Below are 120,728 nucleotides of genomic sequence, written 5' to 3'. Positions count from 1 at the left end.
ATTGCAGTTGATGATTTAAATCTGTACTGGTATTTTCCACTGATTGCATAAAAAAATAAAATATTATAAAAGAGTCTCAAAGAAAATAAGCTAGACTTCTGTTGTAGATTAATTTAATCAGACATGATAGCTTTTTCTTCAGTTGGTTTTCTATTCTAAAATTACTCAAACACAGAGCAGACTTTAAATATATTAGCCTTTTATTTAAAATTTGGATTACATTCTCAAATCTAGGAGTCTAATACCTAAGACCATAAATAGGCAACTCCTTCATACAAAATTGCACAGTATGAAAGTTCCTGAGCAGCAGCTCTTCCCAGTGCTTTAGCTGAAAGTTAGGTCTCTGAAGATAAAATCTTCATTTAGATGGCTTCTTATGGTTGTAAAGCTTAATTTCGAACGTTGTAAGGAAAAAGATTGCTTAGTACCTGCAATATAAAATTTTGTGCATGGATGACCTAATTTTCTATTATACTTTGCTACCGAGAAGAGTTAGAATAACTATAGTCTCAGTATTGTGAGGCACTGGAATGATATATCTACACACTGACAGGCTGTTACTATCCTCAGTGATGGTACTTGTGTCCACACAAAAAATACTTTGCTCCATTCCCTAATTTGCCTAATACCCTAATGTCTTTGGGAGGAAGTCTAGGTGTGGCTGAGAAGGTAGTTCATTCCAAATAACATTTTTCTAAAAACAGCATGGAGGTGGACTGTAATGGCTTTCTGTATCCTCTGTCAGGAGATTCCTGAGTATTTTTCAGTAATATTCCAATAGTATTATAGTGGTTCTTGAATATACACATTTTCATGCTACTGCCATGCACCAACTATTTCAGGTGTTATCCTAAGAAAATGGATGTACAATGGACAGCAGAAAAGCCTTATTTTTTTTAATCTTCTCATTTAGCACCTTGAAATTAAAAATAAAGAGATAACCAGAGATGCAGCACAGCTAGGCATACACATGTACTCTGCAACAAGCTTCCTGTATCTATGTTGTTGAGATCATTCAAAATCCCTCATTGTGCACAACCCAGTGGAGCTTCAGCTCCATGAAGGAATGACAGGAGCACAGAGAGGTTGAGGTTAGAAGGCACCTCTGGAGGCCACCTTGTCCATGCCCTTGCTCAAGCAGGGATACCTAGGTTGCCCAGAACCATGCCCAGATGACTTTTGATATCTCCAAGGAGGAAGACTTCACAACTGCTTTCAGCAGCCTGTGACAATGCTCAGGCAACCTCACAAGACAAAAGTCCATCCTGATGTTTAGGTGTAGTCTCCAGTGTTTCAATTTCTGTCCATTGCCCCTTGTCCTGTCACTGGGCACCACTTGTCACTCAATACTTGTCACTCAGGAGACCACTGTCTTCCCCAGCATTATCACTGCCTATTTGTCGTGACTTTGGTTTTCAGCAGGCCTATCACCAAAGGGAGGAGACAGCCTTTGGCGGATGTATCACACATCCCTTATTCTTTGGTTGGAAGGAGGGTGTGAAACAGGCTGGGCTTGAAGACCAAAGATGTGATAAAGGGCCATCTTTACTGGCAGGAGGTAGGCACCACAAGGTTAAGAACAACTAGCAACCTCTTGTACTTTGGTCCATATGGCATCCCCGTAGACTGTTCAGAGAGGTCAGCAAGCTGCGCATTACAGTTCTGCTCAGTTAGGCTATGGGGCGTAGTTGCAGTAAGCAGCACTGTACAAAGTGGCCTAACCAAAACAACAGTAAAACAGCCTGCAGTCCAACCACACTCATGGCCTCCCTTGTTAATTCTAAGATTGTTTATACCCTCATTACTACCAAAATGATTGCATAAATACATAAATAAATAATGTTTATATCCATTATGTTTCTACTTCTTACTATGTTTCTATTCTTCTATTTTTGTTTCTATTCTTATGTTTCTAGCCATTTTAAAATGAAAGGTGCAAAGTGAGAAAGGGGAACCTAACCATGGGATCTTTTTTTTCAAATAATTGGGCTGTACAGCTTCCTGCCCATGCCACACTCATTGTGCTAAATCTCACTTGAGATTTATGCAGGGACAGGCAATGTTTGTATTGTCCAGACAAATACTGTGTGGATATCCAAATCACAAGGCTTCATTTTCATCTGGTTTATGAGAAAGGCTGATTAATGCTGGTGAAAGATTATAATTCTTTTTATGAAAACATCACTTCTAGATGCTTATGGGCAGACAGCACTTCTACTTTAATTAGATGTAATCACTAGATGGAGCCAGAGTCATCTTCTCCAAGAAAGCATCTTCCAGGAGTTTATACTCGATGATCCTTCCAACTCAGGATATTTTATGATTCTGTGATCTTACAACCCGGACTATCCTGCATATATCAAATTTTTCTGCTTCAAAAAAGTCTCAGTTTTCAGTCTCCAAGCAGAACATTTCTGCTGCACAAATATAAAACTGCTAGATCACTGGATTGCTAAATTAATGGCGCAGTTTTACTACATTGCTAATAATTTTTGTATGAATTGCTTGTCAATGTAATATAGTCATGTTTTTACATAAAGTCCATCTGAGCAAAAGCTTCAGATTCTTACAGATTTCCTGTGCCTTTTCAGATAATAACTGTCAGTAAACTGAAGTCAGTTGGGCCTGGCTTAGCAAAGAGGCAAGATAACTTCTAAGGGACAAGTAGGTGATGAGCCTTCATCGATGTTCAGTTTAGAAGGAGGGGAGGGGAGCACTGACCATAATGGTGAGGGCCCCATCACTCTTGCCAATGCCTACACCCCATTTCTGGGACAGAGCAAGACAGCAGATGAGAATAGAAACTCTGCTAGATAAGTGACCTTGGCACTGGTAGCGGTACACCAGGTGCCAATTGCAACAGGCTGCAGGGGAACTGCTGCTGCCTGCCTGGAGCACCTCCTGCCCTCCTGCTGCACTGACCCTGGGGGCTGCAGGGCTGCTTCTCACACCTCTCTCCCAGCTTTGTTGTTGTTGTTTTTGTTGTTGTTGTTTTTTCCTTTCTTCAATCTGCCCTCACAGAGGCACAAACAACATCACGTATTGGTTCGTCTCTGGCCAGCATCGGGCCCCTTATCTAGTATGGGGCAGCTTCTGGATTCTTCTCACAGAAGCCACCCCTACGGACCCTTGCTACCAAAACCTTGCCACATAAACCCACTACACTGTGATCTTTCTGGGAGAGTTTCAAAGCACTGGAAACTATTGTAAAACAAAATGGGAAGCAAGGACAAATCTTGTCCTGATCCCGCTCTGTCCAAGTCTATTGTGCCTCTGAGGGCTGCAACCATCCCCTACCACCAATGTCACCCACTAAACCATGTCCCTAAGCACCACATCCAACCTTTCCTTGAACATCCCCAGGGACGGTGACTCCACCACCTCCCTGGGCAACCTGTCCCAATGCCTGACTGCTCTTTCTGAGCAGAAATGTCTCCTCATTTCCAACCTGAACCTCCCCTGGTGCACCTTGAGGCCATTCCCTCTAGTCCTATCACTAGTTATCTGTGAGAAGACAACGACCCCCAGCTCCCCACACCTTCTTCTCAGGTAGATGTAGAGAGCAATAAGGCCTCCCCTGAGCATCCTCTTTTCCAGACAAAACAACCCCAGTTCCCTCAGCCGCTCCTCACAGGACTTGTGTTCACCAGCTTCATAGCCCTTCTCTGGACATGCTCCAGGGCCTCGACATCCTTCTTGTATTGAGGGGTCCAAAACTGAGCACAGTACTCGAGGTGTGGCCTCATCAGAGCTGAGTACATGTACATGGGGATGATCACTTCCCTGATCCTGCTGGCTACACTATTGCTGATACAAGCCAAGATGCCATTGGCCTTCTTGGCTACCTGGGCACACTGCTCGCTCCGGTTCAGGTAAGTATCGACCAACACCCCAGATTCTTTTCCTATGCACAGCTTTCAAGCAACTCTGCCCCAAGCCTGTAGTGCTGCATGGGGTTGTTGTGACCAAAGTGCAGGACCCAGCACTTAGTGGTGCTGAACCTCATCCCATTGGTCTCTGCTGTGAGGGCCCCTCTGTAAGGGCTGTGGTAAGCCTGTCAAACAAAAATAATTGTAGGTCCCCTTTTTGTTTCTTTCCCAAAAGATCCAAAACCTCAGAAGGTGCCCACACTGTTGCCTCTTGCAGCTGGTCCTACCTTCATGAAATCGGACAAATCATGGCAGGCACAAGGGGAGGAGGCTGCAGAGAATTAGTAATGCACTAACATCCATACGCATTCACAGAGATAAATATGTAATTGCATGACTCCCGTTAAGGGGATAGATAGATATAAATGTTGGGGGGCTACAGGTTTGAAAAAAAAATTAAATTAAATTAACCAGCTTGTAGAACAGCTGGTGAGAATACAAATCCCAGCACTGCCCATCCTACTGCCCCAGAAAGGGATCAGGCTTGGAACTTTACCTCAGGAGTGGTAATCCTACAGCTTCTCTCCTCACATGAGCACAGAAAGCTCTTCCAAGAACTTCAGCCTATTAGATAAACAGGTGGCTAGTGAAGGTGAGAATCAACACCCTCATTTATGCTTGGGATTTCAATGTCATACTTTTGCTAAACACCAAATCAGAAGCTTAGAGGGTTCCACAGCAAGCTGCTGCTTAGGAACAATTTTTATTGATTGATTGTTTGTTTATTTTTGTCCTGGTGGGGACACAAAATTTAATATATGCAGTTTCGCTAATTCCATTTATTCCTAGAGTAACTCTGAAATGGAAGAAAGATTCTACAAAATAATTGCAGTTGACTTGGCACAACTAAGCTGCACAGTAGGAAAAGCACCTGAACAGCAGATCTGTATTGTGTCATAGCTACAATTTTTATGGTTGACAGAGGTTGTAGCAAAGTTGCTGCGCAGCACCTCTTCAGATAAGACCTGCAGCCACAGAATGGCTTGGCATTCAACCAGGATGGAAGGCATTCAAAGAAAAGGCAGACATTTAAGTGTGGCAGTACCCCTTGGCAATATGTGTGGCAGATGCGTGTTCCACAGCTTACCCTCAGACAGCCAGCGGTGATGTCAGATGGTTCTGTACCTTGTGAAGCAATTCCACTTCCTGTTGCTCTGACACTTTGAAGAGCTTCCACACCCAGAGGACTACAGAGAAACTGCTTAGCAGCATTATCTCCACCTAAGGGATATTTCTTTTAAAAACTTAAGAAAAAATACCGAGAGCATTGAAGAATTATGAAAATCACATCTTTTTTTTCTGCAGTGCTCTTACTGGATCTCTTTGCCTGCTGTCGTGTGTATGCACAATATCACTTGCTTGACACTGAAGATGCAAAGTTCATTGAAGACTGTGTGAGTGCTCACAACAACTTTCGATCCAAAACGAATCCACCAGCCAGCAATATGTTTCGCATGGTAAGGAGGCGTTTGTGATTGCTTTGAAAATTAACATAGATGGTGCTGCTGAGTTAGCCCACCTTACTCTTCAGTTGCTCTGTGTTTTCCTTTCTGTTTGTGTCAATGATTTTGGTACTATATCTGATAGTTCTTTGTAGGAAATAAAAAAGCAATTAATTTTCACAGTACTGTTCTGTCTTATTAATTGGAAGAGGATTCTTTGTCTGGGGACAGGTTGCAATTCTAAACGTCACCCATAGCAAAGGACTGTGTTACAAAAAAATATATGTAATGTTCAGTTCTCAGCATTTCATTTATCTTTTTCAAAGAGGGACAATAATCTTCCTTATGTTAGTCCAGCTTTCATACAGGGAAGCTGCTTGGCATTAGAAAGCTCCTGAAAGGCAACATGGCTTATTGAAAATCTAGCACCTCACCTTGTGTCTTCCAATCTAGAATCCGTATTGAAGAAAGGGGATTGCCCCTTTAGACACCCGTATAGACACCTCATCTTCCTTTGCTGTGCTGTTTGGAGAGTAGGGATACCAGTAGCTGGGCTGGAAAACAGATCTTCCCATAAACATAATGGATATCAGAGCAGGCCATGGATAGGTCTCAGCTTGCTCAATGGAGTACGTAAGGAATAGGTAGAGAGATAGCTGGGGGAGGCAAACCCAGTCACTTTACGTCATTACTTTGAACCCTCCAGCAGTGCTGCTTAGCTGAAAAGGAAGTTAAATGCACAACTGCAGCCTGATATAAGTTCTGTGAAAGGAAGTTCAGATAACGATGTAAAAGTCAGACTACTCAAAATGTTAATTTATTGGCATTTTGTTAAAAAAAATAAATGTTTGCGTTAGAATGCTAGAAAACAGGAGTAAATTTAGCTGCTCAGACCAAAGATCGTGCAGTCCTGGAAGGACAAATATACAGAAACTCTTGAATGAGAGGTGCTACATTTTCTTTAAAGGCTTGTGATGGGTTTTTCTTGCATGACTTTTTTTCAGCCTATGCAAGCTTCTATCACCCTTAATATCTTGTAGCAAAATTGCAGTCTTAACTACATGATATGTAAAAATCTCCTTGCATTTGATTTGGTCTTGCTAATTGCTAGCTTCCTTTGATAGTCTCTGATCCTTGTACTGGAAAGAGCAAGTAATCATTGCTTATTTGCATACTTCACAAGACATTCAGCTGTCTCCGCAGAAAGCTACAGAGCATCCTTAGTATTTGACAATCCCCCATATTCTCTGTGCCCTTGCCAGTTCTAGTGTCCCTTTTTAAGACGAGGCACTGCACACAGTATTTAACAGGACTTCTTCAGTGGTGAACTTATATATTTGGGTTCATTCTCCAGTCCCTCTTGAGGAATTTCTAATACTTTATTTGCCCTTTATACTACTGCTAAGCATAGATTTACAAGCAGTAAGAGTCAGCTCCAAATCTGTCATGAATACTAAGTCAAAATTATTTTTCCTCCTCATGTGCCTTTACTTGTAATTTTGTATACTGAATTTGACCTGCTATTTTATTGCCTAGTTATCCAGCAGCATAAAATCTTTCTGTAAGTCTCACAAACCAGTCTCCTCATGGACCAGGCAGCTTAAACACTGCTGTCCAGCTCTAAGTATTGTAAAAAGTCAGATACCACAGGACAGGGATAGATACTACATGTCTTGCAATATCTGAGGGAGAAAGAAGAAAAAAATTGTTGTGGGAGTTGAAAAGACAGGGAAAGAAACTGAATGCAGTTCAGTGGGAGTCAGGGGAAAAGAAATCTTTGCAGTCTTCTGTTTAAAACTGTTTGAATCCAACTAAGTCACTGCAATGCAGTGTTATTATGTTTTTTTGTGTGTTTGTTTTCAGAGTTATTATGCCTAGTATGTTTTCTTTCCTTTGTACAGTCCTGGGACCCTGCTTTAGCTAAGTCTGCCAAAGCATGGGCAAAGAAGTGCAAGTTTCGGCACAACAGCTACCTTAAAATACCACAGCAGATGCACCCCACCTTTACTTTTGTAGGAGAAAACATCTGGACTGGCACAGCCTCCATCTTTTCTGTGCATGCAGCTCTGAATGACTGGTTTAATGAATTCAAAAGCTACGATTTCAACACCCGTAGCTGTACTAGAATATGTGGTCACTATACACAGGTGAGTTTTTTCTCTGTCTAGTTGTTTATAAGTGTAATGGTTTCAGAGAAAAAATGCAGGCTTAGACCAGACTGCTTTGGAACAGGAATTATGGCAGTGGTTTTGCCCTGCAGTTTACTGCTGGATGAGATTGGAACTATATTCTGAGCTGCAGGGGTGTCTGAGCCCTCTGTTCACTAATGGTTGAAAAGGATTATCCCCCTAACAATGTCATGTTTCCAAGGGAGCCAGGTAATAAGTGCAAAACCACCTAATGGTCTTAAGTCAGACTCTGCTCAAGTCAGGTCTCTGCTGTACTTTGAGCAGTTGATGTTGCTCCTGTATTGTCTGTTTTAAGCTGCCACAAGATCCTTCAGTTCAGCCACTAGTTCCTTCTGATTCAATACTGTGAATTCTGGTTGTTTTTTGAGTCCTTCAGGTGCATCACATATTTCACTTTGCCTTTCAGGTTGTTTGGGCAACAAGTTACAAAGTTGGCTGTGCAGTTCACTTCTGCGATACAGTAGAAAATTTTCAAGGACTCTATAGTGCAGCGCATTTTGTTTGTAACTATGGGCCAGCGTAAGTCAATTATGGCATTTGGGGTTTCATTTTTCTGCTTTTTAACTAACCTATAACTGACCTGGTATCAGATGTTACTAATGGCAGGAGCAGTTGTAACAAATTTCTGAAGAAGCTATGTCCACATGTTAGTGGGTCCCCTGTCTGTTTATAAGGTGCTGGGCAGAGTCTGGGCTGCAGAAAATCCCTTTCTAACAAAGCAGGTGAGCAGGCTCAGGCTGAGGGCACTCACCATCAGCAAGCATTGCCAGATAAAATCTGTTTTGAGTTCAGTCTCTGCAGGAATAGTAGGAACGGTGCAATTGAATTAATTGCAGAAGTAATTGCACGTCAAGTACTGTGTTCAGTTTTGGCCCTTCACTACAAGTAAGATACTGAGTTTCTGGAATGTGTTCGGGGAAGAGCTGGTGAAGGGGCTGGAGAACAAGACTCATGAGGAGCGGCTGAGGGAGCTGGCATTTTTAGTTTGGAGAAGAGGAGGCTGAGGGGAGACCTCATCTCTCTCTACAACTACCTGGAAGGAAGCTGCAGCAAGGAGTGTGTCAGTCTCATTTCTCAGGTGACAAGTGACAGGATGTGAGGAAATGATCTTAAGTTGCACCGTGGGGAGGTTTAGACTAAGGACCAGGAATACTTTCTTCATGGAAAGGATGGCTAGGTACTGAAACACGCTCCCTAGGGGAGTATCCCTGGTAGAATCCCTGTCCATGGAGGTGTTTAAGAGAAATGTGGATGTGGTGGCACTAAAGCACAAGATTTAGTAGTGGACTTGGTAGTGTTAGGTTGATGGTTGGAGTAGACGGGTTTAAGGGACTCTTCCAACCTAAGTGATACTATGAAAAAAAGAAGACAATCCTCTAGTTTATTCCATGCCCTGTGATTTCTGGACATACATTTTACAGATTAATTTAAAGTATGTGTGGGTAAAGAGGGGCTAGAGGCAGATTCCTGTATAGTTAGTCTGAATAGTACAGTATTACCCAAGAAGCCTCCCCATGTCAGTGAAAGATTTAGTCTGATCCAAGAGGAATTTCAAATAATGATAATGATCATTTTTTTTGCATAAAATTATTTTTCCCTGATAATAGGTTACAATGGCAAATTATTCTAGCAATATGATGAAACCATGTATTTAAATTATTTTCCAAAGACAGAGCTAACAAAGTATTGCTCTTCTGCTCTGCAGGGGGAATTACCCAACAAAACCTTATGAAGAGGGACCACCATGCAGTAGATGCAGTAATGACAAGTGTGTGGACAAGCTCTGTGGTAAGACTGAAGTGATCTGCTGAGGAGCTAAAAGCATCACAATTATCAGTGGAAATACAGCAGAGGAGAAATGTGCTAAACGCATAGTGAGTCTGTAGCCCACCACAGACCAACGGGACTAAGCCCTGGTTAAAATAGTATAAGAAGGAATTGATTGGGATATTTTGTTATTTAAAGCTCCCAGGGATAGAAAACAGAGTTTCCAAAGAAGAGAAATATCAGACTATTTTTTGTCTTTTAACTGACCAAGAAATCAAATCTAAAATATCCCTCACAAATATTCCCATCTGTTTTTGTTTTGTTTTGTTTTGTTTTTCTACAAGAAATAGTGTGTTTAACTTCTGCTTTCCTGCTTGTTTAATATTTTAGATCACATTTTGCAAAAAAATATATAGTTTGGAACCAATCAGGCTGTATTGAAAAACACACTTACTTCTACAGTTTTCTGAAATACCACAGTGAAAGCTTGTTTTTCCACGTTTGCACCTGTGGACTTTTGTTCTTACACCTAGTTCCAGATTTGTCAGAAACAGTGTTTTAAATAATCAGAGAGTAAAAAGCATGCAACAATGTCTTAAATATGACTTTTGTACAGAGGTTTAATAGAGATGTTCTCTACCAGCCAGGCACTAGATAGCTTCAGCTGTAGAAATAATTGAGCATTTGGTATTCTTATTTCCTTCTGTGACATCCTGGCTGACTCATCTCGAAGTCACAAGTTGATGAACCACAGAAAAACTAGAAGCATCACAATGACTAGGGGGAGGGAGAGGAGGAAGAGAGCTTTTTAAGAGCTAGATCCTAGAACCAGTTTTACCATATTCTCCTATAGGACAAATCACAATGTCAGTAGGGGCACATGTGCAATCCTGCAAATGCATCAAAGCTCTTAGTAAAGATCTGTTTTTTTCTGACAAATTCTGTAGTTAGATTTGTCTGTCTCTAACTATATAAATTTGATTTGTGTATCAATTTAAAATAAATTTCAAGTCTCATTTTTATTTACTTCCCTCCTCCCCGTGCCACCAATACTTCCCATTGCAGCTGCTTCTCTTCTGCTTCTCCTCCTGCTCAACAAAAAGCACTAACCCCACCTCAGTGGGGAGCCCCCTTGCTGACTGAGTTGCCCCCTGCCAGACGCTTGCAACACCGACAGCACTGCTGCCATCAGCCAGGCAGCAGCACTGGCATGCCTTTTTATGCTAAGAAACATCACTGAGTGACGGTCACATTTATGTCCTTTTTCTCATCTCTCCACAGTAAATGCAGAACGTGAGAAGCTGATAAGTACGTATCCAATTCTCTTCGTTGCTTTCCTATGAGTGTGGCTAAGCTGGACAGGTTCTAACACCTCTTTCTTTGCTGTTTTTAAGGTTATGACAACTGGTATCCAGACTGGGACACGCAGCCCCGGCCACCACCGCGACCCCGTCCCCCCGGGCCTCCAGCCCACACCCCCCCAGCTGGGCAGCCACGTTCCTCTTGCGACAGCTACTGTCTTAGTGTCTTGATTTTAAGGCTGCTGTTTTTGGTACTGAGCGCTGCAGGTACTCTTTTAATACAGCAGAGGTTTCCACACACATTTATATATGAGTAATGATCATTTAAGATACTGATAGTGATCACACCACTATATCTTTGTCAGAGAATTGCACACATTTAAAAAAAAAAAAAAACACTCCATTATTTCTCCATTATATTTCTGATGTTTACCCACCATAGAAAGATCTTCCTCTGCATTCAGGGAAAGAATTAAGTGGCAGCGCATAGAGTTATTGTAATTTATTATCATGGCTTCTATTTCTGTAAGAGCTTCTTAACTGTGGCTCAGGTATAGATTGCTGGAGGCACCATGCTGCCTCCAGCATATACAACACACTGTTGTATATACCAACAAGCCTTCTGGAAACCTGGAGCATCACAAAGACTTGTCTGAAGGGGCACTCTGGATCCAAAAGAAGCAATAACTCATTTCCATTAACTTTGAATTATCCCAACCATAATTTGTTGTAGATAGTGGAGACTTAACTGTATGCATTCCTTTTTAAGAGCAGGAAGAATAAAGCTCGTCCTTTATTACACTTAGCCTGTGTGTGTTACTCTCCATTAAAGCTGTGCTATTGGTGGTTGTACTATTCTGTACTATCCAAGTGCTTGTCATATTTCTTGTCATATTTCCTGCACAATGTGCTCTAGGTGATCCTGTCTGGGGGGAGGGCAGACTAGATGATCTCTGTGATTCTATGATACACAGCAAAATTTCACAATGCAAGAAAACTCATATTTAATTTCACCACTGTCAGTTCTTGTCTGCCGCCATCTGTTATACTAAGAGATAAGTAATGTTTTAAATTAATGGCTTTAAATAAAGATCTGGAGAATAAACATATATACATCTAGTTACTAAGGAATAAATAGTTTGATTAACAAAATAGTGTTCTCAAAATTATGCATCAAGACCTTAAAAAACAACAGCAGCAACAAACATCAGCAACAACACAATTATTGTGTTTACCTTTAACAGACAGGACCTGAACTGTCAGAAGGGATATTGGACATCACATAACAACATGCTCAGCAATAAAAGCAGTAGAGGAAGAAGGGGGCAGAAGTGGCTTCCAAAGTGGCCACTGCTTTTCCCCCTTCCTTCCACACCTGCTGAGCTGTCTTTATCCTGACCCATGAGTTTTTTCACTTTTGTTCTTCCTGCTTTCTCCTCCTGTCCTGCTGGGGACAGGGAGTGAGCAAGTGGCTACCTGGGTGCTTGGCTGCTGGCCGGGGTCAACCCACCTCTCACCTCAACCCACCTTCTGCTGTCAGACGTGGTCTGCAGGGGAGCTCTGAGCACCATGTTTCATTCACATGATTTCCTCCGGAGGCCTTTTTGCCTGTAAGCAGCCTTGGGACCACAGGAGAAAGCCTGAACTTGATGGAGAGGCAATAGTTAAAGGCAACGTGAGGAAAGGGTGGTGAGTCTGGGCAGGGAGTGTTGGGCAGATGTGCCTGGGACTTCAACTCCTTCCTCCTGGCTGTGAAGCCTGGTGTGGGTGCTGGGCACCAGGCACGAGGCAGCATCAAGCTTCATGGCACCCAACTCTGCCTGGTGCTCAGGTCACGGGGAGTGATTAAAGAATTACTAATGCCTGGAAAGAAAAATGGGTAGCAACATGTACCACGAATGTGTGGTCACAGGAGAATCCCATCAGCAAGTGCAGCATGTTTAGGTTGTTGTTCTCAACCAAACTTACCCCTCCAACAAATAAATGTACAACCACAATGATTGCTCACGCTAGAGTAAAACTCACAGTTCACATCAATTATTTTTCATTGCATTTTGGCTCAGAGGAGCAGCCTTAACAGCAGTGCTGTTTTAATGAAAAACAGAAAAATTATCCAAAACTTTACTGCAACATGTTTTGATTGCTGTGGGTGGGAGGAAAGGGCCAAAACCCCAAACAATTAAAAACCAAAAGTTAGGAGAGAAGAAGCTTGCTCAACACAATTAAAGAAAAAGAAATTGAAAAGGAAAAAGAGAGAGAGAGACAAAGCCTCTACAGCTCTGATGCGAACTTGCAGCTTAATTTCCTTATTCTCTTAGCAACGCTCTGAAATATGACTCATTTCCTGTGACAAATGCCATATTCAATTACCATGGCTAAGATAAGTCCAGCCCACAAGCCTTCGAAGCAAAACGCTGCCAGTGGAGCCAAACCCACTTTATTCAGCTGAACTATTCTGCTCTTAAAGCTGGAAGACCAGAGGCTGAGAATCATGATGAGCAGATTTTTCACTTGCGTGCTGGCTTTACTGCGTTTCTGCCTTTCTGCTGGCTCCTATACACCACAGACATTGCCTGATATTGGAGATGCTGAGTTTATTGAGAAATGTGTGACAGAGCATAACAAATTCCGGTCTGAAGTGAGCCCACGAGCCAGCGACATGCTCTACATGGTAAGGGGATCTTCACTGCTTACGTGCAAGCGGGCAGCACTGATCATTGTGGTTTTTGCAGTTCTTAAAGATGATTTCTGTAATCAAATGTTAAAAAAAAAAAAAAAAAAAAAGAAAGAAACTGTCTCCTGGAGTCATAGCAGCAATTCCTTTTTACAGCAGATAAGGCTCTGATTATCAGATGGCTTTATACGGTTGGGTACGTGTATAGTTTTGCCTGGCTCAGTTTCTTTATCTGAAACTCAAGATTTCAACCCCCAACCTGGTGCTGTAGCTGGTGCTGTGAAAAGCCTCCTCATTCCAAGGCATCGCAGCCCGGGGTGTGATTTATGTGCAGACCTCAGCACAACCTTTCATACTAGAGTTGGCGAGGGCGGAGAACATTGCCAAAAGGCTTTGAAGAGCTCTGATTTAGCTTTCTCTGCAAATCTCTCACGGCCTGAGCCAGCAGAGAGCTATTAGCAGTGGTTCCTAGGCACCGGGCTGTAGAGGAAGCCAAAACAAATGCAACAAGTGCGGCAGCACTGGGGGCTGAAGGCATCAGGTCCTGCACCACAGTACCTGTCTCTGCAGTCATCAATGCAAAAGATAATCTGTCATGATTCAAAACATAGCCCAGCCTCTGCAAGTAGCCACCTCATGTTTAAGATGGTCTGTGACACTTGGGAAGCTGTAAATGCATGCACAAGGTTGGCTTATGGGTTGTGAAGCTCATCTCTGCCTGATCTGGGAGGCATTGTTCAATTCCAGAAGCTAGGGAGCTGCCTCTTGTAACAGCCACCTCCTTTTGTGCTTTGGTTGGGTAATGCTTGAAACCTTTAATGCTAAAGGTTTCTTCTTGGGATAACGTGCAGAGGTCTTTCACCTGGACCATAATGATTGCCCTAATGCTGGCCTTTCCTCTTGCTTCCTTCTCATCATCCCACATGGCCACCACCAGAAGAGGACATAACCCCATTCACAGTTAGCAACACCTAAAACAAAGTTCAAAACCAGCTCCATTTACATTTCTAGCTCTCAAACACCAGAAAAGAAGTGCCTGTTAGGGGGGTGTAGGCAAGCAGCTAGCAAGCTGCTGACAGGAAACAATTTAGTTTCTCTTCTGCTGTGTTTTTTATTTCAGATTTCTTTAGTGGGGCATTAGGAAACCTCTCCAGTGTTGGCCCCAGATTTCCAGTGAACATTGCTTTATCTTTTTGAAAAGTAGATCTGAAATTTGTGGAAAAAAAGAGCGAATAAACAAATAAGAGTCATTACAAATAAAAGAAGAAGTAAAATCATGGTAGCTTTCATTTAAAGCACTGAAAAAAAAAAATCCAAAACACCACCACCAACAAAAACAGTCTTGAGTATGACCTCTCACAGGAATAATTTTACGTGGAGAAAGCAGTAAAATGTATGATCAAATCTTTTATGAAATTAAAAGTATTGAAAACCACATGTATATTAATTTTTTAACCAACTAAAGCACTTCAAAAAAGAGGAAAAGAAGATGACTTGTTTTCAAGATAACGAGAAAAAAGAAACTTCTGTTTCCTGTAGATAACTGTTCACCTAGATACGTAAAAGTGAAGAATATGAACTCAAGGCATTTCCACCTTTTAGAAAAAATATTTTTTAAAAAGAAAATACTAGACAGAAACTCCTTTAAGTACAAGTGACAAAGCCCCAACAGCTACAGTAGTAACACAGCTGTTAAAAATAATGATCTACTTTTTTTTTTTTTTTTTCAACCAGACAAATGTGAACCCTTCTTCCCATTCACCCTTCACAGTCCCCCAAAGTACTGTCTAGGTCTGTTCCAAACCAGCAGAAAGATCCTCACTGCTTTTATCAAGACTTTCACAGCAGTGACTGCTCCTGAATCACTTTTCACCAGTCATACAATCAGTTTTCCTTCCCTAAATCAATGAAAAACTCATCTGAGTTACAAAACTAAAACTGAAAAATGGTTCCTGAAAAAACACCCACCTCCAATTACTATTTTCCCAAACAGCAGAGATATTTATAGGCAAACCTCCCTTTCCTGTGCTTTTTTACTCATGCACTTGATTGCAATCTTTTTGGGTAAATGTGGTTTTGTAAGCAAACTATGATTAAAACTACACTTAAACTAAAGACCATTCCAGATTATAAATCTCTGCCCATTGCTTTTTCAGCCAGATGAAACATTTGTACAAAAAAGGAAAAGTACCTTTACACTGAGCTGTTATTATTAACACTGCTACAGGATGAAGGAGAAAATAAGGGTGCAGACTCTTAAGCAGAATCTGAAAAACAAGACTGCAGAGCACTAAGATCCACCAATCACTGTCACACAGCTTTCATTGTGGTCTTCTTCTTGTGAGCTCACAGCATTGCCAGAATGTAAACTGCAGCCTCTGTCTTGACTTGCAGAAATGCTAGGAGTGGAAGACAACTTGTGAACAACACCAGATTTTGTTCATCCTATTTAAAAGCTATCATCTAAGGAATTATCAGCTATTCACTTCAATTAAGACCCTCTGCCCCCAGCCTTACCTTTCATATTCCATATCCTGTGTTTCTAGGCAAATTACTTGTGTGTTAGTTTTGTAGGAAAACTCCCACCCCAAATGCTTGCCACAGGGAGAAATGGAAGACATGGGTTAGAAAATAATTGCAAATCTCTGCAGATCTGTTTTCATGTGATCTTACAAATTTTTATTACTTACTAAGAGCATAAACTTTACACATATTATTTCAGTACATATATATCATCAGTACCAAAAAGCTATATTATGTAAAACAGACAAAAAATCTAAGAACCTCCAAGTCCTTTTCCTCTATCACCATTAATGATACATTCAAAACAGCTTCTCTAGTGGTTCTGTAATTTGCAGAAGTAACTGAGAGATTTTAATCCATACATAGAAGGACAAATAAGGAATTTTCAGTACAAAAAAAAAAAAAAAAAGCTACAGGCACACAGAGGTGGCACTGCGTTTCTAGCAGGCACAGCACTGTGTTTGCTTAATCAGGTTGAGTGCACAAGAAAACCCAGAGGAATCTGGCTACACCTCCGATGCAAACAAAAGATATTTAAATAATCCAAAGGTTTAAATAACAGCTCTCTGTAGGATTGAATAGCAAGCGCATGAGTGACTCCACAAATACAAATTCAGCGCTAACATTTGAAGCATCAACTATGATTGCCCACCACCCCAAAATCTTCCCTACATTTAACAAGTGACAAAATTCCCAGTAAACACAAACCTACAAGCAAATTTACCATGCAGAATTCTCTCAGCAGAAGCAAAAACCAGACTAGCCCAGGGCATATACACTTCTGAGTCCCAGCTGCTTCAGAAGCTGCTCTGCATTACCGCATTGCTTAAGTACCCAAGCCATTTTCTCTTGTCTTTATCTTGCAGACTTGGGATCCAGATTTGGCAAAGACTGCGAAAGCTTGGGCGAAGAGATGCCAGTTTAAACATAACACATACCTCAGGGAGCCAGGGCAGACTCACCCCAGGTTTACCTCTGTTGGAGAAAACATCTGGACTGGCTCGCTCTCGATATTTTCTGTGAAAGGAGCCATCACCTCCTGGTACAATGAGGTCAAAGACTACAGTTATACTGCCAATAGTTGTAGAAGAGTGTGCGGCCATTACACACAGGTAGGCATGGAACTTCTCCACCTGAACCAAGAACCAGCCTTGCCACTGGGACACAGGAATTCTAGATTTCTGTCCAAGATTCAACAAACCAAGTGCGGTAGTGATTTTTTGTGCCTGTATGCATGAGATGTTCTTACATCCCCACTTTAAAAAGGAAAAGAGTCCTTTTTTTTACATCCCCCAGTTGTGTTTTGTTTCCTGGAAGAAAGCCGGACAGCCATCAAATGACCGGGTTTAGCCAAGCAGTAGCCTAAAATCAGGAAGCGGCAGTGGCTGTGGGCTGCAGTGTGTGGTGGGATGAGGTCCCCCCTCTGTCAGACAGCCTCTGTGTGGCACTACGAGCTGTGCCAAAGGCTGATGAAATGTCCCCGCATCAGGCTGGGACACATGGGGCACTTCTGCTACAGCTGAGTGCTGCCAACACGTACGGAGACGGCTGCAGCTCCTGGAAGCATCACTTTTCCTAACCTTTTTTTTCCTAACCAGTATTCCCAAGGAGAAAGGACAAAGAGAGGAACGGGAGGGCCACTGCCACGCAACCCTGCAATTGTTAACCTTGGTTATCAGACAGCAGGGCTGCTCACAAACGGGCCTCTAGGGGTTGGATTTTGATCTGAGGCTGCTCAATACTTTCCAGGGAGATAAACTACTGCTCTCCTCTGCAAAGTTTGCCCAAGGAGCACTCCTCAGCCCACTTGCTGTGCGACACAGAGGAGGGCAGGGCTTTTCCCTCATGCTTCAGGTGTTAAAGCAGATATTCATTCACTGGCGTTCATGTTTGTCTTTTCAGATCGTTTGGGCTCGAAGCTACAAGGTTGGCTGTGCTGTCCACTTCTGTCCCACGGTGCAGTACTTCTCGGGAACCAATGCAGCACACTTCATCTGCAACTACGGGCCGGCGTAAGCTTTTCCATGACAAATATTTCACAGGGGTTGGGTCCTGCCCCTTCTTCCTTCCCACAATGTGCAGCTTGATCAGATCAGCCCGTTTTTCACGTGTTTATGGGTCCCCAAAACAGAGAAAGATCCACACCTCTATCCAAGCAGCCTTTTTTCACTAAACAGGGGCTATGTGTTGTAGCCAAAAAGCAGTGGCACTGATAGAAAGGGTAAAATGTAAGATACTGAAATGAGCCTACTTAAGCGATCATTTGAAAACTATTCCCTTGCTCCTCAGTGCCAACGTGGCCGCAGACAGTTGCCAAGGTACAGACCCAGAGTCTAAAAATATTTACACATTTGCCTGCAGAATTAAACTTTCAGGTCAATGGTTTGGGTAAAAGTGTGCAGTGCTTGCAGCTGCAGCCTGAGCTTTATCAGACTTGGATTCACAAAGCTGGGGCTGCTCAAGGCAAAAGTTTATCCAGAGGTCCGTCATATGCGTATTGGCTACAGCCGGGATGGATGCTTTCTACCTTTTTGCAGCTAATCAATGCCAGCATCTAATTTCCACTAGAGATGGCTTTGGAGCTGGGTGAGCACACTGCAAACAGGCTAAGAAATGGGCCTGCTAAGGCCTGCTAAGAAATGGGGCCGTGTCACATCCAGCACCGCCTGCATCCTGCACATCCTGCCCTGGGCACACAGGGACATGGAGGCTCTGAAAATGCCTGCCGAGCCTCAGCTCCCAGCATGTGAAGACAGGATCCTGCCTAGGTCCTGAGCTGCCCAGCCCTACTGGGTCAGAGCATGAAGGTCACTGCCAGAGCACGAAGGCCCTGCCATGGGTGCTGGCAGCCTGGCCACATCTGCAGGGAATTTGGGTACATCTAGGGCTAGGGGGGAGTGGGGTGGTCAGGGAGGGCAGCCCAAAAAACTGTTCCCCATCAACGCAGGTGAAGCAAAACCCAAGCTCAAAAGCAAATGAGCAGGAGGAATTGGCATCCTGCTAATGGCAGGTGCAGAGCAGTGTTACTTTCCTTCACAGAGGGAATTATGGCTGGCACCCCTACGAGACGGGAGCAGCATGCAGCAAATGCAAGGGCGATCAGTGTGCCAACAACCTGTGTCGTAAGTAGAAAACCCACCCTCCTCCACAGGCACACGCAGAAACAGCACACACAAGACTCTGGCAGAAGGCATACTGTTGTCCCAAACACAGTATGAAAAAAAAAAAGTGCAATCAGAAGCCACCATAGCAGTGATGCTTAGGGATATTAAAGGTGTTAAAACACCAGCATCACAAGAAGGAGAGGGGATTCCTGATGGATGGGATAGTTTGACATCAGCTACAGACTGCAGTTCTTAAATATAAGTACTGGGGAAAAATAAATAAATAAATAAATAAATAAAATAAACAGTAAGGACAACAACAGGCATATTAGCAGCAGGACGTACCCCACACATGTGATATAATTGTACCTGAGAGCTGAGTCCTCTCTATGCCAGCCACTATCAGGGGGCAGTCAGTAAGACGTGACCAAGCTCTCTGCAGCAAATCCCCAAGAGCCGCTGCAGGGCTCTCCTGAAGTCAACAGGTTCATGTTTCTGGTAAGAAATGCAGCTCCCATTGCTGTATTTCTTCTCTGCCCATTGTCAGGCTCATAGTTAATTCTCTTTTGTTTAGATCAAATTATTCACAATGTCTAAGCCTGCTTACATTCACTTCTTTTCTCTCTCCAGGAAACCCAGAGCGTGACAAAGTCATTAGTAAGTACCACAGATGTTTCTGCTTCAATTTGTGGCCCTCAGCGCAGTTACACCTAAAACCCGGTGATCTGTTTTCTTTCCAGGTGATTCCAAGTGGTATCCAGCCTGGGACAGACCTGCCTGTGATGAGTACTGCATTTCTGTGGTTGTTTTGAGGCTGCTCTTCTTTATTCTGACAATCCCAGCCGCCTGGATCCTGCCCAAGTACTGGTCTATAGCACCCGCCAGCGAGTAACGCACAGGAGACTGCGAGAGCATTTGGGTTGATTTTTTCCTTTCCTGTTTGTAAACTACTAGAAGAACACACACACACACACACAAATATAATTAAAGAAAAATGGGTGGAGACATTGTTTGCATCCATGGCTGATTTAGAAATACAGAAATACTGTCTTCAATTCATGGAGGAGCCAGGAGAGCTGACAAGGAGCCTTCACATCGTTCAGAAGCAATAAAGTGGGTTTTTAACTACGCACTTATTTTTACAAAGCAGAGCAGTGTGGGAGGGATGGGGGGCACGGAGCAGCTGCCCACGCCACCTCCCCAGGGAGGGCTGCAGGGTGGCCAAGGAGGGGGCAGAGCAAACATCTCTCATGCCTATCACACTCCGTGAACCCTCCTCCAGCAAGATGCAGCAGCATGGTGTTGAGTAGCCTGGAGAGATTTTTTTTTCCATTTAAACCTTTTTCTCTAATAATTTTTGGACCTACCATGCTCACTTCATCCAGTGGCAGGCAGTGTGTTGCCCCATCTCACAGCGCTCTGGGGCTGCTGGTATTTCTCTTTGCTTAGGACCCTGTGCCAGGACACAGAGCTTCACGTGTGTGTAAATGTGACAATGTACCACCTCAATCTTTTTTTATTATTTTTTTTTATTTTTTATTTTTTTCCCTAAGTATGGGGTTTTTGACTGCTGCTTCAATTAATAAACCATTATTTCCTGCTCCCCATGCATGGCAATCATGTATCTGCAGCATGATCTAAAGCTTAACTCTTTCTGCACAAAACAAAACACATTCAGCTCCAACCAGCTTGTAGAACAGCTGGTGAGAATACAAATCCCAGCACTGCCCATCCTACTGCCCCAGAAAGGGATCAGGCTTGGAATTTTACCTCAGGAGTAAGGTATCCTACAGCTTCTCTCCTCACATGAGCACAGAAAGCTCTTCCAAGAATTTCAGCCTATTAGATAAACAGGTGGCTAGTGAAGGTGAGAATCAACACCCTCATTTATGCTTGGGATTTCAATGTCATACTTTTGCTAAACACCAAATCAGAAGCTTAGAAGGTTCCACAGCAAGCTGCTGCTTAGGAACAATTTTTATTGATTGTTTTTTTGTTTGTTTTTGTCCTGGCGGGGACACAAAATTTAATATATGCAGTTTTGCTAATTCCATTTATTCCTAGAGTAACTCTGAAATGGAAGAAAGATTCTACAAAATAATTGCAGTTGACTTGGCACAACTAAGCTGCACAGTAGGAAAAGCACCTGAACAGCAGATCTGTATTGTGTCATAGCTACAATTTTTATGATTGACGGAGGTTGTAGCAAAGTTGCTGCGCAGCACCTCTTCAGATAAGACCTGCAGCCACAGAATGGCTTGGCATTCAACCAGGATGGAAGGCATTCAAAGAAAAGGCAGACATTTAAGTGTGGCAGTACCCCTTGGCAATATGTGTGGCAGATGCTTGTTCCACAGCTTACCCTCAGACAGCCAGCGGTGATGTCAGATGGTTCTGTACCTTGTGAAGCAATTCCACTTCCTGTTGCTCTGACACTTTGAAGAGCTTCCACATCCCAGAGGACTACAGAGAAACTGCTTAGCAGCATTATCTCCACCTAAGGGATATTTCTTTTAAAAACTTAAGAAAAAATACCGAGAGCATTGAAGAATTATGAAAATCACATCTTTTTTTTCTGCAGTGCTCTTACTGGATCTCTTTGCCTGCTGTCATGCGTATGCACAATATCCCTTGCCTGACATTGAAGATCCAAAGTTCATTGAAGACTGTGTGAGTGCTCACAACAACTTTCGATCCAAAACGAATCCACCAGCCAGCAATATGTTTCGCATGGTAAGGAGGCGTTTGTGATTGCTTTGAAAATTAACATAGATGGTGCTGCTGAGTTAGCCCACCTTACTCTCCAGTTGCTCTGTGCTTTCCTTTCTGTTTGTCGTGGTTTAACCCGACCGGCAGCTAAACACCACGCAGCCGTTCGCTCACCCTCCCCCTCCCTCTCTGGGACGGGGGAGAGAAATGGAAAGTGAAGCCCGTGAGTTGAGATAAAGACAGTTTAATAAGACAGGAAAAAAAAAAATAACAAAAATAATAATAACAATAATAATAATGATGATACAATGGTGATAATACGAAAGTAATAATAGTATGTACAAACAAGTGATGCACAATGCAATTGCTCACCACCCGCTGACCGATGCCCAGCCTAACCCCGAGCAGTCCGGCCCCCTCCCCCCGGCTAGCCACCCCTATATATTGTTTAGCATGACGTCAGATGGTATGGAATACCCCTTTGGCTAGTTTGGGTCACCTGTCCTGGGTCTGTCCCCTCCCAGCTCTTACTGCACCCCCCAGCCTGCCCGTTGGCAGGACAGAGCAAAGGCTGAGATGTCCTTGGCTTAGTATAAGCACTGCTCTGCAACAATTAAAGCATCGGGGTGTTATCAGCACTCTTCTCATTCTAAGCCAAAACACAGCATTCCACCAGCTACTAGGAAGAAAATTAATTCTGTGCTAACTGAAACCAGGACATCTATCCACCCCTTATTCCATACCATTTATGTCATGCTCAGGTTACACTCTTTTCCATACATTCTAATTAGTCACCTATAGTAATCATGGTAGTGATAACATACAGTATAATATACTATTTAACATGGTGCAATTCAGTTCATGGGCTATTCTCACCCAGTATTAAATCTCCTTGAGGTACACACCGGACCTCTCCGTTCTTTTGCATCACCCACCAAGTATATCCAGGTCCCTGAGCGAAAACAATTCCACGAATAGGTTTGCCTTTTCCTGAGGCAGGAGTAGCCCAGACTGTTTTACCCAGCATATTTTTTACATGCACTACAGGAACTTTATCCCCATCTACAGTACGTAACAGGTTTGATTGGGCAGGTCCAGCTCGGTTGGTAGATCCCCTAGTATTGACTAACCAGGTGGCCTTTGCCAAATGCGTATCCCAGTTTTTGAACGTCCCAGCGCCCATTGCTTTCAAGGTAGTCTTTAACAGGCCATTGTATCGTTCAACTTTCCCGGAGGCTGGTGCATGATAGGGGATGTGATACACCCATTCAATACCATGTTCTTTGGCCCAAGTGTCTATAAGGTTGTTTCGGAAGTGAGTCCCATTGTCTGATTCTATTCTTTCTGGGGTGCCATGTCGCCATAGGACTTGCTTTTCAAGGCCCAGGATGGTGTTCCGGGCGGTAGCATGAGGCACAGGATATGTTTCCAGCCATCCGGTGGTTGCTTCCACCATTGTAAGTACGTGGCGCTTGCCATTGCGAGTTTGAGGGAGTGTGATGTAATCAATCTGCCAGGCCTCTCCATATTTATATTTCAGCCATCGTCCTCCATACCAAAGAGGCTTTGACCGTTTGGCTTGCTTGATTGCAGCACATGTTTCACAGTCATGAATAACCTGTGCTATAGCGTCCATGGTCAAGTCCACCCCTCGATCACGAGCCCATCTGTATGTTGCATCTCTACCTTGATGGCCTGAGGTGTCATGGGCCCATCGGGCTATAAATAATTCACCTTTATGCTGCCAATCCAGGTCCACCTGAGCTACTTCAATCTTAGCAGCCTGATCCACCTGCTGGTTGTTTTGATGTTCTTCAGTAGCCCGATTCTTGGGCACATGAGCATCTACGTGGCGTACTTTCACAGCCAGGTTCTCTACCCGAGCAGCAATATCTTGCCACAATGCAGCAGCCCAGATAGGTTTGCCCCTACGCTGCCAGTTGTTTTGCTTCCATTGCTGTAACCATCCCCACAGGGCATTTGCTACCATCCATGAATCGGTGTAGAGATAGAGAACTGGCCATTTTTCTCGTTCAGCAATGTCTAAAGCCAGCTGAATGGCTTTCACTTCTGCAAACTGACTCGATTCACCTTCTCCCTCAGCAGCTTCTGCAACTCGTCGCGTAGGACTCCATACAGCAGCCTTCCATCTCCGATGCTTCCCCACAATACGACAGGACCCATCAGTGAACAGGGCATATTTCTTTTCATTCTCTGGCAACTGGTTGTACAGTGGGGCTTCTTCAGCACGACCCACCTCCTCCTCTGATGATATCCCAAAGTATTTGCCTTCTGGCCAGTCCATGATCACTTCCAATATTCCTGGGCGACTGGGGTTTCCTATTCGAGCCCGCTGAGTAATCAGTGCAACCCACTTGCTCCATGTAGCATCAGTTGCATGATGCGTAGAGGGGACCCTTCCCTTGAACATCCAGCCTAGTACCGGTAATCGGGGTGCTAGGAGGAGCTGCGCTTCAGTACCGACCACCTCCGAAGCAGATCGAACTCCTTCATATGCTGCCAATATCTCCTTTTCAGTTGGAGTATAGCGGGCCTCAGATCCTCTGTATCCCCGACTCCAAAACCCCAGAGGCCGACCTCGAGTTTCCCCAGGTTCTTTCTGCCAGAGGCTCCAGGTGGGGCCGTTCTCCCCGGCTGCAGTGTAGAGCACATTCTTTACATCTGGTCCTGTTCGAACTGGCCCAAGGGCTACTGCATGGACTATTTCCTGCTTGATTTGTTCAAAGGCTTGTCGTTGTTCAGGGCCCCATTCAAACTCATTCTTCTTACGAGTTACTTGGTAGAGTGGGTTTACAATCAGACTGTAATTTGGGATGTGCATTCTCCAAAACCCCACAACACCTAGGAAAGTCTGTGTTTCTTTTTTGTTAGTTGGTGGAGACATAGCTGTTATTTTGTTGATCACATCCATTGGGATTTGACGACGTCCATCTTGCCATTTTATTCCTAAAAACTGGATCTCCCGTGCAGGTCCTTTGACTTTATTTTGTTTTATGGCAAAACCGGCTTTCAGAAGGATTTGGACTATTTTCTTCCCTTTCTCGAAAACTTCCTCTGCTGTGTCACCCCACACAATAATGTCATCGATGTACTGCAGGTGTTCAGGAGCTTCCCCCTGCTCTAGTGCAGACTGGATCAGCCCATGGCAAATGGTAGGGCTGTGTTTCCACCCCTGGGGCAGCCTATTCCAAGTATATTGGACTCCCCTCCAAGTGAAGGCAAATTGTGGCCTGCACTCTGCTGCTAGAGGGATGGAGAAAAATGCATTAGCGATATCAATTGTGGCGTACCACTTGGCTGCCTTCGATTCAAGTTCATACTGAAGTTCCAGCATGTCCGGCACTGCAGCACTCAGTGGTGGCGTGACTTCGTTCAGGCCGCGATAGTCCACTGTTAGTCTCCACTCGCCATTAGACTTTCGCACTGGCCATATGGGACTATTGAAAGGTGAATGAGTCTTGCTGATCACTCCTTGGCTCTCCAATTGACGAATTAGCTTATGGATGGGAATCAGGGAGTCTCGGTTGGTGCGATATTGCCGCCGGTGCACAGTTGTGGTAGCAATTGGCACTTGCTGTTCTTCGACCCTCAGCAACCCCACAACAGAGGGGTCCTCTGAGAGACCAGGCAAGGTAGATAATTGTTTAATGCCCTCTGTCTCTAAGGCAGCAATACCAAAAGCCCACCGGAACCCTTTTGGGTCCTTGCAGTATCCTCTTCTAAGATAGTCTATGCCAAGGATACATGGAGCATCCGGACCAGTCACAATGCGGTGCTTTTCCCACTCATTCCCAGTCAGACTCACTTCAGCCTCCAATACAGTCAACTGCTGAGATCCCCCTGTCACTCCACAAATATAGATGGGCTCTGGTCCTTTATAGCTCGATGGCATTATAGTACATTGTGCACCGGTGTCTACTAAAGCCTTATACTTCTGTGCGCGTGATGTGCCAGGCCATCGAATCCACACAGTCCAATAAACTCGATTGTCCCTTTCCTCCCCCTGGCTGGAGGCAGGGCCCCCCTAATCCTGGTCAGAATCTTCCTCGTTTCTGTGTTTGAAGGACTGTCTGCTGGAAGTTGGAGCAGCAAACTTTTCGGAGAATCCCTTTTTCCTGATTGTTTTCTTTTGCAACTCACGTACCCGTGCCTCTAGGGTCGCGGTAGATTTTCCATCCCACTTTCTCATGTCCTCTCCATGGTCTCGTAAGTAAAACCACAGGGTGGCACGGGGTGAGTACCCACCATATCGTCTTCCTTGTGTGGGTGAACGCCTACCCCTGACAGCTGAGACACTGCTTTGTACAGGTGCGAAGGAGAATAATCTCTCTTCAAGTTGGTGAACCTTTTCAGAAAGTTTCTCCCAAGTGTTCTCCTTTGGTCGGTGGGCACTGGTTGGTTCAGGTGGGGAGGACAATAGATTCTCTTCAAGTTGGTGAACCTTTTCAGAAAGTTTCTCCACAGCTGAGACGCAGGCCTGTAAGGAAGAGGAGAGACTTTCTTCGTACTGCCGGAGTTGTTTAGCCGCTTCACCCACTGTGGGTTCCTCATCCTCTTTCCAGGCCATTATTGCCAATGAGCTGGCATATGATGATGGTGCACTCCGTACAAACTTCCGCCACATGGGTCGTGTACACTTGACTTCATCTGGATCTGTGGATGTTTGTTTGAGGTCTGGATCCTCATAAATCACTTCCCGTACGGCTAATTCCCTCAGGTACTGGATTCCCTTCTCCATAGTGGTCCACTTGCCTGGTAGACATAAAATATCTTCCTTGAAGGGATACCTTTCCCTCACAGCTGAGAGGAGACGCCTCCAGAGGCTGGTGGGTCGTGCTCCATCTGCAATTGCTTTGTCAATGCCGGCGTCTCGAGCAAGGGATCCCAGCCGCTTGGCTTCCCTGCCGTCTAATTCCACACAATTGGCTCCAGAGTCCCAGCACCGGAGCAGCCAGGTGACAAGCTGCTCACCTATACAGCGACCAAAATCTTTTCGCACATCTCGTAGCTCGCGCTCGTTTAGGCTTCGGGTAGTTACTGTTGCTCTTTCGGCATCCTCATCTTCCTCCTCCTGAATCCTTGACGGCCCAGCGTCGTCATCATCTTCGTCATCTCTATACTTAGTTTTGGCAGAAGCCTTACCTGGATTGGCAGAAGACTCTCTGCGTTCTAAACGACTTGAATTTCTATACCATATTTTCACCTTCTCTACAGGGGCAGCTTGCACTGCTACTGCTCGTTTCTCTGACTTTGTTACAGGGTCTGCCACAGGGGTTGGAATGCCCTCTGCAGGGTCAACTTGCACTGCTACAGCTCGTTTCTCTGACACGGCCACAGGAGCTGGAGCGGCTACAGGAGCTGGAGCAGTTGCAGGAACCGGAGCTGTAGCGGCTACAGGAGCTGGAGTTGGAGCTGGAGCAGTTGCAGGAGCTGGGACTGGAGCAGCAGTAGGAGCTGGAGCTGGAGCGGCTTCAGGAGCTGGAGCTGGAGCGGCTTCAGGAGCTGGGACTGGAGCAGTTGCAGGAACTGGGACTGGAGTAGCGGCCGGAGCTGGAACTGGAGCGACTGCAGGAACTGGGACTGGAGCAGCTGCAGGAGCTGGAGCTGGAGCGGCTTCAGGAGCTGGAGCTGGAGCAGCTTCAGGAGCTGGGACTGGAGCAGTTGCAGGAACTGGGACTGGAGCAGCTGCAGGAGCTGGGACTGGAGCGGCTGCAGGAGCTGGGACTGGAGCGGCTGCAGGAGCTGGGACTGGAGCGGCTGCAGGAGCTGGGACTGGAGCGGCTGCAGGAGCTGGGACTGGAGCGGCTGCAGAATCCACCGTAGGGGTCACAGTGGCCGTTGGATCTGTCACAGGGTTTGGAGTGGCCGCAGGGTCTGTCACTAAGTTGACAGCAGTATCAATGGCAGCTCGATAGGCATGAGCCAGGCCCCAGCACGTTACAATGATTTGTGTTACTTTGGAACTGCCAGAATCATTACACCTTTTTTTCAAGCATTCCGCCAGTTTTTGAGGATTTTGCCATTGTTCAGGGGTGAATTTCCAACACACTGGGGGTGCCAACTGCTCTAGATGCCTGCCCATATCCACCCATACTCCCTGCCACCCACAACTATACTGCCTCCGGGCAGATCTCCGGATGAGCTTCATAAGTAGTTGTTTAACTTTAAGCAGAATCTGAAGTGCATTCATGAGGCAGAACAACAAGACTATGGTATTCTGAGTATTCCAGAAATATTCAATATCTTGGAGAGCTATTGTGACAAGCTCAGGGGATAAGAGGGTGGTGAAGGAGGAAGGCAGAGTGACCCAGGAGGATACAGGGGTGGTGAAGGAGAAAGGGAGAGTAAGCAAGTAAGGAAAAATATCCTCCCCTTTCCCCTCCACAGATTGACTCTCTAATGGAGAAAAACAATAGGTATAATTGCTAATAGTTCCCAAGATGCTGTTTCCAAAGTACAGAGTCCACGATGTTACTGAGTATAAATACCAAGTTAGAGTCATGACCAGATATCTTATCGTCTCATAAGCCATTGCTATAACACTCAGTACCATAATGGTCTGAAACCAGGGCCCGGAGAGGAGAAACAACACTACAGAGAGCAAATACGGAAAATAATGTACTATAATACTCAATTTGGAAAACAGGCGCAGCAGAGTTGTGATTAAAGCAATCAGCATCATGACAAGTGACTATTAAGCAGGTCTAATCCTTACACCAATTTTAGTTTAACACACTCTGATCAGATCTGCCGTTATCTCAACCTTTCGGGCCCCACGTTGGGCGCCAAAAAGACTGTCGTGGTTTAACCCGACCGGCAGCTAAACACCACGCAGCCGTTCGCTCACCCTCCCCCTCCCTCTCTGGGACGGGGGAGAGAAATGGAAAGTGAAGCCCGTGAGTTGAGATAAAGACAGTTTAATAAGACAGGAAAAAAAAAATAACAAAAATAATAATAACAATAATAATAATGATGATACAATGGTGATAATACGAAAGTAATAATAGTATGTACAAACAAGTGATGCACAATGCAATTGCTCACCACCCGCTGACCGATGCCCAGCCTAACCCCGAGCAGTCCGGCCCCCTCCCCCCGGCTAGCCACCCCTATATATTGTTTAGCATGACGTCAGATGGTATGGAATACCCCTTTGGCTAGTTTGGGTCACCTGTCCTGGGTCTGTCCCCTCCCAGCTCTTACTGCACCCCCCAGCCTGCCCGTTGGCAGGACAGAGCAAAGGCTGAGATGTCCTTGGCTTAGTATAAGCACTGCTCTGCAACAATTAAAGCATCGGGGTGTTATCAGCACTCTTCTCATTCTAAGCCAAAACACAGCATTCCACCAGCTACTAGGAAGAAAATTAATTCTGTGCTAACTGAAACCAGGACACTGTTTCTGTCAATGATTTTGGTACATTTTGGAATATGGTCTGTTCTGATAGTAGTAGGACTGGCTTTTTCCTGGGCGAACGGGCGGACGAGAGGCGGTCTGCCCGCGCTGGATCGGTGGAGGGGGATATTGGGAACGCTGGGAAAAATCGGCAGTCAGCTGTCGGCTGTTGAAGAGAGCAGGTCACTTGTACTGTGAACAGCTGTCGAAACGCCTCATCATGGAGAATCATGGAGCGTTTACTGGAGCAGTGATACGTGATCAAATTTTGTGTAAAACTTGGTAAAAAGGGCAAAGAGACTCACGACATGATTAAGGAGGCCTACGGTGATGCTGCCATGGGTAGATTGTGTGTTTTTGAGTGGCACAAGCTGTTCTGAGAAGGTAGGGAAAGAGTGGAAGACGACGACCGCTCCGGACGCCCTTCAACCAGCAAGACCAACGAAAATGTGTCGCGAGTGAAAAATTTACGTGGAAGTCCTCAGAAGACTGCGAAAACGCATTGCTCGTGTCCGCCCAGCCATCGTCAACAATTGGCGGCTGCACCATGACAACGCGCCAAGCCACACAGCGTTCCACGTAGTGGAGTATCTTGCCCAGCACAAGGTGGCAACGCTGCCTCAGCCCCCCTACAGACCGGACTTGGCCCCACCAGACTTTTTGCTCTTCCCGAGAATAAAATCGTCGCTCAAGGGGAAGCATCACGCATCGGTAGAAGCACTTCAAGATGCCGTGAAGAGGGAGCTAAACAGCATTCCGGTCCAGGCGTTCCTGGAGGTGTACGAAAACTGGAAAACTCGTTGGCAGCAGTGTGTAGATGTGGAAGGGTGCTACCTTGAAAAACTCTAATAGTTTGTTCTATTCTCACGAATAAATTTAAAAAAAAAAAAAATGAGTCCTACTACTTTCAGAACAGACCATGTATATCTGATAATTCTTTGTAGGAAATAAAAAAGCAATTAATTTTCACGGTACTGTTCTGTCTTATTAATTGGAAGAGGATTCTTTGTCTGGGGACAGGTTGCAGCTCTAAACTTCAGCCATAGCAAAGGACTGTGTTACAAAAAAATATACGTAAGGTTCAGTTCTCAGCGTTTCATTTATCTTTTTCAAAGAGGGACAATAATCTTCCTTATGTTAGTCCAGCTTTCATACAGGGAAGCTGCTTGGCATTAGAAAGCTCCTGAAAGGCAACATGGCTTATTGAAAATCTAGCACCTCACCTTGTGTCTTCCAATCTAGAATCCGTATTGAAGAAAGGGGATTGCCCCTTTAGACACCTGTATAGAAACCTCATCTTCCTTTGCTGTGCTGTTTGGAGAGTAGGGATACCAGTAGCTGGGCTGGAAAACAGATCTTCCCATAAACATAATGGATATCAGAGCAGGCCATGGATAGGTCTCAGCTTGCTCAATGGAGTACGTAAGGAATAGGTAGAGAGATAGCTGGGGGAGGCAAACCCAGTCACTTTACGTCATTACTTTGAACCCTCCAGCAGTGCCGCTTAGCTGAAAAGGAAGTTAGATGCACAGCTGCAGCCTGATATAAGTTCTGTGAAAGGAAGTTCAGATAACGATGTAAAAGTCAGACTACTCAAAATGTTAATTTATTGGCATTTTGTTAAAAAATCAGATAAAATAAAATAAATAAAATAAAATAAAATAAAATAAAATAAAATAAAATAAAATAAAATAAAATAAAATAAAATAATAAAATAAAATAAAATAAAATAAAATAAAATAAAATAAAATAAAATAAAATAAAATAAAATAAAATAAAATAAAATAAAATAATGTTTGCGTTAGAATGCTAGAAAACAGGAGTAAATTTAGCTGCTCAGACCAAAGATCGTGCAGTCCTGGAAGGACAAATATACAGAAACTCTTGAATGAGAGGTGCTACGTTTTATTTAAAGGCTTGTGATGGGTTTTTCTTGCATGACTTTTTTTCACCCTTAATATCTCGTAGCAAAATTGCAGTCTTAACTATATGATATGTAAAAATCTCCTTGCATTTGATTTGGTCTTGCTAATTGCTAGCTTCCTTTGATAGTCTCTGATCCTTGTACTGGAAAGAGCAAGTAATCATTGCTTATTTGCATACTTCACAAGACATTCAGCTGTCTCCACAGAAAGCTACAGAGCATCCTTAGTATTTGACAATCCCCCATATTCTCTGTGCCCTTGCCAGTTCTAGTGTCCCTTTTTAAGACGAGGCACTGCACACAGTATTTAACAGGACTTCTTCAGTGGTGAACTTATATATTTGGGTTCATTCTCCAGTCCCTCTTGAGGAATTTCTAATACTTTATTTGCCTTTTATACAACTGCTAAGCATAGATTTACAAGCAGTAAGAGTCAGCTCCAAATCTGTCATGAATACTAAGTCAAAATTATTTTTCCTCCTCATGTGCCTTTACCTGTAATTTTGTATACTGAATTTGACCTGCTATTTTATTGCCTAGTTATCCAGCAGCATAAAATCTTTCTGTAAGTCTCACAAACCAGTCTCCTCATGGACCAGGCAGGTGGCCAGTGTCTGCCCCCAACCTTACCTTTCATATTCCATATCCTGTGTTTCTAGGCAAATTACTTGTGTGTTAGTTTTGTAGGAAAACTCCCACCCCAAATGCTTGCCACAGGGAGAAATGGAAGACATGGGTTAGAAAATAATTGCAAATCTCTGCAGATCTGTTTTCATGTGATCTTACAAATTTTTATTACTTACTAAGAGCATAAACTTTACACATATTATTTCAGTACATATATATCATCAGTACCAAAAAGCTATATTATGTAAAACAGACAAAAAATCTAAGAACCTCCAAGTCCTTTTCCTCTATCACCATTAATGATACATTCAAAACAGCTTCTCTAGTGGTTCTGTAATTTGCAGAAGTAACTGAGAGATTTTAATCCATACATAGAAGGACAAATAAGGAATTTTCAGTACAAAAAAAAAAAAAAAAAGCTACAGGCACACAGAGGTGGCACTGCGTTTCTAGCAGGCACAGCACTGTGTTTGCTTAATCAGGTTGAGTGCACAAGAAAACCCAGAGGAATCTGGCTACACCTCCGATGCAAACAAAAGATATTTAAATAATCCAAAGGTTTAAATAACAGCTCTCTGTAGGATTGAATAGCAAGCGCATGAGTGACTCCACAAATACAAATTCAGCGCTAACATTTGAAGCATCAACTATGATTGCCCACCACCCCAAAATCTTCCCTACATTTAACAAGTGACAAAATTCCCAGTAAACACAAACCTACAAGCAAATTTACCATGCAGAATTCTCTCAGCAGAAGCAAAAACCAGACTAGCCCAGGGCATATACACTTCTGAGTCCCAGCTGCTTCAGAAGCTGCTCTGCATTACCGCATTGCTTAAGTACCCAAGCCATTTTCTCTTGTCTTTATCTTGCAGACTTGGGATCCAGATTTGGCAAAGACTGCGAAAGCTTGGGCGAAGAGATGCCAGTTTAAACATAACACATACCTCAGGGAGCCAGGGCAGACTCACCCCAGGTTTACCTCTGTTGGAGAAAACATCTGGACTGGCTCGCTCTCGATATTTTCTGTGAAAGGAGCCATCACCTCCTGGTACAATGAGGTCAAAGACTACAGTTATACTGCCAATAGTTGTAGAAGAGTGTGCGGCCATTACACACAGGTAGGCATGGAACTTCTCCACCTGAACCAAGAACCAGCCTTGCCACTGGGACACAGGAATTCTAGATTTCTGTCCAAGATTCAACAAACCAAGTGCGGTAGTGATTTTTTGTGCCTGTATGCATGAGATGTTCTTACATCCCCACTTTAAAAAGGAAAAGAGTCCTTTTTTTTACATCCCCCAGTTGTGTTTTGTTTCCTGGAAGAAAGCCGGACAGCCATCAAATGACCGGGTTTAGCCAAGCAGTAGCCTAAAATCAGGAAGCGGCAGTGGCTGTGGGCTGCAGTGTGTGGTGGGATGAGGTCCCCCCTCTGTCAGACAGCCTCTGTGTGGCACTACGAGCTGTGCCAAAGGCTGATGAAATGTCCCCGCATCAGGCTGGGACACATGGGGCACTTCTGCTACAGCTGAGTGCTGCCAACACGTACGGAGACGGCTGCAGCTCCTGGAAGCATCACTTTTCCTAACCTTTTTTTTCCTAACCAGTATTCCCAAGGAGAAAGGACAAAGAGAGGAACGGGAGGGCCACTGCCACGCAACCCTGCAATTGTTAACCTTGGTTATCAGACAGCAGGGCTGCTCACAAACGGGCCTCTAGGGGTTGGATTTTGATCTGAGGCTGCTCAATACTTTCCAGGGAGATAAACTACTGCTCTCCTCTGCAAAGTTTGCCCAAGGAGCACTCCTCAGCCCACTTGCTGTGCGACACAGAGGAGGGCAGGGCTTTTCCCTCATGCTTCAGGTGTTAAAGCAGATATTCATTCACTGGCGTTCATGTTTGTCTTTTCAGATCGTTTGGGCTCGAAGCTACAAGGTTGGCTGTGCTGTCCACTTCTGTCCCACGGTGCAGTACTTCTCGGGAACCAATGCAGCACACTTCATCTGCAACTACGGGCCGGCGTAAGCTTTTCCATGACAAATATTTCACAGGGGTTGGGTCCTGCCCCTTCTTCCTTCCCACAATGTGCAGCTTGATCAGATCAGCCCGTTTTTCACGTGTTTATGGGTCCCCAAAACGGAGAAAGATCCACACCTCTATCCAAGCAGCCTTTTTTCACTAAACAGGGGCTATGTGTTGTAGCCAAAAAGCAGTGGCACTGATAGAAAGGGTAAAATGTAAGATACTGAAATGAGCCTACTTAAGCGATCATTTGAAAACTATTCCCTTGCTCCTCAGTGCCAACGTGGCCGCAGACAGTTGCCAAGGTACAGACCCAGAGTCTAAAAATATTTACACATTTGCCTGCAGAATTAAACTTTCAGGTCAATGGTTTGGGTAAAAGTGTGCAGTGCTTGCAGCTGCAGCCTGAGCTTTATCAGACTTGGATTCACAAAGCTGGGGCTGCTCAAGGCAAAAGTTTATCCAGAGGTCCGTCATATGCGTATTGGCTACAGCCGGGATGGATGCTTTCTACCTTTTTGCAGCTAATCAATGCCAGCATCTAATTTCCACTAGAGATGGCTTTGGAGCTGGGTGAGCACACTGCAAACAGGCTAAGAAATGGGCCTGCTAAGGCCTGCTAAGAAATGGGGCCGTGTCACATCCAGCACCGCCTGCATCCTGCACATCCTGCCCTGGGCACACAGGGACATGGAGGCTCTGAAAATGCCTGCCGAGCCTCAGCTCCCAGCATGTGAAGACAGGATCCTGCCTAGGTCCTGAGCTGCCCAGCCCTACTGGGTCAGAGCATGAAGGTCACTGCCAGAGCACGAAGGCCCTGCCATGGGTGCTGGCAGCCTGGCCACATCTGCAGGGAATTTGGGTACATCTAGGGCTAGGGGGGAGTGGGGTGGTCAGGGAGGGCAGCCCAAAAAACTGTTCCCCATCAACGCAGGTGAAGCAAAACCCAAGCTCAAAAGCAAATGAGCAGGAGGAATTGGCATCCTGCTAATGGCAGGTGCAGAGCAGTGTTACTTTCCTTCACAGAGGGAATTATGGCTGGCACCCCTACGAGACGGGAGCAGCATGCAGCAAATGCAAGGGCGATCAGTGTGCCAACAACCTGTGTCGTAAGTAGAAAACCCACCCTCCTCCACAGGCACACGCAGAAACAGCACACACAAGACTCTGGCAGAAGGCATACTGTTGTCCCAAACACAGTATGAAAAAAAAAAAGTGCAATCAGAAGCCACCATAGCAGTGATGCTTAGGGATGTTAAAAGTGTTAAAACACCAGCATTGCAAGAAGGAGAGGGGATTCCTGATGGATGGGATAGTTTGACATCAGCTACAGACTGCGGTTCTTCAATATAAGTACTGGGGAAAAAATAAAATAAAATAAAATAAAATAAAATAAAATAAAATAAAATAAAATAAAATAAAATAAAATAAAATAAAGTAAAGTAAAGTAAAGTAAAGTAAAGTAAAGTAAAGTAAAGTAAAGTAAAGTAAAGTAAAGTAAAGTAAAATAAAATAAAATAAACAGTAAGGACAACAACAGGCATATTGGCAGCAGGACGTACCCCACACATGCCCTCTTGTGATATAATTGTGCCTGAGAGCTGAGTCCTCTCTATGCCAGCCACTATCAGGGGGCAGTCAGTAAGACGTGACCAAGCTCTCTGCAGCAAATCCCCAAGAGCCGCTGCAGGGCTCTCCTGAAGTCAACAGGTTCATGTTTCTGGTAAGAAATGCAGCTCCCATTGCTGTATTTCTTCTCTGCCCATTGTCAGGCTCATAGTTAATTCTCTTTTGTTTAGATCAAATTATTCACAATGTCTAAGCCTGCTTACATTCACTTCTTTTCTCTCTCCAGGAAACCCAGAGCGTGACAAAGTCATTAGTAAGTACCACAGATGTTTCTGCTTCAATTTGTGGCCCTCAGCGCAGTTACACCTAAAACCCGGTGATCTGTTTTCTTTCCAGGTGATTCCAAGTGGTATCCAGCCTGGGACAGACCTGCCTGTGATGAGTACTGCATTTCTGTGGTTGTTTTGAGGCTGCTCTTCTTTATTCTGACAATCCCAGCCGCCTGGATCCTGCCCAAGTACTGGTCTATAGCACCCGCCAGCGAGTAACGCACAGGAGACTGCGAGAGCATTTGGGTTGATTTTTTCCTTTCCTGTTTGTAAACTACTAGAAGAACACACACACACACACACAAATATAATTAAAGAAAAATGGGTGGAGACATTGTTTGCATCCATGGCTGATTTAGAAATACAGAAATACTGTCTTCAATTCATGGAGGAGCCAGGAGAGCTGACAAGGAGCCTTCACATCGTTCAGAAGCAATAAAGTGGGTTTTTAACTACGCACTTATTTTTACAAAGCAGAGCAGTGTGGGAGGGATGGGGGGCACGGAGCAGCTGCCCACGCCACCTCCCCAGGGAGGGCTGCAGGGTGGCCAAGGAGGGGGCAGAGCAAACATCTCTCATGCCTATCACACTCCGTGAACCCTCCTCCAGCAAGATGCAGCAGCATGGTGTTGAGTAGCCTGGAGAGATTTTTTTTTCCATTTAAACCTTTTTCTCTAATAATTTTTGGACCTACCATGCTCACTTCATCCAGTGGCAGGCAGTGTGTTGCCCCATCTCACAGTGCTCTGGGGCTGCTGGTATTTCTCTTTGCTTAGGACCCTGTGCCAGGACACAGAGCTTCACGTGTGTGTAAATGTGACAATGTACCACCTCAACCTTTTTTTATTATTTTTTTTTTATTTTTTATTTTTTTCCCTAAGTATGGGGTTTTTGACTGCTGCTTCAATTAATAAACCATTATTTCCTGCTCCCCATGCATGGCAATCATGTATCTGCAGCATGATCTAAAGCTTAACTCTTTCTGCACAAAACAAAACACACTCAGCTCCAGCCCGCGCAGTGCTGAGAAACATAATGCTGGGAAAGACAGCACAAAGCTCCAGATAAAATCATGCCATGCCCATAGTGTCTGCCAAGGGAAGAGTCTCCTGGAAGCTGTGCCTCTGGAGCAGGCCGAACGCAGCGTTCAGCCGGGCACCACTGCTGCCAACCACTGAAGTTGAGGTTTCAGCTGAGGTTGCAGCAGAGCAGAGCCGCAGGAGCACAGACCCGAGCCTTAGTGATCTGTATCTCTTCTGAGGCAGGTTTAGACACTTGTGTATCATGCCACTCTGCAGGGCACAGGCACACGTTTCCAGGAAGCCCCCACTTGCTGTTTCCTTTCTGTGGTCCTGCCCTTGCAGTTTCTGTCAATGTGGCTGCACACCTGCTCCCAGTGCCACTGCTGGAAGTACTGCGACAGGGACCCAAAGTTTCTCTCGTTATTCTTGCAGGCAGTTAGTAGTTAGCACTTGAATCATCTCAGCATCAGAGCATTTCCTGAATAAATCATTTTTCAAAATGCAAATATGGCTGGGAACAGAATTCCTAATTCTCTTCCTTGCCCTTGATTTGTCTTCACATTTAGTTTGCGTCAGAGCATCTGCAGCTGAGATGTCACCGTCACAGACAGGCAGGGAACAGTTTCTTCTCCACAGCCAGTGACCAGTGACCCAGTACTCCTGCTGGCCTACCTGTGAGGGAGCCAAGCAACTCTGATTTCCAATCTAGGCAGATCAGTGTGTTCAGAATAAATAAATAAAATAAAACAACAACAACAAAAACTGCAAAATCAAGGCTGTGGGTGTACCTGTTAAAAAGGGCAGGTACTTTCCTTCACACTTATCTTTTTGCCACTTTCTTTTGAGCAATACCCAAACTTCAAGTTTCATGTACTCCAAAGTCCCATCTGAAAAAAAAATAAAATAAAAAATCAAGGACAACAACAGGCATATTGGCAGCAGGACATACCCCACGCATGCCCTCTTGCACAGAAGGGCTCCCACACCACAAGGTCTGCCCCACTGAAGCCACATGCAGTGAGATCTTACTACTGCAAAGAGAAATGCAGGAGAAGAAAGAACACACACTGCTGTGTCCAGGGAGCAAAATGAGCTCAGCAGGAATTCTCCCCTGCTAAGTTTAATCTATGTTTGGTCTCCAGGAGAGTAAACAGAATGAACACAGAGACCTTAAAGATCAAAATATTCACAGCGCTGTCACTGAACTACATACCTTAGCAGCTCTAAGGGAATTCCATAGAAAAGTCTTCATTAAAAAACAAAACAAAACAGAACAAAACCTGTAAATCACCAGGTCTCAGGAAAACAAACAAACAAACAAAAGTGGTAACTTAAAAAAACAAACAAACAAACAAAAAACTTTAAATTCAAGAACCCAAAGCTAAGCAAGTATTGCATCTCATTTTTAATGGTATACAAAAATGCAGGTGTTTTAACTCCTGATAATCTAACCCCTTAGAGTCATTCATGCTTTTCTTATGGTATATACCCATGGCTTCCATAAGATAAATGCAAAATACCGACGTACATTCATCCATCAAGAAGGTTTTTGTTACTCTGTAAGCTCTAAAATCAGTTTAAGGTGATAATTTGCAAAATTCAAGCTGTTTCTGAAAATACTAAAACCACTTCAACCTTCCAAACCCATTTTATTTTCTATTCTTTATTTTTTATAAAATTGTTAGAACTCTACAGCCATATTCTCTCTGAAAACAGGTGTGAAACACACTAACAGTAAGCCCATGCAGGCAGTTACAATTAAAATGTAGATAAATCCTTTAGTTTAATTTGCCTACAAGAATGAAGGCTCTTTCTTGATTTTGCAGGTTAAGTAAATAAACATCTAACCAACAATCCTTGGATCCTGTCAACCATAACAAGATTAAACACAATGTGCAACACTTTCATCCCGTGACAACAGTAAGGCAAGACTCACAGAAATCTGTTAAGTTTTACTGTAGTTTTACTGAGACTTGATGCAAAATCCACATAGATGCCTGAGCTGTGGGTCCAAGATTCAAGAAGCACACTTTCATGGAAGTACACATACGTATTTTAAGGTCAGGCTGCCACCAAGCTGTAATACTTTATCCTGCACTGCTATTCAGGTAGCCATGCAGTTAGCTGACTCAGTTGGAAAACAAACACTCTTCTTGTCAGGTATTTTAAGCCAAATCAGGTTCATATAATCATAGAAGAATGGAGTATCTGAGTTAGAAGGGACCCACAAGGATCACTGAGTCCAACTCCTGGGTCCCCGAAGGACCACACCAAAAAAATAAACAAATAAAATCAGACCATGTGTCTGAGAGAGTTGTCCAAATGCTTCTTGAATTCTGGCAGACTCGGTGCCATGACCACCACCCTGAGGAACCTGCCCCAGTGCCCAACCATCCTCCAGGTGCAGATCCTTTTCCTAACACCCAGCCTGAACCAGGCCTGTCACAGCTTCAAGTCATTCCCTCAGGTCCTAAAAAGGTTATTTCAGGTTTCTGAAATGAAATGCCAACCTGCAAGGCCAGACAGCCATTAGTATCATGGAATCAGCCCTAAAGTTGCTAATTTTAGCCTTTTAAACAGCAAACAGGGAGCTGCTATCTGCATAGGCTGTCTGCAGTGAAAAGGGGCCTCATTCAGTCCAGCTTGTAACTGAGGACTCTCCCTCCCCTAGTACGTTCAGGCTTCTTCCCTGGCTATCACCCAACTCTTCCTTACAGGCTTCTGGCTCTGAAGATCGATCTCTTGAAGCACTTATTTGTGGGATCACAGTGTGAGAACAGCCATTTAAACTGAAGCATTGCAATGCCTCCTGGGGTAGCCCATGCCTTGCTGAAGTTGGTCCTTTTGCTGCATGAGAGGTCTGAACTACCTGACTGAGACTGAACTCGGGTCTCCCCTTTACACTGTTAACTGCTACACACCCATTAGCTTTCCTAAAAGCTTTTCATACTGCTGGTATCACTAAACATATCAGCTTCCTATAATTTCTGAGATAGGTGTATGTGATTGAATTACCATTTTCTCACTGAAGCATCTGCTGAACTAGTATTTTCCTGACTGATTTTCTAAGCAATTAAACTGCCATTTGTGAATGATGGATTACCTTAAAGGATTGAGAGTCTTCCCCAAGAAATAAGTTTCAAGAAGTGATCACACAACTGAAAGGCTGTATTGGGCTTATGTGGTAAGGGGTAAGGGTGTGGTAGCATGGGACTGCAGGAATGGCCTCTGTGAGCAGAGCCCAGCAGCTGCCCCATGTCAGATCAGAGACAGCTCCAGACAGTTCCAAAAGGGACCCACTGCTGGCCAGAGCTGAGTCAGTGAGCAACGCTGGTTGTGCCTCTGGGAGAGCAGAGTTAAGAAATGGAAAAAACCCTGTGCATCAGCAGCTGGGAGAGAGGAGTGAGAATCAACCCTGCAGGCCCCCAGGTGAGTGCAGCAGGAGGGCAGGAGGTGCTCCAGGCATGCAGCAGCAGTTCCCCTGCAGCCTGTGCAGGGAGAGGCCCCTGGAGGAGCAGGCTGTCCCCCTGCAGCCCACGGGTCCCACACGGAGCAGATCTCCACGCTGCAGCCCGTGGAGAGGAGGCCACGCAGGAGCAAGGGGTCTGGGGGGAGCTGTCGCCCACCCATGGTGGACCCGTGCTGGAACAGTTTGCTCTTGGGGGATGGACCCCACGGTACGGAGCCATGTGGGAGCAGTTCTTGGAGAGCTGCTGCCTGTAGGCAGCCCATGTGGGATCAGTTTGGGAAGGACGGCATCCCATGGGAGGGACCCCATGTGGAGCAGGGGCAGAAAGCGACCATGAAGAAGCAGCGGAGACAGTGTTAGGGACTGACCACAGCCTCCATTCCCTTGTTCTGCTTGTGGGGAGGAGGTAGCAGATGGTGGATGGGTAGGGAAGGTGTTTTTTGTTTTGTTTTTAGTTTCTCACTGCTACTGATAAATAAAAGTTATTAGTTTCCCAACACTGAGTCTGTTTTGCCCATGACAATAATTGTTGAGTGATGTCGCTGTCCTTATCTCAATCTCTGAGTCTTTTCTGTTGCATTTTCTCCCTGTTTTCCATTGAGGAAGGGGAATAGGAGAGCAGTTGAGGTGCCATTCAGTAAGGCTAATGTCCACTACCTTATCATGCTAAAAGATCATGCTAGATCTTTCTCAGTACACATGCATACTGACTTTTTAGCATGTATTCTAAATTCTTATTTATTCATGCAGCAAAGGAAATCCCTATGCTCTCACTTCCTAATTTCAAATAAAAGGTCACTAACCTAAAGGCAGTGAGTTGCAATGTTCTAGCATAACCATCTCTACCAAACATACTGACCGATTTCACAGGCATGAAAGTGGTCTGGCACTACCACTGACTGCTACATTTGCTTCTTTAATCTCAGATGTATCAACTAAGGAACATCTGCTCTTCTGGTGAACTTTGTTTCATCGCACTTTGCATTTCTAGGTAACAAAAAACCTCTACACTTCCTTCAAAAAAGGGAAGGAGCTAAACAAAAAAAAAAAAAAAAAAAAAAAAAAAAAAAAAAAAAGGAACTAAATTTCTCACTTTCTTGTAAGAAATAAATAATATATTTAAAGAAAGGTAACAACACTCTATGCTTTCTCTGCAGCATATTTTATGTGGAAAGTCACTTGCTTTGTATCACAGTCTGTCTAAAACACTCTTCAGGATAATGCTAATAAGTCGCAATTTATTAATGGCATTCAACTATATTTAGGATTGTCTAATCTTCATATGAAGCTGTGAGCTTGCTTCCTGGAAAACAAGACCTAGACTTTGCCATAGATGAACAACTAAATGATTTAAGAACAAAAGGATTTAAGAACAAGTTTATTACCACCAAGACAAGACATAAAAAAAATAGCTTTTACAGAAACAAAAGCATAATATTGTAATAAATTCTGTCATTTTCCTAATCTTATCTGGTAGTCTTTCACAGAAGTATTACCTTAAACTCCTACTGAGTTCTCTCAATGTTTAACATTCTGCATCATACTCCTAAATGTTTCTATTATGAAACATTCTCTTTCGGCAGATGGATATTACCCAAACACTGTCTTACTTCCTCAAACAATACAGCAGAGAAAATTTTCTACACCAACCCTGACAATTTTGCACAGCCACATTAGGTCCATTAGTTAAAATGTGCTTATGAAAAGAGAATGATCTTTTTATCTTGTATTTTCTTGTCCATGCAAGAAATGGCGAGAAATGGTTTACTCCAAGTCTCGGGTCTTCCAAGTGTGAAAACGTTCATTAATGTAGGAGAAAAGTGAGCATCTCAAGTGGTGAATTACTTCTTTTTCTTTTTTTTCTTTTCATCTGCTGCCATTTTTAATTTGACTTCTTCCATAGGAAGTGCTCCTAATTTCTTCTTCTTTGCATTCTTTACTTTTTCCTTGATGGCTTCAATATCAATTTTTTTCTCAGTGGAAGCTACACGGTAAAAAACACAAGGATAACAGATGTGAATTTTACTTTTCTAACTTTTAACAGTCTATGAGATGACTTTATACGTACCCACGGTAAACTGCATCACGTGGCATTGGTTAGGACTCATTTTATACTCACTAATGACTATAAACTATTGTAATTTTTGTTGAAATTAGCATTATACATAAACCTCTTTCAGTGGAATTCAAAGGAAAACAGTCATATTGTCGTGGTTTAACCCGGCTGGCAGCTAAACACCACGCAGCCGTTCGCTCACCCTCCCCCCTCCCTCTCTGGGACGGGGGAGAGAAATGGAAAGTGAAGCTCGTGAGTTGAGATGAAGACAGTTTAATAAGACAGGAAAATAATAATAATAATAATAATAATAATACAATGATGATAATAGTACTACTACTAATAATATGTACAAACAAGTGATGCACAATGCAATTGCTCACCACCCGCTGACCGATGCCCAGCTTAACCCCGAGCAGTCCGGCCCCCTCCCCCCGGCTAGCCACCCCTATATATTGTTTAGCATGACGTCAGATGGTATGGAATACCCCTTTGGCTAGTTTGGGTCACCTGTCCTGGGTCTGTCCCCTCCCAGCTCTTACTGCACCCCCCCAGCCTGCCCGTTGGCAGGACAGAGCAAAGGCTGAGATGTCCTTGGCTTAGTATAAGCACTGCTCTGCAACAATTAAAGCATCGGGGTGTTATCAGCACTCTTCTCATTCTAAGCCAAAACACAGCATTCCACCAGCTACTAGGAAGAAAATTAATTCTGTGCTAACTGAAACCAGGACACATATAAAAAATCCTACACATCTGCATTTGAACACAGATACCATACACTGCATACATACAAATTATTATCGCTCACTCATCAGACCACAACTGTACTCCACCAAAATTAAAATGGACATGCTCTCTTGGACATACGTCTATGGCCTAGTTAGTCTCGCATAAAAAGAAGTTTTTGATTATTCAGTTCTTGGCTTCATAATTATTCATGGCATTTTATCTTTCTGCATGTAACTGTACCATCCTCATACTCCTCCCCAGGTCATCCATTAACAACCACTGTTGGAAACAGGATGTGGAAGTGCTGGTTGGTGGGGATATGACAAAGCCTTTTGATCTGACCCCCTCATGAAAACCTTCCTAAGACACTTCTACAGACAGTGTCAGAGTACTTAAGAATCTTAATAGTGAGCAACACGAATAAACTAGTCTCCGTTCATCTAGGTCACCGCATTTTCTCTTTTGGGCAGCAGTCATGAGTTTGGGTCTAATTATCCTGTCTCACATAGTTAATTCCTACACCCAGCTGTGATTATCAGGTGTCCTTTTTGAATCTCAGTTTTTCTCTGTGTACAAACTACTGCTGTCGTTTATCCTTGGAAGACTGAAGGATTTCAGTTCAAAACACACATCAGCTGAAAGAGCACAGTATGTGAGATACAGTGCAGTCAGTCACAAGATTACTGAAAATTTACTGCCATCACAAAAAAGTGTTGTATGTACATAGTGCATCTAATACAGTGAATAAATATATGCTACAAGCAATGAATCCAGGAAACTAAAGACTTTTTTCTCTACTGTGTAAAAAACAATCTCAGACAAGTTCTCACTCTGCCTATGTTACAGCTTTAATTTTTGATAACACTATTTGTCCTATCTTATACCATTACTTACTCGTGGCATAGGTTTTAAGATACATATTGCTTATGGGTTTCTTTTTCTTAAAAAATAGCTAGCATTCAACTGCAAAAGTTACGGCAGCTTCACTACAAGTCTGAAAGATTGATACAGTTGAAAGAATTAATTGAGACGGCTACCCCAGTATTTTCACCTGGAAAACGCTCTAGAGAGAACTGTCTTTTAACAGATACAGAGTTACAGGCTGAATAATCTTTGTACTGTCTCTAGCAACTCTACCCATGGATTTAGCTGCTAGAATTATTTTTTTTCCAGCACGACCTTTCTCATTTCCTATGGCTGTAACTCCACATAATTACTTAGGCTAGGAATGAACAGTAACAGGTTTTAGAATACGGAAAAAAAAAAAAAGAAAAAAGAAAAAACAGGTTACCTTTCTTTGCTTTCACAACTGGCTTTTCCTTTGGTGGGATAAAAGCTTTATTTCTTTCTTCTTGTCTTTTCTTGACTGCTTCTGCTTGCTTTGCCTAAAGTTAAAGAAAAAAAAAGTCAGGTGTCAGTGCAGAGCAGGGCAAAAGGGACAGAAAGCAGAAAGTGACTGATTTCTGGCTTTAACTTAATAGTGGGTTGTAACAACTTTACCTTTATCTCTTCCACTCGCTTTCGTTTCTTCTGGCTTTCTTTCAAGAAGTATTCGCCACTTGCCAATTCCTTATCAATCTGCACAAGAAAAATACTGACAAGCGTTAGAAAATTATGTATTATAAACTAGATATATACTACCAGATAATCAGAACTTGACAGAAACGGCCTGCCAACTTCTTATCAAGAACAGGATTTCAAATCATGCTTTACTCCTACATAATCAAATAAGGTTTCAGCTGACCTTGCTTTCTGGCTGTGGAGGTGGGAATGGTGTGTACTCCTTCTTAATATTTTTCTTCTTTGGCTCCTTGCGTTTCTTCAAGTTCTTCCGCTTGAACTTCGGCAAAAATCTTTCCCAATTTTGTGACCTCAGTTCAGGATCTTTTGATAATTCCCGTTTGATCATCAAAGTCTTTGGTAGATTTAGAGTATCACAAAGAAGTTATTAAAACAATAGAATCACAGTAGCACCCAAGAGCTTCAAACTACAGGCTTTACCAAACTTTCTTACATTGAATACCCTACACCTCAACGTTCAATTTCTCCCTGCATTGAGAGTTGAGAGATTCAATTATGACCAGAGAAAATGGAGAGATAAATATGTCTCAAGATGGGGAGAGTTTAAGGGAGCAGATATCAAGCAAACAATCAAAGGGAAGACATGTAATTACTCGCATACAGCTCTATGAGAAAGACATAGTACTTCTTTGTAAACAAAGGTGCACATTGGAGCATACTAACCTTAATGTTATAGATTGGATGTATGTTTTTCATCGTATCCAGAACAACTTTTCTAACCTGTATTTAATAGAAAAGAAAACAAACAGAAGACTCAGCATATATTTCGTAGTCTGATCAATTAGAATACAAGGTACACTAAGTTTCTTCAAAATGAATCAGAGAAAATCCTCTCCCTCACTCCCCAAACAAAACAAAACAAAAGCAGATAGACTGAAAAAGCTAACAACTGGAAGGCACAGCACGTCACAAGTATCATCAGCTATACTGTCAGGTTTCCAGGACACTTCAGTATGACCTCCAAGCACTACTTTCTTGCTACCATGGATGTTAGGGTGTTCTTTGCTTTTAACAAGCATTCCTTCCCTACATAATTACTAAAAATATATTAGATGTTCCTCCAAGTTATGTATCATTAACAGTGCAGTATTTTCACTCACACCTCTTAACTATGAAAATTCTGTATTGTAGGCAATGGGAGCAAAAGCCAAACACACAGAAGTAGACATGTGTTATTCATATGCAAAGTCATCCCTTCCATACCTTTGCTAAACCTTGCTTTAAAACAACAACAAAAAATATTTTATAAGTACTTCCTTATTTCCAAGACAGAAAGGTCCCACACAGCAACAAAATTCATGAGCTGAGACTATGAGCACTCATGTAAATGTACCTTACTAACGCATAGCTGACAAGTCAGGGGGCTAACTCTTGAGGTTGCCAAATTCTGCCTGTAGTCCACCCCAGAGCTGGGCACAGAAGTGTGCTACACAAACTGCACTTTGGCCTCTCCTTACCTCTTTCAGCCCACTAAAAGGTCCAAGTGCTGAGACAGTGTTGCCTTGGACCATAATATAACAGTTGGTTAACAGCTCCAGGGCCTACAACAACAGATAGAATGGAGCCAGTGTAAGATGAAGATCTGACACAAATTTGGGTCTAAGATTTTTACGGTTACTATGCCTATCAGAAATACCTTCAGAGTAGATCCTTTTGGCCCAAGAAGTCGTCCTCTTCTTTTTATAAAACTTTCTCTTTTTCTCACCAGCGATCCTATTTTAATGATGTCACACGCAACATCATCCTGAAGGATGCGAACTGCCTGAAGATACAAGCAGAAGGTAGTAACATCTGAATACGAAGGTATTATTCATGGGAATCAAGAGAATACTGTTGTTTATTTTTCCTGTCTTCACTGGCAGATATATTTACTTTTAAAATACATTTCAAATTCCTTGATGCCACTTGAAAATTCCACATTCTGAAAATGTACTATTTTATAAGTATTACGATGTGACTTGATACGATTTTCCTGGATTTAATACATACCTGTTCAAACGGAACACTTCTGGCTAGAAGTTTTATTAAATCTCGAGCCCTGATGATTGCATACGGATCAAAAGTCTTCTTAGTAGTAGTGACAGTCATGCTTCCTTCAATTAGATCCAGTGTTGCATTCACATACTGCAACATTTGGGAGGAAAAAAAACAAAACAAAACAAAACAAACAGTAAATTGATCTCTAAATAAGAATCTCATAGTAGTATGAAGTTAAGAAACATAACACTAGACACTTCTTCAAAACTCTTAGACTGACTCTCAGCTTAAGAAAATTCGGAAAGGAAAGGGAAAGAGAAATAGACTGATAGATGATGTGGAGCACAAGGTTTGAAACACCACCTCTCTCATCTTGTTCCACCCAGGTGCAACAAAGTTGTCAGCTTATGGATGGTGATGACACTTGCTGCTGCAGTAGGCTTTACTGACATCTATAAAGAATTATGTATCTGGCTACAGGGACCTCTGTAAATTTTAATTCCAATGCAAGAACGACACCATAAGTCCTAAGTGCAAGTGTATAGAAGCATACACACGCAACATCAGAAAAGCAAGGTGGGCTATTTTGATCAACATAACACCTACATATCCTAAATAACAAAATGTTGTTACAAAAGCATTCATACATGCTCACTCAAAGCTTTCTGCACCAGCGGCCAGCACTCCTTCAGGTAGGCCTCTCTGTACTTGGGGAACAACGTTGCAAAACTGCTCTCCTCCAGCAGCCCTCTGGGGTTGTCTTCCCTTGTAAAAGCCGGCTCCTTCCACCCATCCGGCACGGTGAGGAGTTCAGATTCATCAACTGCTATAGATTAATGAAAAAAAAAAAAAAAGATGTTTTTGTTTCTCCTCTTTCACCAATGCTTATTACACCCCCTCCGCGTTTAACTACACAAATAACCGAGCGCAGGGACGCGGCTGCTGCTCAGCACCGTGCTGCGCACCGCTCCTGGCCTCACCGGAGTTACCGGATTAACCCGCTTAGGCAAAAATAAATGCAAAAAGTTCCCCAGGCGAGCCAGGCCTGGCAGAGGGGACACTACAGCAGCAGCCGCCCGTGCCGCCTCCACCTTCGCCCCCCGCTCCTCGCCCACCTTCGGCCGCCTTCTTCTTGCCGGGGCGCCGCGGCCTCGTCCCGGCCGCCTCGGGAGCCGCCATGCCTGGCTGCCCGCCGCCACCTTCCGCTCTGCGACGGAACCGCGGCCGCACTGTGTGCTGGGAGCTGTAGTCCCCTGCCCGCCTCTAAATCCTTTTTTTTTTTTTTTTTTTTTTTTTTTATGTCCCCGCTAGGTGGCACTGGGGCGCTGCACAAAGCCCCATGCGGTGTGGTGGAGGAGCGGAGGAGGCGAATCGGTTCTCTCATGTCCCTATGTCACAGCACCACGAGGGTGGAAGAGACCTCCCAGTTCACCCCGTCCCACCGCCCCCTACCCCCAGGATCACCCACCCCAAAGTGCAGCCCACCCCAAAAAATGGCAGGTGTGGGTTGTGCAAGGGCTGTGCTGGCCGTGGGCATCGGCTTCCTTGAACTGGGAAGACCACGGAAGGGCAGGAAGGTGGCGAGCCGTGGGCAGGGGGAACACAAAGGCAAATTGAGGCAATGGGGAGCCCAACGTTGAGGTGTGGGGAGGAGGCAGCACCACCAAGGCTGTGGGATCTCTGCCACGTTGCTCTGACTGGCTACGAACAGGAATGAGTGCAATTTCGAGGCTCTCTGGTGAAATACACCTTATTTTCCCCCAATTCACAGGCCTCTCGGACAGCATGCCCGCTGCGGGTACGTCTGTCTCCAAGGAAATGGGAACAGAGCATCCCTGTTGCTCGCCGGCTGGAAATATAAAACAATAATACTGCTTGCTCTGCCCAGGCTCAATGGGAGGATGAAAGGACGTCACAGTACGGGGAAGAAAACCCAGCCTTTTGAGGGCTTGCCCACTGTGAGAGGAAACTTTCCCTTGGCTCTGCCACGGAAGGGGACAAGGGACCGGTGCCTGGTGGGATCCAGCTTCTCCCACACAAAGGGCGGACGTGGTGCAGCACTGCACTGAAGCGTGGCTTTGCCCAGTTGAGACAGGTCTGCTAAAAATAATAGGAATCGCAGGCAGTTGCGCTAACAGACTTGGAAGCTGTGACTCAGGAAGGTCCCTCAGGTCCCCTCCTGTCTGATTCTTTGAAGGAGACAGTAATTTCTCAGCCTGCCTCGTACCTCGGGGTCTGTAGTCTGGTCGGATATGGGGAAGCCACTTCCCTAATTCCTGACACAGATGGGATGCTCCCGCAGACCCCTCTGCTGCTCCGGGCTGCCTGCTTGGGCTCCAGATGACAACATATTTATAGCATTTTTATTAGTCACTGCTCAGATGCAATAACCAGCCACAGCGTGTCTGGCGGGGTGAGAAGCTGGGGACAGCTGCCTGGGGACCGGGGCTGCTGCAGGGAGCTCCGGCTGTGCTGCGGTGGGACAACACATTTCCTGAGAGTAGCTTTCACTGGCAGCACGGAGCTTGTACCACGTTCCCCATGTGTGAAGCAGAGACCTGGGTGCAAAAAGCTCTGAAAGGCTCTTTTGAGTTCAGAGGTCTCAGTCAAGCAAGACCCCTACGCCTGCTGAATGGTTGCTGGGCTTTGGGGGCACCCGGGCCAGCTCTGTACATGTATATATGTGTATGTGCACACATTGTTTCCCTGATAAAAGCAAAGCAAACGAATGAAACAGCACAGCCGCACAACCTCCCTTAAATGCACTTCAGGCTGTATGATAAAAAGGGCAGAGCGCTGCCGTTAGGCTGAAGGTGCCTCTTTATTATGCAGCAAAGTAATTATTTCCCTGTCAGTAGATAGGACTCCAGCCACTTGGCACTTTCTTACATGCCATTTTCAAATCCAAAAGAGCAACTTGGGATTTTGTGATAATTCAAGCAATCAGATGAGCTCATGCACATGGCATTCATTCACTAGAAACGCCACACAGATCCCATTCAGCCTCAGTACTCGTAAATCCATGTGACACTTTTATCTATTTATAAACTTTTAACAGCAGGTTATGATTGTTATGCAAGCCATTTTCCAGGGATTAATAAGCAGCTTGTGTTGATGGCAGCGAGAAGGGCCATTAACTGCTCTGGGATGGTCATTAATCTGTAGTAAATGCTCAGCATCTGGATCGTTTCTGCGTAATTAAATAATCAATACTGCCTTTTGATTCAAATAACTGGAGAATTGTATTTCAAATTTATCTTGGCTGAGGGTGTTCTTAATTCTTTTAGTTTACAGCAGGGCAGGAAACAGCCACATGGGTAAATGAGAGCTACTCTGGGTGTGACCGGGTCTTAAATCATCAGCTTTTCCATACAAAACATCCCAACTGATCAAAACATTGTTCGAACCAACTACCAAAACATATTAACTGGACTAGATGCTGAAAAAAAGGTCTGAAATTTGTTGTCCTTTTTGCGTTAGTATCGAGGTCTTTCATTATTTGAATAAAATTATGACTCCAAGTGACCCAATGCTCAGAGGTAGACTGGCAGAACAAAAATAGTCAAACAGAAACCTCCCTGCCCAGCCATCTCTAGAAAAGTCCCTTGGATTCACTCCTTATCCTGCTGCCATGACCTCTGCACCCTCGGACTGGCGTGGCTGTGCTCCTTGGTTCTCTTTCCTCTCCTCACTTTCTCTCACTGGGGTGTAAGTCACTTCTCTGGTTTTGTTTAATTCTCGTCTTTGCTGCTGAATGCAGTGATCTGCAGAGGTGCTGACAGATAAAAGCGACAGTGCCCACTGCAAACCACGCTGCCACCGTGCTGCTGCCAGCTCTGCGGAGAGCTGGGGAAATGCCTGGGGAGGTAGAGGTCATCACAGCTGGCAGGCTGTAAGTGGGAGAGGAAAACATGACTTTCAGAAGAGAGAAGGAGACTTAGTGTATCATCTCGGGATCATATGCTAATTCCCATTCTTCTGAGCTATCTTTTCACCAATCCACACCTTGGCATAAGGACACGGTGAACAAATAACAGCTCACCTTCACTGCTGGTGGGGTTGAAGCTGAGAAAAAAGCAAGCACTCGCACAGTCAGATATCTATTCATATTTTGAGGCTGGGAAGACAAAAGGAAGATTTTGCAAGAAATGGAGAGGAATATCACTGACTCAATAGCAGAGCTTTCAGATGTAGCTAGCACTTGCAAAGTTAGGCATGAAGAGATAAGGGAAAGGGGACGGTGGTCATCATAAGTTCAGCTCAGCTAAGAACTAGCTGAGTTTACAAGAGCAGGGGCTTCCCTTTAAAAGAGAGAGAGCAGAAATAGAACACATGCTGAACCCTGAAGAGGAACAAGGAGGGAGAAGATGAGAGGACTGCACACCATAAGAGCATCTGAAAGGGTTAGCTGGAAAACCACAGCAAAGACAATTTGGTGCAGAAGGAAGAACCCAGGACAAGAAGGAAGAAACGGCAGATAAAAAATAAAGTCAACAGATTTGTCTGTGGAAAACGTTGCTGCAATAAAATTGCTGTCACCAAGAAAGGGATAAGAGCCAAATGGGGAAGGAATTCAGTGTCATTATGAAATCAAAGCAGCAGGTTTAGATCAAAAGGTCTCTGGCGCAGGGGACATGTCTGATCATGCATCACACAATGATGGACAGGATGGGGCTTTTGTCTTGACTTTAGCCTCTGGGTGTTGTCAGAAAGCAAACAACACGCCACAGAAACTGTGCCAGGGCCTGAGTGTGCAGCTGAGCGTGGTCAGGATGGATGTGTCAGGAGGCAGGCAGGGGGAAGGCAGGGGTGAGGAAGAAGGTGGAAGGGAATGCCTAAATCAGAGTACTCGTCGAAAGCCTCAGAGGGGAAGAGAGTCAAGTGGAGATTGGAAAATGATCACTTGTCTGCTTTAGGTCTCCCACGTAGTGCAGGGAGCAATCACACATCCCCAAAGGCACAGCAGGGGCTGTTAACAGAGGTTTCCCCTGTGTCTCACCATCTACCCCATTCAGGTCACACCTAACATCATGCCAGAGCTGGTCTAAGGGCTCCAGGCTCCCCAGGGTGTCCCTGTCACTGTGGCCAGCCCGTGGGAGAGTGGTGCAGGGGACACAGCACTGAGGGCACAGGGCTGGGGCTGCTGCTCCCCAGGTCAGGGCAGCAGAAGCACCCTCAGTCCCCATCCTCCCTGAATTTCCCCCCGAAAGGTTTTTGAAATTATTTTAACCTCGTACCTGAGCAGCCAGGCTTGGAGCGCTGAGGTTTTTTAGGAATTCACACCAGTGCCGGTGTGTTTTATTCTGCAAAGCACAGATAAAATGCTCCCTTGGTCTATTTTTCTCTTGTACTAGAATCCAGGCATTATTATGCAAATTTCCACTATAGCAAAATTACAGCAGAATAAATAGCTCTGCTATACACGAAGGGGAATCCTATTACATCTTCAGTAACTCTCAGTAAGCATCATCGCTATTATACCAATTGAAGAGACAGAAAACAATTTTTAATTAAAAATATTTATAGCAGGCATAATACCAACTGCCAGTTTCACTACCCAGTGAATGCATTTTGCAGCTGGTACTAATTCTCTCTTATTTCTACGAGGTTAGCCAATATCAGCTGTTCATTAAGCGGAGGACATTTCAGGAGTGTCCATATTATATGCTGTAACTAACTGCAAAGTTCTTCCTTTGACAGATTTCAGGAAATCAAGATTGCTTTGCTAAGTTATTCTGGGACTTCATAATAAGGAGGTCATTTCCCAGTGATCTGAGTGGGCTGCATCATCAGTTTTATTCAAATAAATCCTACAAACTGCTTTCCAGCAGATAAGAACATTTTAATTAGCAATATATCTTTTGTCTTCTATCTGCAGTGGAGTAGGGGGCGGGAAATTGATTGCAGCACACCCTTTATTTCACTGGGATAGCAGCATAATCAGAAGGTGTCAGCAGAAGCACGGGTGAATTAATTTCTATACAGAGCTTCAAGTAGCCGAATGCACGGCTGCCCCTGCGATGTGTTTCAGAGTGGTCTCACCCCGAAACACTCATATTTTCTGTGCCAGAAAGCAGGTAAGACCTCAATTCTTGCCCTGGTTAAATGGACGTATCCCTGAGTGTGCTTGTATGCAGATATACGCCGCAGGAGCAGCCAAAAGCAGGCAGAGGACTAGACCCAGGGGAGCCCTGTTCCCACACACCTCCATCCCTCCTGGCCCTCTGTGCCAAGGGCTGCGCGTCTGAAATCCCCAGCTGGGGTGGTGGCCCCACCAGCCTGGTGTCCCTGAGGAGCCCTCTCCCCATAAAATCTGTGATTCAGTGGCTCAGTTTGTCCTTGGTTCATGTTCACATGAGTCTGAGGGAACTCAGCGTGCTGAAGGATCCAGCCCATAAAGTCTGATACAAAACTTTGTGTTTGCTGCATTCACCCCTGGGACAGCCAGTGAGAAATTCCCCCGTGATTTATCAACGTAGCAGCTGGGACCTGACAAACAAAGCTACTTATCATAACCTGCCTCGTGACTCACTCAATCCCGTATGGTTATTGTTTTTTGAGTTTAGAATATTAACAGGCTGTTTCAAACCCCAGAATTTAGCAAGCTTTATTTCATAATTGGAAAGATCAACCCCCCCATGAATCCATGAAGTCATTTACGACACACATATCCTTCCACCCACAACTGATTTCACAGCAATTTCCCCTGGCCAGATCCCCAGTGACAACCGTGGAGCCCAAGGGACAGGGCTGGGGGCATGAGGTGTGAAATAGGGGAGAGATGCATCCACAGGGCAGCATCTTGGAGGCAAGGGCTTTGGGAGCTCCTCAGAGCCCCTCCCAAGGACCTTCCCCCTGTACAGCCTGCAAACAGAGCTGAGAAGAGCAGCTGCTGTCGCTTAATTAGCCCTTGGGGGTAGTTTGCTAAAGCAAACACACCTTTGAAGCTTGTGAAAGCCCTAGCACGTCCATGAGCTGGTCTCGCTCTGGGCAAGCCTTGACCTACAGGTTAGCAAGTCCTTCAGGCAACCAAGGAGCAAGTCCCTTCTTCTTTCTGAAGTGGCAGTAAGGGCTTTCAGAGCACCTTGGGCTGAGCGTGTGAAACAAAATCACTGCAGTAGCCCAAGATCTGACTCTCTGAGCAGTCGTGATGTCCTAGTGTACCTCTTATTTTAGCTGTTACCCTCAGTGTTTTGTGTAGGTGAACAGTGTGCACTTGGGTGCTGTGCTGTTTGTTTCCTCATGGTAGCAAAGAAAGCTTCAGTGAAAGAAATTCTAACAAGCAACCCTCAGGCAGTCTCTTAGCAAGTGGAAAAACATCTGAGAAACCTTCCTCCTCCTGCTGCTCATCCCCTGGTCAGCCTTTCATTAAATAACACATGGAAAAGCAACCCCTTCTTTCCCCCAGAGGTTTTGTCTGGGTTTAAGTGCAGTTCCTAGGCTGCACTGAACTCCACAGTGAGCGAAGGACCTGGGAACCCATCACCTGCTCTGTTGATAAGCTTGGCAGCCCCCTTTCCTTGCTGAAGACGTAAAGATCCAAAGGCAGGAGCTTTTTTAAGCACGTGTTTGTACAGGAGGGCAATTTGAGATTACCTTGTTCAAGGTACAGCTCTAACGCAGACTGCTAGCTGCTGGACACCAGGTTTGTCATAAAGTCACATCCGATGCAGAAGGAAATGCATTGGAGCTGTCGGGTTGCAGAGTAGCTGTTAAAACAACCATTTCAGATGAAATTTTGCAGACTGAAGTTTGAATGATAAAATTTCACTTTTGCACGCCACCGGGAGGAAGAAAAGCACCCATCTGTTCCCCAAGCACTGCACATTGTTCAGCAAACCACTCACAGCTTGGCAGATCAGCACATTAGAAGAAAGAAAAAAAAAATGCCGACCATAGATGAGCTAGAATACGAGATGAGTCATTGAAGTTTACCCAAAAGCGACGTAAAAAAGATGGTCCTTGCCAGGATGTGATGCCAGGGTGCTCTCCCAGCCACGGCATTGGGCCTAGCGCCGTGCTTCCACCACAGAGCCTGGCAGGGCAGCTTGGCTCTTGGTGAGGGGAGCAGACAAGGGGCACCATTATCACGTACCTCAGTGGGGCTGCCCGTGTCAACCAGCGAGCTGGTTTTATTCAGCATGTGATGTCTGACTGGTGAATAAGGCATTTCGGGTCTCCTGGAAAGATTTTATATCCAAACCAGCTGGAATCCCATTGACAGGAACAGTCTCTTCCTTCCCCTGCCCGGTACTCCCAGTCAGACTGAGCTGGAAATGTCTAAGGGGAAACCTCACAAATCTTTGAGCGAAATCTGCTGGTGCTAAACGTCTGACAGTTGTTCATTAAGTGAGACCCGAGCAAGCGTTTCATCGCTGAGATGAGCTTTTAATACATGAATAGGGGGTGAGAAAACATATTTGTGGGCATTTCAAAAGGCTGTCATACAAGGAGACGCTGAGTCTGAGCAGGTTGGAAAAGCTGCCGAGCGCTTTGGAAACCTCTCAAATGGACTCATGCTTTTACAGCACAAAGTTGCTGTTGAGCCTCCAGACAAAAGCGAGAAGCAGACACAGCAGGCAGGCAGAGGGTGCTGAGCCCCGGCCTTCCCTCAGCACATTACTGGGTTATAAGGCGGGGATCTTACACAGTCCTGCGGCTCCCCATGCACAGCATCGCACCCAGCCACCCCAAAACAAGGCCACCGTAGTCCCACCACCTCCCAGTGGTGTGTGTGACGTGCTGGGACTTTCCAGATACTCTGGGAAGGCCAGCAGGGCCTGGTAACTCTACTACAGCTCACGGTCAGTGCAGGAAAGATGTATTTTCTAGCCATGAGTCTACCACCATATGTTCAAGGACAATTATTACATTGTTTTCGAATGTATTGTAAATGTGTTTTGAATATAATGTAAATTCATTAAAAATAAAAGCTAAAAGAGGACCTTCAATAACTGGAGATGGAAGAGTGTTTAAGATGATATATATATAAAGGGCAGAAACATTCAGTAAAATGTTTTTTCTCTGCTTTTGGAAAATGGTACTGGCTCCTGTTGCAGGGGCCGAGTGCATCTTGTGCATCCCAAGTGCCTGAAAAGAACTGGCTGAGAAGGGAATGATTTTTCAGTAGCTTCTTAAAGACTAGGAGAACTACAGAAATTTTAAAGCAAGATGGTGATGTGCTGATTGAAGAGGACAGGTAAGATGTCACTGGTTGACATCTATGGACTGGCTGGTTGATTTCCATCCTAGGTGAAACTACGGGTAAGCTAGATGTGAGTGGTGTACATTTAATTTCTGACATGAGTGCCTTATAAGAACAAACCTGCATTATTTAACATGTCTCACTTTCCCAGTTTACAAGGTTGGCTGATGAAAGGCAGCTGTGGACACTCTTACCTATACAGATTATAACAGTATCTGGGTGTTATCTCAAAAAGCCTCACCAACATCAAGCAAACAAAACCCTCACACAGCCAGTGGATTAAGACCTACCTGATTAACAATGAGAGCAGCCCTGAAATGAACTGCCAGATTTGTGATTCACTCTGTGTAGGACCAAGGTAGGGTTTCTTTGTTGAGCACCTGAAAGCAATTACAAAAACAATGCAAAGTCAATGAGTGGAAAACGAAGAAGTTGTGACAGAGAAGGAGGCTATGATATGACAGTCACGCAGAGTGAGCTGGGGCACTCAGTCAGCTCGAGTCAGAGTCATCCAAACAAGAAGTATCTGAACACGAGACAAAGGAAAAACACGGACCTGAGAAGGAGTGCTGGCTGGACCCACACAGTGGGCAAAGAAATCTTGGAAAGAAGTGGTTGTGTGTAGCACTTGGGAATTAAAAGAGCACAAGCAATACTGCTGAAGTGACCAGAACAATGCTGTGACAGCAGCAATCTCCACACACACAGATATATATATGGATATATGGACAAGAAAATAACATCACTGTGACACAAATATTTATATGAAGCACTGGGGAGGTGATCCTGCAAAACTGTATCTAGTTAACAACTACATTTCTTACAGAATTAAACTTAATGTTCCATATAATTAGAAGACAGCAAAATTGCCAAAAGCTCCAGGAGAAAATGTCATTTGCTTGTCAAAATCTGTAGAGAATGTCTCTATAAGGTCTCAAAATACCCAAATAGAGGAGTCAGTGATAATATTCAAATTATCAATGGATAAATAAGTATCAATTTTATGTAGCAATAATAGGAAAAGCAATTTTTATCTGAAAGCGTTTTTCAGAAAGAAAAAAGAAAGGATGATTATCAAATGCTTCTGATAGAAACGTTTTTTCCACTTCTCAAAGGCTTCAGTGGAAGATTTTATGCCTTACTAGATGAAGGGTTTTAGTTTAACACAAGTTCTTTAATTCAATATGTGGACACTCAAACTAAATGTAACTCTCTGTTCACAGCAGGTATTTGTGCTACATCTCATGGTACTTTCCTGCCCTGAGATCTGTGACCCTCCCAGTTCTCTCCCCACATTGCTCCGCATATTAAGGCTTGCACCGTGGAAACCACAAGTAGGCTAGAAAATATCCTCATAAATCTCTGTGGTTAAGCAGCACTTCTTATTTAGGGTTTGAGGCTATCTCTAAATGAGGATAGAGGAAATAAAGAGAATTAGCAGAAAGACAAGAAATGCCTATATCAATAGTATTAGATCTGTAGGCACCCAGCAAGCTCACTGGCAAGAGCACTGCCCTGACACAGGTCACACAACCCCACTCCAGTATGTGCTAGGCTGACACATCCTGCCTGCTTGGTCTCAAAGCTTTTGGCTGTAGGTTTGGGCTGTGTGCTGATCCTTTTATCACATTTAAGAGCAGGAACTGTGGTCCTGCCAAAATTAGATAAGGGTTAAAAAAAAAAAAAAAGACAAGGGCACCAGCACAGGCTGCTATCAGAGAGCTTGATAGTGCTCTACACAGTTGGAAATCATCAGCAAATTAGGTATAAAAGGAACAGGCAGCGTGTTCCCAGCTGAACTGCTGTAAATGTCACAGCATTTGTATTGATACTACTGGCTTCTTCATTAAAAAAAAAAAAAAAAAAAAAAAGAGAGAGAGAGAGAAAGATAATATTGCAAAGAGGATTGTTTTTTCAAATGAGAAGAGTCAAACGTTTAGCAAAATCTGCCCTGCAGGCATCTAATAATAAGACTATAATTGGGTGATGGTTAAATGATAATTGGAGCTGAATGGCTAAGTAGTAACTCTTTTACATCACAGATAAAAATACTTAAAATGTGTAAAATATTTTATACCAAAGAGCAAATGGGAAATGGGATAAAGTTGTGAAAGTGTTTGAAGCATTTATTTGGATCAGAAAATACTTAGAACAGCATGAAGCCTGGGCAAAAATAATTGTAGCTTTGAGGAAGGTACAAAAATGATGAGATGAATCCACGGGTCCTGAGGGAACAGGCAAATGTAATTGCTAAGGCACTGTCCATCATATGTGAGAAGTCATGGCAGTCTGTTGAAGTTCCCACTGTCTGGAAGAGGGGAAACGTAACTCACTTTTAAAAAGCTGTGGATTCTCCATCCCTAGAGGTGCACAAGGCCAGGCTGGATGGGGCTTTGGGCAACCTGGTCTAGTGGGAGGTGTCCCTGCCCTTGGCAGGGGGTTGGAACTGGGTGGTCTTTAAGGTCCCTTCCCATCCAAGCTATTCTGTGATTGTGTACAGTATTGATTTAGGGTTAATGCTCTGCCATTATCTTAAGAATCTCATTCATTGTTAGAAAACAAGATGCACTTCCCACTAGGTCACAAGACGCAACACTTTCTCCATTGCTGCTTCCTCAATATCCAAAGGAACTGTTCTGCAGGAACTGTAATTGATGACCATTTCAGCTCATCATTTTTTAAAGGGAAAATTATGTTTGAAAAAAATATTATGAAACAAACAAACAAACAAAAAAAAAAAAAAAAAAAAAAACAGGAAAGATCCAGAATACTTTGGCATCTCTTGGTCTTTTGGTGAAGAAAGAAGCAGGATAAGGCAGGTTTCTGTGTACAGTACATGAGCCAGAGAGGGGATCCCAAGTTGCTGAAGGGATTTTATGAAATCTCAGTGAGGTAACATCTGCCCATTCAACACAGCTCTACACGGATGTGTTAGAAAGACTCCTACAATGTTCTGAGTGCCACAGTGCGTCACTTTTTCCTTTTCATCCAGGAGGAAACTACTCCCATTGTAATTTATGAGTCTGTGTTTTGTATCAAACAGGCTGTGACCTCCCTGATGGGAATGAGGAACCTTAGAGCAGATACTGCCTCGTGATTAATTCCTGTGGCACACAGGAAAGAGCAGCAAGGACATTTCACATAACCCTTCAACCTCCCCTTCCGGGGGGACCACAGCTCTTATCTGCCTTGGAGAAGCAAAGTCAGGGCCTACAATGCAGCTGAACAATATTTTGACACAGGAACCTATATACCAGGCTCATAAGCTAGGAAAAGAGCATGACCATGGCCACCCACTCCTACAGCAAGAACATTTCCTCTCATGAAGCCCAGTTTTGCCTCCCTGCCTAGCCAGCAGCTTATGCTTCAGGTTTGTCCCACAGATTTATTCCATTTTCAGCACAGCACTCAAGGGCAATCGCTTTTTCCTTGAAGTTTCTTCCCACCCAGATCTGTGGCTACCAGCTGCAGGAGACAGTGAGAGGTGTCCCCAGGGGCAGGGCATATGAATAGATTCATTTTGGCAAAGTAGTTACAATCAGTGGCTTTAATAGTAATAAAATTTAGCAGCAGGACACCTTCATTTGAATAATTGATTTGAATTTTGTTCTGGATTTCCTCTCTTTGATTCTTTCACAAGACAAAGTTAGACATCCTTGACTGCTAGCTGTGAAGGTGGGTTAGTATGAAGTTGTATATGGTCTTTGCAAAGAATTTGGCATTTGTTTCTGCTAACCAGGAGGACACACAATTAATATATTTAAGCCACTGTACAACTTAGCATACCCTGCTTAGGTTCTTCGTTTTGTCTGATAAAGAACAGCAAATGAAATCTAAAAAACAAGCAAACAAACAAAAACAAAACAAACAAACAAAAACCCTTGTTTTTCACCCTCCTGTTTCTGGATGAAAGCAGGATTTAATAAAAGTGCAGAAATTGTAAAACTACTAATTTTTTTTCATGTGTATAATATACTCTTGAAATTCCATTTTGCACCAGAAACAATGGCTTTTAGCCTTATCCATAGTCAAAGATTTTAAACTCTTTTTGCTTGCCTGATAAATTTAAAAGCCTCTTCTCTTATGTATTGTTTTTATACCTAAACCGGAAAAGAAAAAACATGGCTTTTCTGCATACATGTAAAAACCTGATTCAGTTCCCCAAATGCAATCGAGCCTATTATTGTGCTGAAGCCAACTAAAGCAAAACAAAGCAGATTTTCCTTCTGTACTGGAGAACGGGGGGCTTTAGCCAAAAGCTGGTGCATCTCCTCAGACTTTAAAGGCAAGCAGCTATTGTTTGAACATTATCTGTCAGTGTTTATTCAATTCATACTTCTTAGTTCCATGGTAACCTGAAAATAGGCCATCACGATTTTGAACTAACTTTCAATTATTAGTTATTTTAAGAAAAAAGTGAGATGGCAGGGCCCATGTGCAGAATGCTGAATGGGTACGATGCGGGTGTTTATCCCCCTGGGGCGGGCAGCAGCCTCCCCAGCTGTCCCACATCTGGAGCTGGGTACATCATAAGGAGCAGAGATGTGCTCCTGCCTCCACCACCGGGCAGCAGGCCACTCACTCTCTACGAGGTGCATCCAAGGCTACGGCTACCCGCTGAGAAGCCTGATGGCCCAGGATTTTTCTGAATTACCCTGCCAGACAATAGCAATTCATATGTTTAAGAAATCCGGGGAGGATTTGCAGCTTTAGTGCTGAGAAATCGTATTATGTTCTCTGAATAGCCCCTTTTGGTCTTGACATTTACAGCCTCTTTTCACACGGACGTTAGGTTACAACTGTGCTGTAGCTGCATACGGGGTCGTGTAATCACCGTGCCATAACAACATTTTGTTCTGACAGTCATTTACTCTCTGCTGTAACCACTTCCCCCGCTGGAAGCAAGGCTTAGATGAATGCATTGTAGATGTCCTTCTTTCAAGCAGTTTCTGAGAAAATGCTTGAAATGGGCCACCACGCTTTGTACACGTGGTTAATACAATCTTTAATTTCTGCTTAAAAAGCAATTTCTGCTTAAGAAGTCATTTTCCTGCTTCTAAGCTTCACATCCAAATGCAAAGGTAAAATCATATTTCACGATGACACAAACCTCAGTGGCAGAGTCGCTCTGTCAAACAGTGCCTGCAGAGATGAAAGCCCTGTGCAGGACACTTTACATACGTCGTGATTCCATTTGAGAAGGTTTCTTGGTGTAAAGCTGTCAGTGAGCTTTATTGCTGCTCACACTTAACCTTCCCCTGAGCACCAGCCTCAAAGCCTCAGTGCTTTGTGGGCGCCATCAGTCTTTCAGATACAAAAAATATTGCTTTTTTTGCTAAAAGATGTGCTTTGTTCCTTTCCTTGGATAAGCAGAGTGTCCCGGCAGTCTTAGCACTTCATCATTAACTGAAAAACACAGTTCATGCACAGCTTAGGAAGGAACTGGAGCAAAAAGAAAAACGCATTTGCCTCCCTGCCCCTGACCCCATGCCACCTGTTATTTTTCACAAAATCTCTAGGACATTTGTGAACATAAATCAGTACCATTCGAAACCCAAGAGTCTCGGGGGCGGCAAAGGTAACAATGAAACCTCAGGGTTTTATGAATGAGGGGGATTGTCTGGCGCTGCCAGCCTGGGATCAGTGCAGGGCTGGCAGAGGACCCCACAGCAATGCCGTAAACGCTGCCATCTGTCACTCCGAGGCTCCCAGAGCATGGCAGGCAGTGGGGACAGCAGCCATGCCCCAGTGTGAGGTGTTTGAGCAGCTCCTGCCTTGATGGGTGCTGCTAGTGGGGCTGGGAGAGCCTTGGGTGCTTGGGGGCATCCCCATGGTGGCGGGCATCCAGCAGCTTCCCACCTCAACCCCTGCTGCCTGATTGCCCTCACTTTATTTTGTAGGGTCCACAGCTTGATAGCTTCTGCAGGCATGGGTGTGGTGCACTGGGGAAAATGTATAGCCAAGATACCTGCAGCTGGGCTCCTAAACGTGCAGGAACCCTGGAAGATAAACGGCTGTTGTTCTCTGTGATGCTGAGAAACCCAGCGTCCTAATGACAGAAACAGAAACGAAGAGCAGACACCCATGTATGAAAGCAGTCAACTCAGAAACTACCCTGTTATTATTAGGGTGTAGTACTGCTCATGTTTGCAGGCATTTTTTTTTCCACCCTGAGTCAATGCAGGGGATGGGATAAATCTCCTTAATCGCTCACCATTTCCATATTCTTTACATTCAGGTAATGCATTTTCAGGTTGAAGGACTCAGCAGACAACATGAAACACGGTTAGAAATGGGGCTTATCTCTGAAATCCCATCCCCCGGGGGATGTGATAATTTCTCTCATTATTCTAGCTCTTCCTCCTGAATGCCCTTCCCCTCCCCAGCACGTCACTGCTTCAAGCTGCAGCCAAATCCCCCACGAACCGCTGGGAACTTCTGACCGTGCCGCCATCCTTCTGTGGGGCGTCAGGGGTGGCCAACTGTGCGCAATTACGGGTGGTGAAACTCCATCCCCAAAGCAGGGACAAGCATGCAGATGAACCTCTCAAAAGATTTAATTATGTAGAAGTGATTTCTATTTTGAAATCCCATAGGATTTCTGTTTTGAAAATTAACTACTAGAAAAATGTTTTTTTCTTTTTTTTTTCTGCCTATTTGTGTCAAAACATTTGTGCCCCTCCTACCCTCTCCCTGGGTTTGCCTTATATTTATGGAAAACAGTGCATGCACCACGATAGTATGTATTCAGAGCAGCCTTCTTCCTGAAAAGCAGATTCAATGATTGTGGTTAAACTGAGACGCATTTGAGTTTTCACTGGATAAGAAAAAAAGGCATTTAGGTCCTGAAAAACAGACCCACAAACAACCTTTTAGATAATTAGGTCTTGAAAAACTGTTATCAGGTACCTGTAGCCTATGTAGCTACTGTAAGTGAGTAGTCATACAATGTTGTTGTCCAGCAATTTTTTGCTACACCGGCAGATAAATATGTTTGATCAGAGCTATTTACTAATTCCAGTACCTCATGAACAATCATCACCCTATGTAAAAGAGGGAACAGACTTACAGTGCTCATGACAGCCTGGGAACACGGCAGTTCAAAACCCCAGTGTGAAATATAGGTGTTGTAGACTACTGGCCATACCACCTGTGATGGTTTTGGGTTGTATCTGAAGTGAGGTTAATTCTCCTGACCTAAAAAGCTCTGTCTTTGTGTGCACAATCAGAAGAGGGATGGGAGAGGGGCAGTTTTGTCACAAGGTGCTGATATAGATGCAAAGGTGTGGCCGAAATCCAAGGTTGGATGTGGGCCAGAGAGCCAAATACTTGACTCAGGCAAACGGGTGAGGTGACCTGTGATCCTGACTGGTGCTGGCTGGGATTGGAGGTTTTTAGGTAATTCAGGTAGGAAGGGACTTCAGCAGGTCCTCGCGGCTGCCCAGCCCCCTGCTGAGAGCAGGATCAGCCTGTTTGCCATCTGCTCGCTCGCAGCTAACCCCGAGGAGCAGATTGTCTCACAGCAGAGGCAGCAGGTCTTGCAGCGGCCTAACCCCAGGCCATGAGCACTGCTGCCACGCTGAGGTGAGCACATTGCTCGAGGGGTCAGGATCACCCTCAGCACGTGCCTCGAGGACTCTGTGTGACCTGAAACTTCAACACTGAGAGGCAAAAGGTATTAAAAATGGAAAACACTGTCCTAAATATACTTGAATATGACATGATCTACTATTCTGATTGATTTGATTGGAATATATGTATATTTACACACAGCACACTGCAGAGCTTTGTAGACACGTTATTTCTGTAAGCCTGCACGCAGATGTCAGCAGGGGGACCAAGAGATCGGACAAGCAGACAGGAAGCAAAATGCAGCCCTTGATTTGGATGTGGGAATCATCCAAAGCTGACAAAGGGCTTGGCTCTGCATTAGTAACGGTGAACTGCTGCTACAGGAACCTGTTTGTTCCTGAGACGCGTTGCAAGTCAGCAGACAGCCACATTTTTCTGACTCATCAGCTGATATTAATGAATGACTTGGGAACGCACCAGAAATTCCCTCTGGACTTCCTCCCTTGAAAGGCTGTGGTTGTTTCTCTCCCTCTTCCCCCAGCTTTAGAACAAAAATCCCATCACAAAGCTATCAGTTTGGAGTGTGAGAGATGCCCAAAATAGCTCAGCCCCTGATTCCCTGCAGTTCAGCACTGTGCCTGCAGCAGGGGCCAGTTCCAGCTCCCCCTGAAGAAGGCACAGGACCCCAGGGGGTAGACGCAAGACAAATGGGGACAAGAACAGAGGACACCTAACATTTGCCCACTCTCCTTCTTTTGTACAAAAACCTGCCTTGCATTGGACCAAAACTGCCTTGACAAAGTGAATGCCCATCCTTGTGGGCTGCTGATGCCCCCTGCCAGTGGGGCAGTAATCCTGAACACCAGCATCCCAGGTATGAGCACTCATAGTGCCTTCATTTCTGTCAGATAAAGGACTGGGGCAGCTCCACCCTATTCACAACTGAAAAATAAACAAAAATAAACAATAAATAAATAAATAAATAAACAGTATCATCCCCTCTCAATGAAGGCAGCCATGTCCCTGGTCTGCCAGGCTCCTTTGCCACACCTGCATCCTCAGCGGGGCCAGGACCGGTCAAAACTCTGTCCCCAGGAATCAGGTCTGGGGGCTGAGTCACAGCACCTGCATCTGTTTGTCCTAGCAAACAGGGATGCTCATCTTATGTTTGTTTTCTGGATCTTGTATCCCTTACTGTAATGTCCAGTTTCTTGGTTACATATCTGCATGGGTATGAAATGAATTTTTCCAAAATCCTCTGTAAATATTAATCCTCAGAGGAACATACGTAGAAAAAAAATGTAAATAGTTTTATTTACATAATTTTTTTTTTGGACAAAACAACTGCCACCAAGATATCATGCAGTCTCCAGTGTATCATGAATCGTGCTTTCATGCTTTGCTGTCACTGGGGTGTAATTAAAAGATCCTTTTTTGTCTTGAGTCATTACTGGAAAAATAAAGCCTCCTTGTGAATGACCTCAGCCTCCTTCAACATGAGCGCTAAAACAGAGCAAAGCCATGCTTCCAAACTCTGTCCCTACTTAACAGACATAACACTCTTAGTGACAGCTTAGCCATGGCTTTGCAGGCACAGATGCTCAACCCGGTCTGTACTTCGGTTCTTGTATTCCTGGAGCTCCAAGGGGAATGAAATGCCCTTTCCACAGTGTGTAGAGGGAGCTTTTGTGTGTGGGAGTCCTTCTGATGAAATAGTCCTACTTTTATCTTGTGCATCAGGCTCCCAATGAAATATTAACAAGTCTTAGGAAGCAATGGGTGAGTAAAAGCAGCTGAAATACTTACCTGCCCCAGATATTTTCATGATAAATGGTAATGCCTCCAAGACGAAGTTAGATAAGAGAAAAGTTAATTCTGAGATGTACCCTGGCTCATCCAAAGCCTAGCCTTAACTTAATCTTAAAAACCCCAAAAGTTTAAGTAATTAGATCTAGAAGAAATTTTATAGTAAGATGGCTTGCTCATGAAGTTGTAAGAGAAAAAAATTGTTTGTTTTAGTCATTGTATCTGAAGTTCATGGCAGGTCAGTCATCTGAAAGAGGCATTTAGTTAAAACTCCACATTGCTGTCTGTCTTCCTCACAAGACAGTAACAACTTTTAGAAAAAGGGAATACAAATTAAAAAAAAAAAAAAAAAAAAAAAAGGAAAATAAGAAAATGAAAGTAATAACAAAATGTCATATGCTTGCATATGACAGGACAGAGAAACACAGACTTGTTGATGTGAAAAAACAATTTGATTTGTCTTTTTTTTTTCTTCTTTTTTTTTTTTTTCTGGCAGAAGGCTCAGTCTCAGCCCCCAAGTGTCTTTATATCAAGGAGAAATAATTTTCCTCGCATTTTGATTTTGAAGAGTATGTGTTTTGGCCACTGGAGGCTCTGGACTCCTCAGAGGAACAGAAATGTAAGTCAGAGCCAGGGCTTTTAGGTAATTTCTAAAGCAAGCATGGAAAGAAGTGTCTAAAGTTTTTTCAATAGAATTTGTCTGTTGCTTACTGGTGCCTAAAATTATTGTTATTTAAACCCAGAGGGCTTCTGTTAACTACATGTTTGTACATTGTAAATCCAAAAAAAGAAAACCAACAAAGTTAGACATTAATAATTGAGTTGATAGAACTGAAACACTGTGTATAAAACCCTGAGAATATCAAATCCTTTTGTGGGTGCCTTCAAAGTCCAGGACACAATCCATGGTGTGTGTATTGGATTTTTCCCTCTGCTTCCTTTAATTTGTCTGAAAAAATTACAAAGTTAGCTGGCCAAACAAGCATGCCCATGCAGACCAATTTCATGGAGTAAAAATGCGTTCATTTAGTGACCGAATTCATCAGCCTCACATAGGATACCCGTGAGTGTTGTACAATGTAGGCTACTTAAAAACAGAAAGTAGGAGAACTTCTGTCTGCTCCATGTCAGGAGTTGAAAAGTGAGTTGTACCAGGCATCCAGACAGACATCTTAAACCAACTGAGCATCTTGAACTAACCCTAATAAAAATGTTCTTTCCTGAGATTTTCCATGCAGCGTTTGCCAACATTATATCCTCAAACATACTCAGACAGCTGCTTTTTTATTATTCCTGCAGCATGTGCATATGGTCAATTTATAAATGAATAGTGATATAAATGCTATTTGTTATATGTCGATGTACCATGGCACTGTAAACTTTTGGGGTAATATCAACAATAATATTTATTAAAATGTCATTGTAATGAAACAGTGGCAATGATATACTAGAAGTAGTGAATGGTCTAACCCAGAAATCCCTCCACAGGTTTGGATCCTGCAGCTTCTGAAAGCTGCCTTGAACTTCCAGTGTTGTAACAAAGTAGCTACTGGAAGAAAAGGAGTTGAAAGCTTTGAAAAATTAAAATCTCACACAAACTATCAATGAAAGATTTTTTAAAATTTATTTTTATTTTTTTAATTAGGTACACCTGCATGCACATCTGCAATGTACAACTACAATAAAACATGGTTATGGGTGCACTTTGCAAGCCCTTCATATAAGGCCTGGCCATTCTTTTTAGAAAAGGGTGGGATTTCACCTGAAATTCCCCCTGGACGCAGAATCAGATTCATAATCTAATCATTTATTGCCATAATTGCCTGCGATGTTATGGAGTGCTCCTATGAAGCTTTGCATATTGCAGGCTGGTTGTGAGACATCTTATATATTATCTGCTGTGCTAGCAATGTTTATGCACACGGAGCTAGAGACCAGCCAGAATTTCATTACAGGAAATCAAAACCACTGCAAGATGAATGCAAAATGCATTTGGTAGAAATTAAAGATACTGAAATGAAACCTCTTTCCCATATTGAATTAGGAATGAAATATGTTACAAGATTCAAAAACAGAGCTAGAAGAGATCACTGAGATCATTCGATTTGACATTTTGCAGAGCACAGAGCTCAGACTTCCATGTTAACCCCTGACAGAGCCAGAGCACCTCTTTCATCAGGAAAAAAAAAAAAAAAATTAATCTCCCATAGCCACTAATGAGGTTAATCGTCAATTAATGTTACTGTTAGACATTTGCACCTTATTTTTATTCTAAGGTGCTATTGTCTTCTGCTCTTCCTGATGGATGATGCTATGTATTTATCTGTTAGCTGAAGAATTATCTGCTAATAAACTTATGCTTCCTCTGTAGGAAGCCGCAGGCTGCATTATCCTGTTTTCAATAAGATAAACAGATTCCTCTTTTTGGTCTTCCTCATGTTTTCCATTTTTTCTCATCCTGATTGTTCTTCCTTGAGCACCCTCCAGCTCCTCAATGACCTTTTTAAATCACTGGCACCAGAAGAGGACTCACTTGGCCAGCGTGCTGCTGCCAGAGGTGGAGGTAATGTATCCTGCTCACTCCCACACAATATTCCCCTGTCTTTAATCACTCGGAAGAAGGGCTGGGCTAGCAGCTCATATTCAGCGTGGCCTCCACCTCTTTTCCAGTCTGCTGCAGCTTCCTGGGAGGAAGGGCTGCCCTTCCCCCAGAAGGATGCTCTGAGCCCCATCTCCTCAGATGTCTGGGTTTGAGCTTGGCTGCAGCAAGTCCTTGTTCAACAGCAACTAGAGAAGCAGTGATGCAGGCTGCTGCGTGCCACTGCACTGCTTTCTCCTGTCTGTACATCACTGTCAACCTTCAGGAGGATGACAAGGCTTTAAGACCTCTTGTGCTGAAGCAAAGGATCATCTTTCTGTCACAGGCACAAGCACAAGCTCTTTGTTCAAGGATCTTTTACCTCTTACTTTCTCTTCTGCTTAACTGCAAGCACATTGCCATTAAGCTATATCCTATCAAGCAATCACACTGGGCTATGTCCAAATTAGGTTTAGTTCTGCAAAGGGTTGATTCCAGTTACTTAATGCTTAATCACCAAGAAGTGTCTAGCAATCACTGGCTGGGAGGTTAAGGCGTAAAACCACTGCATTGCTTTTCCCCCAAGGGATGTTGACCACTTATTTGTATTTCACAGGAAAGCGCTGTTACAATGTGAATGCAGCAAATGAGAATGTTTAAGCTCATTAATAATTACTTTCTTCTAGTTACTTCTTATCCTTCTGGCACTCTTCTGTGGGCCCTATAATTTGGGCTTTCCAAACTGCAAAGAGCAGTTTTAAACTTATAATTTGCTTCTGGATGCTGTAATTGTGCCTGTTCATGCCTGAGTGCATCCAGTTCACTGCAGACCTGCACAGCATCTCCGTGCTGACACCAAGCTACAGGAACCTGCTGAATCCCACGAGGGATGCCCCAGTCAGCCTGATGTCACCCTGTGCCATGCCACTGCATGCCAGCAGTCCCCGGAGCCCCATACTGGGTTCCCCCAAACTGGGATGCACAACTGGGATGCAAACTGAGTCACAGGGAGGCTGACTCCATGTGGCCATGCCGCAAGCAGGGCGAAGGGCAGCACCAAGCAACTGCGCCGACATTCACGTGTTGCTTTCTCATTTAGCTTACTGACAGCGAACAGAAGGGCTGCTTGGTGTTGGGGCAGTGCCTTCACATATTTAGGCAGCAGTGGTGCACCACACCCTGGTGAGCCACCGCCGTGCCTTGGCTCTCCCCTCCCTGCCACAGGGTTGCAATGTGCTCAGCACCCCGCATTGCTGGGCAGGCTGCTCCAGGGCGAGGTTTCTCCAGCTGGTGCTGCTGTAAAAGCTTTAGCCGATCCCATTAGCTGTCTTTTCAGAAACCCACCTTGCAGCCTGGATGAGATCACAACATCCCAGAGGCCTCTGGAGGCCAGGCGTTTCATGAGGGGATGACTAATGGAGTAAAAGGCTTTTCTTCTTCGCGCAGGCAGACAACATCCACGTCCCTGCAGACCACCCTTCCTGCCCCACCTCCCCATCATTTTGTTCTGTATTTTAAACTACCAGTCTTAGGGAAAAAAACACATCTGGTCTCAAGCTTTAGTGGAAACTTGGTCTCATCCCACCCTAGTGCAGAGGGACGAGGTGCACAGCCAGCACTGGCTGCTCTGCATGGCACACTGTGGCCAAAGGTCTGGTTTACTGGAGCACCCAGATAAAGGCCATCTCTAGCAGATCTCAAGTTGAGGAGGAGGCTGGAGTGGCATAAATGCAGTGTATGGCCTTCTCTGTGGATGTCTGAAGCCAAGCAGAGCTTGGCTGGGCTTCAGCAGCCCACAGCCACAGCACCCAAGAGCACCAGGGCTCAGCTCCAGAGGCCAGGACTTCTGCACCTTTCTTATGTTTCTGGGCTTGCCTGCTCCAGTCCAACCTTCAGCGACACACCACAACAGCAGCATTTCAACCAGGATTCACAGCTGTGCATCTCAGATCACACAAGAAAATAAATAAATAAATAAATAAATAAATAAATAAATAAAAAGGAAAGGAAAGGATGAACTCAGCAAGGTGCAGCAGGCCTGAAGTCCCTGACATAAAACGGGGCTGAGCAAAATGCTGGAGAACGTGCTGTAGGGAGCAGCCCTAGCTGAGGGTGGAGGAGACAAGTGCACACACTGAGACCATCTCTAACCTTAAAGCACAGCCTCTTACACTTCATGTTCCCTGCAGGGTTGGGCTAATAATACATGTGCTTTCCCCTTCTTTTTGCCAACCCTGCTTAATGCACATGTAGTTCCAGTTCCAATATTTAAAAGTGACCCCTACTCTTAAGTAGCAGTAAATATAATGCAGATTTATTCTTATTACTGTGATATTGTTGTGATTCTCTGTGATACTGTTTTAACTGCTGGCCTGCACATGCTAGAGAGCCATAGTTCCCCCTGATAAACCTCCATTCAAGGCTTGAAAATGCTATGGAGTGTTTTAATGTATTTATTCTCATCTTAAAGCAAATAAACAAAAAAAAAAAAAAATCCAACCCTTCCCACAACAAAGCAGGCTGCTTTCTGCCATCCTCTCACTCCCCCTATGTCCAGTTCCTCTCCTTGCCTGGAGAGAGGTTTAACTCCCTGGCTCAATTATGGGAGAAAGCAGCAGGTCAAGCCAAAAGAAGTGACCTGAAATCCTCTAGACCTACAGCAATTCACTTTTTGTTTCTTTGTTTGTTTGTTTTTCTTTTTTTTTTTTTTTTTTTTTTTTCTTTTCATTTCTTCTCCTTTGCCACTGTCCTTTATTAAAGCCGGTATTGATTGCTGTTATCTGTCCCTCTGCCTGCTCTCCCCCAGCTGCTGAGATGCTCCCAGGAATTTAAATGCACTTTCAGAATCAGCACGATCCATTCTGAAGGTTGTTTAAAAGGACATCACCAGGACACCACCTTAATTTGTATTTTAAAAACTCGCTACCTTAAAAATGGAAGATATTTTATTTTATATTGGAAGATACTTGATTTTTAGCCAAGCATAGGCCAGATTCCAACTTCACTTACTACCTGGGCTATAACTGAACTAATATTTTTCCCTCAGCAAAGAACTGCTACTAATAAAAATATTCCTCACACTATGACATAATAAAGCCAGGTCTTCTGCAGTGAAAAAAAAAAAAAAAAAGACTGTGGCATTAAATTGCTGTTTTATGTAGTGACAGGAATTGGTGTTGGAATCTCATTTCTTTGTATTCCTTTGATACGAAGATGCATGGGGAGAAAGGAAAAATCAACAGGAATGTCAAGCTTTTGTTTCCAGTGCTTACTTTAAAAAATACCATTTTCTGTGAATATTTGTTTGGAAATCACATGACGTAACAAGTCTCACTGCAAGGTACCTTCTCATTCCTTACTGCAGTCTGAAAATTGATCTAAAAAAAATAGTAATCAAGAATTATCTTTGAAACAGCCACATTAAATTATGCATCTTTTTCTTTTTTTCATTTGTTTTTATTTTGTTACCAGGGTAATACTGCTCACAAAGAATAGCTCCTGACCAGCAGCAGCATATGGTAATGAGATAAGAGCCATCAATGCCTACAACAATATAGAAGGAGATTTAGGAGGTGATAACTGGATGAATTGCTTTTATACAACTGAATGATGTGTGAAGGAAATGAAATTGGACTACAAAGCTTGCAGTATGTGACCCCATTATTCAAGTTTATCTACAATGTGCAAGACCAATTCCCTTTTTCTCTATACTCACCATATATTTCCACAGCATCTTATTTATTTCCTTGGTGATCCATTTGCTACTGCAAATCTCCACTGTTCTGTTGGGTCCTAAAGAAACAGCAGCAACAACAAAACAATAGTAGCATTATTTCTTCCCTCTCCTCTCTTTTCCATCCCAAAATCCAGCCTCTGAGCAGCAGCTGGACATCTGTGATCACCAAAGTCAGGGAGGAGCAGGAAGATGGACCAGGCTCAGGAGAATAAAGGGCACTCCTTGCAGGTTACAGACTTGGAACTGCTACTGGAAGCAAAACTGGTAACAAATCTGACTACACACAGTCACCTCTCCAAAAGGATAAAATCCTTCAAAAGTGGCTGCTCTGCTTAAGCAGTAAAATACCATGGGGATGTGCTTGGAAGGGAGCTTCCCCAGGCAGATATATGCTCTGGGCAGAGGTCATGCACTTTTGCTGCAGACATGCAACTACAGCAAGTGTCTTGCCTTTGGACCAGCAGTAATTCTCTCCACCTTCTCTGCCTCCAACCTCTCCAAAGAAAAGAACTTAAATTGCTTACTGCTCAAAACCATGCAGGAATTGTCCCAAAGAACTTTGTATTGATTTATAATTTTCAGACAGCAGCAGAAAGTAGAAGATAAACCAGTAAGGATCTGACCTAATAAGGCTGTAAAGAAACGCAGGGGTATTTTGGATGAATCCACAATTTTGGTCATGGCCAGGAAAGACAAAGATGAATTTTATTGCAAGTAGCTGTGGATCCACTCAGTTGTTTGTCCTGGAAAAATAAATTTAACAACTTTTAAGAACAGATAAAAGTCAAGTCAGTAAAAGGAACTGGGGGAGAGAAAGGAAGGAGAACATCAAAAAATCTAATTTGCTCAGGTTGGCAGGTTAGTTTCCTTGTGGATGGCTTCAAAGAGACACCAAGGGTCTGTCACTGCATTTCTCCCTCCTACTGATGGGCTTATTTAAGGTTTTTAACTTTCATGCCTGTTACCAGGATGTAAGGCACAAAGAACGTCACTGGGATGCTAACATTTGAGCAGCATGATCAAATAAGGTATTTTTGTTATTAAGGACTTCAATTAGAGATGAAGCAGGGATGCTTTGTACAAATACCACTCCTGCACAGACAGGAGATCATGCTGATATCTCCTTGCTGCTGCAGCTTGGCACAGAAACACTGCCACCATCAAGAGCATTTTCAAAGTTATCCTTTTAAAGAGAACTGACTGCAAAGACTTGATAAAACCTGTTCTGCAGATAAATCAACAACATTGCTGCAGCTCTTGCTTTCATACAGCCCAATTATTTCCCTTTAGACCCTAGTCCATCTGAACTAAATTCACTTCAGTTACAGCCCTTCTTGCCTCACAGTTTCAAGTGACCACAAAGATAATCTTCAAAATCACTCCTCTGCAGCTGGGAGACACTGCATCCCCTGCTCCTGGCCACAACAGCCTCACCCTACGTGACGGGAAATTAAAGCTGCTCCACTGCCTCAACAGAGGTATTTTACAACCCACATATTCCCTTCTCAGGCACCCAAAAACAACAATAGCTACAAATATATCAGGGCAAATCACTGTTAAGGCAAAGCAAAATTTTATAGAGTTACCTGTTCATTTCCATGTATTCCCAACATAATGTCTAGCAGGCCCGTAGAAATGATGGATGAACAGCAAGATTCAGGAGGACTGCTTGGGCTCCAGGTCAGGCCTGGGCTTTCTGTTTAAAATGATTCATTTTCTCAATTGTGAAAAGGAGACAATACTATCTCCTTGACTCATCCCAGTCCCAGTTTATAACCTGTACTGGGAGAACAGTCCCTGACACTATGTGCAATGCCAAGGACCAGGGGTCTTCCAAGACTGGGAACCCAAAGACACTGAGCTACTATAAATAAGAGTTTGTCATTGCAATGACTAACTTTCTATTAATTCATTTGAAAGATTACTCAGGCTACTAAAGGCAGCTATTCTGTTAGATGTTCAGTGCTTTTTTTTTTTTTTTTTTGATGTTATCAATAAAAATTGTTGTGGTCTGCAGTGCGTTTGATTGCAAAAAACATTATTTACTTCAATTCTTACCAGTCAACCAAAGTCAACTGAGCAAAGTTGACTCCAGTCCCAGCTCCTGCAGCCGCTCCAGCTCCAGCTCCTGCAGCCGCTCCAGCTCCAGCTCCTGCAACTGCTCCAGCTCCAGCTCCTGCAGCTGCTCCAGTCCCAGCTCCTGCAGCCGCTCCAGTCCCAGCTCCTGCAGCCGCTCCAGTCCCAGCTCCTGCAGCCGCTCCAGTCCCAGCTCCTGCAGCCGCTCCAGTCCCAGCTCCTGCAGCCGCTCCAGTCCCAGCTCCTGAAGCCGCTCCAGCTCCAGCTCCTGAAGCCGCTCCAGCTCCAGCTCCTACTGCTGCTCCAGTCCCAGCTCCTGCAACTGCTCCAGCTCCAACTCCAGCTCCTGTAGCCGCTCCAGCTCCTGTGGCCGTGTCAGAGAAACGAGCTGTAGCAGTGCAAGTTGACCCTGCAGAGGGCATTCCAACCCCTGTGGCAGACCCTGTAACAAAGTCAGAGAAACGAGCAGTAGCAGTGCAAGCTGCCCCTGTAGAGAAGGTGAAAATATGGTATAGAAATTCAAGTCGTTTAGAACGCAGAGAGTCTTCTGCCAATCCAGATGGAGCACGACCCACCAGCCTCTGGAGGCGTCTCCTCTCAGCTGTGAGGGAAAGGTATCCCTTCAAGGAAGATATTTTATGTCTACCAGGCAAGTGGACCACTATGGAGAAGGGAATCCAGTATCTGAGGGAATTAGCCGTACGGGAAGTGATTTATGAGGATCCAGACCTCAAACAAACATCCACAGATCCAGATGAAGTCAAGTGTACACGACCCATGTGGCGGAAGTTTGTACGGAGTGCACCATCATCATATGCCAGCTCATTGGCAATAATGGCCTGGAAAGAGGATGAGGAACCCACAGTGGGTGAAGCGGCTAAACAACTCCGGCAGTACGAAGAAAGTCTCTCCTCTTCCTTACAGGCCTGCGTCTCAGCTGTGGAGAAACTTTCTGAAAAGGTTCACCAACTTGAAGAGAATCTATTGTCCTCCCCACCTGAACCAACCAGTGCCCACCGACCAAAGGAGAACACTTGGGAGAAACTTTCTGAAAAGGTTCACCAACTTGAAGAGAGATTATTCTCCTTCGCACCTGTACAAAGCAGTGTCTCAGCTGTCAGGGGTAGGCGTTCACCCACACAAGGAAGACGATATGGTGGGTACTCACCCCGTGCCACCCTGTGGTTTTACTTACGAGACCATGGAGAGGACATGAGAAAGTGGGATGGAAAATCTACCGCGACCCTAGAGGCACGGGTACGTGAGTTGCAAAAGAAAACAATCAGGAAAAAGGGATTCTCCGAAAAGTTTGCTGCTCCAACTTCCAGCAGACAGTCCTTCAAACACAGAAACGAGGAAGATTCTGACCAGGATTAGGGGGGCCCTGCCTCCAGCCAGGGGGAGGAAAGGGACAATCGAGTTTATTGGACTGTGTGGATTCGATGGCCTGGCACATCACGCGCACAGAAGTATAAGGCTTTAGTAGACACCGGTGCACAATGTACTATAATGCCATCGAGCTATAAAGGACCAGAGCCCATCTATATTTGTGGAGTGACAGGGGGATCTCAGCAGTTGACTGTATTGGAGGCTGAAGTGAGTCTGACTGGGAATGAGTGGGAAAAGCACCGCATTGTGACTGGTCCGGATGCTCCATGTATCCTTGGCATAGACTATCTTAGAAGAGGATACTGCAAGGACCCAAAAGGGTTCCGGTGGGCTTTTGGTATTGCTGCCTTAGAGACAGAGGGCATTAAACAATTATCTACCTTGCCTGGTCTCTCAGAGGACCCCTCTGTTGTGGGGTTGCTGAGGGTCGAAGAACAGCAAGTGCCAATTGCTACCACAACTGTGCACCGGCGGCAATATCGCACCAACCAAGACTCCCTGATTCCCATCCATAAGCTAATTCGTCAATTGGAGAGCCAAGGAGTGATCAGCAAGACTCATTCACCTTTCAATAGTCCCATATGGCCAGTGCGAAAGTCTAATGGCGAGTGGAGACTAACAGTGGACTATCGCGGCCTGAACGAAGTCACGCCACCACTGAGTGCTGCAGTGCCGGACATGCTGGAACTTCAGTATGAACTTGAATCGAAGGCAGCCAAGTGGTACGCCACAATTGATATCGCTAATGCATTTTTCTCCATCCCTCTAGCAGCAGAGTGCAGGCCACAATTTGCCTTCACTTGGAGGGGAGTCCAATATACTTGGAATAGGCTGCCCCAGGGGTGGAAACACAGCCCTACCATTTGCCATGGGCTGATCCAGTCTGCACTAGAGCAGGGGGAAGCTCCTGAACACCTGCAGTACATCGATGACATTATTGTGTGGGGTGACACAGCAGAGGAAGTTTTCGAGAAAGGGAAGAAAATAGTCCAAATCCTTCTGAAAGCCGGTTTTGCCATAAAACAAAATAAAGTCAAAGGACCTGCACGGGAGATCCAGTTTTTAGGAATAAAATGGCAAGATGGACGTCGTCAAATCCCAATGGATGTGATCAACAAAATAACAGCTATGTCTCCACCAACTAACAAAAAAGAAACACAGACTTTCCTAGGTGTTGTGGGGTTTTGGAGAATGCACATCCCAAATTACAGTCTGATTGTAAACCCACTCTACCAAGTAACTCGTAAGAAGAATGAGTTTGAATGGGGCCCTGAACAACGACAAGCCTTTGAACAAATCAAGCAGGAAATAGTCCATGCAGTAGCCCTTGGGCCAGTTCGAACAGGACCAGATGTAAAGAATGTGCTCTACACTGCAGCCGGGGAGAACGGCCCCACCTGGAGCCTCTGGCAGAAAGAACCTGGGGAAACTCGAGGTCGGCCTCTGGGGTTTTGGAGTCGGGGATACAGAGGATCTGAGGCCCGCTATACTCCAACTGAAAAGGAGATATTGGCAGCATATGAAGGAGTTCGATCTGCTTCGGAGGTGGTCGGTACTGAAGCGCAGCTCCTCCTAGCACCCCGATTACCGGTACTAGGCTGGATGTTCAAGGGAAGGGTCCCCTCTACGCATCATGCAACTGATGCTACATGGAGCAAGTGGGTTGCACTGATTACTCAGCGGGCTCGAATAGGAAACCCCAGTCGCCCAGGAATATTGGAAGTGATCATGGACTGGCCAGAAGGCAAATACTTTGGGATATCATCAGAGGAGGAGGTGGGTCGTGCTGAAGAAGCCCCACTGTACAACCAGTTGCCAGAGAATGAAAAGAAATATGCCCTGTTCACTGATGGGTCCTGTCGTATTGTGGGGAAGCATCGGAGATGGAAGGCTGCTGTATGGAGTCCTACGCGACGAGTTGCAGAAGCTGCTGAGGGAGAAGGTGAATCGAGTCAGTTTGCAGAAGTGAAAGCCATTCAGCTGGCTTTAGACATTGCTGAACGAGAAAAATGGCCAGTTCTCTATCTCTACACCGATTCATGGATGGTAGCAAATGCCCTGTGGGGATGGTTACAGCAATGGAAGCAAAACAACTGGCAGCGTAGGGGCAAACCTATCTGGGCTGCTGCATTGTGGCAAGATATTGCTGCTCGGGTAGAGAACCTGGCTGTGAAAGTACGCCACGTAGATGCTCATGTGCCCAAGAATCGGGCTACTGAAGAACATCAAAACAACCAGCAGGTGGATCAGGCTGCTAAGATTGAAGTAGCTCAGGTGGACCTGGATTGGCAGCATAAAGGTGAATTATTTATAGCCCGATGGGCCCATGACACCTCAGGCCATCAAGGTAGAGATGCAACATACAGATGGGCTCGTGATCGAGGGGTGGACTTGACCATGGACGCTATAGCACAGGTTATTCATGACTGTGAAACATGTGCTGCAATCAAGCAAGCCAAACGGTCAAAGCCTCTTTGGTATGGAGGACGATGGCTGAAATATAAGTATGGAGAGGCCTGGCAGATTGATTACATCACACTCCCTCAAACTCGCAATGGCAAGCGCCACGTACTTACAATGGTGGAAGCAACCACCGGATGGCTGGAAACATATCCTGTGCCTCATGCTACCGCCCGGAACACCATCCTGGGCCTTGAAAAGCAAGTCCTATGGCGACATGGCACCCCAGAAAGAATAGAATCAGACAATGGGACTCACTTCCGAAACAACCTTATAGACACTTGGGCCAAAGAACATGGTATTGAATGGGTGTATCACATCCCCTATCATGCACCAGCCTCCGGGAAAGTTGAACGATACAATGGCCTGTTAAAGACTACCTTGAAAGCAATGGGCGCTGGGACGTTCAAAAACTGGGATACGCATTTGGCAAAGGCCACCTGGTTAGTCAATACTAGGGGATCTACCAACCGAGCTGGACCTGCCCAATCAAACCTGTTACGTACTGTAGATGGGGATAAAGTTCCTGTAGTGCATGTAAAAAATATGCTGGGTAAAACAGTCTGGGCTACTCCTGCCTCAGGAAAAGGCAAACCTATTCGTGGAATTGTTTTCGCTCAGGGACCTGGATATACTTGGTGGGTGATGCAAAAGAACGGAGAGGTCCGGTGTGTACCTCAAGGAGATTTAATACTGGGTGAGAATAGCCCATGAACTGAATTGCACCATGTTAAATAGTATATTATACTGTATGTTATCACTACCATGATTACTATAGGTGACTAATTAGAATGTATGGAAAAGAGTGTAACCTGAGCATGACATAAATGGTATGGAATAAGGGGTGGATAGATGTCCTGGTTTCAGTTAGCACAGAATTAATTTTCTTCCTAGTAGCTGGTGGAATGCTGTGTTTTGGCTTAGAATGAGAAGAGTGCTGATAACACCCCGATGCTTTAATTGTTGCAGAGCAGTGCTTATACTAAGCCAAGGACATCTCAGCCTTTGCTCTGTCCTGCCAACGGGCAGGCTGGGGGGTGCAGTAAGAGCTGGGAGGGGACAGACCCAGGACAGGTGACCCAAACTAGCCAAAGGGGTATTCCATACCATCTGACGTCATGCTAAACAATATATAGGGGTGGCTAGCCGGGGGGAGGGGGCCGGACTGCTCGGGGTTAGGCTGGGCATCGGTCAGCGGGTGGTGAGCAATTGCATTGTGCATCACTTGTTTGTACATACTATTATTACTTTCGTATTATCACCATTGTATCATCATTATTATTATTGTTATTATTATTTTGTTATTTTTTTTTTCCTGTCTTATTAAACTGTCTTTATCTCAACTCACGGGCTTCACTTTCCATTTCTCTCCCCCGTCCCAGAGAGGGAGGGGGGAGGGTGAGCGAACGGCTGCGTGGTGTTTAGCTGCCGGTCGGGTTAAACCACGACACCTTTTCATTCTCTCACTTACTTTTTGAAAGAAGTTTGCCTGGAGTGAACTCTAAATTAGGCCCACATGGGATTTCCAAGAGAAAAGATACCACCAAGTGTTGATAGCTTCTAACACAGAATGTCTTCCAGAAAGAGCTTTCAGCTTCATTTCCACCTAAGGTAGAGTTGAAGGAGCTACTGGGGATTTTAACCAGGGTAGGTCAAACAGACAGATGGAAAATTGGAGATTACTTAAAAGTAAACAAAGGCAACATGCAAAATCTTGAGATGCCTTAGAAATACAAATGCTTATGTAGCTGCTGCAGAACTGGCTCTGAAAAGCTGTTTCCTTGAGCTACAACAAAGAAAGCTTTTATGCTTGTGAAGAAGTGTAATCAAACAGATATTTTCCTCACTTTTCTTTTGTAAGACATTCTCTCTTATAAGCTTTTGAATTACAGCCATGTAGAAAGCAAAAAAAGAAAAAAAAATCACCACCACCACCACAACAACAAGAAGGAAATAATATGCAATTTTTAGCAATATTGGAACTAAAAGCCATCCAGAGCTCTTTTAGCAGAGACGGCTCCTGTACGGTTTTGAACACCTCCAGTAAAGATCCAAGGGAAAAATTTTCTCTGTTCCTTCTTTTGTTCTGCAGCACAAAGCAGTAGAGGCAGATGACATACCCAAAGAGGCTCATGTTTATAATTTTGGATCCATTCATCATCTTCCTGATAGGCCATTTACTCCATGCCTACACCCGTTTCAACAGAGGTGTGTGCAGTAGCTCTCTGTGTAGGAAAAGCAGAGGGGCCTGGCAGCCAGGCTGAAACCTTGGGGCATTCCCAGTGGGTGACTTTAAGAGGAATTTATGCTGCTCAAAGAACTAGGGTCACACCACGGGCTTGTGTACCTAGGATCATCCACACTAAGAGAAAATGAAGAGACTGTCCTCTTCAGTTGACTTTTGCAGATATTTTCCTGATGTTATGTTTGCTGCCAGGGTCATTTCTACCAAGAATCTGGGGCAGAAGCAAGAGCAGTTCAAATGCTGCCTGCTGCACATTTCTAGCACATTAAACCAACATAAATGTTCCTCGGGGAGAGAAAGGTCCTCATGAGCACAGGGGGCTGCAGATATGGGATGCAGTCTGCCCAGCACCCGAAGTCACAGCATCCTTAGGAAAGGGCTCAGAGAGCCAGCAACAAACTTTTTTCTGGAAGACATTTGTACTTCCACAAACTGGTAAATTCTGATTTCAGTCTTCTGTGTCGTTTTAACATCTCTGAGTGGCAGCTGAAATGTAGGGCTTTTAGCTCTGGTAAGCAGATATTGTTTTGGCTAGCTCAGGAGACTGTTCTGTAACTTCATCTTCTCTACTGAACTGGATGTTCCCTGAGTGGGAGGAACTGATATCTGAATTTCAAAGCAGTTAATAGCCTTACTCGCACTTTTGCAATATTTGGAAAATTGTAATTAACCAGCTTAGCTAATTTACGTTTTTAATATTTAAATGTTGCTTGTTACACAGAAGCTGATTGCTGTAGTAGCTTCATTCTGAAAGCTCATTAGAACTGCTAAAAGGTCTAAATACACACAGCTGAAGAAATACATGCATTTTTATAAGGCAGGTATTATGGCGATATTTTGAATATCATGGGCCTGGACAAATATGCCAGCCTTCTGCAGGAGGTTTTAATCAAGCTTTTTTGCATTTGCCTGGGAAGTTGCATTGCTGTTTTTTTTCTGTGCTAAATGCTTAGATGACATTAGCTAGCAGGATTTTCAGCTTTCACTGATTTTCACGAAGGTTTTCATTAACCTTCTATTACGACAGAGCCAAGGAAAAAGAGACAGGGGCCCTTTTGTGCTGTTTATGAATCATGCAGGATGTAGATAACACGTGGACAGGAGGAATGAGACTGGAATTCTGAATTTTCTTTTCAAACACACCAGTGTCATTTAAGTACAATATCTCTTCACTTTGCCATGCGTACTGCTTTTCCTAAGCTGGGATGAAAGGAATTCCTGTGGGCTGAGGAGCCCAAGTATCACCTGCCTGTTGCAGAAGGTAGTGTAGATGGCAGGCCAGGGAGGAAGGATGTGGCAGGGACATGCTGCTGTGCTGGGTGACATGGCATGGCATGGCCCATGGCATGGCATGGCATGGCCCGACACAGGCCGTGAGGACAAGACAGATGTCTGGGACAAAACCTATTGCTATTTCCAGTTCCTTATCCCAGCCCCCTCCAAGACAAACTGGGGGATTGGGTCTCCCTGGCATCTGGGCTCTTCTCCTTTCTAAACATTTAGCAGCAAGTGTGATAAAGCTGTCAGTTACTGTGGAAATGCAGTTTGCATTTCCATCTATTTTTTCCCCTCTGTCATGTTCCCCCCTCTCATTTTTTTTCCTGCTCTGGTACTCCCTTTTCCCACAGTGTAGCAGATTCCCATCCAGAAATATCACACGAATGTGCAGAGTGCTGGGCTAATGATTAGGAAAGCATCGCTGGACCCATCTGAATGTGTAAATACCCTTTTGTAGTTAGAGTTTTTCTGTCTGTTCAGCTATTTGGGAAAAACACCCCAGAAGCCAAAAGCTATATCTGTATCTATATATATATATGCATATATGTGTATATATATACATGCAGAATCCCCCAGTCAGCAGATGTTACAAATGAGCTGGCATCACCCCACCAGCAGAAAGTGTGGCGTGCTCAGTTCAGCACAGGGAGATCCCTGCTGTCGTAGGCTGCCCACCCTCTCCTCCTTGCCCTGGCAATTCCAGGGAAAGAAGGAAAATTTCTCTTAATTTACCATAAGGACCTGCTAAGAGCAGAAAGAACTGAGAGGAAGCACCAAACTCAGGAGCATTGAGTGGAGAGAGCAGTGATGCTGAGAGAGGCAGTGCCATGGACCCTAGAGACTTCTCGTGTGCTGGCACACAGCAAGAATTGGGCAATCCCAGAGGGGCTGTGAACAGCCCAGGCTATCTAGACTGTCCATCACAGGAAAGCCACACTGAAAAGCAGATAGGGCTGCAAAAGGCCAAGATCTGCCCTCACCATATTTAATTTTTATTTATTTGTTTATTTTTGGTGGTGTGTACATACCCAAAGTCAATTCCTAAATATTAGGAAGGCACCAACAGAAGTACAAGCCAACCATAAGGAAATATCTCCTTCCTTGTGACATAACGTTACAGGAAAAGAAGCCTTCATCTTAAGTAACTGGAAAAGGCCAAGAAAAAAGGGGATTTTCACTAAAAGCTGCATGGTAGCATGACTACAGTCTAAAATATGTGAAAATACCAGAATGCAGTAATCAAAAGCATGGTGGTCTGGAGGGAAATCTCTTTCACAGTCTCAATCTCAGTAACTGAATAAAGAATCAAATTTAAAAACAGTATTCACTGCATCTGCTCACTGTCACATGCCCTCCGCAGACAGCCTTTTCTAAATTACAGCCATAGTTAATCTATTAAGCATAAGAAGAGAGAAACAGTAAGAGCATCGTATTTTCTCTCCTCATTTTTTCCTCATTATAAAGGTCATTTGATTGTGTGTCTACTTGGGGGTGGGGGAATCGTAATAACATAAAATCACAAACCAAAAGCAAGCAAAATGCTCTGCTTTGAGTTTTGCGAAGAGGTCCTGATATCTTCTATGAGAGAGAGAGGGTGTGTGCCTGTGTCTCTGGAGAGCATCACTGCTCGCGTGCGATCTGCTGCAGCTTGGCAGGATGCAGGCGCAGCCCACGCTCCTTCTGCGCGCATGGTGTTAATTCCTGCAGGCAGCCCTCACCCATATGAGCATGGCAGCTGATAAGCAGCAGCTTTTGCAGGAGATAACCCACAGTAATGCTTTCAAAATGAACTCTAGGAAATGACTGGCACTGAGAGCAGAGTGATTCTGTGCTTGGAAGTGGGAAGGGAAAGGTCCAACGCTACACAAGAAAGTACTCAGGTGGCTGTTGGGTCACACCGGCCACTAGTTTTATTTTATCATCTCCAATGTGGAAGTAAAATTGGTTAGGAGAGCCTAGCATAGCAGGAGAAAAAAAAAAAAAAAAAAAAAAAAAAAAAAAAGAAGGAGAAGGAGAAGGTGAAAGGCAGGAGAAAGGAGAGCAGGGACAGGCAGGTTGGAGTGATGCTGAGGTGAGAGGAGGGGAGGGAGAGCCTATGCGGCCCTGGGGATGCTGCCCACCTCCACAAGGAAAGCAGGGCAGCTTGTTTGTGAGGATGTCACCAAGAGGAGGGGCTGAGAACGTAATTTATGAACTCATTTTGCTAGAGGTCACTCTTTGTCATTTGCTCCTTAGTGTGCTATGTATAACAAGTGCTCCCCCAAGCCCAAGGTTGAAGAGCTTTAATGCTGCAGAGGTCAAGATAGCACATCTTCCTCTTCATCTCTGCCACTTTGAAAAGTAAACTAGGAAATGTTTAGGCATCATTTTAGTCATCTTCATTTTAAAATCCTGTCTAAACAAGTAACCATGTTTCAAAAGGAAGGACAAAATCAGACACCTTAAAAAGAGGGTATGAGTGCTTCTTCCCAACATACCTAATAAAATTGCCATGCCATCAGCTGTAACTACACAGAGTCTGAGATAAAATTTCACATCCCTTTAACCAATTGGCATTTAACATGGTGGTTATAGCCAATTAATAACTTATTCAATAAATATTTTAATTGATGTCTAATTAACCTGCTGTGGAATACAAGCGTATTTATAGTTACTGCTAAGGGCACATTTCTAAACAGTAAAATAATGGTATTTTACAGAAGTCGGATGCATAATAGCAGTGCAATTACACTCCTAGCTGAAATGGGCATAATTTGTGATCTCGTAGGTTAATTCTGCCCGGGCTGCACTCCAGTATTCAGCAGTAGTAGGCAATTAGCAGCAGCATCTCCCTGAGATAGCAGCTCCCTCTTGCCTCTATACACACTGCTTCAGTCAAGGACACATACAGCAAAGCATATATATGCCTGAAAGAATGGTCCCTAGATGCTAAATTGTTAGAGAACAACCAAAAATGTGATGCCAGAGTGCAGCTGCAGCCCTGTGCATGTGGCTGGTGAAGGAAGGGGTCATCTGGGGCTCAGGACACAGCAGGATTTCCGCACAGCCTGTGTTCAGCATTGTGCAGGTTTGCCAATGATGTCTGGAGATATTTACCTGCAGCACAGCTGCCTGCTGAACACTGAAGTGTGCGTGTGAAGAGGGAGAAGGGGGGGTGCTGCTCTTTTTGATGAGGCAGAGGATGAGAGAGAAGAATCAGCCCTCGGACAAAAGGCAAGCTTTCAGAAAGCTTGGTAATTGTGCACCAGCATTTATTATGGAGGAGCATGCCTTGCCCTAACTTGTAATATCTGGGGATGGCCAGTTAAACACTGCAACAAAGACAATTCCCGTTTATTGTCTGTAGCAAGACTGCCCATCTGCGTGGCAAGCTCAGTAATGACCCCTAAAGCTGCATGCCCGAGCAGTGAAGATCATCTCACGTCGCTTGGCTTAGGCAAAATCATATGGGATTCTCATTTGCAAAGGCAAGATTTTTCAAATATATTATCACATTTCGGGCAAACACGAACTGGGGAACAAAGCAGATGCACAACTGTACTCACAGCATTGTTGTTTCATTTTTCCCCGGTATTCTATCTGGTGATATTTGTATATGTTTTGGGACTTTAAACACTGCATTTCTGCCTCATTAAAACAATTCTCAGCAGTGACTTGTGATGTAGCTGTCAACGGTTCCCCAACCTCCCAAGCTGCTGCCAGCTATGAAATACCAGCTGCACTGCCCGTGAACCAGAAAACTCAGAGTGATAGCCTTTTGTGATTCCGCGGCCATGAGAGGGGATAACACACTTCCTGACATCTATTACATGCTGTGGCTGGGAAATAAATAAAAGAGAGGGACAGAGAGAGCTCCATTAACATTGAGACTGGTGTTGGAAGCAGGAAATAATAAAATCTGATTGAACATCTTGGTTTGTCTGCAACAGCTCCTGAGGCTGCGTTCAAGGAAGTGTGCGGGTAACGAAGGAGGCAGGGGGTCTTCACGATGCAAGGCACAGGATGGCTGCAGAAAATAGGACTTCCCTTCCATCTGCCTGTGATGTTTAGCAGCTCCTGGCTCAGGCTGGTCCAAGAGACATGTGGGCACTTGTGGGGTGGGGGTGCCATGGGGAAGATGCCCTCAGGGTCCCAGGAGCATCCCTCCCTGCTGCAGTGGGTGCTGCAGAGTGGCACGAGGGTGGTCACCAAGCCAGTATCACACCCACCCTGCAGCAGTAATCTGGATGTAAAGAGAAGACTGGCCTGAAATAATGGCCCAAAGAAGAAGAAACTCCGCTGACTCCAATGTGCTTAACGTGGGGCTGAATTTCTCCCATTGTCCGCCATGCATGAGGTACAGACAGGCTTTTCTTGAGCATCCACGACTTCTTACAACGCTGAATGAAAAATATGTTTATTGTGGGCAACGGCAGGAATACAAGCCTCCATTTATAACTGAATTTCCTCCTATCCCACTTACAGTAACAACCTAAGGTATTCATGGGCTGGGGAAAGTACAGTGCACGCTCACATCTTTGTTCTCAGCAGGCACCAGGGCCACGCCACAGCTGGTGGGACTCGTGCTAAGTCGTGCCAGTAATTGTGCCTCCCAGGAAAGCGTCTCCCACTGCCCACCAGCCACGGGAAGGAGCCAGTACAACAATCACTTGTCATTTTCTTATCTGTTATAAAGTGCTTTAAACAAAAAGCTCCTTTCCTGTACTTAAACAGGGCGGATAGGCATGATATGTGTTCCTTAACAGAGGAGCTATGAGTACTTGTGGTTAGGATAGAGACAGTAAAAGATTGGGAAAGCATAAACGCTCTCAGCATTGAAAGAAAAAGAAAAGATAACTGGGGAACAAGAGGAAGTCTGAATAGAGGGATGAAAAATTAAAACTTCAGTTGACTGAAGGACATATACCACCCAGGGAGAAAAAATAAGTAAATTAAGATTTAATCATATAAATGTTTTGTCCTTGTGGACAACAAAGGAGTTCCTGCTCTGCACAGAGCTTTTTAGTTTGGGGTTTATTAGTTTACGTTGTAATTCCATTCTTTAACCTACCTAGAGAATATAAAACCTGAAATTTAAGGCGAATAACACAATTTTTTCTGAAAGGCAGCAGGCAATACTTTAACCTTGTCTTCGTCAATTTTCTGCTGTGTGTACCTCTAATTAGATTCACAGTTCACATTAATATTGTGGTACCAACTGCTCAGCAGCCACATCAATATTTCTCAAACTTTCCAGCTGAAAACTATTCATAATTCAGTGTTACCTATTGATTTTTAAGACTGATGACATTTGAGCTGCTAAGAAAATTAATGGGGTCTATTTGGGGTCATGTCCTTAATCCCTGCATGCAGCTGATATCTGGCTTCTGTAGCTCCTTCCCTCTACTGAGAGATAAGTAATGTAACTCAGTATGGCCTAATTGCTATCGCAGCCCAAGGAACCAGAGCAATAGCACCTTTGCTTTGATGCATATTCTCCAGAGCCTCGTCTTGTGTAAACTGCAGTAGGAAAGTTTCTGGAGGCGTTACATCTCCCTGCTGGATTGAGAACAATATTTGCTATGCTTCCTTGCTCCACATTGCCTACAGCCAAAAAATGTATGGAGCAGTTGGACTTCCCCTTGCTTCCCAGTGTGCTCCATTTCCAGCCAGCTCTTACTTTGCTTGGTCCCAGGAAGCAGCTTAATAAACCACAGCAAGGAAGAGAAGAGCACATTTCTAAGGCATGGAGACTCCCGCCAGTTCCCTAAACAATATTTCTGAGCCCAAAGTTGACTTCACATATGGCAAGGCCTGTCTAACACTGTCTACATTTACTCTGAGCAGCAGGTGACCAGCAGCCTTGAAGATCACACATTTATTTAGGTTCCTAACGTAGTTCTCCAAAGATGTCCTTTTCCTTGAGCTGCACTGAACCTCACCTTAACAAACCACAATTGTGCTCAGCGACGTGAAGCTGGTGGCCTGAGCTTGTTGTTCCCAGGGACCAGCTGCTTCTCCAAAACCTGGAGGACCTTCTCCAGCAGAAGAGTGGCAGGAAGAGCAGACTGAGTGCCCTCCTGCCCAAATGGTGGATGAGCTACAGAGAGCTAAACCCTTCTGCTTCTTCACATAGTTATCTTCATAGGGAAAAAAATCATTTCTGAGCACTCTTAGTATCTAACTAGTGCTTCTTTAAAATAAATAAATAAATAAATAATTGTGCTACAATAGTCCTAGAGACTACATGCATTGTACAATTGATTACTGTACTGTCTCTGTACAAGAGGCAGTAGGTGTTAAAGGTAGTCACCTGCCCACAAGATTAGAATTTTAGCTTAAAATGAGAAATGACAGATGAGAAAGCACAGCTGAGATAAAGGAAGAGGCAGAGAGAGGCTGGCGTGGTTTCCACAGAGTGGCTGTGTACACAGTTTCACGTATGTTTATGAGTATCTAAACAAATACTTAATAGCACACTTCCTCTGTTCAACAAGAAGGGTGACAAATCTGATTTAACTGTGTAAATACTCAGCCATATCCTGTGCCTAGAGAAGCAAGTGGTTTCTGATGTAAACATTCATACACAGATTTTGACTAACCACTGATTTTCATGTTACCTAAGCCTGATCCTCCACCCATTACTCTCAGAATAAGATGTGTGATTAAGTTCAATGTCAAAACTTAAATGTGTTCTCAAAGCTTCTGGTCACATAACTGCTTGCCTAGTGATTTATTATGCTCATGAAGGCATGACTGCTGCTGTTCTGCTGGTTGCTTTGAATGTTCTGGCTACAGAGAAAATTAATATTTCTGAATTGCTAAAATGTTTTACAATTCCTACTTCCAGGGAGTAGCAAGCAGGTAAAATAAAAAGTGCTAGACTCATGCTCATAAAGAGCTTCCATCTCTTGAGCTTTGTTCCCCAGTATTTACAAACTGGCAAAACTATGACAGAGAGCAAGTGTATTAGGAAGTATCCAAAGTGTTTGCAGTCAATGAAAAAGCTCCCTCTGAGTGGTGGATTATGGCCTTACTTTTCCTTTAGTGGTGACAGTCATAACTATTCTCAACATACCCGGTGTGGTTATCTGAGGAAGGACGAGCATGCAGGTACATTTCTGTCTTATAGCTTGACATAAGGGTGTTACAAGGATGACTTGTAGCTTTAAAAGCAAAATAAAATTAGAATGTGGTCCTGGAAATTTTTATCAGGTAAAGTGCAATTTCACCCCACTGGACATGGCACATATTTTGGGGGGGGGGGGGAGGGGGGGGTCAAAGTATTCTTCAAAGGGAAGCTTTGTGAACAACCAACAACTTCTGCACAAGAGAGGCATTTCCAAGTATTTCAGCACCCAGCCACTTCGCCCAGTGTGGTCTGAGTCGCACAAACCCCTCCCAGTGTCAAGACAGTGTGCTGTAAGCTCCATGGAGCTGATGAGGCTGATGCTCAAAATGCTGCATGCAGAGAGGTGCATTGGCTCCTACAAGTTTGGGATTTCCTGAGTATTTGAACAAATAAAATATTCTTTTGATATCAAATCAAAGTCAAATCAGTTGATGCTTTTCTTTTCTAATACTAAAAATGATGTTCACTGTGCTTCAGGGCTCTATGCTTCAGCACGTTATTAAGGTGTATTCCTGCCAAGCTCTTTGTAGGGTTGAATTATTCATGAAAACATACCTTCTAAGTCTGTGGATATGGAAGATGACACATTTTCAAATGAAAAGTCTGCTTTGTAATGCAAACGCAATTTGTAGCAGAGAAAACACACATCTACAGTCAGGGTGCAGATTGGCACAGGTAACAACATTTGTTCTAAAGGCCCTGACTCACACAACAAAGAGGTTTTACATATTATGTTAGAAGACCATTGGCAGAGCAGTGTAAAATGGAAAAGGTTTAGAAGAGCTGGTCTAAACTGTGATCTGAATCAGTTACTTTTGTCTTTCAGCTTTACACACATACAGATACAATTAGAAGCAGAGCTAAGAATAAGTTTGTGCTGGGGCAAATGTAACTTTGGGCCATATTTGTGTCTCTGAGCCTGCTTCACAGCTCTTCAGGTGACATCCAGCCTGCAAAGCAGCAGAAACCCATATGCTGTGCATGCACGATGGAGAATACAAAGGCTGAAGAAGCCACAAAGCCACACTACAAAAATAATAACTGTAATTGCAGGAGTGTGCCAGTCTGAAATACCCTTCATCCTTTGTCACACACCTCCTTGTGTCTCTGGAAGCAGCAAAAGGGGTTATTCTCACTTTGAGGAGCCTGCCAGTTCCTGGGGAGCGAGCTGTACCCCTCTGCATTCGCACCTGGGCTCCAATACCCACTTTCTGTGACTTCTTCAGTCTTGCTGCCTCTCCCTTCCTCTCACACACAAGCCAACAAAAATAAGTTGAAAGTACCAGTGCAAAGGCAATAGGTGATTTGTGCCAGGCTGGTGCATCAGAAGAATGCACTGAAGCAGAGGACTTGTATGCACGTACCATTTTGTGCAAGAGAACCTGAGGCAGCAAGGCCCCTAAATCCACCTAAGCTGCACAGGGATTCGGGCACCTAACTCTCTTAAATCCTTTTGTAAGCCCCAATGTAAATGTCTTTGATGCAAAGTAAGCAAAATCTCTCCCGTCAATAGAGCACATCTGCATCGTTTCTTGGGCTGCAGCAATGCCGTGAAACTTAACACGTCTCGTAACACCAAACGCCTTCTTCCTCACACCCGGAGTGCTGTATGCTGTAGCTACGTGTGCCAGGGAAAGGAAGGCTGAATAAAAGCAAGCCTTGAATTTTGTCCTGTAAGTGCTGAAAGGTAAAGAGACATGTTTTTGTCACTAACTTTTAGACATCCAACGTAAAAAAACAAGAACACAGAACTGAAGGTGTACTGAGCCCAACAGAGAAAGGTATTTGGACTGTTGGATGCATCACCCACCTCCTCTTTTCATTATGTTTTTCTGCATGTATAGCACAGAGGCAATATTGCTTTATGCTTCTGGAATACATTTAAGGATCCAAAGCAATTTCACAAATATTAGTCTGACAGCAGCTGTGGATATAGGGCAATGATCAAAGAGGAAACTTGTGCCAGGGCTAAGAAAAGACTCCTGTTTCTTCTGGAACTAAACAGCCCTGGAGCACCACCATTAGCCTTTTCCCAAGTTTTGAAAACGAGTTTTTGCCATGTTATTTTGAGCTCCTACCCTTTATTAAATCACCCTGGAAGAATGCAGAGAAGGATACAGAAAGCTCTGCAGTCACTGGAAGTCGCAGGTTTATTTTGTTCCACTCCATCACAAGACAAAATTATCCTCTGGACAAGCCAGAAAATAAACTTGATAGAACAAAGGAAGAAAAGCAAATATTTCTCTCCGTGACCTCAAAGCCAGCAGCTACTGAGCTGTGAGCCACAGAGCAGGGGCATGGCAGCAACAACACCCTTATGGGTGCCTTGATCTGCTCCAGCTCCGGCAGTCACCGTTGGCAACAGCTGCTGTGAAGGCTGTGCATCACCAGCAACAGAGGAGAAAGGGGGAAATGTTTGCTGTCTTAAAGCAGATGAAGACAGTGGAATGCAGAACCCTGTACAAAACGCATTGCTGTTATCCTTCCATTATTTTAATATAGGTGCTCTGACTGATATAACTGCTAGAAAAAGGGCAAATGCTCTGTGCACACTGAAAAAGGTGGATTTCAGCTCTTCTCCAGTAGCACGAGGGCCGTGATCCTAGCCCTGACTGCTCACAGCACAGCTCACTTGGACTTGTCACTTGACTGTGCCTGGTACAGGGAACAAATCTTGTGTTTTGGAGAGCAAACACTGCACACGGTTTGACATCAATGGCAGGAGGCTCCCACTGCTCGCAAGCCTGGAAGATACTTCTTCTGGAGAGTCTCATCTCTTTTCCCAGATTTAGGAGTCTAATAAATATTTGGATTTCTGGATGTTTTTATTGGCTAACAAAAGCCATTGGCTAACTTCATGTACATACATCCATTTTATTTTTTTTCGTTATTTTGAAGACGTAATGAGGATGTAAGTGGGCAGAGAAAAAGAATAAGACTGAAGAATAAATAATAAAATACTAAGTTATATTAAAGAATATTTAAATATTCATCCAAATTAGCATATATATATTATTTTTTTCCCAACCTCAGGCATACCAGACATATTCTTTAATATTATTTAATATTTTTATTGTATATATTTATTGCTATTTCTCAGTAGCAAAAACTATTTAGCTTTGAGAGAAAACAGATATTGATTGCTTTTAAATGTAAAAGCTTTATTAGCTGTATAAGCTATAAGCACTTTGACACATTTGGAAATAAATTCACGACAAGACCCAGTAGAGGCCCTAGATTGCCTTTTCTAGGTGCTAACACCTTTCTCTTCATAGTACTAGATTCATTTCAACCAAGAATCTATCTTAGCTTATTCTCCTAGTGATTTAAGATTTTTTCTACCCTCATGCACTTCTGACATTCAAGAGATTCTTCTTTTTCAGGCAATTCCCACTTTTAGTTTATAAAAATGTCACCAGCGTTTCTAGTGGCAGCAGACTGTGCATAAAACATATCTCTAAATCGGAGTGTTAAAACCCAAATTTGTTGCTTTAAAAAATACCAAACTAGAAGATTTCCCTTCCCTTCCCTTCCCTTCCCTTCCCTTCCCTTCCCTTCCCTTCCCTTCCCTTCCCTTCCCTTCCCTTCCCTTCCCTTCCCTTCCCTTCCCTTCCCTTCCCTTCCCTTCCCTTCCCTTCCCTTCCCTTCCCTTCCCTTCCCTTCCCTTCCCTTCCTTTCCCCTGTGCCTGTTGTTAAAACCTTGTTTTTCCCACTTATTTATGGGAAATTTCTTCTGCAAATTTCTTCTGAAAAAAAACAAACATTTCTTTCAACAAACAGCTTGTGATAGAGGGTGGAGGGAACCACATCACATACATGTGCCAAGCTAAACAAGGCAGTTGCTGCTGGCACTTGGTGTGCTTCATCTGGGTAAGGAGAAATGACATTTCTAGTTCAGACCCTACCACTGCCCGTTCTCTAACAGGCACTGAAAATGGAGCAACCCCCAGTGCCTACATTCTTCCAGCCTGAAGGAGAAGTCAAAGCCCCTGAAACCAGCAATTTTGCTTTTCAGGTCACTGAAGTCAATAAGGTTTGATTATATGAAAGTTGCTTCTTTAGTTCAAACTATCTAATGACACAGCAGCCCTGACTGGTTTCATAAGTGAGGCCTAATAGCAGACTACAGCTGAAAAATAACTGAAGGACCTGCTCCTAGAGACCTTACTGCAGCAAAATGCCACTGGTTCTGGCATGGTCCTTACCTGAACACGTTCTGAGAAACATTGACTGTCAGTGAGGTGTGTTTGGTCTATACTATTTTTTATTTATTTTTTTTTTAAAGTACCTTTCTCCTAGCTGAGCTGACTGCAAAATTAGAGAAACCATAACAGAAGGGCATGATTAGAAGAGCAGAAGGAAACAAATCACTCATATAAAAAGGTGAATACTCCTTCTAGGGGCACTGCCACAAGAAGCTTTTGGCCACCAGGCAGAAGCACAGAGCCACAGGATGGCTGAGGCTGGAAGGGCCCTCTGGAGATCATCCGGCCCGAACTCTGCCCCAAACAGAGCCACTGAGGGCAGGTTGCCCAGAAAGCTTTTGAAAATCTCCACAGAGGGTGACTCCACCAGCTCTCTGGGCAACCTGTGCCGGTGCTTGTTCACATGCACAGCAGAGTTTTCTTGTGTTCACATGGAATTTCATGTGTAATTTGTGTCCGCTGCCTCTCATCCTGTCAGAGGGCACTGCTGAGAAAACTCCATCTCCTTCATCTTCATCACCTCTCTCAGGCTTTTCTCACAGGAGAGGTGCTCCACCCCTTCGTAGGTGGACTCGCTCCAGTAGCTCCATGTCCCTCTGCTACTGGGGAGCCCAGAACTGGACACAACACTCCAGGTGAGGCCTCACCAGGCCTGAGCAGAGGGGCAGGATCACCTCCCTCAGCCTGCTGGCAACAGTCCTTCTAATGGAGTCCAGCATACTATTGGCCTTTTTTCCTACGAGAGCACATTGCTGGCTCCTGGTCACTTTGCTGTCTGCCAGAACACCAATGCCCTTCTCAGCAGAGCTGCTTTCCAGCTGGGTGGCCCCCAGAATATATTTGGGGTTGTTCCTCCCTAGGTGTAGGACTTGGCATTTTCCTGTGTTCAAGAGGCAACATTTGCATACAATTCCCCAGGATTTTACTAATATGAACACGGGATATACTTCTGTTATAATGCAAGAGTATTCTTCGTGTGCTGTTGTCATCAGCAAAGTGCCATTTCCTCTGGCTATAACCTGAATCATATGTTGGGCTGGAACTATTTTTGCTTCTCCCACGCCTGCATTTGGCTTTGAGTAGCTCATCCTCATTGTGAATGCAAACAGCACACCCCCCTGAATCGGCAGTAACTGCCTTGCTGATAGGGTGGTAAATAGTATCACTATACCCCCAAAAGGAGTAGAAAAACAAAACAGGGAGATTAGCAGGCAGCTGCTGGAGGAGTGGCAATGATGGGGCGGAAGGAGGACACTCCCAAGGCAAATATCCTTCTTCATCATGGTTCAAACCAAAATAAACCAAGCTAAAATTAGAGAGGGCTAAGGGGATCGTCACCACATATAAAATGTGAGTCAGATCCTACTGAAGAACAGGACAGGTGGTGCAGCGCATTGGACAAAAGGCTGTTCACCTCGAGCTGAGAGGAGCTGTGGGGGCTCTTCTAGGCCCCAGAGGAGCTTCTTCCCCAAAGTCTTGAAAGAATCCCTGTTCTTCATGCCACAATGCAGCATGGGCTAGGAGGGACTGAGGTTTCCAGATCTATGCACATTTTTCCCCTGGAAGCTGCTCTCTCCAGTTCCCAAAGAGGTTCTAGAAACAAAACAGTATTAAACCTCCACTCTGTCCTTTTTACTTGCTACCTGGCCATATGAACACAATGGTGTCTCCGTTCCTCTCCTCCATTCTGCTGGCTTTTCTGGAGGCTCCCAGCCACCAAGCAGTTGGCAGAGCCCGATTAGATGGAAAGGCCACTGCTAACAGCAGGGAGTTGCATCCAGCCTGGTGTGGTGACTGTAATGGACCCAAGATACCTTTGCTTCCTTCTCTTTAATATTTTGCATGTGCATATGCATTTTGTGAGAATACATTCCTAGAAATAAGTACCAAGGTGCCATCAAACTTATCATTATCTTCTGGATTAAAATTTAACATTATTCAAAAGATTCTGCAAAAATTTAATGACTCACTGCTGAGGTAAGCTTGCATTATTCTGTGAAAAGGGGGAGATCAGGACAGACAAATATATGTGATGGAGACTGTCCTCACAAGCTGGGGACCATCCTTGCCCAAAGGTCTAAAGAAAATTGTGCAGGTGCTGTGTTGCTCAGGGCATTTTGTGTCGATGTATCAGGGCATGTTAACAGACCCTCTCTGGGTTTGGCTTAGGGCACCTATGGGCAGTCGCTGCTGGTGGGCTTACGTGGAAAGGGAGCCAGCTCTGCCACAGACACTCTGGAGACCAACTGGTACAACCCAATTCCTTCTAGGATTAATTTCATCATTTAATTTCATTACATGGTTGATGAATTTACTGACTGGATAATCTGAACCCACTGATTTATAGATTCTGGCTTAATTATAACCTTAATGTTATCATTGCATTGCCCCTTTTTTAATTAGTTCAATAAGACTGAAGTAATAAGCCCAACAGTCTGGTCTATGTGTTTATTTTCCTGTTTGTACTTAGAAAGAAAAATGCAGAAAAAAATGTGTGTTAATAGATATTTAGAATCATGAACACTGGGAAGCAAAATCATAGCAGATGCTAGATTGTTTTTTTTTTCCCCTAAGTAACTCACAGAAGGCAGAAAATAGTGTCTCTCCCACACAGATGCACTACACTGACTAAAGGATCAAAGGACAGATTATTAACAAACCACTACAACTTTGCACTTTCTCAAAGTGTCACTAATTTTCCAGGGTGACACTGGAAAAAAAAAGAGAGAGAGAGAAAGACAAGGAAGAATCATCAGCAGAAAATATTCTCATGCAAATGTTGCACAAAACAGGGCACTCTCACAGAGTCACAGAAGTACTGTTTTAAAAAACAGACAACGGTTATTGGGACTTTTCAAGAATTTTCATTGCTTTGGGTCTTGACAATAGAGGGGAGGGTCTGGAGCACAGCAAGGGAGAGTGGCAGAAGGTTACAACTGTAGCAAACCCATTTCAGATGGCTGTTTTCCCTGACAATGCACAGAAGGCCATATCCTCCGACCTTATGCCTCTGTGCCATTTATTGCTGGCTGCTTTGTTTGCTACAATACCAGTGACAAGCGCTGGAGCTGACTCCATTGCCATTTGTGCAGGTCTGTGTGAAGAGAGGAGGCTGGTGCTCTCCTCCAGCTGTTGTCACGGGAATGAAATATCAGCAAGTGAATGCCTCATATACTCCACAAACCGGGGAAGTTCATGGCACTGCTTTGATCTTTTCATTATTCTGCAGAGCCATTGCCTGACTATTCAACCTCTGCGTGACAGCTTGGATCGTTAGAAAGAGGGACATTAATGCATTTAATGTATATATATGATCAGAATGCTGACTGTTGACAAGGTCAAAGCAAAATAATGAAATGCCATAATTAACAAAATATATTGGCTATTAAAATATGATGCCTCATTCTCTTGACAGAGACACTAACAAGAAAAAACGACCTGATTAAAAGTCTTCATGTTCATGTAAATCAGAAGCACGGTTTTTATGGCCACAGGTTCCAGTGAGCAACACCTCTGGGAGATGCTCTCAGAGGTGTCATGTTGAATTAGAGCTGGGGCACATCGCTGGAAGGACTGCTCTGGCAGTGACCCCTGCTTCAAAGCTACACTGATATCAGCCCTCTGAATTAAAGTACCTCAGCACAGCTAAAATGAGCCCTGTGTTTGTCTTGCAACAACAAATTAAGATAGGAATTGGATGTAGCTGAAGCAAAAGATGCATCAGATAAAAGTAGCCAAGAATAAACAGCATCCAGTAGATCCCAGGGCAAAAGATTTGGGTTTCTCTGTCTTAATTTACAGCAGCCTGTTTACAGTCTTAGCCCTTCCATAATTCATTCTTCCTAAGTGTAGAAGAGGGAATTCACAACTCATTTCTAGCACACTTTCAATCCTAGAGAGGAGTAGTGCTATGCAATCTGTTGTTCTTATTGGCAGTCAGTGGCTTCTGGTATTTTGGCCTAAAAACTGAAAGCCCATTAGAGGGTGTATTGACACCATGGCTACAAATAAATCTTTAAGGCTTGAAATATATTTCTCCAGTCACAGAAGGAGAAGAAAAAAAAAAAAAAAAAAAAAAAAAAAAGCAGTAAAGTTAGAAGGAGGTTTAACTAATTGATGCTGCTTAATGCATGCTCAGCAACAGCTGGAATAACAGAAAGCTGTGTCTGACTAGGAGCAGCAGATGTTATGAATTTCATCTGGTCAGATCTGATGGCTGGTGGGGAGGTCCTGCTCCACATCTGCGAAACAGTCAACAGATTCCACATACCAAATTTCTGGAGCAGGCATTGCAGGGGGGTTAGGGATAGAGGAACACATTTGCTCCATCCAGAACTGTTGACAAGGAAAAATGCATTTCTCAGGCAGCCTTCCAAGTAGAGCAGAAAAACAGGGAGGGTATAGAAACAGTTTATAACTGCCAATAGTGAACATGTCTAAAAATGGTGATTCATGCTCCATCACAATATGTGAATATAAAGTTAGAGATGTGCAATATTAAAATCAGAAACACTATGGGATTTCTATTATAGTAATTATGCCGCTGCAGTTGCTGGCATGAATGACATTAATTATACTGTACAAAAATGTCTTCTATATCTTACTTATGTGTTCACAGAAGACTAAGGTAGGTGAGCATAAACTTCTGATGTTATTAAAACCATGTGGATAATAAGGGCAGGATCCAAAAAGTACTTGCATGCAGTTTGGGTGGAATTCAGGCATCTTTGTGTTACAGCAGCGTGTGAAAATCTCCAGCCAGAGTCTGCATCCTAGATACCATGAGCACATCTGGTGTTCCTCCAAGCAAGCCATGGGCAGGAGGACTCATGATCCAGGGTCACACAGCATCCTGCTGGTGAGGGGCTTTGGGCAGGGGGTAGGAAGCTGAATTTAGTTCTGCTGTGGGCTCTGATGGCTGGGCACGTGCCCTTCCTGAGGCACCAGGCAGGGAGAAATGCCAACAGTGAGAGAGGGAGCAGGAGACAGAGGGGGGCCCTGCCCCATGGCTGGGAGCAGGGAGGCCTAGCTCCAGGGTATTTGTGCATTGCACATGCAGGACGGAAAGCTTTGCTCTGTGCTTCTCTCCATGAGCTGATTAAATTACCTGCTGTGCATTTCATTGACTGTGACCAACGCTATCCAGCTGACATTTATCCACGATAGCTTGGGTGGGCTGCTGCTAAATCCCACCACGGTGTGCTGTCCTTGCAGCCTGAGAGGTGCTCTTATTGCTACAGGAGGAGGGGAGGAGGTGAACAGGGTGCAGCAGGCAGCAGGGAGCTTCTGAGATCTGCTTTAAGCAATAATAAGAGCTCTGCTCTTCCACGGTTTGCCAGTTTGTTGCAGTCATGTTCATTCAGCCCTGCCTTAATCTTTGTTTCTGTGAGGATCATTGACTTCAGTTTTAGATATAGTGGCACAGGACTGCATAGCAAGGGAAATTGCACAAGGAAACTGTGAGGAAAGCTTCTTTCAAACAATTTTATAATGAAAATATAAACAAAATTTGTAAAGCCCTTATGGTCTGTTTTTATTGGGTGATAAAAGTGTAGGAGAAGCAATTTTCTCATTCCAAAGTTGGTCAGAATTAGATATTGATTTAGAACAAAGTACTTTTCACATTTTCCAGCTATTCCTTTTCTGTTCCCGCTTTTCTGTTCTTGCTGGTTTCTCATGACAGAGGAAACTGCACCTGCCAACAAACAAAAACCCAGTTTCTTTCAATGCCATCTTACACCAGGTTAAAGAGCCCAGTGAATTTCAGCCTCAGTCATCCTAAGCATTAAACTACTGGGAAGCATCCTGTGGACATCTAAGATGAGTTGGAGTTGCTATTGTCTAGTCGTGTTCTGTTTTATGGCTTTTTGTGCCTCTTCGTTTGCTTTGGCTCCATGACTGGCTCTCTGCCACAGGCTTCCTGTGTCTCCTGCCCTTTTTTTCCTTCACAATAGCAGCAAACCTGGTCTGAGTTTACCAGAAATCCTTTAGGTCTGAATGAAGACAAACAAGTTAATGGTGTTAAATATCCCTGCCCGCCCCCCAGAAAAGAAAAAAAAAAAAATAAAAAGACGTTTTACATGCAACTCATGATGTGTGTGAAGCCTTCAGAGGTTTGAATATACTCAAAGCCAGCCTTCTTCAGGCTCCACACCCCTCTTCCTACCCCATCTGTCTTGTGCTTTAATACACCTCTGCCCTTCACCTTCCCAGCTGAAAAAACAGTGAAACACAAACAACTTGCATAAAGATGCTGACATGTAAAGAATACTGGTAAGCAAGCTTTGCATGTGTTTGTGTTTTTTTTTTTCTTTTTAATTAGTTTTAATTTCATTTTTATTTTTTTTCTCCTGGCCATTAATCAAGCTTCCCCCTCATGATCATGAATGATCTTTCTAAACAATAGAAAATGTCTTGCTGCAATCACTTATCCATCATACATCCCTCATCCTAACTCTTCACTGCCTTTCTACTCCCTGACCTGGCTTCACCAGGTTTGCCTGGTGTGCCTGTTTGTTCATTATTTGTAGTCTGCCTTTCAGCATGAACTCAGTCCTCTTCAAGTCAAATGTTCATCTCCATGAAGTCTGAGTGGACTCCAATCTCCAGGATAAAAGAGAAAAGTACAAGCACAGAAGGGGGGGCACAAGTGAAAAACGGAAGAGGAAAAGGGGTTGCGAGGTGCCTGGCTGTCAGATGCAGCTCTGCATAGCATCATTCAAAGCACCATGGTAAATAAATAGAAGCACATGGGAATTGTCCACAGATATTAAACCAGCACATAGAGCCATCTACTTGTTAAAGAAACATACGGCATACCACAAGTGGCTGGCATGCTTGCACCTGCTAAATATTTTTTGGCACTGATGCTGGCTGCCAGCTTGAGGTCAGTTTGACAAATGCATTTATGGAGCCACGTCTCTGCCTTTGACTCTCTGGATCATTTTTCATGCCCACGTAGTAATTGCAGTGAAGCAGTGGAATTTGACAGGTTCATGGTTTGTTGACATGGTGCAAAAAGGGCAAAAAGCCTTCCTTCAGAGAATGGAAACTGGGCACTGATCTTCTACAGTAATTAAATGAGTCCGACTCTAACACTCAAGTTATCCTCTGAAACAGGTTGTTGCTGTAGTTGAAAATATCTAAAACATCACTCTAAGGCTGAGCAGTTACAACCACGACATTACCAGCCCTCATGAAATTGTTCAAGGACAATCAAAAGTAAATGTTTTATCTGCCTGAATGCAGGTCTTCTATGAACCAGGAGGGAGCTGACAGCAGCACCTAAGGCTGAAGAGACACAAGACATGGAGGATGCAGGGAGGCTCTGACCTGAGACAGTCTAGAAGCTTCTTTAGTGGACTAGCCCCAGTTTCTGCTGCAGCCAGCTGGGTGCTGAGTTCTGGGTGCTAAACAGCTCCCAGAATTGTCACTAGGTCCCAGATCCATAGTTTGTGGAAATTCCAGCCTAAATGGCAAATACAAGGAAAAACACAGATATAGTAACAATGCAGGCTGAAATGGCTCGAGAAGCTTTAAGAAAAATCACAAAAGCAAACAACCTGTGCTTGGCAAAACAAGAATCCAGACTAAAATCCAATGAGCGCCTTGAAACGGGATGGCTACATCAGCATAGAAGTGCACAGGGTGAGCTGTGTGGCTATGTGTGAACAGCAGGAGGGCTGTCCAGAGCTTGGCACAGATGGATCAGGCATACATGTACTGAAGGGAAAGGAGCTGCAGTAGCTGAAATCTCCCCTGCTCACATCGGCATTGCTACCATGGCCTGCACAGCCCCCTTCAGCTGCACGGTGCAGCAGTGGTCACTCCATTACAGCGCTCAACCCATTTCTCCCCTTCCCCCTTTCTTCCATCCCCAGCTGGATCTGGCCCTGACGAGGAGAATTAGATTCTTCCAGTCTGATACGGATGCTTAATGTTGAACAACAAAATTATTTTGTTGCGTGAAGGAAATACAGACAAATTCGCTGATAACCAAAATCTCCCTGTTGCTGTCATTGCACTTGAAAATGTCTGCTGTGCAATGAGAAGATGCACTTTATTTAGACTGAATCCATGGCCTAAAAGGAAACAGTAAGCTTTTCAAATTAGTGCCGTTCTTTAAAAGCTCCTCTTTGGTTGTGTTAGAAAAGGACTTCTTCCATAAAAGGAAATTTTCTATATTAATTCTCCAGCTGGTAGTACTTTGATGTCCTCATAAAGATGCTGCTTACATTGAAGAAAGAGAGATTACAGCAGCCCCCCCACCCCCAGAACTGCTTTTATGTTGTTTGAAGAGATGAAATTATTTTGGAGAAGTTGAATTATTTTGGAGAAGTTGAGCTCCGTGACGGAGAGGGGCTAGCTGCGCTTACTGCTGAGCACATTGCCAGCGAGACTCCGTTCCAAGGCCAGTGCGCGCATGGATGGCACGAGCAGCTGCTCAGCCGCTTTAAGCTAAAATGCTGGCTGTGAGCTGGGGCAAATCACTCTTTCCAGCAACTGTGGAAGAAAGTGGGTGTGGAGGGGATGGGAATATAAGATCTGGTTTGGGCAAGCAACAAGGAGAGCTGCTGCTGCTAGTAAATTGATGTATTCTCACAGTTATTCCAGGCGCTTGGCCATATGTGCTATTCACCATAAAGTGGGCAAGATCACGGTTTTGTGGAAAATAGGGTTGAAAATGCCTTGCTATTAAAAACCTCCAGGGATTAAAGCTCCTCAGTTTCTTGAGGTGCCTTACTGCTCTGCCACCCTTGCAGCCTAAACATCTACACAATATTTCCTCTACTGCAATTTAATCTCCTTGCTCCTTGTTCACTTCTGGCAGAATACAAGTTGGGGGAATGAAATCAGCCACCACCCTCTTTGTGATGATCTTTGGCACATATGAAGACTACAGCCTCCATCTCCTTCAGATTTTCCTTCTCTGGACTATTCACTCCCAGTGCTTTCAAATTTTGTTATAGTTTATATTTCCTAGGATATCTTTAATTTAGGGTCCTTACATCCTTTTCCAAGGGTGGTGCCCAACACAGAGCTACAGCTGAGAGGCTACCAGGGAAATGGAATAATTATATTAGGTGTTTTACATTAAAACACTCTCCCATCTAAGCATCCCCAACTGATGATTGCTTTTTTCACAGCAGTATAGCACTTACCTCAGTTTGTGGTGCGTTATCCAACCCCTCCCACCTTTTGCAGCAGAACTTTAGCCTGCATTTTTTTTTTTCCATTTTGCAACAGATTGTTCCTAAACCTATGTCCTTGTTGAATGACATATTGGTTATTTAAGACCACTCCTCTGATTTGTCTTGACCCCTTGAAATTACACTTATCTCGTCAGCATGGTTATAGCCCCTTCTAGACTTTCATCATATGAAAAGTGATGAGTAAATATACAGCCTATACTGGGAAAAATACTGAAGTTCCGCAGATTCAGGATAGACTGCTGACAAATCTCACAAAATGTAGTCTTCAGCTAGACAAGTAAACCATCAGTGACTACCATCTGACTTCCCCTTTCCAGTGCATTCTGGTGACAACAGTGGGACTCACTCTCACTTAATTATAGCTACCTAAAAACTTGACACTTGGTCTATTCCAATCAAGCAGGCTCTCTTCCATCGCCAATGGAGAGATGCCAACATTGGTCTTCAATTTAGATCTAAAGTTAACAGCAAAAATAAATTGCCAGCAAAAAATGCCATTTTCTTTCCCATTACCTAGCCAAACCAGGTAGCTCACATGAGGTATAGTAATTCCCTCCTCTGTGGGCTTCAGTTCTTCTCCTCTGCAGAATTTCAGTAATACCATCCCCTCTCTCATTGTCTGTCAACTTGAGGCTTTTCGCAAGATAGACACTTTTCCACTATGTGTTTGTGTGGTGGCTCTTTGAATACCACTGTAATACTAAGCATAAAAGCATTGGGTTCTGTTCTCCCCACTTACACAATGACTTGAAATTTAAAGCGTTTGAAGAAAATCAAGCCAACAATTTCTCTTCTATAGTCTCACACATCCAGGCCTACAGAAAGGCCCAACAAAAGCAAAAGTCTTGAACTGTAATTTTATGGACTGTTACATTTCTATGCAATGGAAAGGCCCTCTTTGAAGCACACAGGACTTCAAAGCTCAGACCCAGATTTTCGGTCCTAACTGAGCTGTCAGATTGATAGTCATAGGACTATCAGATGGAGAGAAAGAAGGCCGTCACTGAAGTGGGTGAACTGGAGCACCCTCTTCTGCCTCTGCAGGAGAACTCCATTCCTGGTTTCAGGTTGGCCCACAGTGGCAGATGAAGCAAGGACACCAAATGTATCCTTGAAGGTTTGTTTCAGCAGAAAGAGATGAAAGGGATGTGAATCAGCTCCTAAGCAGCTGCAGTTTACAGTACGGCTTAACAGCATGACCCCAGGTCAGTGGCAGCTTCCCATAACATGCTGGGCTGGGAGCTCTGGTGGTTTAGGAGCTGACTCATGAGCCTTCCCGTCACCCTGCTCTGGGGACAGAGCTCCCTCAAGAAAGATGGACAAACAGCTACAGTGATCAATCTTAACCTGCCGCCATGGTGCGTCAACACCTCTGAGTCACCCAGAGAGCTGCACTTGTTCTCCCCAAACACTTCAGCACCAAGAGGATGACTTTATCCACATATCTGCCAAGGACAGAGTGCTTTGCACCCTTCCAGGGTCACCCAGACACAGCACAGGAGAACCATGTCGAGCCTTGGTGTGGATTTCTGGTGGGTGACAGGGGGGCACTCTCCTTCCTAAGGTGGCTGAGGTTGATAGGTCTGCACCTCTGGTGAAAAGCTGCCTGGACCCTGTCCTGAAGTAGACAGATTTCTCCAGGAATTTATATAACTGTGCTTGCTCTGCCCAGCCATGTGTAAGATGGTGTGTGATATAAATGTTCTTGCTCAAGACCTTTCTCTTTATTAAACAAGCAATGTTTGCTCGTCCTGGGTCACTGCTGCGGAACTTGTACCAGCCAAATCTCCAGGCAGTGGGAGACCACAAGTATAAAAGCACAGTCTGGCATTCAATTATAAAATGCAATATTCTTTGCCTCGTTAGCTGTGACTCTTTCTATAAATCACCACAAAAGAACAGATAACCCAGCGTGATCATCCAACACTCTGGCACCACAGTCCTTCCCATTCTCCATCCCTGTCTTTGTCTACTGCCTCAGTCCCTTTTTGCATGATGGAAAGGGGAGGCCGAGAGCATCCTCCTGAGCTACTGAGTCCCAGTCTCCTCCAGCCACAGTTCAAAAAGGTCCACAACAGAGGTATGTCTTGGAAAACACATTGCACTGCACAAAAAAAATCAGTGCAAAAGGCCCAGACTCTAGAGTTTCACAGAAAGAGCAGGGGACAGTAAGGCACAGAGGGACTAATCCACATCCCTCTGTTGCCAGCTGAACAAGGAGCAACAACCAAAAACTACCTAGGAAACTAGTGCCTATAAAGGCAGTCGCTTGTTTTCTGAGCTCCTGCAACACATGATTACTCCAGCCAGAAGGATGAGTGCCCAGCTATTTGCCCCTTCCAGATCTCAAACCCTGTATGTGAAGAACAGCTTGCATCATGCCACTGGTACTAAGGCTTCCTCATACTGGGAGGATGGAGCAGGGCAGGGAGGGGAGGAAAGGAGGAAGCTGAAGAGTAGCAAAGATTTACAGGGTCATCTTAGTTTCAGACTGGAGAAAGGCTGCCTTGAATCTAGGAAAGAGCTAGGGTGTGGAAGAGAATTTTCTTTTTACACAAATTATATCTGGATCCTTAGCTGGTCCTTTCTTTTTTTTTTTTTTTTTTTTTTTTTTAAGTGTCTATTATAGAAACAGGAATTTGTCTATTATTTCTACTGTCATGCAGGATAATAGAGTTTCAGACAGTGACAGGAAGATTTGCTCATATGATGCCCATGTCTCTTCCAATGTTTGAGCGATTTGGGTAGGAGAATAGAACAGAGATGCCACAGAACAATGATGAAGAGTCATTTCTTACTCCTTTTCTTCTCACACAGGATTATATTAACCAGAATAATTACATACATTAAGAAATATAGCTTTGCTATGAAAGAAACGGATGTTGTATGCCTCTGCAATAGGTTTCGCACGACTTCCCTGTGTGGGGAGGTAATGTGTGCCATATCCAGCTCAACCCCAACACTTAGTGCAGGCCCCATTACAGACCTTCTGCATTATCATCTTACACTTGTAGGCTTTTGTGACCTGAAATAATGAGGGAAAATCAGTAAAAAAATGAATAGGTACCATCCTCTTTGCATAAAACCGGGTGGGAAAATGTAAATCTATTCTCTCACATAGTATAAGTTAGCTAAGATTACAGAGAAATGAAAAGCAATGTATCCAATGTCTACAGTGAGCCTTTTCAGGACAGCACCTTTTATTAGTAATCCTTCTCTCCATACAAACTGCCCTTCTCCCTTACATGCTTTCTGTCTCCTCACACCTGCTATTTTCAAGGTCAGGATAATGGATTGCACATCCCCAAGGAACCAGCAAAATGGGTACAGAACATTTTTCTTGCCAGGAGGAATGAGCTCAGCCCAGACATTGTTTACACAGACAGACCTCCCCAAACACTCGCACTCTGCATTACGTTTTTCTGAATGCAAACGCTCACCAACTCACCTGCAGGTTTATCAGATGATATGAGTGATTTCATCATACTGTAATGTATCAGCTTAATGCAATACACCCCTTGCAGATGCCTTCTGAGAGTGTGCACCACTGCTTCATAAATAATACCGGTAACGATGTCAGTGATGGTCAGCGGGACGAACATTTGCATTCTGCCCCAGTTTTAAGTAACAGAGGCCTATTTTCAAGATGAGTCAACTCACTTTATGCCAAGAACAGTTGGCAGCAGTGCTACTAAAGCATGTATGTTGCCACATTGTGTTCAGTCATTTTAGTTTTGCAATCATAGAGCCAAGCAACAGGATGTGATTTAATGCACCTTTCATTAAAACTCAGGCTAGTTTTTGCTATTAATGAGCACCAGAGGCTGTTGGCTATCCAACAATATAGTGACCTTGAAACAGAGTTCAGATTATTTTAGCAAAAAAAATCCAAGAACAGTAATCAGTCCTTCTATGAAATTTCTAAGTAATTCAGTAAAGACCGGGTGGCTACAAACATCAAGATGGAATTAGTAGCCTATTCGCTTCCCTGAAACAACCTTAAACTTCCATTGTACCTGAGCACCGATGAAGTATGTAAGCTATGGACAATGATAAAACAAGAACTAGCACTCTGCATCTCCAAAGGTCTGTATTTATATCAGGCCCTATACTGCCTCCTCACTGAAGCTGGGAAATTTGCTGGAAGGGATCATGAGCTAAATTATTTTTACAGTGAAGTTATTACTTGAGCAAGTGAGGCTGTCAGAAAATGATTGTCCAAATTATTTGCATTGCATTTTTTGGTGAAGGAAAGGAAAAAGGGAATGAAAGTGAAGGGAAGGAAAGAGGGAAGGGAATGGAACTGGTATCACAGGAAAAGGTCATTTGTCCAGTTACTTATGCTTCTTTCCTAGGCTGCTATTGGAGGCAGAATGGGGTAGATGATAAGGACGTGTCAGCCTTTCTTATGGTAGGACTGGCTCCAAAGTTGTCTTGCTCGTGCCCCTCACTGCTAAACCATAGTGCTACTCAGAAAAGCTGGCCATTATTGACTGAGAAAAGGCTTGCTGTGAATAACAACAAGAATTTTTCTAGACAGGTAGGATGTTATTGTGCCTGCAGACATAAACCTTTTCTTCTACTCTGTACTCCAGGGACTGTTCACTTGCCTGCACACATTTCACCTGGCTGACACTTTGCATATGAATAGCTGGAACTGAGGACAGTTTGATTCAGCAGAAACAATTTCCACCTCTGTAAAGAAGCTGCAGCCAACACTCACATGTAGTCTCTATTGTGGTCATTTAATGAGCTAAATAAATGTTTCCTAGGTATGACCTTGTTTTGCTTTTATTATTCTAGGAGAAACAGTTTTGCTTCCCTATCTCAAAACTGCTTGAGTCACAGCCTTAAACTTTCCTTGACTTCACTTCTATCAACGGGCTTGTCTCTGTATAGGCGGAGTGATCAGAAACTGCTGTGATTTAGCTTTGGCTATCCCCTGATATAAATTAAGACTGTGCTTAACACATAGCAAAGGAGATGGCTTTTGGACAGCTTTTAAATTTTCAGAGGTTTGGTTTTAATTGTTTTTGTTTTTAATTCGATTTACATTTCCCCTCCATTCTCCCCAGAATGTTACCATAGGGAAATGTGAAAACTAGTCAGCAGTTTGTCATTTACTAAGTGAAATACCAACGGGAGACTTCTCTCTTGTACAGGTGCTCTGTACACCAGGGGAATTCAAATGCTGCCTCTGCAGAAGTTCAAGCTAGTGCCAACCTGACAGCATCCTCCCTGTCACCGTGGTAGTACAGGAATGCCATTAAGCAGCCTGGTGTCAGTCACATTTCATGGGTAATGAAAATACCCTGCTAAATTTCCTCTGAGAATGAGGAAACAATAAGCAGAAGCAGGACTTTTTCCTGCCCAAAGTTTACTGAAATCATGCAAAGAACTCATCACTTTGAAATATGAAAGAAACTCCATGTCCTTTTCAGCAGGACAAACTCAATTGGACAGAAAAAAAAAAAAAAAAAAAAAAAAAAGAACAGCTGCTTTTTCAAAGAGACAGACGACCTTATGGTGTAATTTTCACACTCAGTCGATCAAAGCTTGTGGTGTGATTCATTGACCATGAGAATGAAACTAAACGAGAGACATTGTTAAAAGGTCATTCCCTCCTATCCTCCTATTGATACAAGAGGCTTAAGTAAAATATTACAGGAGCACGTGCGCTTCCTTCAAAAGATCCTGATCAAGCACCTCCACCTGCAGTCAAAAAAAAAATAAAAAAATTAGAAGATAAACAAGCAAACATTGAGCAACAACATGCAACACCATGGAGAAACAACAAAGATTCCCCTGCCCCTGTGGTCATCAATACATGTTTCCTATCCCTGAGCTTTTGCTAAAAAGATTGGACCTGGCCAGTAAAGCCAATGAGAATGTGTGTGTTCATTACAACAGACAGGCCTGTTGTGAAGGAGGATGGACAACAGCTGAACAGAGATGACAGCTACAGCTTATAAGAGCAGGTGTGGGGATTTAGCTTCAACTGTTTCCATTAGCCTCATTTAAGCCAATATTCCCAAGCCTGGGGACCTATAAATACAATAAAGGAGTGAAATTCCCTCTGGATGAATGTGCAAGTACAGGCCAGAAAATTATTCAGTGTGTAATGATGCTTCTTTCTTCTTCACCCCAGGTAGTATGGGTAGGACCAGAGCAGCCCCTGCCCTTATGGCTTTGAGTCCAGGAGGGGGACTTCACCTCTCCTGAGTAGAAAGTGCAAGGAAGCAGTATTTTTAGTGACCATCTCCATGGAGAAAGTGATCGCACTCCTATTTTCTCCCCAGTTACAATTATGTGCTGACTGGCAGGCCACCGATTGTCAGGAAGAGAAAAAACTTGAGAAAGGGAGCTCCTTAGGAACAGGGCTTGGGGCAAAGAATTGGTCTGAGGCTGCGAGCTGAGGAGCAGAAGGAACCATCCACATACATGGAGGGACCTGTGGCCTGGAGGCAAGGGTCTGTGCAGAAGGAATGTAGTCTGCTATGTCATGCAGGAATGTGATGCACCACTGGTGGTGGCAGCCCCTTTTTGAGGGGACCACCCCATGGCACTGCGGCAGTGGGATATCCTTTAGCAGTTAGGTGTCAGCACGTTCCTGGCTATTTAATCAATGCCGAAAAACTGGCTGACCTCTACGGTGCTGAGTAAACAGGTGGCTGACTTCAAGAGAGGCTGCTCAGCTCTTGCATTCACCTACAGGAAACAGATGGGCCAAAAGATCCTAATCCCCTGCCCTATTGTTGTCATCTGTTTGCATCTTTCTCCAGCCCATGTCAGGTCACAGTTCTCAATGGGCTGCTGAGAAAACTCCCTCTTCAGTCTCTGTTTTGTACACTAATGAGTCCCTTTCACAAGCTCCAGCCAGGCGTGCAAACACCCCTTCTATCAATAAACCAGCAGTTGGTTGGGTTGAAGAGAAGTTTTGAGTGAAATTTTCTTCCTGTACAGAATCCACCAGTTTGGGTACACAAACACACTCAATGGTTTTGATTTTATGAAATTGGTTTGGTTTGGAAAAGTAAAGCCATAACACAATTTCCCCTCTAAACTGTCCTCAACTTCTTTCATTCTTACAGTTTTTGAAAGATGTTGCTTTCCTTTTTGGATTAAAATGGCATTTCATGAAAAAAAAAAAATGCTTGTGATTAAAAATACAGAAAGGAGAGCTTAAAAGCAAAATTAACTACATTTTTTTTCCAGCTTTTTGGAACTCCTTCCCAGCTGTACTGGTTATCCATACATCCCTTCCTCCTCCTACTCTAAACCACCTCTGCAATTTCACTGCGCAATGTTCACAAGCAGGAAGGAAGATAGACTGTTTCTCCATGCAGCATACTCATATATTACCCTGGCTTGATTCATCTGGAATTACCCTTGTTTGACTCTCCTACAAGTCTGTTGACTTTGACTGAGTAGAGATTTATATAATTTCCTCATGGGAACTTTGAGAGCTGATAATGCGTTGCCCTAAGAGTGTCATTTCCCTATGGTATTTCCACAGAAGAATAAATCTGGATATGCTACTGCATATTACAGCACCTGATGTTTTTTATATTCATCCTTGTTTCAGGCAAAGAAACACATAATAGAAGATATATCTACAATTATTGCTTGGCTATGGCAACAAGGGAAAAACACTTGGATCCCCATCTCCTTTCCTTATCTCCACCAAAGATGAAAGAAACATTAATCAAACGAGTTGATGAAATCTTCCCTTTCTATTTGGTGCCAGGAAAAATGCAAGTAAGCTTCATGTGGCTAGATGCAGCAACACATCTCTCACAGGCTGTAATATTCGTACAACACTCATAATATTACATTCCTCTATGCTCTGGACAGGACTGGTGTTCTGTGTTATACAGGGTGCTCGTTACATCACATACAAATGCCAGAAGTTGGGATCAGAAGCTTTGTGATGCAAAGATGCAGGAAGGTGAAATGATTTTTTGCTTGGTGAAGGCAGGTAGTAGAGTAGCTATGGATCTGATGAATCCGACGAATTCATGACTTACACAGCCTTAGGAAAAGAAAGTAAAGTTTCTGTTTCTAAAATCTTGTTTAAAGTCCTTTTGAAGTGTCTCTGTTTAAGTAAATAACAACATGGAGTGGGAAGCCCTTCTGTAGGGGCACAACATGCTGGAAGGAGCTAGGTATCTGTGTTTTCCAGAGCTTGGCCCACGCCCTGTTTCTCCCAGCTGTACATCAGGAACAGAAGACTTTAACTCAAGGCCAGGGTGCCACAATGTCTTGTGCAAGAGCTAAGAACCAGTACTTCACTAGGTGTGGTGGGAGGTTGCATGCCTGGAGGTGCTAGTAAAATTGGGGCCAATAAGTGACAGAATAAGCTCCTTTCTACATCTCTCATCTCTTTGTCATCTTTAAAGCCATCATATAGCAAGACAGCCTGCAAACATTGCAATTTTCCTGCTATTAGCAATGTTGTCCAATAGTTGATATTTCATACCATGGGTTTTGTGTTTTTGCTCATGCCTTAAGAAAATTAACTGTTCAGAGCCTGACATACATTTTCACAGGGAAAAAGGTTACCAAATTCATGAAGTGCTGTTTTACACTGCTACAGTGGGAAGCAAGCCCTGGCAACCAAAGCACAGAGCTTTTCTAACACAGTGATCATCATTAAGATCCACAGAACATCCAAAATTGTGTCTTTTCCTACCCTTTTCCACAAAAAAACTCAGTGAATTGTCATACCGCAGGTGTCATGGTTCATTTATTTTACAATGCACCCTGCTTTTGTTGTAACCTAAGATATGTAAAATGCTGTACTAGCAATTTCAATATTTTCTTAATTGATACATTCCCTTAGAGTCATTCTGCACTACCGGAGCAGATCAAAGAGGATTGGCTTTCACTCTCAATTTTGCAGCAGAGCCAGAAGAATCCTAATTCCAAGCAGCACAGGAAGATTTCTTAAACACCATCATTTGCATTTTCCTGAGAGCTCAGCTATCAATACACTCTGTTCCCTTCACTCTCTCTCTTCCCCTTTCCCTCATGAACCGTTTCATTGTCCTTTTGCTTCATCTGCAGTTTTCCACTTGTGTTATCGTCTTCCTATTTTTCATATTCATTTTTTTTTCCACATTGTGCTATTGTTTCATTTTCTCTCTGTCCTATTTGCAACCCCCTTCTATTTCTATCTGCTGTTCTCGTCCCACATCATTCTTTTGTAGCCTCTCCCTCCTTTCAGTCTGCCTCTCCCCTTTTTGCCCCCCTGCTTTTCCCATTTTCATTGTCTATCACTGTTATTCTTTCCACTTCGGTGCAGAAAAGGAGGAGTGCTGTAATAACCCTGCAGCCTTTCACACCTGAAGACCCTGTGAAAACCAGCTCCTCTCTGTGCTGCAGCCTTGAAAACACATTGGTAGGCAGTTCCTGCCCAGAGCATTGCAGTCCTTTCCTCAGAAAAGGATTTCTAAGGCCCAAAGAGGACTTAAACCATTTGCCTTGCACCAACTGTTCTCTTGAAATTGCAGGCTAAATGCACAAAGGGCTGGAGGGGGAAGTGGCTTGCTCAGAAACACAGCCTGCAGGTATGGAACAAGGGATAGGAAATAACTGCTCACCCCCCAGTCCTGTGCATTAACAGCACGATAGAAAAGAGACAACTGCATCAGACATTTTTTGATGAAAAATGAACCAACCTTATGAAAAATGAACCAAGAAAATGAAGCAGCATTTGCAATTAGCCTCACAATATGTGCAACAGTTTGGGTTTTTAAATAATAAACAGCCTCCTCTTCAGCTGGTGGTTTAACTTCAGGCAATCTTAAAATTAAATCCCTCTGAGGCTGATGAGAGACTTTGAAATGGCCTGCATTATCCTGTCGCCCCCTCCTGAGAAAACACTTTATTCTGACTGCCTGTTATGCCAGAGATTTTAGCTTTTATAATTAATAACGCCCCGAAGCAATCGTATCTCTAAGACCCAGGCCATGGCACATCAGCTCTGAAATACCTGCCTCCTGATCAGCGCTTCTGTTCTAGTATGGTTTTGTTCTTAATGAGCCATTTTAGTTTCCTGTGTAATTACCTTAAAATAAATAAATAAAAATGATTTGGGCTGGCTGTGTCCAGCTCTGGGGCTGTGACTCTTGATGGCCCCAGGAGTGCAGCGGGTCTGCCTTTGAATTCCCTTTTGGCTTTCCCTCCTGGTAACACAAACTCAGAGGAAGCAGACCTGCGTGGCTGAAATACATCGGTGTATTTTCCCAGCTGGCTCCCGAATGCTGGAGTCTGCTCAGAAGAGAAATGTCAAGCGCAGCGGGACGTAGTCTGGTGTGTGGGTGGGTTTACTTGGGCATAGAAATCAAATGTGGGCACCGGCAGCAGCACCTCGTGGTGACAGGACGGGGCTTGGCCTGCAGCTGGAGTCATTCATCCCATCCTGGTGGCACAGATCTGACAGTGAGGCATGATTCTCACTTTTCTGATTATTATTTTAACTCTGCTGTACTGGGTATTCTGATGGGTTCGCTTCAGGGCTTTAAAGAGGGAGAAATAACACCTGAAATCCCATTTAGTATATTTGGAAAAGATGCAAAATATGAATTCCTCATAAATTCTTACTTCCTTCAAAGTGAGAAGAAATCACATTTGTATGCTTGAATTCTAAAACGTAAGCAGGTGCTCTGGCCCTTGGTGTTTTGCTGCTATTTATTTTTAATAATGAAAGCAAACGAGATACAGAAAGCATCTGTCAAGCATGCAAGCACCTTTTAAACATGCTCAATACACCTGCAAGAAAAAGAGCAGCAGCTTCTCCCTGCCCTCAAGCCAGAAGCAAAGTAAACTCTGGAGAAGGTTAAATCTGAACAGTCTGTGCTGTACTCCCATCTTCACACCTCCTTCTCTGCCTTGAGAAGGAAACAATGCAAGAAGCAATGCAAGGGCTTTAGAGTTTAGTGAGAAGGTGCTATTACACAGACTGTTTCCCTCAGATAAATAAATAAAGAGAAAGAAACAAAAGGATGCATTGCCGATGAGAGAGAAAACTCAGGCATATCAGTACCAGCAGGTCTCCAGTTAGGGCATTTCTGCCCTAACTTCTTAAGTTGCTTCAGTTATTTCACAAGGAAATGTGAGGTACACTTTCTAAAAACAAAAAATAAAGCCAAAGGTGTACTGTTTTTAATAAAGACCCACCTCTGCTTCTTCGTTTGACAGCATGTCTCTGTGCATCGTTTCATATCAAACCTGGTGTGACAAAGCTCTTTGGAACTGATGCAGTGCCTGCATGCTCCTCCTAATGGGCCATGACCAGCTGAGTCTCTTACGTGAAGGAGTTTCAGTAACGAAGATTGCCATGGAAGCCAGGGATTATGTAAGGATATAAAACTTCCTGATGAGGGTTTCAAATGGCTTCATGCATCAAGATAAGTTCACCTTTATGCAAGCATTGCATAGGCAAATGTTGGCAAACCACCATATGGAAAATATCAGAAGTGTGAGGTGGCTGCCATTTCACAGTTATAGGGCAGACGGAGGGAATTGTTCCTAGCCTAGTATCTGCTCCCCACTGAATGAATTGCTGCATACACCACCGATAGTATCTTGGCACACATCAAAGGCAACATTGACTTTATTCCATCAGCTCATAAACGCAGCAACAGGAACACAAGTCTCAAGCCAAAAACTAAAGGTCATTTGCTACTCTGCCCCCTTTCCCTTTCATGTCAGGAGTGGCCCCCAAAAGACTTCATGGAAAGCTACTATTTGATTTGGAAGCCTTCCCTTCTTCCCAGGTCTCACACAGCATCATTATGAGGCCGAGGAATCACTGCCAGCTTCCTGCAGCTCTCCTGAGATGTGTTACCAGGCCCCTGCTCCGGGTGTCTGCCTCTGCTGTCCACAGGAGCCTTGCTTTACCAGGATGAGCAACGCTGTGTCAGCTCTTTGGATTTCAGTGGTGTCCCTTCTGCATGTGATTCAGAACCACAGTCTACCCACATACATCATCTATATAACCACGCAATCCTGTTTTTGTTATCCCTGCCGTTCCTCCCACCTTCCTTCCTTGTGTCATTAGCTTATTGCACCTCAGCCACAAGTAGACTATAGTCAAGTTCTGCAGCACTTCTTACCCTTCAGTATCTTCTTGCCTAATGGGCAGTAGGAGAACACAAATAGCCATTACAAAACAAACAGATTTCAACAGCTGGGACAAATAAGATGCATATGTGTAATTTCAGCCCCTAAGGTTTGTTTGACCTAGAAACCCATATTCACTTCAAGCAATTCCTCTCCTGTTTTCTGCTTTAGGTCAGAAATGAAGCTTATTCAAACTGTAAGGAAATACAATAAAAAACATGATAATTTCATGGTCTGAAAATCTGATATGTTTACATTCAGTTTCCTGGTTAATTGACAGGTGGGTAAAATCCAAGAATTGGGAAAAAAAAAAAAATAATAAAATCTGTTTATTTCTCTACCAGTGGAGCTCCTTGAAAGGAAAGCCACTCATATATTACCCCTTTCTTACAATATAGTTTTTCATAGACTGGAAACTTTCCAAGTTATTTCATATTTTCAGGCCTAAGTGAGATACACACAAAATATAAGAGGTGAGACCCCAAGGAAGCATGCAGTGTCCTCCAGCACTGGCTTTGCAATGCTAAGGATTTGGTGCCCAGTCGGAGGAGAGCAATCCAAGGAAATGGGAGTGGGTATGTCAATATAGTAGGTGGGACTGGAGTCTCTGACCAGAGCTCCAAGCTCCAGAGCTCCACCTAACTGGCTGGATCTGGGCCATGTGGTGAGTTGTGCATGCCCACACCAACATGACTTATCCTATCTGTTTCAGACTCCCACTGAACACAACACAATGCCACTTCTCTAAAACCAGCTGGAGCCTGTCTCCCTGATGTTGGGCATGTGGCCTTATGCTAGTGCATAGGGCTCTATGAGACTGGTGGCAAAGGAGTTAGACCAGACACATGTGCCCAAATCCATAACCCTACCACCTACACAGTACAGAGGATGTTGCTTGTACAGCACAACACTAAAGGAGAAAGAACATTAAATAGAAGAAAATCAAGGTTTTTTGAAATACCATGCTGACCCAGCCCTGGGCTTCCTACCCACTGCATGGATGTTTCCATATCTAAAACTTCCCAGCAAAGTTTGGCCTCTCCCTGAGGCCAGAGCTAGTGACCATGGTGCTCTGCCTCAATGCCCAGCGCTGTCTGGACACCTCAAAGTATCTGAGATCCAACCATGGCTCAGCCTCCTGTTGGGAAGTGCATGCAGCAATGTCACAGTCAGACAGACCTGGGGACTAGGATCACCCTAACTGATGGGTGTGCAGCCTCACACCTCTTCCTTCCTGAAAGGGTACCTTGGGAATCAGACCACAGGTAGGTTTTGATGAAATCTCATGCATATGCCAAAAAAATAAACAATAAAAATGCGTTCAACAGTCAACAGGATCAGAAATCTCATTAAGAAGACAGAAGATGCTGGCATTTAGATTATTTGCCGCAAGGCTTACATTAACATATGCTCCAGAACACCATCAATGAGCTGCTTTGCCATCATCATATTTTAGAGATAAGACTTCCTCCCCGCACCCCCCATGTGTGTCTGTGCGGTGTACAAGCAAACTGAAGCTTGCAGCGATCTGCAGATCTAATTGAATATGGTCTGAATCAGGCTCTAGACATTAAGAAAACAGAACTCCATAACAGCCCTTTGTCTAAATTTCAGCATGGGAATGAGCTATCAAAGCCAGTACGCCTTTGGCATGGATTTCTTTTCTTCTTTGCTCAATATTTTCTTCTGTGCTCAACATACTTAGCCGACCAGCTGCAAACCTCCCCAGAGTCACAAACATACTGATGAGTCAGTTTAACGCAGTCTTCAGCTCTACCTGGAAATCTGGCAGGCTTGTTGATGTTATAGCAACAAACCAGCTTCTGCTCTGTTCCTTTTGCCTGTGCTGCCAGGACCTGATTTTGCTCTGATTTACACTCAGGTATTATTGCTCAGAAGTGATTTGCAATAATGGAAATAACAAATGAGATTTCTAGTAGGAGAGCAAGCAAGGCAAAGCCCAAACGTGTCCTGGACTGATGGGTAAGCTTTAATACAGGCAGGATGTTTGCAAGGCTGTGACCCACGAGCAGCCACAGCTGCGGGGCTGCTGTTGCTGGCTCTCTGCCCCAGTCCCAGCATGGCCACCAGAGCTGCTCACCCTGTGTCTGCTGACTGCCACAACTTGGAGAGCAGAGCTTCAAAGTCAGTGATGTCCCAGTCACTTGCAGGCAGCTCAGGTGCACGTACAGATGGCAGCAAGGCAGACAGGCAGGGCTGCCACACTGCCAGACACCCCAAGCTCCCATATCCTGTCCCTGAGCCCCACAGGGGTCCCGTTCTGCCATTAAAATCAGTGGTGTAGGCAGTGCAGGATCTACACCAGGAGCTTCTTTGCGCATAGGTGTCTACTATGGGCAGAAGTAAAACTGCTGTAAATTGACCCCCTGAGCAGCACCAGCCACACTCAGTACTGATGGAGGAGAACCAGGCATGCTGTGGTGGGTCCAGTGTGTGCACAGGTCCATGGGCAGCATGGCTGAAGGGACAGGAAGGGACACCCAGGCAACAAGGGGGGCGTCACCCAGCCCACTGTCCAGCTGTTGGACACCTCATTGTTTTCCCTTCTGCTGGGAAAATGGGGTGAAATATATATGGTGTCTTCTTATGGGGTGATATATATATGGTGTCTTTAGCCTAACCCAAGTTAGGCCAAAGACAGAAAGTCTGCAGCTTTCACCCTGAAGACATCTACAGTCCAAGAAGACCTTGTGCTGGCTTTCAGCACAGCGTCAACTTCCCACCTTTAGGAAATAAAAGCTTTCACGTAAAAATGCACTTTTCAAAGTAAAACATACTTTACTGATGTTGAGCTTTCAAGAACTGCGTTCACAAATATACCTAATTTTCTTGTTTCTCTCTCTCTCTCTCTCTTTTTTTTTTTTTTCATTGGGCCCACAAAGTCCATCTTTTACTTGGGAGGAAGGAACACTGCATGTTGCCCTTTCACCAGTGCTGCCCACGCCATGCTGTCCTTCATGTCACAATACTGCACTTTTCCACCCAGCAGGACTACTGCTGCCTTATTATATATTAAACCATGTGCTTAACATTTATAGGTCATTTTGTCCTCATCTACATTATAATTTTGTTGCGCATCATAAATGCAAAATGAGTTTCACTTCTTCTCCCTATGCCTTTGGTTTATTGTATTTACATAAAACTGTCAAACATTCATGAGGATTTTTATAACTTTATTAAATGAATTTCTTCAGCCACCAAGGAGATGACATTTCCACAGTACCACTTTGATTTCCCAAACCCTATTTTCTGGTATCTTTGGCCTCACTGAAGTGGCACATTTTTCATTAAACTTAGCGGCACATAAAGTCATTAAGGTGACAGTGGTGTAGCATTATAGCTGTTGTAGCAATGCTGATAGCAACTCCTCCCTTGGGTCATTTGAAGCTGTTATTAAGTAAAGTGTCAAGAGATATCAAATGACTTGGAGAACTTCGAATTGCCTTGGCGTAAGTACCTCTTTCATGCAGAGAGCACAGAAAGTTTCCTCCATAGGAAAGTTTCCTTCAACTCATCTTCTGGAAAACCAGAGCTATCAAACATTACAACCAACAAAGCCAAACATGTTAAGACGGCATTTCCTTCCCCTCTAGTATTCCTCATAAGCTGAATCTTTATTTACTTATTTGCTTATTTATTTATTTATTATTTTTATTTTATTTTATTTTATTTTATTTTATTTTATTTTATTTTATTTTATTTTACTCCTAGCAACATATCTTAATTCTGATTTTCGTCTGCTTTAGAGACTAAACTTTACTGCCAGCTCTAAGGGCTCTGCTGATCTTCCTGCATGTCACAGGCTCTATTAACAATCATAAGTGGGATGCAGTCTGCTAGCAACACAAGCCTTCCTTTCCTCTACAGCATTTGAAACTTTCTGGGTCCAGCTTCCAGACCTGGCCAGTTTGGCCAGAGGCTGGGGAAAAACAGGGGAGGTGACAGCCTTGGTGTGAAACCTGGTTCCAGCTTGGCTACAAACATGAACACAGTGTGTGATTTCAGCATGCGTGAGTGGGGGGAATAGGAGAAATGCACTGCACTACACCTGTGACAGCTCAGTCACCAATTTCCCCCTCCAGCTGTCCAGGCACATTCGGGCCCTGACCTAGCCAGTATACTTGCTGTGTTACCCCATGGGTCCCTGCTGGCCTTGCGAGGGTACTTGCCTGCAGCAGTGTACCTGGGTCTGAGGAGGGACTCTTGAGGGAAACAGCCCCCAAGCACAAAGAATAAAGAGGAAAATAAATAAATAAATAATCGTGCCTACTGGTGGGCAGCATGAGGAACCAACAAGTGTCCTGTGAAGGCCTGTGCCCAGAGCAGTGGATGGGAATCTGCTCCAGAACAGAGCTGAGGCACGTTGAGCCATGCCAGGAGAGTCAAATACATCCTGCTGAGAGCCCATTCCCTGTGCTCAGCCAGTGCCACCTTCCTCACAAGAGCAGGGCCATGTCCTGCACTGCTTGACCCTTTGGCTGTTCCCCTGTCGTCTCCATGGGGGAGCAGGGAGCCCCGCTGCTGTCGCTGGGAGGCCTAGTGCCTCCATTTTGTGACGGCAGTGAGTCACGGGTCTGCGCGGCTGCTTTGCACAATCAGCGACTTGGGTTTCATGTTTACAGCTTTTAGCAGAGCCCAGACACAGCAGTCACCACTCGGGAATGGCTGTGGCCTTGCCAGACTGTCCTTGGAGGGCTGTCTGACATACCTACTGTGACAAACAGAAGAGCTGGCTCTTCCTGGAAGGGGAAAAAAGAGACTGGAAGGGGCTCTGTGTCCCACAAGGCAAAACAGATTGCTCCACGTCTCTCTTCTGCCCTCCTCCTCCAATCTGACGAGTGCCAAAGTGCTGTGGGTCGCTGAAGGCAGATTCACGTACAGAAATTGTCTGTCATGGTGTGGATGTCCTGGGAGACAGGCTTCTCAGGTGGTGCTGGACATCTTGGGGGCAGATGTGATACCTGCATAGACAGTGTGTGGAAAACCTGGGCTGTTCTGGGCAGCCAAAGAAGCAGACACACAGCCGTGCCTATCATACAAGTGAGCCAATGGAGTTCACTTTTTAACCAAGATTTAAACCCAAGAAAAAAAAAAATCACTCAAAGCATTGGAGAACATTCAAAATTTGGGAAGTTGGGGGTTGTTAACATAGTAGTCATTACAAATGTAAATAGGTCTTTCAGATCCATAATACATGTATAAAAAAATGGTGATTTCTTCCCTCTCCCATGAGCCATATGCTCAACTGCTTCTTCTCCTTCTGTTGAAGTTCTTGCCCTCATTTCCTCACAGTGTGTAAGTATGCTTTTCCTCAGACTATTTTATCTAATGCATGCATACCTATATGTGTGTATCTACATATCTATATATGGTCTATATATGCTATATGTATAGCATACAACTATATGTGTTTCTATTTATGGATAGAGGAGGTGAGGACATAGATTTTTGCCTTCCACATAGCTGGTGATGTTTATGACAACTCCTACGCTGCCTATCTGGATGTCTTATATGTCCTTCATGTAAGCTGGCTTGTCATCATCACTGCTCCCTTCAGCTGTCTCAGCACCATACATGTGTTTGTAGTGCTTGTAGTTTTTAAACAGAAGCCTCATATTTTTGATGGCTTTCCTGAAACCTCAGCTCCAGTGATCACAGGACAAACTCTACTTACACACACACACACACACACCCTCTTTGCTTCTTCCCTTTCTTCTCTAAAGTAAGCTTCAAGACCTTTGGCTACAAAAACATGGGCTATGCAAAAGACCTTAAATACCAGAAAGCAATTAAAGTTCTTATTGTCTTCATAAGATCTCATGGGTTTGAATCACCCAATTAATCATTTTTCAGGGCTTCAGATGAGCAAAAATAGAAGTGTATTATTTTATTGACAGTTCCTTGTTTAGAAAACCTTGTTTACTAACTACCAATTACTTGGTTATTTCTTCTGCATTCTTCATTGATGAGAATAAAGCACCCATTATACTGTCTCTTTGGCTAGGCTGGTTTAAATTAGTTATTTGGGCCATTATATTTACTGTTAACAACTTGTCTGGCTTTGTATATTTTTAACTCAAGCTTTTTATTCAGTATATCACTACTGATGTGGTTAGAAATGAGTAGTTTTTAAAGGTGTTAATTAATCTAAGAATCTCTCTGCCTCCATTTACTTCACCACAGAACTTTTGACTTGCACATTTCCAGCCTTTTCCAATTTTCTGTGCATATTTTAAGAGGCAGTAGATAGCTTCTACCATGGGAATTAGGCTTTTTCTTTTCTAAAACTATCTGTTCTTTCAAAGACCAGTCACGTACAAGATCAAGTCTTATACTGATTGACAGAGCATAATCTATTCCGTTCTGCTGAAATCAGTCCAGCTAATTTATTGCTTCTTGTTTACATTCTGAAAGAGACCAAGATCTTTTCCTATCAATCTTCACAGCAGTCTCTAAAAGTACTATTTATTGCTCTTAAACTCCTGGTTAAATAATATTCAGTCATCTCTGAAGCATTTTCAAATGGAGAATGTTCCTGAGGACTGTTAAGAGTCAGCAATGCCTTTTCATTGTGTGAAATGGCATAAATCACAAATGATGAGTGAAGACACCATTCAGCTTTATAATTTCTTTAGATGAGTTTGCCTGACACCTGTGTAAATTGAACACCAGCATATGCAGAGTGAATACCAATTCTTTCCACAAGGCTTCATATAGATTTTACAGGGAGAAGAGTACTTTGATTGCACAATTAAAAGATTCCAGAAGAAAAAGTGAGTTAGCATTATGCAGAAACTGTGAGCAGTCATTGCATGAAACCATCTTTAAATACTCTGTACGTAAGCAATCAGAGCAACCGAAGCAGAGTATGAGCAATTACAGGGGATTTTAGTGTGCCCTGGACATGACCTGCAGGTCTTGATGCACCACACAAGGAACTGGGAGATATTTTAGGTCAAAGCCTCAGAGACTCCTTCATTCAGAAACATGCTGACTCCCCTCTCAAATTAAGAGTTTTTTACTGACAGTACCCTAATTGCCAATAGCTCGTTAGCGCACAGCAGAAGTGTTAGTTCAGTTAGAGGACAGCTGGCCTCTTCCAGGTCCTGATGTACTAGGGAAAAAAGTTGCCTTTCCCAGCCTGGCCCACACGGTCATTGCTGCTTTCTTGTTCAAGGTCACTGTTCCCTCATTGTTAGTGTGAGGGATCCTAGCCCAGTTCAGTGAAAGTGAGTGGGGTTCACAGAAACCATCAGATTAAACTGCATGTGAAGAGTATTTGAAATAAACAAGAGAAACTAGAACCTGTAATTCCAAATATACTTTACAGGCATAAACTTGTCCGTGATTGT

At 44.0% G+C, this 120,728-nt stretch overlaps 3 protein-coding genes and 2 long non-coding RNA genes across 9 annotated transcripts; 2 read left to right on the top strand and 3 right to left on the bottom strand.

Annotated features, from left to right (window-relative positions):
- The first annotated feature begins 4,356 nt into the window (after positions 1-4,356).
- On the top strand, positions 4,357-19,934 carry LOC311435508 (glioma pathogenesis-related protein 1-like). Of its 3 annotated transcripts, none has more exons than XM_084516595.1 (6): positions 4,357-5,386; positions 7,273-7,518; positions 7,967-8,079; positions 9,266-9,348; positions 10,609-10,635; positions 10,722-11,433. In XM_084516595.1, exons 1-6 carry the CDS (start codon positions 5,207-5,209, stop codon positions 10,943-10,945), a joined length of 873 nt encoding a protein of 290 aa, XP_084372721.1. In that variant the 5' UTR covers positions 4,357-5,206; the 3' UTR covers positions 10,946-11,433. The 3 variants fall into 3 exon arrangements, with proteins under 3 accessions (XP_084372721.1, XP_084372723.1, XP_084372722.1); XM_084516597.1 differs by lacking the exons at positions 7,273-7,518; positions 7,967-8,079; positions 9,266-9,348; positions 10,609-10,635; positions 10,722-11,433 and adding exons at positions 16,692-16,937; positions 17,728-17,837; positions 18,865-18,947; positions 19,560-19,586; positions 19,670-19,934 and having other exon boundaries at positions 4,387-5,386; XM_084516596.1 differs by lacking the exons at positions 4,357-5,386; positions 7,273-7,518; positions 7,967-8,079; ... (1 more) ...; positions 10,609-10,635; positions 10,722-11,433 and adding exons at positions 13,022-13,299; positions 16,692-16,937; positions 17,728-17,837; ... (1 more) ...; positions 19,560-19,586; positions 19,670-19,934.
- A 146-nt stretch (positions 19,935-20,080) lies between these two features.
- On the top strand, positions 20,081-35,850 carry GLIPR1 (GLI pathogenesis related 1). The gene is made up of 6 exons (XM_084516629.1): positions 20,081-21,662; positions 32,478-32,723; positions 33,514-33,623; positions 34,651-34,733; positions 35,480-35,506; positions 35,590-35,850. Exons 1-6 carry the CDS (start codon positions 21,483-21,485, stop codon positions 35,739-35,741), a joined length of 798 nt encoding a protein of 265 aa, XP_084372755.1. The 5' UTR covers positions 20,081-21,482; the 3' UTR covers positions 35,742-35,850.
- Positions 35,851-36,603: 753 nt separating this feature from the next.
- Positions 36,604-38,768, bottom strand: LOC311435543. Of its 2 annotated transcripts, none has more exons than XR_014692198.1 (3): positions 38,481-38,768; positions 37,333-37,431; positions 36,604-37,216 (listed from the first exon to the last, which is right to left on the bottom strand). It is a non-coding gene; the product is annotated as an uncharacterized lncRNA (long non-coding RNA). The 2 variants fall into 2 exon arrangements; XR_014692199.1 differs by lacking the exon at positions 38,481-38,768 and adding an exon at positions 37,758-37,859.
- A 2,610-nt stretch (positions 38,769-41,378) lies between these two features.
- KRR1 (KRR1 small subunit processome component homolog) lies at positions 41,379-47,587 on the bottom strand. Of its 2 annotated transcripts, none has more exons than XM_084516564.1 (10): positions 47,472-47,587; positions 47,004-47,182; positions 46,369-46,503; positions 46,016-46,141; positions 45,837-45,920; positions 45,043-45,099; positions 44,543-44,713; positions 44,299-44,376; positions 44,090-44,183; positions 41,379-41,997 (listed from the first exon to the last, which is right to left on the bottom strand). In XM_084516564.1, the coding sequence occupies exons 1-10, from the start codon at positions 47,533-47,535 to the stop codon at positions 41,855-41,857; spliced, it is 1,131 nt and encodes a 376-aa protein (XP_084372690.1). In that variant the 5' UTR covers positions 47,536-47,587; the 3' UTR covers positions 41,379-41,854. The 2 variants fall into 2 exon arrangements, with proteins under 2 accessions (XP_084372690.1, XP_084372691.1); XM_084516565.1 differs by having other exon boundaries at positions 47,004-47,179; positions 47,472-47,573.
- A 6,275-nt stretch (positions 47,588-53,862) lies between these two features.
- On the bottom strand, positions 53,863-71,309 carry LOC311435552. The gene is made up of 3 exons (XR_014692210.1): positions 71,233-71,309; positions 55,852-55,941; positions 53,863-54,065 (listed from the first exon to the last, which is right to left on the bottom strand). It is a non-coding gene; the product is annotated as an uncharacterized lncRNA (long non-coding RNA).
- Between the last annotated feature and the right edge of the window lie 49,419 nt (positions 71,310-120,728).

The sequence above is a fragment of the Aythya ferina genome (assembly GCF_964211825.1).
Source record: "Aythya ferina genome assembly, chromosome: 1".
NCBI classification, from domain to species: domain Eukaryota; kingdom Metazoa; phylum Chordata; class Aves; order Anseriformes; family Anatidae; genus Aythya; species Aythya ferina.
This window is presented reverse-complemented; position numbering and strand designations above follow the sequence as displayed.

Excerpts from the sequence above, each read along its gene's own strand:
- LOC311435508 (XM_084516595.1), top strand. The coding sequence starts at position 5,207 with ATGAAAATCACATCTTTTTTTTCTGCAGTGCTCTTACTGGATCTCTTT. Across the intron at positions 8,080-9,265 it reads GTTTGTAACTATGGGCCAGC|GGGGAATTACCCAACAAAAC; the intron begins GTAAGTCAATTA and ends TCTGCTCTGCAG. Across the intron at positions 9,349-10,608 it reads GTGTGTGGACAAGCTCTGTG|TAAATGCAGAACGTGAGAAG; the intron begins GTAAGACTGAAG and ends ATCTCTCCACAG.
- GLIPR1 (XM_084516629.1), top strand. The coding sequence starts at position 21,483 with ATGAAAATCACATCTTTTTTTTCTGCAGTGCTCTTACTGGATCTCTTT. Across the intron at positions 21,663-32,477 it reads CCAGCAATATGTTTCGCATG|ACTTGGGATCCAGATTTGGC; the intron begins GTAAGGAGGCGT and ends TTTATCTTGCAG. Across the intron at positions 32,724-33,513 it reads TGTGCGGCCATTACACACAG|ATCGTTTGGGCTCGAAGCTA; the intron begins GTAGGCATGGAA and ends TTGTCTTTTCAG.
- KRR1 (XM_084516564.1), bottom strand. The coding sequence starts at position 47,535 with ATGGCGGCTCCCGAGGCGGCCGGGACGAGGCCGCGGCGCCCCGGCAAG. Across the intron at positions 45,921-46,015 it reads CAAAAGGATCTACTCTGAAG|GCCCTGGAGCTGTTAACCAA; the intron begins GTATTTCTGATA and ends CTGTTGTTGTAG. Across the intron at positions 41,998-44,089 it reads AGTTGTGAAAGCAAAGAAAG|CTTCCACTGAGAAAAAAATT; the intron begins GTAACCTGTTTT and ends TTTACCGTGTAG.